The following is a 103,138-nucleotide window of genomic DNA, read 5'->3' as shown; positions in this document are numbered from 1 at the left end:
TCTCTCGTCGTGTTTGTGACAAGAAGTTAGGGCCTAAAAGCATGGATGAAGGATGCGCGTGAAAAACATTCGACGCTCTACAGGATGTGCAACTCCCTATACTAAAAAGTAGACAAGTCGATACTAGCGCCGCCTGGCTACCAGCGCTGGAAACCCTCGCGGGAAAAATAAAAAATACTGGACATAAGAAAAAAAAACCACTGTTTTGCTTCTAGCAGACGACGCTAAGGAAAAAATCGACGGTAGCGCGTGTTTTTTTCTCGTGTCCAGTATTTTTTATTTTTCCCACGAGAGTTTCCAGCGCTGATAGCCAGGCGGCGCTAGTATCGACTTGTCTACTTTTTAGTATAGGGAGTTGCACATCCTGTTGAGCGTCGAATGTTTTTCACGCGCATCCTTCATCCATGCTAAAAGTGTGAATTGTGCGCGATATCGAACAAAATGAAATTATCATGAAGAGATGAAGATGGATACCATTTTGGAGCATCTAAATCAATCTTAGTAAGTTTAAATTAGATTTAATATAAGGTTGGTTTATGGTGGGTTTGTATTTAGGTCCATTACCGTTGTTTTCATTATTAATTTATATTTTTATGTCAAACGGCATTTATATAATGTTAGTGTAAGAGTTAAAATCTTGCTTAAAGTTGCCTTTAGCCAAATGAATCAACATAATTCATAAGTAAACTCCTCCCCAATACATAAATGCTCGTCATACAGAAGGAAAAGAACATTTACAGGCGCAACTTAGACCATTTTTCAACAACGTCCGAATTTAATTATTTAATAATTAGTAAAATTGATAGGATTTTTAAATATTCATGGAAATGGTGCTTCTTTCTTAGGGACATAACATTCCATCCGGAGCTCTTTTTTGTTTTGTTTTAATTACCCCAGATATCAATCTCTTCGTTTTTGTTCAAGTGTGAAGAGACGTATTACAAATGACACTACATAACGCTCTGTAAACTTTTAGAAGTCGTACAAAATAATAATACACTTCCCTCCTTTATTTATCGCGTTGAGTATCGCGGATTGGAAATTTAGTCACACGTAACTCAAGCATGGAAAAGAAAACGACTCATTTTTTATTACAATAAGAAATAGATCTCGCTATTAAACTCTCATATTATGTCAACCCCCTCTGAAGGGAAAGTAAAACAATGAATTCTTCGATTTCAATTTAACCTAATTCGTGTAAAATAATCATAATTAGGCTTAGCACCGTATTAAAGTTAATTACTTAATACAATACAATCAAGTATATGGCTTCTCACAACGGCAAAGCTGCTATACATAGTTTACGCGCAAGTAGGATTCATACCATTTGCACAAGGAGACCACGCAACTTAGAGTGGAAAATAGCAGACGATTTTACGTTCTAAGTCGCTTGGTCTCCTTGTGTTAATGGTAGTAATCCTCCATTCCTGTAAACTATGTATAACAAGCTTGCAAGAGACCAAAAATTAAAGGTTTCTGTGTAAATTTGGTATTTTTCAAGTGTTTTAAGCTCATAGAGTTGCACAGTTAATGACATATGTCTCCAACCACCCCTAAAACTTGAAAGCTCGATGCAATTTACATTTTTGTATCTTCAAATGCTTCCAAGTCCCTGACAGACTGACTATGAAACTATCCCAGGGCAGCTAGGCTATCTAGAATTAGAAGAAAAAATATTTCCATGGGAATTTATGGACTTAAAACGCTGAAAGGCTTTAAATTAGCATTTTACTTTCCCTTGTAACCCATGAACTAATCTAAGAAAAAAATGAGTATATCTACTGTATCGGATGCTAGACAGGATGGGAACGTTTGTTGGGTTCAAAAGGTTTTCGACCCCCTTCGGAATGAAAACTTTTCCTTTCTTTAGTCGTAATTAATCCGGGTTGTGTGTTAGATTGTTTCTCAGTCCTTAGCGTAGAGAGCACCATAGATGGCGAGTAGATAACGAGCTATTAGAAAATAAGTATTCTCCCTTACAACAACTCTGGTCTTTGGAGTCTGGTCCTGCAGACTCTTCTCCTTTTCGTCACGGATGAAAGATTTCCCGGAGAAAACGAATTCGCCGGAACCGCAAATAGGTTTTCGATAAGGGGGCGTCCATAAATAAATAGGGTGTACTTCAATGGGTTGCTACCTAGAAAATATGGAATACCTGGTAAATTCAAGGCATTTTACATTGTTAGGCAAATTTTTCTCTAGTACTATAAGTATTTTAATTTTTATTAATGAAAGTGTATGGGAATATTGAGCTGGATTAACGTTAATTATTATTAATTAATATGGAATTTGCTTTAATTGCAGGTATTTATTTCACTGATGGTATTTCTTCGATGGACCACGTGTGGTCATTATTGAGATTATTGAGGAATCAAGGTCCAGGGCAGTATGCACTGTCTGCATGGATGACCTTTATACGTGCTTGGACGTCATTGGATAATTTAATGAAATGTCGTAAGTAATATTACTTGAAGTTTTTGGTCTTGTCACTCGCTTTGTTACGTCCCTGTGCTTTAAATGTTACGAATTAGTTTGGACTTTGGGACCTATTTTAAGTTTTCCCATCCCTAAATTAAAACGCCTGATAGTTTCACTAATTCAAATTTTTGCGCCAAATGGATAGGCAGGATAAAGACATACTTTAATACGTCAGAGTTCTGGTTTGGCTTCGAACATGTCATAGATAAAATAGTCATTGTCAAACGGGTACCAAACAAACAAATGCTCAATGGGTCTGAAAATCTATATTTACCCTATAAATTAGAATTTCTTGGCGCAGCAACCACCGTGAACGTGAATCAAGTTTTATAAGAAACGTATTTGTTTAGAGGTATAGACATAAGTTTTTTTAAAAAAAACTATAAAGAAACATTACTTATAAGCATTGAAAAAAGGAAGCCTATGTAAGGATGAATTGTATTGTATCAGGTTAATTTATTCACTGCAATCATAAACAAAAATACAGTTGCGCAGCAGTGAAAACAAAAACAAAACTGGCATCACACTATCCATATTTCAACCACAAAAAACCACAACAACAATAAATGATCCCTCTATCACTTATTCAATGTTCAAAAGATAAGAAACGGTTCTAGAAAGTGAAAAACCTGGATTACGGGAAAGTTCTATGAAGGGGAAACGGAGTAAGAATTAAGAAAGTGTCAGAAATAAATTCACGCGAAGTTTTTATTTATGCTTCTTCTAAATTCTGCCCAATTTTTAATAGATAGTTTTCACACATGTTGAATTCATACCATTTACACCAGGACGCCGGGCCAACCCGTTTGCTTTGGCCTTCCAGGTAGCCTGGCCTCCTGGTGTAAATGGTATGAATTCTCCGTGTGTGAAAACTATCTATTCGTAGTTGATTGAAACTGTGAGGGAAAATTTGTAAAGTTTCAAGATTTTTCGTTTAGTATACTTCTGTAAATACTGAAGAAAGAGAGAGGGAGTTAGGGAGGGGGTGTTAGCGGTATGGTGTGGCATCATTTCTGGTCTGCTACGCATGGAGTGAACCAGGTCGGCCACAACAAGTTTTCTCGCGCGGCGCTAGCTGCAATGCCTCCTCTGAGGTGCGGGTTAAGGGTCAGGAGATCGACCATATTAAAACTACAGTATCTAGGCCTAATCATCGCGCGCCGTTACGTTCGTCGGTGGTTCTATTCAAAAGAAAATGAAATAACGGGGGGGGGATTATATATATAAGAAAACACTTTCACTTTTCAATAGATTACGAAATAATTTTCTCTCCAAATGGAAATTTATTACCTTTTTTTATTATTTATTATTTCATTCTATTCACATTTTGTTGGCACTGTGCGGTGCACTTCGTGCATGTATTCTAGCTTTGATTGCGCTGTATGAGTTTTGAGAAGCCTACATTTTTTTTTCCTTTATGGGTCAGTGTGCTAAAATTTTTATTTATTTATCTTTCTACGGATTGGAAATGTAATACGCAATTCGGCGCTCTTTTTTGCCTAATTATTTAAATTTACTTTATCGCTGTAACTTGAAGTAATTAGTAACTAAGGTTTCAAGTTTGGGTTGGTATTTTTCAATTAAGCGTATCTTAGGAGACGTTTTACGAATGTAGGGGTTTGGTGTGTTGATAATTTAATGTATTGTAAAGCATTTCCGGTTATCTAAAATGTATTGAAAAGGCTTTGAAGCTGATTTCTATACCGTATCTGGACCATTTCATAAAATGGCTTGGTTTGAGTTAATGTGGTTGCCTTAAGTCAGGGACAACCTGGAATAGTCATGGAATTTTAAAAATGGACTAAAATGACCTGGAATTAAAGTCAAGAACTTAGATTTTGTTAGGGAAATGATGATTTAAAAAAAAAATAACATTTCGAGTTGATTTTGACAACTTTGGGGCTAAAAGGGTCACCTTAAAAATCACTGAAAATAGTCAGCTGGGAAAGTCAGAGAATTTAAACTGAAGCTCTGTTATAATTTCTTCAATCTCTCGTATTGTTAAATTTAATAGACATTAATCAAATGTGAAAGAAAATTTCTCCCTCGCGTAAGTTCCCGAAGGCTTGAACCATCGAAAAGTTAATCCCAAAACTCTGGCAAGCAATCAAGCAAAACCGCAGTTAAAAATCATCACCCAACTCATCCCAACACATCATCTGAACATAATCGTATTTTCTTCCCCATCGTATTGACCTCAATTCATGTGTATATAGTCTTTGGTTAATTCAGTATATAACTTGGCGAGTAAACGCAATGCATCCATTTTGTCCCACCATCCTTTCCGGCGCAAAATTTCGGACCAACCAAACTGTTGAAAGAGGAGGAAATAGGTGGGATTTAAAAGTTTTAAAGACCGCTTAACTCTTACGGAGAGAGAAAGAGAGATCGTCCCCTTAAACTCGCGCCACAAACTTCGGAAGAGCAACTTGGCGATTTTCTTTTTGGAATACACCCATAAAGGGGGAATTAACCAGAGATTTCTCTATTTTACAAGTTCCTACGAACGCATAGCCAGTAGCTCTCTCTCCGTATGTCGAGCCAAAGCCGGTGGTAGATATCTTCCCCTGTGTGTATGCTTTTTAAAAGACTCTAAGGAACAGAGAGAGAGAGACTTCTCACCTAACCTCGAATTTAGCGGGGCGCCTTCATTCGACTCCGAGACGCGGAGCTAGATAGATCCCTCTTACCAAACCTCTCTCTCTTACTCTATCTCTCTCTCTCACTCTTAGAGAAAACCTGTTGAGTCAGTATATGTATGCCTTGATCTTCCCCTTTGTCGTAACTTCGTAAGTGGTGCTGTATAACGGAATCTGCCTTAGACATCGCCGCATCTCTTTTGCTCATCCACGGATGGTGTTATTCCGTATATTTTACCGCTCTCTCCGTCGTAAGGGATTTTGCTCCTCGTGCTCTCTCGCGTCAGCATCGTCTTGCATGGAGAAGGAGATTTTGAAATTTAGTTATAATTGTTCACCTCGTGCGGTCGTTATCAGTGCGGTCGACGGTTGTGCTTAATTGGATATTGTTTTTTTTTTTAATTAATTTCAATCGACTTCCGTCGCTGCATGCTCCCTTTGGATATTTTGTTACCTGATTTATCTCTGAATGAAAGAACATACATCGGTGTTTTAAATTTTCAACGGACGTTTTCTTTGGATTGAATTTTGATTTTTTTTAAAACGTTTCGTCTCATCTCATCGCACGTGGTGGTTCTTACGAGTTGATTGAATTATTTTGGATTTCACCGGTCGAATTTTTAATTCGGTAGTTTTAAAATTTTTATTTTAAGCAATTCAGGCGCGTATACGTGTTCTGAACAATTAAGGCTGTTGAATGAATTGGGACGATACCAAAGTGAGTTTTGTATAAATTTATTTGCATTTATTTTTTAAGTTTTTCTTCAATTTTTTCGTAATTCATTTTTGGGTGAAAGGTTAATTGAAGTTTTAGCTTTGTCTGAGTTGTATTGTCTAGGATCAGATATTCTCGAAAAATAGCGTTACTTAAATAGGTTTCGTAGAAAAGCAGCGTTATGGGAGCGGAGTTTCAAATTCACGATTGACGATTCATCTGATATTGCATTGTTTTTAAGTGAATTATAGTAAATTGAACGCATTTAGTATTAGGTTAGGTTAGGTTTGCTTTGATTGCAGGTTCCGATAGGCTTGTCTACGTCCGGAGAGGTTTGCTTTTGATTAATATGGGGTCAGTTTGCGGTCATCATGCTATATTGGCCATCAATAATAGACCAAACCGCTGTTTGACACAGCTCCTGAAATTGAAGCTGACCATAACACGCCATTGTGTTAAAGTAATTGGATGGGGTGTGAAATTTGGAATTAAAATCGACCCCGGAGTCCCGGGACTCCCGCGTATAGCGATCGTAAAACATTACCTCATAGTTCAAACCTGAAAAGTGATCGGTTTTTATAATCAATCCATTTCGTAATATTTATACCGAATTTATTTCCTCTTTTGAAAATTAACCCCGATTCCTTCCGTTCTAGTTTCATCATTGATGTTTAATTTAATTTCAAAATGAATTATCCATTAAATTCTAAACGATTTATTTGCGCGGCGATATCACTTTTCAAAGGCGATGATATCATCGAATCATTTTCATCTTCATCCGAATCACATTAATAGATAATTAAAAAGAAAACTTAATTTTTATAAAATAAAGTAGCAAGTTCGAAACTAGGCTACTTGGCTACCGTAATGGATAACAATTTAATTTATAGTTGTTAGTTAAGTGAAACTCGGTATCGTACAACTTTTGTTCGATTGAAAAAGAGGAATACAGTAAAGGTTATATTTTTAATACACTTAAAAGCTTATCCCCCCACTCAAGCGTGTTAATTGAATATTCGCGAATAATATCATTATGCAAATTCGTAATGATCTTCGCAGCCATATACTTTCTATGAAGGCTTTAAAGAAAAAGTAAAGTAAACCATTTTCAATTTATATTCTTGATACATTGTATATTGATTTTCATATTAGACAACGTTTCTCTAATTATTTTAGTCGTGATTTTGGACTTAATTAATTTTTTTCTTTTGTTTTGACGTATGTCGGATTAAAATAACGGGTTTCGTTTTAAAGGGTGCTTTTGTAGAGCTAGCTAGCTTACAGTGAGAGAAGAATTATTTGTTTGAGAGATAATAGGTTTTATGTCTATTTTAGGCGGTGTTTGATTATTGTTATTATTTTGCGCGAGAAATTGTGGATTTAATTTTTGGTATTTTCTAAGGTTTAAGGGAGTGGGTTAAATTGGCTTGTTCAAGGTGCGGGAACCAATGAGAAAAGAGTATTTTATAAGCCACACCTACTAGGATTGGTGTAGAGTTAAAAGGGTACAAGCAATATATTTAATTATATATTAAAACTTGGGATTCAAAAATATCTATTTTTACTGCTCAGGAAAATTAGGGTTCAAACAATATATTTAATTATTTATTAATTACGAATTAAGATATCGCTTAAAAAATTGGGATTAAGAAATTTGTATAATTAATTAATTACTGGTCAAGCAAATTAAAATCTGATAAAAGTTTAGAAAAACATAAGAAATTTTTAACTAAGTCAGGAAATTTTGATTTACTGAGGAAAAATTCATGCTTTTTTTTTTTTTTTAGGAAAATTCAAATTTAATCTAAAGAGTTAATTTATTAAAAGTATTATTCTTGAAAATATACTGATAATATTGCCTATTTTTGGCCTAAAACTTCAATCATGGGAAATAAGCCGCGTTTACACGAGACACTTTGAAACCGTTTTAAACCGTTTTGGAATGTACAAAAAATAATATTAAGCTGATAAAACCAGAGATCTTTCACGAGAAAATGCAAATATTATTTTTTTAAAAGTGTTAGGCCTTTCCAAAACGGTTGAAAACGGTTCCAAAGTGTCTCGTGTAAACGCGGCTATAGTTGGGAAAAGTCTACCCTCTAATTTTAATCCTAAATATTTGAGATATTATTTTACAATTAGTTGCACGATTTACAACAATTTTGCTCTAAGATTAAGCTCTAAGGTGATCCGGCGGTCATCTGTATAGCAGCGCCACCGTAGAAACGGGTTAGCATTTAACTTTGTTCCGTTATTAAAACCTTTTATCATCAAAAAGAGAAAGAAAGAAGCCAAGCTTCTACGCTGCGATATAGGCATGTTCACGATGACACTGGTTTAGCCTGTTAGGCGGGAAATCTATATGGAAATTACTCTGTCATGTTACGGAATTAAATAGATATAGTCTTTATTCAAAAGCGAGTAAAAGAGATTTAGTTAAAATTTAAAGGATAACCAGATGAAATTAAAAAAATAAAAATGAAAAAAGGAAAATGTTCATTTTATTTTAAATAATCAGTAGTGGAATTGTTTCAGAGACTCGTTTAAAAGTTTTCTGCAGGAATATGTTTCACTTCGAGTTTTATTTGCGAAACTAGTTATGAGAGGTACACTTTAAGGTTCAAGGGAATCTTGATTTATTTTAAAAATTGATTTTGAATTATTTGAAGATTGTGTTTGTATATATATATATATAAATGTATTAGAATTTCGCTGTCACGTATAGTATATAGTGAAAGGACTTATACACAGGGTGTTTCTGATAAGTCTGCCATCCATAAATTAAGGGGGATGTTCTTTGCGTGATCTGATTTTGAGTCGAAAGTGTTCTATACTTCTATCTTCATTTTGTTTGCCTCAAGGGACACTGTTTTCGAGTTAAGATTGGATTAAGTATTTTACGGATGACCCCTAAAATTTTTAATTATGAAACCAGGGTTCGTACGGAACCTGGATAAGTCAGGGATTTAAAATGTTTTCCTAAAATGTCAGGGATATGTTAGGGATTTCGTTTGGTATATCAAAGCATGTTTCGAGTAATGGTAAATATGAGCTAGGTGTGATGAAGTGGGCTCTGGTAAACACCTTAAAATGGTCAGGGATACTGCCAAGATTTGGTCAGGGATAACCTGGAAAAGTCAGGGATTTTCAATGTAAAACTTTCGTACGAACCCTGACAACTGAACTAGACAATGATTTCTAATTTAATTAAGGGGTCATCCCTAAAACACCCATAAAATCATAACTCGAAAACAGTGGCCCGGACAACAAAATGTCATGGATAGAAGTTACATTTTCGACTCAAAATTGATTTCCCAAAGAACATCCCCACATAATTTATGGCAGACTTATGAGAAACACTCTGTAGTATACTTGAAGATGAGGTTGACTTTTCGCCAAATTTGATATGACCCTGGTTTTACTAGATCGTGACGAAGGAATTTTAATTTTTGTGGTATATACGATGGTGCTTCTTGAGGTTAGCCGTGTGGTTAACCTCTTTAAATTCAAACGATGATGATATACGTCGTTCGTCGACGTGTTTTGTGGTCCAATTACTTTATAAAGGAAACCAGAAAATATCTTGTTTTAGAAATTACGTATGTTATTATAACTTTAATCGATTTGATGTTTATTCGTGTTTAACCTAGTTAACCAAATTATCTTACCGAACATCCTTTCAAACATAATTTGATAACTTAATTGGTTAATTTATTAATGAATTGTCAGTCCCAATTTTCAAGAAAATTATATATACTTCAATGCAGTGAAGAAAATTTTGTTCAGTTGTTTTCGGGCAATTTCGTTTTTATAAATATAACCAATTGGTTAATGAAATACTGTACAGGGTATTTTTGCTAAGTCAAGCATAAATTAAGGGGATGTTCTTTGGGTGCACGATTTTGAGTTGAAAATATAACTTCTATCGCCATTTTGCCCTAAGGGACACTGATTTCGAGTTATAATTTCAGTGTTTTAGTGATCCTGTATTTTTAAGTAATTAGTAAATTTTAAACGTAACTTTTCTGACTTTAGATGGTCAGGGAAAAACTTGAAATTAAACATTAATTTGTGGCACCCCTTGACCCTAAACTTCACTAATTAATTATCGCGTCCCTTATTATTTGTAACACAGTTAAAAATCATTACCACCTTACAACAGTTAAACCCACCCATGCACCCAAGGTAACCCAGTTTTAATTTCACCTCTCTTTCTCTTTCTTTCTCTTTAACAACGTTAATAACTTTCACACGATCCAAAAAATTCCAATCCGAAACTGAACAGGTGCACAAAAATGTTACCCTTAGAAAAATAGAAACTGATAAAAAAAATTTTAAAAAAATAAATCTTTCATAATGGAACTCCACTTTAAGAGGGAGTGTGTATTGTTTAGAAGAAAAAAAAATCGAATTTACCCGAAGACCGTTATAAAATAGAGTACTTGTAAGTTAAGGCTTATACCTTTGGCTGGCTTTTAACAACGTTTTCGTTCTCTTCTTGTTCGAGTGACTTCAGTAGACTCTCTAAGCGTTGTTTCGTGGTCATCATACCGTGAAACACGGGATGACCGGCGCTTCCTTTCGCCGCTGATTCTAAATAAAAAAAAAATAAAAATCTTTCGTGACTCTCTCTCCCCCCCGCAATAAAAAGCGTTCATAACGGAATAGTAGGTTTCAGCTTTGGATGGAAAACTGCCGTGATTCTTTTAGAACTTAAAGGGAAGATGATTTGCTTTGTTTTATCAATATTTTTATTTATTTTTACTTTTTTTTATTTTTCGTTTCTAAAGTTAACATGATTTAAATAACTTTACACGAGTAAGCAGTGCTTAGCAGGGCTCCCCTACCAGGTCCTTAAAAGTCTCTAAGTCCCTATTTTCTTGCAAGGTCCTTAATCTACCCTAAAATCGGTATTTGATCCTTAAATTGCCCGATTTTTCCACAGTTTATAAACAAAAATATTTGTTAAACAAGTTCAAAATAACTCGATATTTTCTTGAAAAGCGGGTTAATATAATGATATAATGGTAATTAACTTCGATTAATACTTAAAATCGTATCAGTTTAAGACATTTTTATATATTGAAGATGTCATTTTGTTTTACTAATTACTACTTTCAAAATTTAGGTCCCTATTTCACCCTATTTTTTATCGTGAAAAGTCCTTAAAATTTAGGTCCCTATTTTTTATCGTGAAAAGCCCCTAAAATTTACGTCCCTATTTTTTATCGTGAAAAGTCCCTAAAATTTAGGTCCCTATTTTTTATCGTGAAAAGTCCCTAAAATTTAGGTCCCTATTTTTTATCGTGAAAAGTCCCTAAAATTTAGGTCCCTATTTTTTATCGTGAAAAGTCCCTAAAATTTAGGTCCCTATTTTTTATCGTGAAAAGTCCCTAAAATTTAGGTCCCTATTTTTTATCGTGAAAAGTCCCTTTGTACCCTATTTATTTTTGAGTTTTTTTTTCTTGGGAGCATAATTGTTTTAGTCTCCCTTTTCAAAATCGAAAAAAGGCGGGAGAATTTTTCTAACGGAGAGATTTCTCTCTCTCTCTCCATCGGCATCCGAGAGAGATTCGCTAGGCCGAGCAGGTGAAATGATTAACTTAGACTTTTTGATTGGTTTGATTTAGAATATGTATACGTCGTTCGGCTACGTCGCCGCCGCGAGGCAGCTGCCCGGTTTCTCCCCTTATACTTAAAAAGGCCTAAATATCGTGCTTGGAATTGCATTACGTAATCATCCACCTTCTTTTTTTTTATTATTATTCTATATCTGCTTATATTGGACCCGCTTTTTTTAATCACGTGGAGTCTCGGACTAAAGACTTCATTCATGAATTTATGTCAGTGTAACAAAATTGTGTGGGTTTGAATTTATATAAGGATTGGATAAAGTTTTCTGCGGAATTTTAATAAAAATGTGCTCCTAATTCAGGTTTACGATTGATAGGTGTAAAATTTAAATTTTATACTTTTGATAGAATTTTCTAATGACGTAATTACATTCCTTTTCATTTTTTGAAAAGATCTTTGAATTGCTAACGTGAAATTTGATAAAGAGTTTAAGATTGTGGGCTAGAATACTTCAACCAGACCTATAATTGACCCTAACCTAATTTAAACCCTACCTAACTCAACCTAACACAATTTAAACCCTACCTAACTCAACCTAACACAATTTAAACTGAACCTACTTCAACCTATAACCTAATTTAAACCATACCTAACCCAACCAAACCTAATTTAAAAACTATCTAACTCAACCTAACCCAATTTAAACTATACCTAACTCAACCTAACCTAATTTAAACTATACCTAACTCAACCTAACCTAATTTAAACTATACCTAACTCAACCTAACCTAATTTAAACTATACCTAACTCAACCTAACCTAATTTAAACTATACCTAACTCAACCTAACCTAATTTAAACTATACCTAACTCAACCTAACCTAATTTAAACTATACCTAACTCAACCTAACCTAATTTAAACTATACCTAACTCAACCTAACCTAATTTAAACTATACCTAACTCAACCTAACCTAATTTAAACTATACCTAACTCAACCTAACCTAATTTAAACTATACCTAACTCAACCTAACCTAATTTAAACCCTACCTAACTCAACCTAACCTAATTTAAACCCTACCTAACTCAACCTAACCTAATTTAAACCCTACCTAACTCAACCTAACCTAATTTAAACCCTACCTAACTCAACCTAACCCAATTTAAACTGTACCTAACTCAACCTAACCTAATTTAAACCCTACCTAACTCAACCTAACCTAATTTAAACCCTACCTAACTCAACCTAACCCAATTTAAACTGTACCTAACTCAACCTATAACCTATTTTAAACCCTACCTAACCCAATTCAAATCATACCTGGCTCAAACCAACCTAATTAAAACCCTACCTAACTCAGCCTAACCTAATTTAAACCTTACCTTACTCAACCTAACCCAATTGAAACACTACGTAACTCAACCTAACCTAATTTAAACCCTACCTAACTCAACCTAACCTAACTCAGTCTAACCTAATTTAAACCTTACCTTACTCAACCTAACCTAATTCAAACCCTACCTAACCTAATCTAAACCCTAATGTAACACCATGAATACTATGGGGATCATGCAGGTTACCGTCTTATCCCCAGACTATGTTCTCAAGTTTTTGTACCTTCCCACACAAGAACAAGCTCTCGTATTTCCCGCCAAAAACTACCGTTCGAACAAGATTAGGTTGATAGAAGAGATTGAGTGGGACACTTTCCTATATTACATACATTTAAAACTCAATCAAACATCGTTATAAAATTAACTTTGTCCAACCCCTCTTACTATATCGCGTGGACCAAAAACCGCGCGTTTTTTTCGCACCAGACACGCAGGTGTTTGAAGAGATATTTTGGCGGGAAAAAAATAAAATGTAAAATTTATCTGATTAGCCTGTCAAACTTGGCAATAAGATGACTTTTGGGGACCACGAAATTCAAATTAAGATTAAATATTGATAAAGAACGTGTATTTAAGATGCCATGCCAATTTTGTTTGGGGGTACGTGAAGGGGGATTTAGTCCTTATATAAAAGAGTTATTTAATTAAATAACTAATTTATTTATTTACAATTTTTTACGTATTCAAACGTACCGCCTTAACTGAAGCGTGAGGTTTTAAACGCTTAAATTAAAGTAAAAGTGAAATTTTAAATCAGAAATAAATTAACCCGAAGCTAGTATACTACCTTTACAATAGTTAAATTAATTTTTATTATTTCACAGTCCCATAATATAAAAATAATAAGGCAGAAAATGAAATTACGTAAGAGCTTTTAAGAGCAACCGAATAGACTTTCCGGTTTGATGAACAAAATTATATAAAATAAATAAGAAAAAACTAGAACCCACATGGTATTCATAGACGCCATGGTAGCGCGAGTTTAAAGTGTGCCATACCCTTTCCTCTGATATAAGAAGCACTGTTATTAAGGGAGAACACGCGCCTTCAGTTTTTTTTTCTTTGTCCACCTATATCCAGGTATCCGTTTCAATTCCACCCATAGATATCAGAAAATATCATAGGTTCAAGAAGTATTTCAGTTTCCATGAAAAGGTTTTTTGGTTGCCTGGTTGTTGGTACGTGAGTCAAGACTAGAGATTGCAGAGTGAAAGGGTAAAGCCTAGCAGTTCAGTTTCACTCAGTACTTAACCAAGAACTTCTGGCAGTTTAAAGGAAAAGTTGAAGTAACATAACATTATACCAAGAAGTGATATCTAGTTTATTAGGGAGAAGATATAAATTTGCCACATTTCTAGCTTTATCTCCAGTCCAAACGTAGGTCCGGAGTTAATCCCCGCCTCTAAATTACAACCAGCATCTCATTGGTTCTTGAAAACTCACGTCAGCGCGACGCGAATGACGAAAATTACGTATTTTCCGACTGAGGAGAGGTGAAATAGCCCGGCCTAATTTACGGCCCCCCTTGTATTTTGAAAGGGGGACTGGGACTATGGCGCGCGAATACTTAGGCATCTTATAACTTCTCCCTAATAAACAAGATATCACTTCTTGACTTAACCAACTGCCCTTAGCCCCTTTAGTGAAAAGTATGACCACTGTGGATAAAAATTGTTTGGCCTGTTCTCTAAGTTTACTCTGTTTGTTTGTATTTATATGTATATAATTCTGATATCTATGTCCGCCCCCGCGCTGTTTTAATTGAAGTGGTCTTTGACTGAATAAAATTGAATCTTTTAAACCCCTTTAAGGCGGGGTTTAACTTTCTTTTTTAAAGCTTTATAAATCTTAGTTGGTGACAAGACGGAATTTGGCAATGTCTTTCTTTCAGTATAACACCCCTGTTTTGTTTTATTTTATTTCGATCTAGGCCATGTCACGGGGTTCTTAACGTATTCTTACGTATAACTAAAAGATCACCAACCAAGGTGGGATGTCTTTTATTACGTCGGTTTTTAAAATTACTTAAAAAGACTCGAGGGAAATCGGTAAACACCCTTATAACTACCTACTTAATTGACAAGATATTTTAAAGCTATCCCCCTACAACGCCAAAACCCGCAAGGCTTCCATGCGTTACGGTTCAGACAATCGGTCGAATCGAAGGGGGTGGATTTGGTTTTAATTTAATTTTTATTTTTTAAGATTAGTATCTAAAGAAGTATATAATACTTCTCTTCGAGAGAAGTGTACAAAGCTCGAGGTAATTGTAACATGATTCTTCCCAACATCCCTTAACATTTGGAGTGCTCAAAGATACTAAACCGAATCACAAACGTACCGATAAATAGTTCCCTCATCATTACTCTATTAGCTCTTAACTTTTTGCCAAGGCGCATGCGCTTGTGCGTTTTTGTCCCACGTCAAGACAATCAAGGTTTGTGGGTTGATTGCTGAGGATTTAGTATCACCCCAGCACGGTGCGATTCCCATCTGAAGTTTGATGAGTAGGAAAACAAACCAAAAGGGTGAACCTGGGAAGAATCATGTTACATATCGAAAGTATTAAGAGGACACAGAGTGTCATCCTTCTTCTATTATCCCCTTCTGGTATGGAGTATTATTAAGGGTTAAGAGACTTGTTAGGAAGTTCAACTAATTTCAGTATCTTATACTAAATAGGTTAAGAAATTGCGTGGAATGATTTAAAACGCGCTTATTGCATGCATGTCTTGCCGTACACGTTCGCGTTTAAAACCAAACCATTTCTATTTACTCCAATTTGAACCAGGTGGGTGTATTTGGCTTGTCACCATCCTGGTTATACGCTAAAGAAACTGAATAAAAACACATTTTTTTCTTCTTTCTCGTATACGGGTGACCCATTTGGGACTATAGCATACCATGCCATAAACTACGCAACTGCCGTCAGAGACAAGGTGGTGCTGTCCTCCCCCTACCCTACCTTCCTCTAGCTTCCTTAGAGAAAGTATCTGTGCTCGCTGGAGCGTGGAATAAGTCTTTTAAATGTCTAAGAAAGTTGAAGCACCGGAGGGGGGAAGAAAAGTCAGTCACTGTGAAACAAAAGAGAAAGTGATGACTGATGAAGGAAGAGGGGGGGATGGTGAATACGACCTTGGCTTCCAAAAGGAAGGTACTTAAGTGGATAAGAATGTCACAAGATGGGGACGGAATTATGGGAGGGCGGATTTTTGCATCTTATATCACGTAAGGGGTGCTCTATTGTTATAGAACATTCTTTTGTGACGCAATCTGTTTTTCTATATATTTTATAAATTTGGGTTTTTGCCTTCTTTATTGGCACGTTTTTTCCCGGTTGCGACTAAGTTTTTACTGAGATAAATATATAGAGGTTGGTAATTTAAATCGACACATGTACAGATTACCTTTTACCGTAAGTGCGGTAATTTACAATTGAGAAGTTCCTATTACCCATTTTCTCGTAACTGCCTGAGTATTGAGTAAGGTTCTGCCTTCTTCGGGCAATTTAAATTTTAATTACATCTCATAGTTGTTGCAGGGATAGATTTAATTTTAGAAATAGGAATGGAGAACAGAGTAATCTGGGCGCGCGTCAAAGTCCCGGACCCCTTCCACTGGACGGAGGGGTATGAAAGAAGAGGCGGGTCATAGCGACAGAGGTAGAAAGAAATTACGTATTTTTCGCCCTCCCCGTCAGCAACGTCATCAAAACGTAGTTTAATTGAGCCAATAAGATAATTTAAACTTTTCGTTACGTGTTGGAGGGAGGGGCTCTATACTGGTCTATGAGTCGGACTGAAGTAAATACTAACCGTTCTCCATTCCTACTTCTAAAATTAATTCTATCCCTGGTTGTTGTTGTTGTCGTTGAGGCTTTGAGCGTAGAAACACACCTTTAGGGTTATAGAAATCTAATTAGAAAATTTACATTTGATTTTGAATTTTTCTAAGAGTATAGTCCGGGGTCAAGAAAAATACAGTACGCCAAATTGTCAATCACATTGAAATCGTAATGAGGCGAAAGATGCCCATCAAAACGTGTCTAATCTTAAAATAACCCCCCAGAACTTATATTTACTCGTCTGCAAAAATCAAACTTGTTCGCCCCGCGACTTGTGAGGCCTTTTATTTTAATCAATTGATAATAAGAAACCGCGTTAAAAATACCTACCAAACACGATGGAAGAAGTTCTATCAACACACACGAGATACAATATTAGTCTTGTATCTTTAACCTTCGCTTTAGCAAAAATGCAAAGGTAAAGATAATAAGTTTAAGTATTATAATATAAAAGGATAGGGCCTTGTTGAAACGTGTATGCGGTTCCAATATATATACCCGAAACTATACATCAAAGTCAACACGGTATGGTGATGATGGTAGTTTTTGTTTGACGTATAATTCCATTCTCATTAAGAAACCCTTCAATTTGACCCACCTCAACCTTTTATACTGTGGAGTTCTCGAAGCGTTTATTAATTTCTTTCATGAATAATATTGCTAATCAATTCTAGAAACAGACGTAAAGTAAAGATATGTCCCATAAGTATGACGACACTACCTATACTTCGTAATGCTAGAGACTTACAGCTCGAGCTAGTTCGAGAGAGAACGACAAGCGAGAATTGAAGTCCTACACTCGGTGGTTAATTTTGTAGAACTTCCATCTTTCAATTTTAGTCTGTACTAAGCCTTTGACAGCGCCCAGTCACCGGGCGTCGCTTTACCTCGAATCTATGACCTACGACAAGCTCCATTTTTTAACCAGGGAAAAACTTATGGATATGGTAATATTCATAAAATAATGAATTAAATTCATGCGTCGAACGTCTAGTCATTGCGAGCTAGGCCTAGGAGGATTTCGTAAATTTTTAAAAGAATAAGCGCATTTTTTTTTCATTTCGAACGAGGTATTAAAACTAGTTAGGTTAAAATATATAAATGATAATAGTAATAAAAAATAAAGGCTGCATTGACAAGTTTAACCCAAATTTGTTTCTACTCCCACCCCCCTGCACATGTTTTTATATTTCACCGTGAATCTAATTTGTAAAACAATCTGTAATGAAAGAAACGCCGTCCGTCCGTCTTTTACTGAGAAATGACTGGTCTCTTTTTGAGTACTGTTTAGTAAAATTGAATGACCTATCTCTTCAACCCTGTTCCATTTCGTATCTTGTCTCTCATCTCAAGAGCAATTTTTGTTAAAACTCGCATTTCATCATATAGTCGTATTTTAATTTGGCAACCCAAAAATAATCCTTATTTTTTTATTTTAAAGACCCCAAAATATAAAAATAAAAAAACCAGGTACTCATCTTGTCATCGTTAACAAAACTTTATGATTTATAGATATTCTTTGTTCATTTCATCAACTTAAGCCTAGTCTAGTTTATAATGGAACAAACCCAATCATTACACGCTCAACCCTTGCTGACCTTTGAACCATCTAACCTCGTGAGAAATAAAATGGAATGCAAAATACTTTAAAAGTAAACAACCCAAGTCCAAGACGAGTAGACGACGATTTAGTAAGATTTTCTTATAGAGGCGACCCCCTTTAAAATTATCCTTCCAATAATCCATCTACATAACCGTCTAGTTTGTTTGAATAATATTATTTATATTAAATGTTTTATTTCCTCCTTTGAAATGAGCCTGCTGGAATCTCCGAAAGAAAGAAATTTTAAAATAACATAAATAACGTATTATTATTATTTATTTCCTTTAATTCGATGCAGTTTACGATGTGGGTGGGAATTAACCCTTTTGACTTTGCGATCACAAAAGGTTTATTTAAACTCGTTTCAGCTTTTTTGCAAATTTTTATTATTATAAACAGAAGTGTGTAATACTTCTCTTCGAGAGAAGTGTACCAACCACAAAGCGGTGTAATTGTAACATGATTCTTCCCAACATCATTTTACATTTGGAGTGCTCATGGTTACTAAACCGAATCACATACACGATAAATAGTTCCCTCATCATTACTATTTGTCAAGGCGCATGCCCTTGTAGATTTTTGTCCCACGTCAAGACAATCAAGGTTTGTGGGTTAATTGCTGAGGACTTAGTAAATACCAAACAGTTATATAATTCACCCCAGCATGGTGCGATGCCCATTTGAATTTTGATGAGCGGGAGAGCAAACAAAAAGGGCTCCCTCGCCTGGGAAGAATCATGTTACATAACTGAAGATACAGAGTGTCATCCTTCTCATATTATCCCCTTCTGTTATAATTAACTTAACAATGGCAAAAATAGTTATATTGGTGTTGCGGATGGTTAATTTTAAAATTGCATTGTAAGACTTAATTTAACTAAAATCGTTATTGGGTTGATTTGAATAATTATTCGCTAAACACAAATGCTTACCATTTACGCAATTACCAAAGTAATGTTTTATCAGAACCAGTTTCTGTTGAGGAGTAGGTACCCCAAATTGCAAATATTACTCTTTTAAACACATGACTAAAACTATACTCGTAACAAATGGTCCCTTATGTCAGAAAAAAAATAAAACGTAATGCAATTTCGACATGAAAATTTCGTCCTTGCCAACCAGTACATTTTTTTAAAATTGATAGCTAATAAATTGCGATCAATTTACTCGTAGAATTACTTGTCGGTTTTTTTTCTCTCTCTCTCTCTCTCTCTCTCTCTCTCTCTCTCTCTCTCTCTCTCTCTCTCTCTCTCTCTCTCTCTCTCTCTCTCTCTCTCTCTCTCTCTCTCTCTCTCTCTCTCTCTCTCTCTCTCTCTCTCTCTCTTTTTTCAAGTCACCTTGTTAAAAGGAATAATTCTTTTTCTTTCTGGTGTTTTTAACTGGAACAATTTCAACTACGGTTAAAAGTAGTTTATATCTCAAGCTTGTTACTTGGCATGAGAGGCGTAGTGACATTTGGCATAATTGAAACCGATGCGGTGCATTTAAACAGGGGCCACGCAAAAGACGCCTAAGTAGAGTGGTGACACCCTATTGTATACTGTGTATTTCCGAAACTTTAATAATTTACACAGTATGGTTATACCCTACTTATAATACACCCCCCATCCCATGTTACCTAAGCTAGGGATTTGATGTTTTGGTGAAATATCCGTGTAAAGGTATTGTGAAGTTCTAGAGTCGGATTTTAAAATTCAGTTTCACCGTCTTAGATCTTGAATGTTTTATTAATGCATCATATCGCTTCCGGAACAAACATAATAATTTCCGGAATAAACATATTCATTTCCGTCACAAGTATATTCATTTCCGTCACAAGTATATTCATTTCCGTCACAAATATATTCATTTCCGTCACAAGTATATTCATTTCCGTCACAAGTATATTCATTTCCGTCACAAGTATATTCATTTCCGTCACAAGTATATTCATTTCCGTCACAAGTATATTCATTTCCGTCACAATTATATTCATTTCCGTCACAAACATAAGCACTTGTGGCACAAAAATGGCTGTTTACGCCACGACAATGTTCGTTTTAGGTTCATAAATGTTCAAATTATGTTAAAAGTTGTTTTCATCCCGCAATATTTGTTGCCGAAATGACAAGCGCTTTGCTTTTTATCCACAATTGTCTATTCGGAAGCTGGAACGTTTTTTCACAAAAATCTGAAATTTTGGAAGTGTTCATGTTGAAATATTTCAAGTGTGGTTTGATCGCTGGTTTGATCGTAAGATAATTTTAAGATATTTCACAGGTCCTTTGAAAACAAGACGTTACTAGGTATCGTAAATTGCAAAAAGAAAAGAAATATTATGTCATATTGTCAAGGGTTAATGGCTGAACGGGGTTTTCCCCCATCCATTTCTTCACCCACATATTCCATTTATCACCCCAGCAGTGAAATTTGGGAGTCAAGAATAAAGAAACAATATATTATTTTTATTGTTTTCCGTACAAATACATTTTTAGGACAGACGTCTGTCTCTGTCTGTCTGCTCAGGGTCTTTGTTTTTAAAGTAATCCCATCAATTCTTAAAAAAAAATATACTTTTTCGCGGTTCCACCTCCTGATCAATTGGGCTGGATCATTTCGCATCATTCCTGGTTAACGCCTCTCTACCTTATAACCAAAAGAACGTTCTGCTTCCGTATTAAACCCTAAATACTACTTTACTAAGTTACCATTGTCAAATTAATTCAAGCTGTATTTGTTAACAAATCTATTGACACTGCGCTAAAAAGGGTTGAATCGTAATTTAGGGTGTGGTGCAGATTTTAGGCTGAAAGTTACAAATGACAAATACACTATATACAGCTTTTGGTTACGAATTAGTATGGCATGACACCTTTTTAGTTTTTCTCATTTCTTAACATCACTGAAGGAAATAAAGACAATTTTCTCAGGTTTAACTTCAAGCCAAGTACTTTCTTTAACTATATCTTAACTACTAGCCTTTCCATCCGCAGCCTCTTGGGTCACCAAAAACTCACACCCATTTTGTGAAAACTGTGTTTAGTTATGCTTTCCGTAAAGAGATACAGTTGGAACGATTGAATATGTATGTTGAGAAGAACAGGTGCCTTTTTTGGGGTCTCCATTATATTTTTGTTTTTCAATCTCTGTATGTTAAGTTATAAGTTGGTCGGGGTGGTAGACTGGGTTCCGGCTGGCCACTTTCTTCGATTCGCATGGTTAATCCACTTCCCCCGTAAGCCGCTATATTGTAAATAGGACCGAAAATAAAAGAGGCTCCATCTTTAAAACCTCGTTTCCATACAAGGGATACAATGAGTAATGATTTTAATTTAAAATAAAAACCCGAATTGAAAACCCCAAAAACACCAAAGCAGACTTAAGTGTTTTTGTTTTTTCTTCAACTTGGCATAGGCTAATATCAAAATTTTAATTGTTTTTTTTTTGGTTTTTAATCTGATATTATGTGTCGAAAAAATATAGATTTATATCAACGCCGATTAAATTGTAACCTTGCTATAGATATAATTATAGTCTGGTTAAAAAAACTAGTTGAGACAATTTTTATACCACAACCCAAGTAATTAATTTTCAGTGGATTTACGTGACCCTACGTACTTTTGGGCTCAAGTCAAAATTGTATAATAATTTATTAACTTCCAATGACGTCTTTTGTACTGTAGTGCCACTATTGAAGACTCGGTGGTGTGTTTTTGTTTACGAAGACACTGGGACACACTGTCCAGGTCCTCAACCCTCAATGACGCACGCACGAGTTACCAGACTTGTATGTCAGTAGAGTGGCGCAATTTTAGACAACGTTCTTTCTTTCGTTAGGCCTAACACAGACAATCCGTCAGTGTCTTCAGCCCTATATCAGGATACAAACGAGAGGTTCGTCTCGGTTGAATCCATGAGAATGTCATGAGTGATTCGAAAGAGTGTTTTCTTTCTTCTTAGCCTAACGTAACCGAGGCTTAGGGATTTTTTTATTTTTTGGTCAATTTCCATTTCCTCCGACAATTTCACCCTCTGGCGTCGACTACTTTAACTTTTAGGCCTAACGTACCGCGGGAATAGAATAATCTTCATTCTTTTAACGTAACTAGACCTTGAAGTTAGCGGGCCACGATCCGCCCCGCTAACACGTAATAATGGCCCCTTATTTTTTAAGCGGAATAAGTCCCCCTCCCTTGAAATCTCACCAAATCTCTCTAATCTATCTCCCCGGTGAGGTGAGGTGAAGCTTGAGTTTCTCTTTCGGACGATGCGATAAGTGGTGAATCGCGACGAAGTGGTCCAATTTTAAACCATCGCTTCGTAAGGGCAAAAAGTGATATCTAGTTTATTAGGGAGAAGGTATAAATTGGCCACATTTCCAGCTTTATCTCCAGTCACTCCAAACGTATAGTAGGTCCGGAGTTAATCCCCGCCTCTAAATTACAACCAGCATCTCATTGGTTCTTGAAAACTCACGTCAGCGCGACGCGAATGAGGAAAATTAATTGTATTTTCCGACTGAGGAGAGGGAGACGAAATAGCCCGGCCTCCTTTTACACCCCCCCCTCCTTGTATTTTGAAAGGGGGACTGGGACTATGGCTCGCGAATACTTAGGCATCTTATACCTTCTCCCTAGTAAACTAGATATCGCTTCTTGGTAAGGGTATATCGTTACTTCTATATAATTAAGCATTAGCTCTAGTTCAACCGCGTTTACGCTCCAGTACTTCTTTCTAAGCCTTAAATCTATCTCTACCTTACTCCATCCACTCCGTAGGTGGATCCCCAAATTTTCCCCCAAAAATCTTCCAAATTATCTTTTGATTTATCCGTAACGCTAGCTTCCCAACCAATTGATTTTCAACCTTGTCCGTATTAAGTCTAAATCACTGGCGTTGTCAATCGTAGTTAAGATGGGGTTTGAACGAATTTAGTTTAGGGGGCAGGTGACTTAATTCCAAGGACATTTTCTATGCCAGATTTAAGATATTTTATTATTAGTTTTTTTATAATAGAAATGTTCCTTTTAAATGAGATAATTTCGAATCGGGTGTGTAATTAATCGTTTTCAATTATACCAATTTTAAATATGTCGTTTAAAACAAGTCCCTGTTGATTGGATTTGATTTGCATTTTTAAAGATTGGTTATACGTGACATTTAAAAATCATACGCACGTCAATATTTTAAGAATTTTAAATTTTTTTCTTTCCTTTTAAAAATCAAGTTATATTTGGTAAACACCTTCGTATGTATATAATTATTTATTTTATAACCTTAAATTATATAAAACAACATTAATTTAAATTTAAAATTTACTTAGCTACGTCAGACACATTCCGTTATGGAGTTCTTGGCTTAAATCTTTCAATACCTTTTATTAATATTAAATTTTAAACTAATTACGAGATATAAATAGCTATAGCTTCGTTTTTGGCTTCTATTATTTTAAAGGGGTAGTGAACAAACATAATTATCTGAAAAAAAAAATAAGAAATGAATGGAACCAAGAGTAGCGTACCATTTTGAATTAAATTACACCAGAAGTGAGATGAGACCAGAAGTACTGAGCTAACGAAATTCTTCACTCGGCGAAAGTGAATATTCTTGATAACACACCAACGGTTGGCCCTCTAGTAGCGGTTTCTGAATTTTCCCTCCAAAACGTGAGACGCTCGTGGCGGTAGACGGCTGAACTAGATTCCAGCACCCGCGTTCGTGTTCCGTGGCTTTAGGTTGAGGGGAAGGAGGTAGGAAATGTTTTTGGAACTCGAACAATTTTTTGCTCTCTAGTTTTAGCGCCTGGGAAGCGGCGTAAAATCCTCAAATTTGTTCACTAGTGCCAGGATCTACTAGCAATGCTAGAGCCCTTCACTTCTACTCTCATCTCACTTCTGATTACACTAACAAATAAGAAAGAATTAATTCAAAGTAACGTGAATTGAAAACGACTTCGAATTTCAGGAGTTGCATGATAAAGAAAATTAATTGACTTTTTCTCCCCATAAACTAATTAATTGAACCATGGATCAAAATTTTAATATTAATATTAATGATAATTATTTAATTACTTTAAAACACCAGATGAGAGTGGATAGAGGCCTAGTGCGATTAAAGATTAAGGGTATTTAGACCTACACTTTGAAATTTACTCGCGCTGTTTACAACATCACCTCATTTTCGTAAAAAAGGCACACTCTTCCACCACTTATCAACTCTCGGCACTTAGTTAAGGAAAAAACCTTGAGCTAACTCTCCCCAAATTTCTTACGACTTCGACTATAAACCAATTTGGTTTCGAAGTAGGTGTATTTAATTGTCTCAACCAAAAATCTATTGTTTTCTTCGCGGGGGTGGTAGAGAAAGAGAGATAAGACAAGGAGGAGGGGGGGGGGGTTTATAAGCACACCGCGTACCTATTAAATATAAAGACAGGATTTTAAGTTAGAAGAAAGAGCTACGTAATAATAATGCTTCAAGGGGAAACCCTCTTAAAGGCGCCTTTAGACTTACTTGTCCGAGATATTGCTTGTAATGACGTGAAAAGCGGGGAATAGGGGTAAGAGGGTGATTGCGGTTGTAACGTTCTGCGTTCTTTTTGCATTGCTTTCATTTGAATTAACACTTGTGTTAGAGGTAAAATGTCGTACGTGACATTTTTCTATATTTTCGTAGTTTGAGCTTAATTTTATTAAATATTTTGAGCGTTTTAAGCTCAAATCGTTGGTGTTTTACGCAGAATTCATTCGCATTACAATCAAATAACGTACGAACATAACATCCTCGAAATACTTTATAGCTAAAATTCGTCTGCTAATTTTAGTTGACACTGAAAATGTAAAGATCCCACTCACTCAATCTTGAAATTAAATACTTAATTTTCATTTGTGTGATTTATTAGTTTACAATAAATTGATCAAACTTTAATATAAAGAAAGTATAGGCGAGGATTTTTAGAATTCTAGACCCAAAACATTTGAGACCATTTCATACGCAATATGATATTACGTACTTACTTAATTTTAATTCTGAATATATGAGCAATTTCCATAAGAACATTAGAAGCAGTGAGAGTGGAGAGAGAAATGGGGGAGGGGGAGGAACAATTCCAATTTGGGATCACTGGGTCGTTACGGTCGCGCGATGATTACTTGCAAGCCCAAGATGAAAATAAAAGGAGAAACTTTTACTTTTCGTCGTCGATTATTATTATAAGCGTATTCCGTCCCCCCACCGCCTACTTATTATACCCCCTTTAGACTTATTCTTTACTTCAAGGTAGACCTACTAGCACCCTATTTCTCGCATCAACCGTAATCTTCAGGGCAGAACAATCTGATTCGGAAACCGCTCGACCCGTTTCGGGAAGTTTTTTCTATTCATTACACTATTATTCTATCTAATATTGAAGCTGTTTGGACGTGTACGCTTGTTTTGAGTTTTAAAAGAGTTAAGGCAATCTTTGTCGCGAGATATTTAACGTGTTCTAAGTTCGATACCATTGGATTAATGAATTTGGTGTGTTTTTGAACGTTAATATTTCAACGTAAATATGTTGAGTGTTGCTAATATGGATACCTTTATTTTGAATCAGGTATTTTTCAATTTTTCTTTCGGTGAATTTTATCATACTTTTATCAGGGATAACTTTTACCCGAGGCTGTAAAATATGTCAGGGATTTGGAACATTGGACAAAATGTCAGGGATAAGTCAGGGATTGAAAGGGTTATCCATAAATTTCAGGGATTTAAAGGGTTTTCCATAAATTTCAGAGATAAGTCAGGGATGTAAAGGGTTTTCCATAAATTTCAGAGATACGGCAGGGATGTTAAGGGTTGTCCATAAATTTCAGAGATACGGCAGGGATGTTAAGGGCTTTCCATAAATTTCAGAGATAAGTCAGGGATGTTAAGGGCTTTCCATAAATTTCAGAGATAAGTCAGGGATGTTAAGGGCTTTCCATAAATTTCAGAGATAAGTCAGGGATTTAAAGGGTTTTCCATAAATTTCAGAGATAAGTCAGGGATTTAAAGGGTTTTCCATAAATTTCAGAGATAAGTCAGGGATTTAAAGGGTTTTCCATAAATTTCAGAGATAAGTCAGGGATTTAAAGGGTTTTCCATAAATTTCAGAGATAAGTCAGGGATGTAAAGGGTTTTCCATAAATTTCAGAGATAAGTCAGGGATGTAAAGGGTTTTCCATAAATTTCAGGGATTGGTCAGGGATTTCGTTTGGTATAACAAAAAATGCTTCGAGCAATGCTTCGGTGTGATGAAGTGGGCTCCGGTAAACACCTTAAAATAGTCCCAGGGATAATGCCAAAATTTGATAAGGGATAAACTGGAAAAATCAATATAGAAATTTCGCTCGAACTCTGTTTATGGGTAGTTTATTTTTCGATAAAGAAACAAATAATTCCCTAGTGCCCTTTAGTATATAATTTCACCGGTGTTTAAACACTTTCTCCAATAAATAGCGCTGTAAATTACGTGTATTAAAACCCCGCAGAGTCCGTTAAATTTAAATATTAAATTCAACCTGACGTCCAAAACCGTAATTATTTATTTATATATTTATTTGTTTATTTAAAACTTTAAACTCAGAATCAATTTATTAGGTTACACAACATACGTCCGGAAATAAATTTCTCACCCAGCCCTTGATTAATTCTCATTTCCTTTTAATGGTAGCTAAACAGTCAAAACATTTTATAAAAATAACATCAAATATTAACCAACTTCCGAAGTGGTAATATTTATCGAACTCGCCAAATAAATTTTATAAATATTCATAAGAATAAATGAAATATATGAACTAGTTTTTAATTTTTTTCCTTACTAGGGAGAGTTCTTTGGGATTAAAAAAATTCCCGTGTTAATAAATTAAACATAACTCTACGTAATTAATATTTGCAATGAGGATGTTTAAAAAAACACCCAATATTATTTATTATAAATTAACTCGAGGATTAAAAATAACAAGTATTTAAATTCACTTTTTAAGCCCGGTCACGTTTTGACCATTTATATATACTCGCACTATAGCTTAGGCGTATATATTTTTTCTTTGTTTTTGTTTCATACTTGCTGAAGTGAAAAATCTCGGTTTTAATGAGTTTCACCTTGGAATATCGGCGTTATAGTGTTTTAACTAATTTTCCACCCTCTCTGATCAATAAAACAGACCAAGTTAGGCGCGGATAACCTCATTTTAAACTAGGTGATAGCAACCGGGATTTTTGTTGTCTAAAGGGCCGATGATTGGCTTGAATTCGTAAGGTTTTTAAATCTGATTAAGTTTAATTGGCTTCGTAAAAATCTAATACAGAAGCTTTAGTTTGTATAATTCCAGATAATTCCTACTATGAATGGGTGCAATTTGTATAATTTCTGCAAGATGGTTTCATTGGGTTGAATTTAGTTAAGAGGGTTTAATGTGACAGAATTCTGAACCAGGGATAGATTTAATTTTAGAAGTCGGAATGGTGAACAGTGTAATCTGGGCGCGCGTCAAAGTCCCGGACCCCCCTTCCACGGGACGGAGGGGTATGAGAGAAGAGGCGGGTCATAGCGACAGAGATAAAAAGGAATTACGTATTTTTCGCCGTCCCCGTCAGCGACGTCATCAAAACGTAGTTTAAGTGAGCCAATAAGATAATTTGAACTTTTCGTTACGTGTTGGAGGGAGGGGCTCTTTACTGGGCTATGAGTCGGACTCAACTAAATATTCACCGTTCTCCATTCCATTCCTACCTCTAAAATTAAATCTATCCCTGTCTGAACCAACACACAAACTGAAAATCCAATTTCATCATCCCTTTAAACTGTTGATTTAATTAACACAAAAAATTTGAAGATAAACAATAAAGAAAAAGACGTTCTTATTTATTATAGACGAATTTCCGAAACTATATACTAACACCAACTAAATGTACACAACTATAGCGATATAAATTATTACTTTTATTTTTTGTTCATTATGTTTTCCATCCCCTAAAACATGGCTTGTTAAAAATCGTGAAGAATTAATTTTAATTATGTTTTTTTCTTTTTTCTTTTATAGATGAACCAGCTATGTAAAGTATGTGGCGAGCCTGCAGCTGGGTACCATTTCGGGGCTTTTACTTGCGAAGGTTGCAAGGTAAATGATCATTTTATTTACTTGAATTATATACTTGTTTTCTTGTTTGTTTCTCAAACGAGGGAGGTTTACTCGCGAATCGATACTCACGGTTTTTGGTTTTCACGATCACTGCCTGCCACAGTTTTAAGCCAACTTCCTATTGTATATTGTTACAATAGCACCTATATCTATTATATTTGGCACCCTCTTGTAACTTTTATACAAGTTATAGGGTGTGGTGTATTTGTAATAATTATTTTGGTAAAACAAAGTTAAATTGCGGAAACAAATTGAGGAATTATAGTTTTTCAGATGCTTTGAATTATAGATAATTGCTCGTCATATTTAGTTGAACTTCTCTCGTATGTCTCTATTGTAGATAAGAAGTGATACCTAGTTTACTAGGGAGAAATTATAAGATGCCTAAGTATTGGTGCTCCATAGTCCCAGTCCCCTTTTCCAAAATACAAGGGGGGACGTAAAAGGAGGCCGAGCTATTTCGCCTCTCCTCAGTCGGAAAATACGTAATTTTCGTCATTCGCGTCGCGCTGACCTGAGTTTTCAAGAACCAATGAGATGCTGGTTGTAATTTAGAGGCGGGGATTAACTCCGGACCTACGTAACGTTTGGACTGGAGATAAAGCTTGAAATGTGGCGAATTTATACCTTCTCCCTAATAAACAAGATATAAATTCTTGGTGTAGATTAATATATAAACTTCTGTGAGATATCATACTTCTGAAAAATGTTTCTAACATCGATAAACCCCTCGGATAAACCACTACACCGTACGTTCAAATAAAACGGTATTCAACCTTACACTTAAATTCTTACAACATGAACTTTCGGCAATTCCTTATTAAAATAAACACAGTGATTTTCTACAATAATTCTATTATGTTCTAAAGGACATTGGGGATAATTACAAGTTCTTAACGAGCTCGACATTCGTGTTCGCCGTCGACGTATGTACGTGTATTGTTACAAGAAATCTTCAGCCAAATTACGTTATTATACCATATAGAGTAAGATAATCCCGGTTGTCGCGGCCACGTCGGTTCTCGCTAATTATAGGGCTACTGTACATAAGACGAAAATCGCCCCATCGCCCAGTACTAACTCATTACTGCGAGGCATACCCGCCCTACTCGCTGTTTTCACTACGAATTCGTACCAAAATCATAGGCAGGCTCTGAGTTATTTCGTTTTAATTCATTAAGCCTTAGGCTATGGTATAATTTAATCTATGGAAAATATATTATATACTTAAGTTCTACTTCGTAACCTCCCCTGTCGACCTCGAACCTCACGAATCCTCATTAGGCTTAGAGCTGCTCGTGCTTTTCAACAAAAGAAAACCCATAATCCACGAAATATACTCCAATTGTTTTTGGTGAATTTTTTTTAAAGAAAACAGCGGGATATCCTAGGGCGATTGCGGGTAAAGAATGAGAACTTAAATACTAACTTGGAATTTAAACAAATCGTCACGAAATTCCATTCTTTCCTATGATCTGTTTTAAATTCTCTAAACTAAAGCGGTTCGTGTCGTGATGCGCCCGCTGTACAGTGTTTTTTCCCAAAACATTTTCCAAGAAGGGATATCTAGTTTACTAGGGAGAAGTTATAAGATGCCTAAGTATTCGCGCGCCATGGTCCCAGTCCCCCTTTCAAAATACAAGGGGGACGTAAAAGGAGGCCGGGCTAATTCACCTCTCCTCAGACGGAAAATACGTAATTTTCGTCATTCGCGTCGCGCTAACGTGAGTTTTCAAGAACCAATGAGATGATGGTTGTAATTTGGAGGTGTGGATTAACTTCGGACCTTCGTTTGGACTGGAGATAAAGCTAGAAATGTGACGAATTTATACCTTCTCCCTAATAAACTAGATATCACTTCTTGATTTTTCTAAGTTTCTTTAACCGTTCGAAGCCACCCCCCCCCCCGCCCGTTTATTAAGTCGAAAATTACATAGATATATCCTTTTACTAAGTCCGCGGTGTAGAATTTACAGTCGGTAATCATGAAAAGAGGACCACATCGTGGACCTCAAAAACTACAGTATTATGCGATAAAGTTCCCTTAATTTTATTATAATTTCATCCTTATGTACAAGTTAAGTTAAAAATGAACCGCTTTTTCTTTTCTCCTTCTAATTAACGTAATACTTGACTTCACGATTCAAAGTTTAAATACCCTATCCTTTTAAAGAGTAAGGAAAACCAATTGCGTGCAGTCTACGCGTTCCAATGGGAAAATTGTAAAAATTGATATGTCAAAAGGTTGAAACCCAAAAAATTGGTTTTTGGTTCTTTTTATTTTGCTATACTTTACCGTGTCACGACTTTTAGACCAATAATCCAACAAACTGGATTGATAAGCAATATAAAATAAGATATGTTCCATAAGTTTGCCACTGGTTACTGAGAGATTGTTATGAAGTGACGTCGGTGAAGCGTCATAGATTCTCGTTAAACGACGCCTGGTGAGGGGCTGTCAAAGGATTAGTACAGACTAAATAGGAAGATGGACTGCAAAACCATTTGTAGTAAATTCTCGCTTGTCGTTCTCGAACTAGCTCGAGCTGTAAGTCTCTGATCAAACTTATGGAACATACATTATAATCTTAGGCTTTTAACATTATTGTTTCCTTAAAGTTAATTGGTCTAATTTCGAGTTATTTCTGGATGAAACCATTAATATTTATTTAATAATTTACTATTGTAAAATTAATCATTTCTACTTAAATTTACTCGATTTTGAACCCGTATTTAATTTTAGCATTTTTTTAACCGTGAGAAATTTTAAGTAGATTGCCTCTTTCTCAAATTCATTTATCTATTTAGTAATACCGTCTCGTAGTTTCTAATCTGGCCACGGTAATGGTACATACTTAGGTTTAAAATGGACACCACCCTGAAAATTGGATTGTATACTTTAATACCAAAACTCTTATAAATAAGAGTTTCCTAGCACGTAATCTCCAGTTGACCTTTTTGGTTCTTCCTTTTTTTCTTTTCTTTTTCAAATGTTTTCTTCCCATGCTGTCCCCGAACCTCTTGACCTTTTCATTCGAGTCGGGGTCAAAGTTGAGGACAGCAAAACCATAGATTCTCATTGCCCTATAAGGTTTACCGGGAAGGAGGGACGTTTATACTGATCTTTGTTGGATATAAATCCATTAATCGTGACGTATCCTCGCCCAGTTGTTGTCTCGTAGATTCATTCCTCAAGGCTTACCTTCCTTTCTACCTTATACTTTCCTCGTTTCAAAAACGATTTTGCAGGGTTATCTTCGAAGGAAGAATGAAATCATATTTGGGTGTTAATTTATAAGTGATTTTGGACAATTTTTTTTATGGTGGAACGCAACTTAGTGGTACTCCTTAACCAATCATAACCCCTTTTTTATGATTGTAAGGGGGTTGACACGGGTCAGGGAAAAACCTGGGAAATCAGGGAATTTCAAAATGGACGGGGAAAGTTAAGGAATTCAAAATAGGCCAAAAAGGTCAGGGCAAAGTTAGGGAATTGTAAAATGGGTCAAAAAAGGTTAGGAAAAAGTCAGGGGATTTAAAATTTGACCCAAAAATGTCAGGGAAAATAAGGGAATTGAAAAAAGGCCAAAAAGGTCAGGGAAAGTTAGGGAATTGAAAAATGGGCCAAAAGGTGTCAGGGAAAAATTTCAAAACAAACAGGGAATTGCAAAAAGGTGCAAAATGATAAGGAAAACGTTTGGGAATTTTAAAATTTTGTACAAAGTCAGGGAAAATCAGGGAATTACAAAATGGGCCAAAAAGGTCAGGGAAAACCCGGTAAATATCAGGGAATTTCAAATATCTTAATCGTTCCTTTAACCAATATGATTAAATTTTCCACGAACATCCTGAGACACCAGTTACTAAAATTTTAAATTTCATTTCATTGTACCTTTATGGGGGGAGGGCTTCTTTAAAGGGGAACCGAAGCTTATAGGAGAATCAGGATCGTAATTTGATGATACTGTTTTGACACGAAGCATCTGGCTAGTCGCTAAAGTTATCAGTTTTTCGAAAGCCAAAAACGTCTGGGGCTTTTTTTTTATAATTTTGTCGGCATGTTCTTCGACATTTCCCTTTAATTTATCTGTTTCACCATGGCGAGTTAGTTATTGGGGGCATACTAAATAACTTGATGTATTTTCACTCGTAACAAATGATTGCCTGGCTTTACTTACCTTTATTTTTTAGTGTCAGGTGAGGTTTGTTCAAAATATACGAATTGATGGGGAGCCGACCTTTCCTGTCTTGTTAAGATAATTGCGTGATAGGTAGCTTTTAAAACTGATTGGTTTCGATATTTTCGTGCCTCTTGGATAAGAAATAATTTTTGATTTCTCTCGATTAGTTTACGTCTATCATGGTTTTTAGATAATTTACTTTAATTAAATTGGATTTTCTTGAGATTTATCTATTAAATAGGTTTATTGGGGATCAGGATCAATGTCTCGTTTATTGAAACGGATGTCACTGGTTTTACGTTGTCAACTAAATTCAAATTTTTTTACGAACGTTTGGTTTTGATTTAATTAAAGTGATTGATTTTTCTGTGAATTTTGTCTATACGAAAATTGGGTATTTTTAGGATATAATAAAATTATTTTACTAATTATTATATTTATGCCTAATTGACTAATAATTAACACTTCGCTTTACTTGGAGGGATGAAATTTGGTAGGGACGTTAATCTTAAGTAGTTGGTTGCAACAAAGGATTTTTTCAAATCCGCCGCCATTTTGGAAAATGGCGGCATAAATAATAAAAATAAAAAATCTTCAATGTGAAATAACCTCCATAGATTTTTAATAAATATCACTATAATTTTTTAAATTAGTTTTTTTTGGGTTTAAAATGCCACCATCTTTTAAAATGGCGGAAATAAACTCTGATCTGACAGTGTACGTATGTACACTCAGCTCATGTTCCAACATTATTTCAACTTGTTTAAAAAAAATTATCATTGATAAAGATAAACCATAACTGCATTCCCATATCTAAATCGAAACAAAATCAAAATTTAAGCAGAATTCATAGAAAAATTATTTATCTTAAACGCAATCAAATTACATCTTGCCCGGTCTAACCACATAATCCATCTCACTTAATCTTGAAATAAAGCATTAAAATCAAAAAATCTATTTAATGATCTTTTAATAGCCCCTCCAAAAAATCCACAAACTAGGATATGTCTGCCTCAAAACAAACACAAAATTACTTAATAAATAAAAACAAAAACTGGTCGCGACTGTAAAGCTTTTCCAAAAGTCATTAAGAAAAGGAAATAAGCTTTAAAACTAATTGAGCAGGAATTGAAGGAAGAGAAAAAAAAGAAATTAAGAAAGAAACTTTAATTAATTAATCAACTATTTATATTCATATTTAATTAATTTAACATCATTTAAACGTCGTCGGAATTTTGGGGAGCCCCGGGAACCAGGACAAATATTAATATATAAAATAACAACCGGTATATATGTTTAATATAATATACAGGAGATTTATAGAAAAATTATAACGCACAAAAATTTAATTTGTACCGAAAATTATTTCTTAAAAATCGTGTATTCATTTTTCCATAATTTTATTTCATTATTTTATTTTTTTTCCTAATCCTCCGCTCAGCTTAAAAAGCGGAAAACATTAGTCAACCAGTTTTCTAGAAACTTAAAGGGGCAGTATCAGTGCCATTACTTCGTTACGGACGATATTGACGTGATATATTATGAGGTCTTTAGTTTCTTTACTACAACATTTTCTTGCGTGATACTATGTCTTAAAAAGTATGAAAATAAAGATTCTCGAAGAAGAACTAGGCGACCTAATAAAGGACCGCGTAAAAGACCAATTAAATTCTTCCCAACGAAAGCAAATTGCTCTCATTAAATTAATCACTCTCTCTCTCTTATATACCATCTTCCTCTTTTTATCAGAAATATTTCCTATTTCTTAATAGTTTTCTTTTCTATTCGACTATACAATTCGTCCGGGTTAGGTTAACTCTGAGGTGAAAGGTCATCGTGGCGCCATAACCACGATAGATAGAGTCGCGGCATCTTCGTTCCACTTTCACTCCTTTTTTATGTCGACTGCTAATTTATCCGGGAACGTGGATTGTAGTTGTACATCCTACTTTCCTTTCCTTTCCCGTGTTAATAGACTATTTCAATTGAAATATATAGAGAAAAAACGTCCCGCCTTTAACAAGCGTAATTTCTAAGCTTGTTTATAAGCGCACGTGAGGTTGAGTTGAAATACTTCATTCATTACGCGCGCTTTTATCAGATTGCGCGCGAATTTTATACTTTCCCACGTGAGACTGATATAAGATTTTTGGCGGGAATTGATATTGATCCCCTTCTCCCCCCTATAGCTAGTACTAATGGATTTGGAGCGATTATACCAAAAGATTAAGGGGTCCTATTGCTATTGATTTATGCTGATATTTTTTAAGGACACGAGGGTTGGAAGGAAGATACCTACAAAGAAATCATGTTCGGGGTTTTAATGGTTGTTTTTGGAACAAAAATTTGTGGATACAAGAAGTGATATCTAGTTTACTAGGGAGAAGGTTTAAGATGCCTAAGTATTCGCGCACCATAGGCCTAGTCCCCCTTTCAAAATACAAGGGGGGACTTAAAAGGAGGCCGGGCTATTTCGCCTCTCCTCAGTCCGAATATACGTAATTTTCGCCATTCGCGTCGCGCTGACGTGAGTTTTTAAGAACCAATGAGATGCTGGTTGTATTTAATTTAGAGGCGGGGATTAACTCCGGACCTACCATACGTTTGGACTGGAGATAAAGCTGGAAATGTGGCGAATTTATACCTTCTGCCTAATAAACTAGATATCACTTCTTGGTGGATATCAGATTTTTTTAGTTGAGATGTATTTGCTATTAAGGTTTGTTGAAGGAAATTATTCTTATATTCATATATATTGAATTAATTTAAGTTAAACAAGCCTTGGAAATAAATGTTTATGTAATAATTGTTTAAAATTATTTTTTATTCCAACTGATTTAAAAAAAAATATCAGGAAAATGTTTTATCACATTTCGTTAAAATCGAGGACTGTTGAACCCATAGCATTTTTTTTATTCCTATCATATCTCACCCTCATAAGTTTCACTTAACTAAATTTAAATTTAATGCAACCTAAATGGGCCATTAACTAAACCGCTCTTTTTTTCTTTCTTAAAAAAAAAAGAGAAAATTTATACGTTTTCTTGGTGCACTTTCTTCGATGGAAATCGAGCTTACACAACCTGATTTAGTTAAGGTAATAAAATTGTTGCATTAAAAAAGATATCGGATTCACCCAAAGTCAGCGTCGTGAAATAAAATCGAAAGTTTTTGGGAAATGTCAAAGGGAAAATGAAATATATATATAAATTATTTTAATTTAAATATATTTTTCATGTTCTTAATTTATGTTACGCGTTAGGCTTACAGGTTTGCTATAGTATACCTGGAAGTCAGGGATTTTTAAAATGGGTGTGAACCATCAGGGAATTTTAAAATGGTTATAAACTATCCGGGAATTTTAAAATTGGTATGAACTTTCAGGGAATTTTAAAATGGTTATGAACTTTCAGGGAATTTTAAAATGGGTATGAATTATCAGGGGATTTTAAAATGGGTATGAATTATCAGGGAATTTTAAAATGGGTATGAGCTATCAGGAAATTTTGAAATTGGTATGAACTTTCAGGGAATTTTAAAATGGGTTTGAACTATCAGGGAATTTTAAAATGGGTTTGAACTATCAGGGAATTTTAAAATTGCCATGAACTATCAGGGAATTTTAAAATGGGAATGAAAGTTAGGGAATTTCATATTGTTTCGATAATTAGTTTACTAGAGTACACATGATGAACCAATTTACTATAACTAGTAATTTTCAAACACAACATTCTAAATTTTAAATTTTATACAAATAAAAGAGAGGCAAAATTGGTTAGGCAAAATTACTTCAGACTGTTAGGAAAAAAAACTGGGAAATTTTGAAACCTTGGTTTAATAGCAACTTTAAATTTCATTATCCCTTTAAGTAAACCCTAAAAATTTTTAATCGTTTTGGCTTTTATTTCCAAAAAAAAAAAAATAAAAAAAAACTGAAATCAGATTTACAAACGTATTTATATATATATATTTCAAACGAAATAAAAAAGGAAAATTTATATAATGAAAAATCTCGTAGGAGAGAGAGGTCGAATTAAAGGTTAAGCTCACCTAACCTATATAAAAATCGCTCGAGATATTCCAGATATTTGATATCCCTTAATATATAGTACGGTTATATCAGTTTTTATATCATTCTGTCAAAAAATAAATAAGTGAATTTCGTTGGTTTGGTTTCGTAATGTTATATTACATACCAAAGTTGAATCTTCGCTCATTTACTGGAACTTTTACGAGGGCAAATGTTTTTTCTTTCTTTTTCTTTCTTCGTTCTGTATGGAATTTGTGTCTTTCCGTTTGGTTTGATCTAAATCTGTCTTTATAAAAAAAAAAAAAGTATACGCCCCTTCCTGCTCTTTGTGGTAAAGGTATTTATTTTTACAGACTTGAATTATCACTTAGGTGTCGTTAAAACTGTACCTTAGCAGCGTACGGAGATTCATTTTAAAGTTCTCCCAATATACCTTTTTTATGACGAATGATATTTAGGGTGTTTTCTTAAAAAAAAGAAAAAAAATTAATTGGATTTTTTTATATATAAATATTCTATTTTTTTTTCTGATGGTTTTTGAATCTAAAATGTAAAACTAGGAACCCAATTCGGATTTGAGAACATTCAAAGATAAAATACGGTTGTGAAAAAGTGTGAGATTATGGAACCCTACGTCCTCAGGTACAAAATGGTCGCGAGGCTAGATATTCAACCGACGACTTGCAAGAGAATCCGTATTCACATAAGTTCGTAAGATATGTTTCATAAGTTTGTCACTGGTTACAAACTGGAGCTTGTCATGAAGTGACGTAGGTCATAGATTCGAGGTAAAGCGACGCCTGGTGACACGCTATCAAAGGCTTAGTACAGACTAAATTGAAAAATGGAGTGCAAAACCGCTTGTAGTCAATCAATTCTCGCTTGTGGTTTTCGAACTAGCTCGAGCTGTAAGTCTCTTGCATTACGATTTATACAAAGTGTCGTCATACTTATGAAACATATCTTATAAACTTATGTTATTTGCTACGAGACGAGTGCCTCTATAGTAAGCGGCACTGCACCTAAATGTCAAATGTTACCTTACTTATCAATGGTTTATCATGCCCTTAAATTTAATTGAAATCTTTGTCCGTCCTCTAATGGCGCCTCTATGTCTATAAAGAACATGTTTAGATTTTAGTCAAGTGCCTCACTTAAACGTAGGGGACAGGCAATGAAATCAAATAAATCGTTAACGGAATGCGGGCCTTTTTTTTGGTTCCACCAGTTATTTTTTTATATAATACACCATCCATATCAGATCCAGTTCAGGTCAAATTTTGACCTTTTTGACCTTTACATTTAACTTGAGACAAATATACCTTTATCTTTTAGTGTATCTTCAATTAGCCTACATAAATGTATCGCGTTTATTCGTATAGTTTGAGGGATAAAGATGGTACACCCATCGGATGGATGAATGTTGCACGTTTTTTCTGTATCGAGAGGTTGGATACTTCCCTTTGAAATATTTTATTATATAATCAAAATATTTCGATGACTTAAAGTGTCCGAGACCTCGATGTCTTGATATGTAAGAATAAAACCCACATTTCTCAAATTTTTCCTCCCAGCAGACGCTCCTAAAGTCTAACGACAATTTCTTACAATCATCTTACGAATCATAATTTTTAGTTTTTTGGCAAAACGTGGGTTAGCCCAGTTGCTCTCTTAATAAGAGCGTGTATAAAAAATATAAAAAGATGCCCCCGGTGCTCTGGAAATGTTCGGCAGCCCTCGAATCACGCGTCTTCTACCCAAAAGATTACAGATAAGAAAATGCTTTCGCTAAGATCATGTTAAAACGATTTTTTTATGCTAGAGAAATGAGACTAAGCTTTTTATATTCCTTTCATAACGGGATTACCGTCTTAGTCAAGTAAAACCCTGAAAAAGTTTGACTTAATTATTAGGTAACTGTTACAGTAAAATTTAATCAAGAAGCAATATCTAGTTTATTAGGGCGAAGTTATAAGATGTCTAAGTATTCGCGCGCCATAGTCCCAGTCCCCCTTTCAAAATACAAGGGGGGACGTAAAAGGAGGCCGGGCCATTTCGCCTCTCCTCAGTCGGAAAATACGTAATTTTCGTCATTCGCGTCGCGCTGACGTGAGTTTTCAAGTACCAATGAGATGCTGGTTGTAATTTAGAGGCGGGGATTAACTTCGTACCTACTTTTGGACTTGAGATAAAGCTAGAAATGTGGCGAATTCATACCTTCTCCCTAATAAACTAGATATCACTTCTTTGGTTTAAATTTAATAGTTTTTATTTATTTATTATTTAATATTATTTGCCAATCCTGATTACATCTCAGTTTAAAATTTCTGACGTGTTCTAACTTATTCGACAATCACGTCACGTCTGAAACAAAATGTAATTATCGTCTAAAATTTCAGGAGAGGGTAAATAACGTTCGTCATCTTAAAAGAAACAACCCGAAATCTCAATTTTTCGTATTATTTCGCAATAGGGGCAAATGAGGAAAAAGTGAAAAACACATGGGAATTTCCACTTGAATTATATAATGCGTATAAATCTATACGCCCTTGGAAATATTCTTCAATCAAATCGAATGACACATTAATAAAAAACGTTAATTAATAATATTTATAAATATTTAAATATTAATACCATTAAGAGTGTCGCGAAAAAGGTATCGAACAGTATACATCAGTATATAAGTTCATCAGAAGAAACCCATTCTTAATAATCTAAAATAAACCTTTCTTTCCGCTGGGGGTCATTTGAAATACAGCATACAGACATTGAATAGACACTATTTTTGATTGAAGAAAGAAAAAGTTAAGAAAAGAAAAAAAAAACGCTCGAATTACGGTTATAGTATAAAATGTCCCCGGGCTGAACTGGTTTACCAAACCTATTCGCACTAATGAATCGCGACATGTAGCACTAACGGTTAGACTAAATTCTCATCATCATCGTTTTTCTGCAATGTGCCATTATATTTCGTTACGTTATGTATGCCCCCCTTCTACTTCGGATCGCTCAGTCATTAGTCTTGCTTCGAGCGGGTTGAAATGGGAAGCTTGATAAAGTCTATTCAATCTCACAGTTTTAATGGACTCTAAGGCTGAGGCAGGTGATTTCACTTTTACCATATGGTATCTATCGATACCGAACGAGAAAGTGATACTTTTGTAGGTGAACGAAGTAAAGCTGAAAGAGTTGTGTCGAAGAAATATGTGAAATTGTTATCTATGTCGGTTTTGCTAGATACAGATGGTGTGTAAGAAATTTGAAGATGTTTAAATTCATTGATATAGCTGGGGTATGTTCAGAGAAAACATTATCAGGCTGTAACGATAAACCAAAACGGTAAAAGATGTTTGTGTAATGAAGAGGCGCCACTCAACCACAGGTCAAAAATATTGCAAACTCAACCACAGGTCAAAAATATGGTACAAACTCAACCACAGGTCTCATGTATGGTACAAACTCAACCACAGGTCTCATGCATGGTACAAACTCAACCACAGGTCTCATGTATGGTACAAACTCAACCACAGGTCTCATGTATGGCACAAACTAAACCACAGGTCTCATGTATGGCACAAATTAAACCACAGGCCTCATGTATGGCACAAATTAAACCACAGGTCTCATGTATGGCACAAACTAAACCACAGGTCTCATATATGGTACAAACTCAACCACAGGTCTCATGTATGGCACAAACTAAACCACAGGTCTCATGAATGGCACAAACTAAACCACAGGTCTCATGAATGGCACAAACTAAACCACAGGTCTCATGAATGGCACAAACTCAACCACAGGTCTCATGTATGGTACAAACTCAACCACAGGTCTCATGTATGGTACAAACTCAACCACAGGTCTCATGTATGGTACAAACTCAACCACAGGTCTCATGTATGGTACAAACTCAACCACAGGTCTCATGTATGGTACAAACTCAACCACAGGTCTCATGTATGGACAAACTCAACCACAGGTCTCATGTATGGGACAAACTCAACCACAGGTCTCATGTATGGGACAAACTCAACCACAGGTCTCATGTATGGGACAAACTCAACCACAGGTCTCGTGTATGGGAAAAACTCAACCACAGGTCTTATGTATGGGACAAACTCAACCACAGGTCACAAATAAACTCTACCACATATATTAGGGAGTTAACTAAGAATGTCACGAATGTTAGAGATGGTAACGCTTGAGTCACCAAGAGATTCAACCACGTGCCTCGGTGGGTCACCATCAAAAATCACAGACGATTAAGACTGAAAGTGAGGCCCTTATATTTCCGTTCATAACCAGAGTGTTCTCGAACGGAGAAGCAGTTGGTAGGAACAGCTAGCATAGCGGTCGACCTTGTAGAGCTCTAGATATTCGGTTAGAGACAGTAGAACCACTTTTCCCAAACTCTAAAAGACATTTATGTAACGAAAAGAAATTTTAAGAATTAATGACTACGACGGAAAAAACGTTTGTTTCAGAGTTGAGTAACTGGATACGTTTTTACCCCCCATTTAGTATTTTAGCTTGAAGGAGACTTTTTTTGTTTCACATAAGGAGCTGGAATTTCAATGTCAAGTTTAAGTGGCAGTGTGGGAGAAAAAACGCGTCCTTCTTAAAGCGCGTTGCCTTATTTCGATGGTATTTTAAATACCCCTTAGGGTGGGGTTACCCGGGTACTCGTACCTTCTCTAAGTTAAGCCTAGTTTGGCTACAGCCAAGAAAATTGCGACATAATTAGACGTACGAGTGAAATTAAACATTACTGCAGGTGTGTTCGTCACGTGGGATTGAATGAGTGGAGATTCGATGATGAATTTCTGATTCAATTCCAAAATATTATTTCGTCCGTTTTTCTAAGAAACGGGATAGTGTTTTCGAGTAATAGTGAAAATATTTCAAATCTGAAATAACAAATCAAATTATACGTCTTTTCGATACAGTATGTTAATTATGTTTATATTAAAAGCCAGTGGTTGATTTGGGTATTTTTGGGTTTAAATTACAAAGTTTCCCCACTAATGACGATATTTAATAAAACATTTATAATTGATTACCCTTCATACGTCTAAGCACGTAATTATAAAAGGCGGGAACGTTTTCTGATTTTTTTTCTTTATTTCTTTTAATTTTTGTCTTTTTTAAAATATGTAGGCTGAAATAATTAGTTTATATTTCAAGTACGGGCCACTTTCTCCTCTCAAAAGTTCAAAAAAAAAAATCCTTTGCTTCTTAGTTCCTTCGGGCGCGGATTTAAGATTATTTTTCTTTTAATCTTGTCTCAATTTCTGGGCCAAACTACTACGATATTCATTTTCAAATTTTCTTTTTATTATTTTTAATTTTTACTCTGTTCGCCCGCTGGCTGGTTATGTTATACCTTCTACTGTAATCTCAATTTTCCCGCTTTAATGAAGTCAACCGCGTGTTTTCATGGCCACGGTCAAGGTAATATATGAAAGAAATACGGAATACTCGATGGTGCATGCGTAAACCAGATTTTTACAGACACACGGGTCCCTCCTTATTCTGGCATTTTGACAAAGATTCGTAACTACTACCCTATAGTCTATAGTATATACTATATAATTATGATTAGGCTTAACCGAAACAGTTGAAACTTAACCCTTTTCGTTCACCATTTTCATCTTTAGATCGTATAAAGTTTTGTTAATGGCTGGCGCAATCCGTTTTATGATACCAAAATTTTTGGTTCTGACGTGGGTAATGGTTATGAATTTTCAAGTTTAAATGATAATGATTTAGAAAGTTTCCTAAATGAGTCTAAGGTATCACGCCATGAATGTTCCGAGAATTGTTATGGTTACTGCGACTTAGACATATATTTTTGCTGGAACTCCAGGATTTTAAGTACTCTTTTTTTTCTTTAAGATTATGGTTTTATCAAGGTCGAGAAATGATTACAGAAATTTGGGGTTTTTTTATTGTTTAGAGTTGAGATTCATTCTTATGATTGATTGTATATAAAACGTAATATCTCGAGTAAAAATTGAAACGTTTAAGTGCGTCATATCCTCAAAACCATGCGACTCTCAGCGCTGAATTTTCCATATAAAACATATCTTTATTTAATTTTAAAAGGGGTATGGTCTTGGTTGATTTTTAGTCGAAAATGTTGTTTCTATGACATATTGCCGTCTGGGCCACTGTTTCCGAGGTATGATTTGAGTGCAACACAAAACTGACAAATTCAATTCTAAAATGTTTAGGCTAGATTTGAACCCACGCCATCGTAGAGAGTCCACCTAGCGCCACGTTCTTACCACCACCGGCATTATGTCGGTTACGATTTCGAAAAGAAAACATTAAAATACAATTAAAATTTGCTGTCTTCTTTTCCTATTGACGTATTGTACTCGCAATATGTAGGTTGCGTTTTCTAGTAACGCAATGTATATTTCACGTCCGTCGTCGTGTTATGGTTAATATATTGCGGTCAGCTTAAGGAATAATTAAAGTCAGGGACATCGATTGTCCATGAAAGAAAATCTTCCCGCCATTGTACGTAGTTTTGAATAAGAGATGTTGAGTCTAAATTCCTGTTACGCTATTTGTTAGACAATTTAAGCTTGAAACACTATACGCTTATCTGAAGTAGATGAATTCAATGTTCTCGCTTAGAAACGTCATGGACAAAGAGTCACCGTGAATCGTTAAATATTGATGAATAGTGAAATACATTTCGGACTTATCTACTTCTGTGGAAATTACTAATTCATTAAAGAGTTGCCTTTGCATACCAAGACAACTTTAGTTAGTGAAATTTGTTGTTTGTTTCCGTTCGCCGTATAATCGTGCGTGGTCAACATCGTGAAACATTCACTATTATGTTGTTCTACCCTATTATTATCTTGTTTTGGCGAAACTATTGGGCGTGGGCTCTTACTAAATAGTTTAAATTTGTAATTTCAATAATTAAGGTTACGTTAATGATGAAAGTTCAAAGGGATGACGAAACACTATACTTTAAAGCATAAGTTCATATGTTTGTAACTGGATGCTGAGAGCGTGTCATGAAGTGACGTAGGTCATAGATTCTCGTAAAACGACGCCTGGTCAAGGCGCTGTCAAAGGCTTAGTACAGACTAAATAGGAAGATGGTAGTCCTGCAAAACTAACCGAGTGTAGGACTTCAATTCTCGCTTGTCGTTCTCGAACTAGCTCGAGCTGTAAGTCTCTAGCATTACGAAGTATAGGTAGTGTCGTCATACTTATGGGACATATCTTTACTTTACGTCTGTTTCTAGAATTGATTAGCAATATTATTCATGAAAGTGTCGTTATACTTATCGAACAAATCCTATTAAAGTGACGTTGAGTTAAGAAAGACGCTATACTAGTGTCGTCTGTTTCAATCGTACCAAATAAACTAACGCCATAATTAAATGTACTTATTTCTCCTTCATCCTCTCTTTAAATTGTTTAATTTAATTTATATTTAATGACTTAAATATCGCCCACAAATGAATCTCGATTAATAATTACACTAATATTTAGTAATCAAAACACTAATAGCTATGATATAGAAACTTAATTCGCGTCATTCATTAAACTATAGCAAACCGTATCGTTAAGTTAATTTTCGTTCCCAAAATTTTCCAAAAAATTATTATAATTTTTATTTTTAAATGACGTTAAAATTACAAGACACGTACGACGTATAAATGCTTTATAAATGAATGATTAAGTTCCGTGTTTTTTATTTTTAAATTGACGAAACCGCACCGCGTGCTGGACACCCACGTTAGGAAAGAGTATTACTAAAAGGGGCCGGGATTTTTTGGAACAACTTTGAACAAGCCCGCGTCTTTGATATACATATCTGATGTCTTTTCGTAGAAAACTGGATTATTGTAGCCTCATCATATAAGACACGTTTCGTCTATACACTTTTTCTTCTTCTCTCTTTCTCTCCCATCCGGACCTAATGAATTGGAAAGTTTCCCATTCGCAAATTGTGATCTCACGATTTATACATTTTCTTTCATTTTCAAATTTAAAATCGTTTTTAAAAGGTTTATATATATATTTTTTTTTCATATAAGTATATAGAGAGGAATGAAGCAACAGAGACATACGTATTGTTCAAAATTTTACGAGTTTATATTTCTGCGAATTTAGGCCTAGTACATCAATAGATATGTTGTTCCAGAGAACCCGCTCATAACATAACAGCACATTTCCATGTTTAAATTTAGTTAAGATATTAAAGGTAAAATAAACGATTGAGTTCATAAGATATGGTTATACTTCGTAATGCTAGAGACTTACAGCTCGAGCTAGTTCGAGAACGACGGAACCGAGAATTGACTACACTCTGATTTCCTATTTAGTCTGTACTAAGCCTTTGACAGCGCCCAGTCACCAGGCGTCGCTTTACCTCGAATCTATGACCTACCTCACTCACTCCATGACAAGCTCCAGTTTGTAACCAGTGACAAACTTATATAACATATCTCTACAGGAGCCTGCGTGTTAGGCTTATCTGTGAAATTGTTCTGACGTAGTGCTGTGTGGGGACTGTGATTGGCTAGCACCCTAGACAGCCTAAAAGGTCATCCGCTTCACAAAGAGGATTAATAATAAGAAAGGTTTTGTGTATCTTGTTCAATTTTGTAGATGGATACATAGTTTCAATTTCATACATTCATTATTTCACAATGCATTTTGAGTAAAGAAATTTTTCCAACATGTATGTGCTGGTGGTGGTGGCCGGATTTTTCCACAATTATAAGTTTAACAAACAAATACTTGACACAAATGTTACGGAAAAACCGGGTCCTTGTTTTATTAAAAGTATCAAATTTAAACAATATATAAAGAAAGAACTTTTACAATCCAGCAGCTGGATTTTATATGAAAAACAAAGTTTTTTGGCAAAATTCCCACACTGACTGATTCGCAAAAAAGAAAAAAAAAACGCTAAGGCAAACTAGATCAAACAAAGATTAAAGAGATTATTTTATACATGAATCAAAAAAGTTACAAACAATTCCCCTTGAAAACAGAGATATCTCTTTCAAATACTATAATTATGACTTCAATTCAATTCAAATCTTTACGAAATAAAAAATCAAAAAAAATTAAAAAGAAATATAGGTACATTATATCCGGTCTTGGGGTTTTTTTTTTCTTATATCTCACCGTATCCGCAAAAGTACCGGTATAAAGATAAAAACCCCCAAGTGGAAAACTCTCAATTAGACCTAATATCCATGATAAAATAGCCCATTATTCTTTTACACAAACGAAAGAATTCTAGTTGAAGGAAAAACGTATGGGCGTATCACCTTAAGAATAAAAAATTTGGTTTAAAATTTAAATTTTATTCTAAATATTTTTTCTCTCATTGCTAGTCCGGTGAAAGTAAACTTTGTTCCGTTCTGCGATACTCGATTTATGCTTGAAAAACCGCGATACATTCTGATTGTTTTGAATTTAAATTTTATTTATTTCTTAAGCCTTGGTTAAGTTAGGCCTTGGACTAGGTATGTATGATGATGTAATGATACAGGAGGGTGTGCTTCCCTTCATAACCAGTGGAGCGCCACACACTTCCTGGTTATATACATTCTTATACCGCTTTTCTTAGTACAATATGAATCTAAAACCCTTTCTATTTTATATTCATCTCGTAACTACCAAATTCTAAAAACGACGTAAATATTTCCAAGAAACCCACTGAAAGGAAAATATTTTCAAGGCCGATTCCAATTTTATGATACGAATTTTTACGTCACAGTTACTGTGAAAACTTTTGCCAAAAAATAAAAAGAAACACTATTACGGTCGAAATAACTTTCACTATTTTCTCAGTTTTTTTTTTCTTAACCAACCATGAAATCTTGTTAAGTCTTAATTTTTCTAAAAGAGACGGTGAAATTGAGATATCAAAGGCGCAAAATTAAATACCTTTACTATTTAATTAAGAAACTGGAAGGCAATGATTTCTGAGTTAAATCAGGGATAGATTTAATTTTCGAAGTAGGAATGGAGAACGGTTAGTATTTACTTCAGTCCGACTCATAGCCCAGTATCGAACCCCTCCCTCCAACACGTAACGAAGGGTTTAAATTATCTTATTGGCTCACTTAAACTACGTTTTGATGACGTTGCTGACGGGTACGGCGAAAAGTACGTAATTCCTTTTTATCTCTGTCGCTATGACCCGCCTCTTCTTTCATACCCCTCCGTCCCGTGAAAGGGGTCCGGGACTTTAACGCGCGTCCAGATTACTCTGTTCTCCATTCCTACTTCTAAAATTAAATCTATCCCAGGTTAAATATAAGGGGTTATCCCTAAAACACCGAGTCAAATCATAACTCTAAAACAGTATCCCTTGTGGCAAAATGGCGATAGTAGCTACATCGTGCACCCAATGAACATCCCCCTTAATTTATTCCCCCAGACTTTTCAGTGACACCCTGTATAACACAATTCTTAACTTGATCATTCCTAGACCCCAAGTCACGTGTGGGTTTATCCTTACCGTGAACTAGTTAGTTAGGAAAAAGTGAAATAAAAAATCAGCATTCCATTTCAAAATGAAGGTATTTTGCGTCTAAGAAAATTGCGACATTTTGTAAATGATATCTAATCGGGTCGTTTAAAAACTGAAGAAGAAGACCGCATTGCTAAATAAACGGAAATGATATTTTCTTTTTTTCTGTTTTAACTTCCTTCGTTCGCACCGTTAAGTTTGAAATTAGCATAAGTTGCGCAGTTTATTGGTGTTACAGTGTTTTTAAGGACAACAGTCACAACACGTCTCACTCTATCTTACACGGAAATGTACAAGTACACTCATTAATATTGTCGTTACGATTCAATATGATCTGTTGACATTTTTGTTTTTGCAATAAAGAGTTTTTTTTATAGCTGTAGCTTTTCCTTAAACACCGGGAGCGTACAGGGAAAGAACGTGTAGTTAAAGTTTAATATTTAATAACCTAAATTAAATTTATTTATTTCAATTAATCAATAGATACTTTTTATTGGTAAATTACCCTTTTCGTGGTTGGTTTAGAAATAATTAAAATTAATTAAATGTGTTTCTATCAATATTGCAAGTTCATACTTCATAGAAATAAATTTGTGAAATATACTGACACATTTTAAGTTTACAAAAAATTACCCAGACGTGGATTATCTTTTATTATATTAAATCTAAAATATTTACTTTAATTTTAATAACAGATAAAACTAATTACCGGTCAAGTCATATATTTCTTAGAACTATAAGTACCTGTTTAAATTATATAATATAACAAATTTGAACTGTTTTTGCAGTCGGATATGCAACATTTTATCATTTCTTGGTAGGCTTAAATGTATCGTGAAAACGCTTACTGGGAATTACTTTTAATACCTATAGCAATTATTTTCCTAGTAATAGTTTTTTAAGGTGTGGTTGATACCTTTTAATAAACTCTATATAATATAGACTTCTTATTAGAATTCAAAAGAGGTTAACAGAATATTGGGATAGGCATTTAATTTAAAAAATTGATAATTTCCCGTGACGTCATGAAAAATCATCCATAATTCGTTATGACATATTTAACCAAGCACGATTTTAAAAACTATTTCTTTGAAAATTTTCTTTTTAGTTTTTAAAATATGAATTTTTTCCATTTAAGTAGGATTTTAAAAATTATCATTCTAGACCGAATAGTATAGTAGTCGGGACCAGTTTTCTTTTTTATTAAGTTTAAAGAAAAATTTCAAATATTCAATTCCTTAAATGATCAATCTTTTTTATTAATTTAAAAAAAAAAATAAAACATATTCAGATATTTAATTCCTTAAATTTTACCCCAAAAAATGTACAATACATTTGTAAGCTCACATTCAATCATAATCTTAAGTTTCGACGTTTAAAAATTCTTCTTTATATTATTGGTAAATGCCAAAATATTATTAATGTTTATACATCATAGACCATAGTCATGGGAAAAAATTGTTTTAAAAAAATTAAATAAAAGTTTCTTAAAATTGATTATTCTCAAAGAAATCAAATGAATAAAATATATGATCTCTTCGAAAGAGCCGCAAAAACGGACGATTCTGGGAACTTCACTCTCTTTGTATTTGACTAAAGAGCATTTAAAATGTACCTTATAATATAATCCTCAATCCATCATATTTATTTTTAAACTCGGCGATTTCAAAGAGTCTGACAAAAAAATATTCAAATTTCTTTTTTAATTTAGAAATTTTTGAATACGATTTGAATCGAATTAATTCCGTAAAATGGTATTGTTAAAAATAAAATCGTTGCTTTCCGTTATTAATAGGTATCCATACTCCAATTTCAATCCTTTTTTTAGCTTCTCCATCGAACACAGGCTAGGTTAGGTTTTGTAACATATTTAAAATTAATTATGCTCATCTTCCTTTTTACTCTGTATTTAGCCTTTGACTACGCCTCACCTGGTGACGCTTTACGAGAATCTATAACGTTTCACCTACGTCAATTGAATATATCTTATGAACTTAATGCGTTACTAATAGACAAACAGACAAAGCCCTTCCTAATAAATTTATACGTCACTTTCTCCATCTAGTGATTGACCTAGTAAAGGATTCGTTCATGCACGTTTGCTACCAATTTTCTCTAACTCTTCCTTACTAACTTTTTTTCTAAGCCTTGGTGCATGGTGAACTACCGGTTGTTGCAGGTTCATTTGAAATTGACATTCGATAATGGATAACAAATTAAATATTACGAAGCCTGGGTCAAACTTTAACCCTTCTTGGAAAATTGTTTGGTACAAAATTCTTCATCCACTTAATTACTGTTACGCGCATGGCCAATTTTCTACTTCAATCCAAAATAGTTAGAACGAGTTTTGCCCCTCGTGCAGCATTTCTTTAAATTATTTTTATTTTTTTATTTTAAATGAATATTTTTATTCATCTGACTTTTGCCGCTTTTTTCACCCCCGCTGATGTTTTCCGAGCGTAAATTTTACGAAAGATGCTAGCTAGAAATGAGGTCAACACTTTTTCTTTTTCCATATCATCTTATGCACCTCAAAAAGGCGCGATGCGATGGTGGATGATGGTGTTGAGACCAACGGATATGAATTTAAAGAATAAAACATTATGATCTTTAAGCTACTTTTCCTCACTTTTTTTCTTTCTTTATTTTTGAGGGTGTTAAATATCTCGCTCCAAAATTCTTTACTTTTTCTTAAGGAAATGAGACCTTATACACTATATCGTTTTTATTTACAATTTGCGTTGTTATTTCAAGACAGGTGAAAGTTTATTATAATAATACTTCTTCGGGGCAATTTTTTAACATAAATTTTAATACAAGAGGGTTTAAAGTAATTGCACCCTTATGTTGAAGGTATTTCTTAATCTTATACACATTCAATTTCCCCCTCAAAAACTATCATCCGTTTAAAAGTAGGTTGAATATAGAAGAAATCAACATCCCGTTATTTTTTTTTTCGCCTTGGGCTATAGCCTATAATTTTTGAGATTTGTGATTCGGTTGACCCCGATGACCTATGGCTTTGCCAAATTCGAGAAAGCGAGCGGGGGTCTTGTTTTTTAAAATTTCGTGGGTCGTCTCTGTCTCATCATCCCACTGTAGAATGAAGCTCTCTTCTGTCGAATCTCGCTTGTCTAAACTTTTAATCAACAAACAATGCCAAAATGGCACCCACAAACCATTTTTCATCGCTCCCAGCTGGTTATTCCAAAAGCTGTCATGATTGGCTTCCGGAAATCACTAAGATATGAGCTAAGACTTAAATCGGAAAGGATTGCCTCTTTCTTAATTGAAAAAAGAGTTGAATAAATAATGGATGGGTTTTTTGTTTTAATAAAATTCAATATATTAAAAGTAAGAATTGAATTTTAAAGAAATTACTATAACTGTTGAGGCAGAATTTAGTTTAAAGTTAAACTTAACTCGGTAACCAATTATCGTCTGCTATTACTTGTGGAAAAACTTTACTTTAGCTCGCGCATTTTAAATACAGTTTTTTCAACAAATATCATTTCTTGGAGGTTAATCATATGATAATTAAATACATTTGAGGTGCGGAAACTATATTAATCAATGTTTTCATGGCTTTCATCATCCATATCAACAGTTTATCGGAAGGATTTCTGTGTTAGTGTTAAGCGGATTATAAAGTTACCCAGCCATTTTAAAAAAAAAGTTATCGTTGGGTCTAATGATTTGGAAAAGGACCAATATTTTTTTATGGTAAAAAAGCATACAAAATTTAGTAATATTTTGGAAAAGGGGATATTTATGCAGTTGATAAGCCTTGACAATAACAAAAACACGAATGGCTAAAAGTGCGCCTCTTTTTATGGTAGAAAGAAACTAAAAATAATAATTTTTTGGAAGAGGTGGCAATAAACAAGCTAATTAGCCATAATTTGGAAAGGTAACAATAATTAGGGGTAAAAACATATTCTATTAAGTAAAATTTTGGAAAAGGGGAAATTTATTCAGTTGATAAAACTTGATAATAACAAAAACAGGCGCACATTTAGCCGCTCATGGATAAGGGAATAAGAGGGAATAAATTACAAAAAACATGGAAAATATTGATGTAAGTTAGTTTCCGCACCTTAAATTTAATTAATTATCATATAATTAACCTCCCAGAAAAGAAATTTATTGAAAAAACTGTATTTAAAATGCGCGAGCTAAAGTAAAGTTTAGCCTTACTTGTAAATGTTGATGAACATAGTGAAATTGCATAGAAAAGGGACCTAAGGTCAACCATTTTATCTTTAACGTTGATTCACAATAAATTGTTTGTTGACTTGATTATTTCAATTATTACATCCGCAATCTAGAAACCCTAGGGTTCACGTAATCATCACGCAGAAAATTCCAAATGCCAAAAGAAATACGCACATGAATGGCCCCTAATTTGACTCCACGTGTCTCTACCTTATGTACGAAACTATCAAATCTTTCAATAACCAAAAATTCCCAATCCGGAATCGAACTAAACACATCCGCAGATTCATCAAATTTAAATGACAAATCAACTGAGAAAACCATTGATCAAATTATACTCCTTAGAAAAACGTTTAACGTTTCAACTTTTTCACGCCTACTTATTCCCCCTAAAAAAACTAAACAGAGCCTGTCAAATAATCAAATTCCATTTCTACGAAAATCAAACTTGATCCAGGAAAGTTATAAAAAGACGAAATAAAAAGAAATTAAATATAACGAGCAAAATTATAGGATACAAGCAAATACACGAAAACCATCATAGGCACGCGCTATGAGTCTATGGTAGTAAATTCTTCTTATAGCGTTAGATTGACATCCTAAAGGTCAAATTAAGGTCAAATCTTCATAAGGATTTTCCCTTTTATTTTAAATACGTTTAAGGGCTACGATGCCTCGCTGACAGAAGGTACAGTAGGATATTCTCGGAAACCATAGGGTGCGTGCGTTTGTGATGTCCGCTTTTTAACTTTTTTGGTATGTTCTCTTGAGGGATGATTGTAATTCTGCAGAAGGAAAAGCCCTCTCTTTTAAATCTTTCCGACCGAGTTTGGTTAGTTTATAGGGCCACCCGTCCTTCTTCATACATCTAGTCATCATCCGCCCTCGCAATATTTTTACGAGCATGAAATAAAATTAGGGATAAAGAAAATGAAAAATAAAATAAAAACAATAATCCGGATGATGGCGGGTACCATCTTTCATGACTGTATTTATACATAAAGGGTTAGTTACACCAGAAGAAGGATGCCATGCACTCTATGTCCTCTTAATACTTTAGTTACGTTACATGATTCTTCCCAGGCGAGTGAGCCCTTTTTGTTTGCTGTTCTGCTCATCAAACTTCAGATGGGTGTCGCAGCGTGTAACTGTTTGGTACTAAATCCTCACAAACCTTGATTGTCTTGACGAGGGACAAAAATCCACAAGCACATGCGCTTTGGTAAATAGTTAAGGACTAATGGTGTGGAGGGAACTATTTATTGCGTATGTGATTCCGTTTAGTAACCTTGGGCATTCCAAATGTTAATATGATGTTGGGAAGAGTCATGTTATAATTACCCCGCTTTGTAGTAGGTACACTTCTCTCGAAGAAAACTTTCGTTTTTAGTTTAGCAACTATATCTTCTACTAGACTTACCCTTTAAGGATCTGTTATGACGTTAAAATTAAACGTTAGTTTTTCAAACAACTTAAAAGGTTCATCTAGAGCTTAAAACATTTTTTTGGCCTCGTAAAAATTTCACTTTGCTGGGCGGTATTCGTGTCACCTTTGCTATCTCGCCCCCTCTTCGCCCAAAAATTTCAACACGACTTGGCAAAGTTTACGCGGGACTTCGTGTATATAATTTAGGAAGCACCTGCCTGACCTTTGACCCTTGGATATATCTCCGGATGCTCTCTTTAAACGTGTAGATCACCCAAGTAATAATTATATATGTTCTCGTTTTCACGAAGGAATTCGGTTCCATAAAATTATACCTTTATGAATGAATTGTAGGAGTTTCTTAATTAATGCAATTTAAAATATAAAACTAAACAATATTCACTGGTCAGGTTTATAACTTGGTGTAGGTAACCTTCCCATGATTCTTTTTTTTTCTTTATCAAAATAATGGTAGCGCGACCGAGCGGCGACCAACCGAGCTATATCGCTAATTGATCACGATATTGTGTAAGCATTAAACTCGTTTCGGATATATCATCTCTTGGAAAGAATTTTTTTATAACCTAGATTTCGTTCCCCCTAAAAACCCCTAGATCTTGGTATCTTCTTGAATACCTATCGTTAACGAACGACAAAATTCTCCGTGAAGAGCACCCTGATCTCTAAGACCCTGGACATCAGATATTACAAAAAAAAAGATATAAATGAAAAAACCAGAATGTTTTCTTTTTAAAATGTCTTTAAAGGCAATTGGAGCGTGAATGTCACTTTCGCTTCGTCACGAATCAGTGACTTTTGCTTCAGAACATCCTCTTTTTTTATTTGAAAGAAGGTGAAGCCATGTTTCTTCTATAAAGGTGAAAGCTAGAAAAAGGTACCCACCAAGTGGGACACAACCTCAAAACAAATGAAAGTTGTTTTTGGTTCTCTTTTAACTTAGTGAATATTTATCCGATAGAGTAGATAAATTATAAAATATCTCTAAAAACTATAGTACTATACTGGGTGTGGAACCCACATTTTAATACTATTATACTAAGTGTGGGACCACATTTTTAGGTGTGGAACCAACATTTTTATACTACTATACTAAGTGTTGAAGACACATTTTAATTCTGCTATATTAGGTGTTGAAACCACATTTTAATTCTACTATATTAGGTGTTGAAACCACATTTTCATACTACTATATTAGGTGTTGAAACCACATTTTCATACTACTATATAAGGTGTTGAAGCCACATTTTTATACTACTATATTAGGTGTGGGACCCACATTTTCATACTATTATATTAGGTGTAGAACCCACATTTTCATACTACTATATTAGGTGTAGAACCCACATTTTCATACTACTATATTAGGTGTAGAACCCACATTTTCATACTACTATATTAGGTGCCGAACCCACATTTTCATACTACTACATTAGGTGCCGAACCCACATTTTCATACTACTATATTAGGTGCCGAACCCACATTTTCATACTACTATATTAGGTGCTGAACCCACATTTTCATACTACTATATTAGGTGCTGAAGCCACATTTTCATACTACTATACTAAGTGTTGAAGCCACATTTTCATACTACTATACTAAGTGTTGAAGCCACATTTTCATACTACTATACTAAGTGTTGAAGCCACATTTTCATACTACTATACTAAGTGTTGAAGCCACATTTTCATACTACTATACTAAGTGTTGAAGCCACATTTTCATACTACCATACTAGGCGCTGAAGCCACATTTTCATACTACTATACTAGGCGATGAAGCCACATTTTCATACTACTATAGGCGCTGAAGCCACATTTTCATACTACTATACTAGGTGTGGAACCCACATTTTCATACTACTAACATACTAACTGAATGTGTTAAAATAATGAAAAATATGTTTAAAAACAGACCCCCATTTGTCTTTGAACCTCTTACGGAATTTGAACGATTGTCGGAAACTGTAAATGGGGGCTTTTAAAAAAGAAGATGAAATTGAAAAGGAAAAGAGGTCAGAGTTCAACCGTATTTATCTCGATCACGTACTATTGGCTACGGTATTAAGCTATACGTGACTTTACCTAAAAAGAAATATTGTTTCGGGGTAAAATAAGAGAAATGTTTAGTTTTTGAATTGTAAATGGTATTTAACTTTTATGATTTACGAGTTTTTTGGGTGAAAATCTTTGGAAAACGAAACATTTTCACTCAATAACAATTAACGCCGCGTAATTTTCCATTTAACTTTTTTTCTTCTTTAAAAAATTGACAGTTGATAAATAAAGTGAATGTGAATGCTAAACGTTATATGTCAAACTCAGTTACAAAAAATCGTAAATTTGCAATTTTATTGCATTCTTAACAATCCCTTTAGAAAAACTAAATTTTTCAGGTTACGATTTTAAACTCGTTTCTTTTTCTATGGGTTCATTTGAAATATTTTACCCTAAGTTTTTTTTTCACGAATTATATCATTCAAATGTTAAATTAGTCTTAAAAATATATAGAACGGGTAATGTTTTGACCCTTTTATACTCTTACACTCTTATGGTTTCCTTTTTTTTAAGGATTTCCTAAGAAAAATTGCTTTTACACAAACGTTACAAATTGACAAATTGGTTTTCTATTGAAGATGAGTTCGCGGTGGTTTTTTTTGTTGAAAAATTATATTATTATTATTGATTGTATTTCTACCCGTTTGTTTTTTGCTTTGATTTCTTATTTTTTTTTCACGGTTTTTAAGGTATTTTCTAAGGATTACATATAGATGATTTTTTAAAGTTACATACAGACAGAGTAATTTTCGTAAATTTGTAAAGGAAATAGCGGTCCCGGGCGGTTAAAATCGTGAGACCCGAATTACCACTTCATACCTTTTTATATATACCACTACACTTGTTTTTTATATATAATCTATACATATATATAATTTTTTTTACTTACCTTGGTTAAATTTTTATAAACGTGAAAGTTTTATAGAGAGTTTTAAAAAATAATATTTGTTTATTTTATTACGTCTGGTTTTACTATAAAATAAACCTGGTTTTAAATCAAATTAAGTTCAAGTAAATAGATTAATATAAACATTACCACGAAGTAACCTTACAAAAGTGTAAATAATCTCTTATAGAAAACGTGCTTTTTTTTCTTCCTAAGATTGAATTGTTGTAATGTATATACATTCATCGAATAATACTCTTATTAGATTAAAAATTCTAAAAATAATAAGCTTATATATAAATATTTTTAAACGTATTTTGAAAATACGTATCTTCGGTATCCCGTTGAGATTTAATACTAAACCGATTGAATGAAGAATTCTTCCCAACTGTTTTGATCTGGTTTAAATGAACTGTCAAAGACCCTTATGTATTTAAGTTTTATCATAGCGCGTATAAGAATAAATATATATGATTTTTAATATATTTGACCTTATCGTATGACCTTTGGGAAGGCATTCTTCAACTCTGATAAGCCATATAGTCAGAAAAACGTTTTATTTCATATTCCATTTGCTTTTTCTCGCGTCATCTCTCTCTCTCTCTCTCGACAGGCGGTAATCCCGTTATCTAAAATCGAATTTTAAATTTCGATTTTATTTTATTCACTTATATACTTGCCAATTTAGGGATATTTTTATGTTCAAAGGAAAGGTGGAATAAGTCTATGCAGGTGTAACCAGAAGAGATACAGTTAGTTTGGACAATGCTAACATTACTACTTTGGCCTTAAGTAGATGCAAAATGGGGTTTCCAAAAATAATTGTAGAACCGAAGTATAGTTGGGAACTACTATGGGCTATTTTAATTGAAAACTTTGAATGACATTTTGCCCTAAGGGACAAGAGACAGTACGATTTGAGTGCTTTACGGGTGACCCTTTAATTAAATTAACTTTATCTTTCAATTTCTTGTTTAATTTTAAAGGGGTCACTCGTAAAGCATTTGTAAATGTTGGGGCCAAAAATGTCATAAAGCATATTCAACTCAAAATCGTAAATACGCTGTAAATGGAATCTGATGTGCATACACTTTTATAAATACATGTTTTTCAATGATTTCACTCTCCCTTTGAAAGAAGAATTTAAACATTAGGTGCTCCAACGGTTTTGATAAAAGACTTTCGATACTGGTTTAACATGTTACATATCCATTTTAGGTAGGAAATAACCACCAAGAAACTGTTTTTGGGAACCGAGAAATTTTTTTTTTATTTCATAAAATGGTTTTAAGCGGCGCACCTATTTAGTGACGGAGATGGGACCTCTTTTCAAATTTAAAAAAATATATGAAAAAAAAATATTTTTGCGAGATTTACCGTTATTCCGTTATAAAAATCATGACCTCTGAAGGTTGAAAACTTATTTTCTTTAAAATATGTTTTATCACTCGTGTTTTGCGCTCATTTTTACGATGTTAGTGTGGGATAAAATGAATTTGTGTCGTGTGAAGGATATGATTAATACATGGTTAACAAATGTATTTTATTTTTAAAGTTACAACTCCTTAATATTTTATGTACAGGGTGTTTCTGTTGAGTCTGCCATAAATTAAGGGGGATGTTCTTTGGGTGCACGATTTTGAGTCGAAAATCTAACTTCTATCTCCATTTTGCCCTAAGGGACACTGTTTTCGTGTTATTATTTGAGTATTTTAGGTATGACCAATTAATTAAATTAGAAATCATTGTCTTAATCAGTTTATTAATTAAATTTAACGGTGTCATCCGTAAAATACTAATCCAATCTTAACTTGAAAACAGTGACCCGGACGGCAAAATGGAGATAGAAGTTACATTTTCAACTCAAAATCGTGCACCCAAAGAACATCCCCCTTAATTTATGGCAGACTCATCTGAAACACCCTGTATAGGCGGATATACAATTAAATCAGAATTAATTTCGATGTCATAAAGGTTAATTTATTTCCAGTAAAAAACAAGTATATTTCATTATTTCGAAATACTAGTTCGCAATTAAGAGATGGATATTAACCAACCACGTTTAATATAAAAATCCTCTGAAAGTTCAAGTCAAATCCTTTATAACAGATTGGATCCTCATCCCCTAAATTTAACCCAAATGTTCCAATTATAAGTTTGATGAAAAATAATAAACTTAATGATTTAATATAATATTTTTGTTTCGTTATAGCGAAACTTAATAATTAAGAAAAGGGAAAGAAAAAAATGTAGTTTAATTTCTATGGCTGATTTTTTTAGATTGAAATTAATAGGTTTATAATTACAGAGCGTCAAACTTTGAAATGACAATTAAATTCTTTAATTACGATACTTTTGATGGATAGATAGATGTATAGATGAACGTCAATATATAATTGTTTTAGAGCCAGATTTCATAAAGCCTAAGGCATCTTTTTTTTTATTAATATATCTCACTAATAGAGGACTTGTTTTTTGGCTTCTGTATACCTCTAATCGTTTGAGATTAAAAATTAAATTCTATAAATAAATATCACCAGGGATAGATTTAATTTTAGAAGTAGGAATGGATTACGGTTAGTATTTACTTCAGTCCGACTCAGAGCCCAGTATCAAGCCCTTCCCTCCAACACGTAACGAAAAGTTTAAATGATCTTATTGGCTCAGTTAAAGTCCGTAATTCCTTTTTACCTCTGTCGCTATGACTCGCCTCTTCTTTCATACCCCTCCGTCCCGTGGAAGGGGGTCCGGGACTTTGACGCGCGCCCAGATTATTCTGTTCTCCGTTCCTACTTCTAGAATTAAATCTATCCCTGATATCACTATAGCATATTTTTAAAAAAAATTACGAGTCAAACTTTTGATAATTTCGGATTAAATTTACTTCTTAATGTATATATATAGAAATATAAATCTATTTTAAAATTATTTTTTTGTTCAATTTCTATAAATATCACTATATCTTATTTTTTTCTACACATTTGATAATTTCGGATTTAATTTACTTCTTGATATAAATCTATTTTAACTTATTTTTTCAACAACGGGTAACTTGTCATTTTAACGAAAAAATTTACGGTTTAATTATATCAACTCATTTCTTTTCGAGCATACGATTGTATATAAGAAAGATTAGTAGTGACTTAGGTCTAGGTTAGGCTTAACATTTTAGGGTTAGCGTGAAGAGGAAAAAAACTGTATGAATCTCGACCATACATATAAGAATTGCCGGCCGCGTATACCTTTATTTATCTTAGAAGTCTATGTGTCGTCGCATTCATAAATTTAGTCTCTTTTTCGAGTCTACGCCTTTTTATTGGTACACGTAACCTTTTCTCTGAGAATCCATAATTCTTCTTCAGTATACTACCAACCAGGTAAAACTAATCTTACGTCTATATTTACAAGAGTTTCAAAGTTAATTGGTCAGGAAAAGCGCGTGGCTTATTACGTACATGATATATATTTTTTTGAGGCCGACTTGCAAGGGTGTTGTTTTATTACTTTTTTAAAAGAAAAAAAAAAGAATTCCAACATGAACTTGTTCGCTTTAGGATATTTATGACCTGGTATATACTTATTTTATGACTGTGCCGTGTTAACGTTTAAGGGTTTGGCTCTAACTGGCTCATCGCCAGCCATTTTTATGACCCCTTAACGTTGTAAAAACAATTCCCCCCGTCCGTCCCCGGGGTCAGGTGGTAGGACTAGAAACCTGAATTTAAATGTATCTGCAATTTTTAATAACCATGCATTTCAGGAATATTGTGAATTTAAATTTTAAAAAATCTTAATTGGTAACTAACTGGTTCATTGTATCTTACCAAGAAGTGGTATCTAGTTTATTAGGGAGTAGGTATAAATTGGCCTGCAAATTTCCAGCTTTATCTCCAGTCCAAACGTATAGTAGGTCCGGAGTTAATCCCTGCCTCTAAATTACAAATAGCCTCTCATTGGCTCTTGAAAACTCACGTCAGCGCGACGCGAATGACGAAAATTACGTATGTTCCGACTGAGGAGAGGCGAAATAACCCGGCCTCCTTTTAAAAAGTCCCCCCTTGTATTTTGAAAGGTGGACTGGGACTATGGCGCGCGAATACTTAGGCAACTTATACCTTCTCCCTAGTAAACTAGATATCACTTCTTGATCTTACTCTAAGGCTTTTGGGTTGATATTAAGGTGTAGTTCTTTGAGTATTTTGAATCGAAAATTTTCTATGATATTTTGCCGTCCGGGTCACTGCTTTCAAGTTATAATTTACCTATAACCTATTAAATTTAATTAGCATTATCTTAATTTAATTAAGAGACACGCATAAAACACTCCAGTCATAACTTGAAAACAGTGGCCCGGACGGCAAGTTGTCACAAAATATTTTCCGTCAAAGACTTTGCAAAAACATCCTGTATAAATTAAGACATCGATATTAACGTAATACAAATAAATTCCACGTAACAATTTAAGCTTTATATCGAATATAACTCAATAGGTACATAAAAATGACGGCGTTGAAATTTATATATCCGAAATATTTCTTCTTATTCCAAACAACAAAACACGAATAAAGAAAATACATATAAGCACTCGGAAACTTTCCCGCGGAGACTGGATAACTGATGCTCAAAGTCAGAGAGTCTGCACTCGAAAAGAATAATAAGTAGAATAAAAAGCATTGTTCCTTCTTTTGGTAGAGCGATAAAACTACCTTTTATTTTCTCAAACAACAAAGCTTTTCTTAAAATCCTCCCGCTTTTTCGACGTCTGCACGTTGTATATAACGTATTAAATCGTAAGTTCGTAACTTATCCAGAAAGGCTACTATAACTTTGAGGATATAACAATCATACGGGGTGTCATAAGAAGTGCCAATACTACCGTGATGTCTTTATTCCGATCTCGCTAAAAACCTCTTCAGATTGCTCCATCTTCGGAGAAACGAGAATGGAATAGAGCAGCCATAAAAACGATAAAAAGATCCACGTTTTCAAGGGATGGTAAAAAGGCTTAGGTCTTTCATATTAGCATAGATTTTTTTCTTCATACGAGCAAGAGGAAGTAGAAGAGAGTGTACCTGCCTTCAGTTCAACCTGGGTTGAGGCACGTCATGTTTTTACCCCCTTCCTTAAACTTCAAGTAGCCAATCAGGAGGCTAGAGGCTAGATATTGAGTAGCGCTGCTCATGGGATCTCTATTTTCTATTTCTCTCTCTCCCTCTAAAAGCTGTGAGGAGTTTATCCTGGGAGGGGGGTCGCGACGCTTGAGGGGTAGAAATCTAACCCCTCAAATAAGGCGCATCACATGGATTCAGAAGTATTATGCTCTCTCCTATTTTCTCTTGATAAGAGTTATGTTGCTACCCAACAATAACGCCGAAATTTAGTTTCTTTCTACTGCTCCTTCTATAATTCTCTCTGTTTTATTCTACGTCATGGTTTCACCGCACCTTTACGCGAAAAAAGCCATTAGATTGGCCATGTTTAATAATTTATACATCTCAGGAAGAAACACCGTTCCACCATAGCAGTTCAGAAACCCAAACTTGACCAACAGAGGCGGCATTTGGTTTATAGGCGTCTATTGAATGGTTGATGTACGTTAGTATACCTTTCTAATAAAATGGCTAGCTACCGTTCCCGATAACAATACCTTTAAATTCCCGCTTGATGCCATAATATTCAACGAACCACCTTCCGTCGTAAATTCTAATGAAGGCTTTTTAGTAAGAGAGAAAAGAATGATTTCAATCGCGAGTGCCGTCCTGCGGCAATTCATTTGTTCGCGCCATTTAACACGCTTCTTTTTTCCTTAAAGTGGTTTTTCCTTTCAACCAGTAGCTATAAATTAAAATATGTATGCCTACCTGAATTTTAGCGGAACCCATTTATCCCGAATGTTTTATTAAATGCAACTGTGATCCAGTGAAAATGTTCAATTTACGTGATCCTGTATACCCGATTTCAGTAACAGTACATACACTTCACCAAAACGTAACATTACCAGATTAGTTTAGTACAGTTCAAGATTTAGTGCTATCTTTTGTGCGGTTCGAGGAGAGCCTGCGTTTATTCAATATTCAAACTTATTCTTCGTTACGCGGGTATAATACGCGTGGAATCTAGCGTGCTCCCGGTTTTTAGCTTCTTGGCTAAACTTCTTTGCAGGCGCTAAAAAGAATTATATAACTCCATCCTGGAGCAGTTCCTTTCAAACTTGACATCAAAAATAACGTAAAATGTAACGTCTCTAACTCTTTGAACACGTTGCAAAGTAACGCCGAATCCGAAGTGAAGAATAAGCATTCAAATTTGATCACGTGTTTAAATAACAGCGTTCCCCATAAATTCCTTGATTTATGATGATTCATGAAACATTCCGCTTTGATTAAATTACGTATTTTTCATACTCGGGTTAATGGAACTTTATATAACACGTGCTAAAGTAGATTAAAACTTGAAATTATCTGTTAATCTTAATACAAATACGCAACGAACGGAGTGGTTTTACTCTTCGTCAATGTTTGATAACATCCATTTTAATCTACGCTTATCTTATAAACTATATCAGATTATTGAACTTTTTCGATTTTCATTAACAGGATTTAATTTTTTTCTTTGCAGTCTTTCTTTGGCCGGACATACAATAATTTAACGGCATTAGGCGATTGCAAGAACAGTGGACAATGCGTCATCAATAAAAAGAATAGAACCTCTTGCAAAAGTTGCAGGCTTAAAAAATGCCTCATGGTTGGAATGTCCAAAAGCGGTGAGTTCAATTACCTTATGTACTAATTTACCATAAATCATAAGCGAAGGGTTGACGCTCTGGATCTCTGTGTACACCTGAGTTCAAAAGAGTTCAGCTTTGACAGTGCACTGAGTTCCAAGCCTTAGGAACTCACAGTTCAGCTTTGACAGAAGGCATATTGTACACCAGAGTTCTCAAGTGTCTACCCCCTCGATCTACCATCCATAAATCATAAGCCTATCATACTCAACATAAGTAAATGGGTCGAAAGGATATGTTAAGAATCTCGTGATGATGTCTTTCTCGTATAGAGGATTTCAAGTTTGATTTTATTTATATTATTAAACAAGTTTTTGCTTACATTTATGTTAAAAACACCCGCTATCGCAAAAATCAGGAGTTTTATATTTATCCGAAATACTAAACAGATAGGAAATTGAAGAAACATACAAATTTAATTAAAAATTACAACAAAATCCTCTTTTGTCTGGCGGAAAAAACATATCTTATCAGATTATAAAGAATCTCTCGCCTAGTGTTTTTACTTTCTTCTCGCGATTGCTTGTATGCTATTCAGCTTAAAAAAGCCTAAACAACAGCGAATAAAGAATGAATACCTTAAAGTCAGGTCAGATTTGAGAAGAACTCGAACTCTTTCATCATGGACAAAAACGAGCGCGTTCATCCCATTGTGAAAAATAGAAAAGGGATTGAAAAGCGTATCTCAGAGAAACGCGCTTCGATATAATGTAATTACAACTTTGGCGCCAATCAACACGTGACTTAAACCGAAATGGGGTCGTCAGTATCTATATACTAAACTTGATTTAATTATTACCAGCCAGTTGACGGCTTTAACAATAAAGGATTTACTCAAAAGGTTTGATTTAATTACGATTTGGCTGACCAAAAGCCGTAGACGTCCGAGTTTGTTAATAACGTAAAGATATACATATAGATGGGAGGTTTTTAACTTATCACTCATTCGGTTGGCTGTACGCGTTTTTTGGAGTATGTATGATTTTACCAAGAAGTGATATCTAGTTTATTAGGGAGATGGTATAAATTGGCCTGCACATTCCCAGCTTTATCTCCAGTCCAAACGTAGGTCCGGAGTTAATCCCCGCCTCGAAATTACAACCAGCATCTCATTGGTTCTTGAAAACTCACGTCAGCGCAACGACGCGAATGACGAAAATTACAGTCATATTTTCCGACTGAGGAGAGGCAGCGAAATAGCCCGGCCTCCTTTTACGTCCCCCCTTGTATTTTGACAGGGGGACTGGGACTATGGCGCGCGAATACTTAGGGTTAGGCATCTTATACCTGCTCCCTAATAAACTAGATATCACTTCTTGATGATTTTACTAAAAGGGATTAAAGAAGATGCTTTTCAAAGGGAAATGATTTTATAGGCGTCGGCTCTTTAAAAACGCTTGACTCAATTAACCTCAAAGTTGACCCTAAGCACGCCTTGAAATGCTCCGTGACTAACGAGGACTATTCGCCGATTTTAGTATCGAGCTATCCCCGAGCATTTCGCCCTTATATTCAGCAGTCAGGATAACCCTAGACTAAATACAATTTTTAATCCCTTTAGTTTAGTAATATCTTTTAATTCAAGTAGAATTCACTTCGCTATAAATTTACCTTGATATGCTTTCACGAGTTTAACTCGACCATACACGATGTAGCTTGAAGGCAGAAAAAGTTTTCAACACACGCGTCTTTTGAATTAGCTTTTTTGGCGATAATAATATCAGTTGAATCATTAATTAAGGGTTTTACTACAGACAAAATTGGGACTTCAAATAGAGCGACGTACTCGCGCACATACACTTCCTATAAAAAAGTAAAACCGTGTACCGCATCTTTATTGAATCTTATATATCAATTGAGATGTTTCAGAGCTAGCCCGGTTGCTTGGTTTAATCCTGATTAATTTCTTCCATATGTGTGTATGTGTGTGCTGGGATTCAATGTATCGGATGTGAATAACGCTGGAGAATTCACCTTAAAAGAACGGCTATGATTGGTTGGCTACTTCTGCTCCAGTACTGTTTTCTCCATTTTAATTTCATATTATAAATCTACCCACATTCTTATGGTTTAAGTTAAAATAATTATAATTTTACAAAATACGTAGGTTTTTTTATTTTTTACTTTTTTTTAATATATAAGATATGGATAATTTTATATAAAGGTCAATATGAGAATGACCTTAGGCTTTCCCCTGCCCCATATATAGTTATAAAGGGATTATGTAGGCGAATATATACACCCATATCTATTAATAAACTTTTTAAATTCCCATGTTTTTTGGTTAAAGAATTTTACCGCGTGAAATTCGCCAAAGATCATTTGTTTTAAATTCAACTTTGTTGATTCATCGAACCAGTGAACCGATACAACTAGAACCAAAATTCCGCCCACATTTCCTAAGTATAAATCACGAGCTAGTTGTCAAAGTTCAAAAAACACAACAAGGAAAATAACCCCAATGTGTTATATAAAGTTCTCGGAAAGAATCCCATATATTTATCGAAGGTGCGAAATAAGTTTATTAGATTATACAAACTCTACTGCATGCGCGTGAAGAAATAAAAAAAAAATAATGTTTTAACACACGAAATTGACCCGAAAGGATCAAGAAACGAGTTCAAAGTTCAGAAGTTTTTATAGTATTTCGCGCCTAAACGCCAAAGGTGGTGCATGGTGTACTGGTGTTATACTATAGTTTAGCGCATACCGAAGTTTTTAAAGTTTGTAAATGAAATAAAAGAAGGCTATTAACCCATTTACACTTTGCTTCTAAGATTAAGTTAAAGAAACTAAAATTTATTTCGAATTGTATAACTTGCAAGGCATTTTTTAGTCATAGGCTCTGATAATTCAGTGGGCTATGGTGCAGATTCAAATATTGGGATATTTCAACAGAAGGGTTCGTACAAACCTGGAAAACTCAGGGAAGTAAAGAGTTGACATAAAAGTCAGGGAATACTCAGGAAAATTTCGAATTTTTAGTAAAATTCAGGAAAATCAGTGAAATTTGTGAGGTTTTTGTTAGTTTGTTTTGAAGGGGTTGCTTCAGCTACATAAAAACCACTCCCGTTGTTATTACTCCATATATGAGAAAAACCTGGGAAACTCCGGGAAATATATGAAAAAAACCTTTTAAACTCAGAGAAATACATGGAAAAAACCTGGAAAACTCAGGAAAGTCCGGTTCCCAAAAGTTTTGTGAACCCCGAGTTGGTACACTTATCTGAAAATTTGTCTGTATCGTATAGCCTCACGAAATTCACAGAACTCGCAGAAATTTTTGCGTCCTTGCACGATATCGTTCTATTTCTCTTAATTTCGCTCCTCTCTGAATTATTATTATTTCTTTTCTTTTTGATTAAAATGAATTTGAAGATCTCGAGGTGAAAGAAAGAAACGCCACGGTTTAGTGTATCGAGCCCCCACAGTGACCTTTATTGTATTCCATATTTTCTGTATTTATAAGTTTATAATATACCGGTAATGTTTCTATCATGGTTATACCGGTAGAAAGCGAAGAAATATAATGTACCGCTTTATAATGAAAGGGTACCTTGGCGTTAAAGGCGCGATTTAATGATATATTTGGGACCCTCCCACTTTCTACATTTTTTTTTATTTCATTTTTAATTACGGCGAATTTTTACCACCTCTTTGCGGTTGTAATTAGGGGAAAAGAAAATGAGTGAAATTAGACCACTAATTTTAGAGAGAGAGAGAGAGAGAGAGAGAGAGAGAGAGAGAGAGAGAGAGAGAGAGAGAGAGAGAGAGAGAGAGAGAGAGAGAGAGAGAGAGAAGATACTTGCCTTCTTTTAAACAAAACCACCACACCGCCGTCGTCGCGAGGTACTGAATAAAATTAACATATATTTTCGGTTAACCGTACGCTATAAAGACATATGCGAATTCATTAGGGACAAATTTCTCATATAACAATAGGTTGTTTTATTTTATTTTGTCGCGTCGCCGTCTTAAATCTTAATTAAATAAGAATTTACCTCCCCTGCGACGGGCTAATTAAAATTTATAATAGTATTAATTAGATTAAAGAAAATAATCCCGTTTTTCCGCCAGACTTTTGAGGGATTTTTCGGTTAATACTTGTACCGTTATTGACCAAGGATAGGGTTAATATGGAATACCAGAAGTAAATAAAGATAAATAAGAAAGTACTTATTTTTAAATCAATTTTGTATTTTTTTTCTTACTGGACAGGTTCTCGTTACGGCCGCCGTTCAAATTGGTTCAAAATTCACTGCCTCATCCAAGACCAAGCCGAAATGACCAACAAGCTCGGTGAACATAACCCCAGTGCGGGTTTACTTTCGGGTCTTCGTGGAAACCTTAATGGTTCATCGCGTCATCTCGAGGACAGTAAACGGCATTACTACGACGGCGGTAAAGATAGCAGCAGTAGCGCGGCCTCGCCAACCGGAAGCGCGTCATCCCCCAGTGATATAGGGGCACCCACCCTAGTTGGACCTACCGGTAAACCCTATAGCCTATTTGACGTTCCGTCCAAGTTAAGCGGGCACCACCATCACCGTAATGGCGGTAGCGGTTCGCCTTACGAGTCTTCCGCGAGTCCACCGTACGACCGTAAAGACACGATCGTGTTCCATCCCTTACCCCTCTCCCCAGTGTCCCCGTTACACCACCACAATAAGTTCTTTTTCCACCATCATTCGCCGACAAACGGCGCTTCCAAGAGTCTCAACGGCGTATCGAAACTCTTACAAAGTCACGCCTTCCACCCCTTAACGACCAACGGCACCGGCGCCAGCCTCCCGATTCACCACGAATTCAACCATCACCACCATCCATACAGCCACCACTTATCTCAGGCCTATTCGGCCAGGTACTTGTCCGTGGTTAGTCCTCTGATGAAGGCCGCGCCCGAAGTTGTCCCCGCTCCAGTCGGTTTGACGAGTATCGATACGCGTTTTCCTAAACCTCCGGAACAAGAAAGCCCCATGGACTTGACTGTCGGGAAGAAAAGCGATTCCCCGTCATCGAGGGGAAATCATAGTGACGCGGATAGTGACGTAGATGATGACGAATATTACATTCGTAATGGTAAACGCGGAGGCGTGGGAGGACTCGATGGTGACGACGGAGACGACGAAGATGACGACTCCGAGGGACCAATGGAAGGCGAAACACCGGTGGACACGCCACTAGATTTAACGAGCCTTAAGGCCACCACGAGGGACTAAACCTTTAAAATCCATCCACTAAGTCTCTCTGTGAAAATATATATATTTTTCTCTATACATTATTACAAAACGGGCATTCCATTTTTTGTTACTTGCGGTAAATATCTACAACCCTGTCTCATCGGTATTACCAGTTCGAACGTTTTAACATTGTTAAAGTCATTAGTTAAAATTATTATTAACTATAAATTAATAACGATGTTAAAATGAATCAAAACGATACCTGTGATACAGCAACGAAAGTACTTTGAAATTTATACGCATCAAAAACAGACAGACAAAAGACAATGTTATCATTAATTAATCAACGCGAGTTGTGATTGTTATTGTTGATAAAGGCGTTTATAACGTTCCTATAGACGTTAGACGAGAATCGGTATGAAATACAAATGTTACATTCCAGATTTAAAAAGATTTTTTAAAAACCCTTTTAAAACATATATATTTTTTGATATAAAAACACTATATACTCGCGCTTTTATACGGTTAAGCGCGAAACAACATTGTTTTATTTTTTTTTAATAAACAATAAACATACAAGAAAATAAGTGCCACTTAACGTGCGGAATAAATACTTAATTTATCTTTAAAAAGTGTTTTAATTCCAATTATGCTTAAACCCACCTAATAATAACTAATGAGGAGTTGATCGAATTTACACGCCCTTTGCCTGTGGTGCCTTACTTAAATTGTTAATTAACCCACACTTATTAACTTTTCGCTGTGATGGCAAACCCAGAACGTTTGGTAATCTTGTTTAACTACCTTCAAATTTACGGCCAGTCTTACTAAACGATACTAAATTACATTCCACGTAAACAACATTAATTATCTCGTGTTTAAAAATCGGTCGCGACGTACAAACTATTATTTTTTTTGTTTTATATTAACTCTATATTTAACTAACGATAACGCTCTCATAACCTACAGCAATAATATTTTCGATGATTTTTACACACAAAAAATTTAAAAAATTAAATATACATATCGTATTTTTTAATATAACTAATTTACTCTATAACAGCTAGCATAAGTTCATAAGATATGTTCACCATAAGTTTGTCACTTGTTACAAACTGGAGCTTGTCATGAAGTGATTGAAGTAGGTCGTAGATTCGAGGTAAAGCAACGCCTTGTGAGGCGCTGTCAAAGGCTTAGTAAGTTCAGACTAAACAGGAAGATGGAAGTAATGAAAAATTAACCGAGTGTAGTCTTCAATTCTCGCTTGTCGTTCTCGAACTAGCTCGAGCTGTAATTCTCTAGCATTACGAACGAAGTGTTGGAAGTGTCATGCTTATGAATCGCATCTTATAAACTTATGCAGCTAATGAATGTTGTTCTAATTTTTCAATACAAAACATCTTCCTACGTTACAATATAGAGTTTAACTTGTTTGTTGAAAAAGAAACGTAACCAACATTTTGCTCAAATTTTCCAGAAATCTCAAAGAAAAAACATACATCCCCACTTTTAGAACCTTTTGTTTTTCTCTCAAAACTTTATTTGTTTTTTTTTTTGAGTATCATGATATGAAACTTTTCCCGAATTTAAGTTGTTAAAATATCAATTTTCTTTTCGTACAGTACCTGCTGTTAAAATACCGTCCATTTTTTATACGTCTTATGACGTCAGTTAATCTCAATTAAAGTTAAAATTGTTAGTTACAGAGGGCCATGTCCTAATTGTTTCTGATTTTCAATTGAAAATCAAAAATTTGATATCGTAGCTTGTGTCACGGGTAAAAACACACAAAAATCTCTTTAATTATTTCGGATTCTTTTTCATATTTTTCCATTGGAATCTCTTTTTGAATTTGTAGTTTTATTGGGATTACAAGGGCATTATTATTTTTATTTTTATCATTATTTTAATTAGTTTATTACCTTTATTCGCGCGCGTGGAAAAACTAGCTTTAGCACGTGATTGGATTCTGTGCAAACAAACACCTTTTTTGCAAAAGAAATTAAAAAGCATTTTTTGCAAGTTTTATTTAATCGGTTTAGGTGGTTTAGTCTGAAGCTATAAAATATTTTTGTACAAAAATAAATAGCCACTCTTAAACTTAATCTCGTTAATATATTTAGGTCAAAATATTTAATAGAATTAAAAAATTTTATTTCAAACTATCGCTTTTTTTTGATAAAAGAATCTCTCGTATAACATTATTTTATAATTTATATAATATCTATACTTTTTTTCGTTGTTGCGTTTGTCTATTTTCACCTATTTTTCTTTACCCGCGTTCAGTTCAGTTCAGTGCAACTAAACTGGTAAACTATTCTTAATCTGAACGTAATTATAATTCGGTATGATATTTTTTCCGTGTACTATACAACAAAAATGACTTGTATCTTTGAATTAAAAGGTACTTCATTTTTAGCGGATAAAAAAATCGTCGCTTTATAGGCCTACCATTAATAATAACAATAATAAGAAAGTGCACAGACTAGTCTTTTAAATGTAAAAATGTTTTGACGCTTCGTAATTAGTTTTTTTTGTTAATTAAATCGCATTCAAAATAATAATTAATATCTTCCATTTATTATAAATACCGGTAACGGAAGAAACGTGTTTGTTCAATAAGTAATTGGACAGAAAAATCGGTATAGTCAAAAATCACTGGATGAACTTGTGAGGGAATAGTTCGTATTGAAGGGATAGTAGCTAGCGTTTAATTAAGATTAAATTAACTTAATTAAGGTTTTGGTAGTTGTAATAAACCCAATAAGTTGCCTTTATTATTAGAAATTTTAATATTATCATTTGAAATAAAATTTAAAAGAAAATAGACAATTTTATTGGGTGACCACGTTAGACCATTGAACGATATGCTAGCGTTTAATTAAGATTAAATTAATCTTATTAAGGTTTCGGTAGTTGTAATAAACCCAATAAGTTGCCTTTATTATTAGAAATTTGAATATTATAATTTGAAAAAAAAAATTAAAAGAAAACAAAACAATTTGATTGGGTGACCACGTTTCGTTTGACCATTGAACGATATGAATTTACGTGTTACTATCCCTTTAAACGAATTGAAGATTTTAAGGATGATTGTTTGCATATCAATTGAGAAAATTTTGGGTTCCCTGGATCACCTTGACTTTAATTTTCACCCCCCAAAAAAATTATTCAAACTTAACTCCCAGCAGCGGTTTGTATATTCTTTTGTGTAATTGGTTGAGAAGTTAAATCTTTTGTGTATTTGATTAAAAGAAAAGGGCTCGCGCATCTTCGCCCCTTTTTCTATATTAAAAGATATGACAAAATAGCCTTAACTGCCATTGGAGTTAATTTGTGGGTCAAGGGATATGTCTAAACCGATGACAGGATGTTAAATGCTCGGACTTTGCGGGAGTTTAATTTTAAAAACCCTATAATTATTTGAAATTTTATTATTTAGAAAATATAAAATACAAATACAAACCATCCAGGAGTGCCATGGAAATGTTTATTAAGTAATTTAATAACTCCCTTAAAATTTTTTAAAGTGACCCCAATCTGGGGGGTAACCACGTGTTTAGGAGTTTTTAAATTAAATTTAAAAAAATAGTAATAAGAAATTAAAAACTATTTTGAATCGTAACCGTACCGGTGATTTTTATTAAAAAAACAATTTTTTTTATTACAAAAATTTACAATAAGGGAATGCTTATTTGAAAGAGGTCAATTGATATATATGTCTTTATTTAAATAATTAATTAAATAAAGCATTTTGTATTAATTGAATTTAATTGTACAAGTGTGTGTAGTACAATATATAATTTAAGAAGAAAAAATGTACTTGAATATGAACTTGAAATAAGTTCCATCCCCTCCCCATTTATTTGTTGTTATTATTTGTATGTACCATTTTGTATCATATTACACCCAACATTCCAAGAACGCGATACCCCATTTGACCCCTTAATATGATGAAACTATCCCTTTTTTCTTCCAATGTACATTTGTTTTTGTGATTTAATTTTATTTTGTGTGTTCACAGGAAAAAAGCATTTGAAATGAGAAACAATAAAAAATATTTTAGTATTTGTTGAAATAAATGTTAATTCTTTTACAATTTTTTTATGTGTAAATTTTCTTTGCTCCTAGATGTCGATGAAGTTTTTGAAAAATGCAAGAAGGTTAATTATTTTTGAACTACGAAAGGATGAAGATAACGTAATCAGGTGGGTTTTTGGTTTTTACCTCTCCGAGTGACGTATGTCACGGAGAGGTTCTAATTTCGACGTGTCTGTCTGTCTGTCTGTCTGTCTGTGTGTCTGTGTGTGTGTCAGTCTGTTGTTATTGACTTAAACCCCAGGGGACCGCGTTCGCAGTTTTCAAATCGGAGCAAACGTTTTCCCAAATTCCGGACCGCATTTACAGTTCCCGGAAATTTGGAAAATTGTATTCCACTTACAATGGCTATTATCCATTGCCTGTCTAACACCACTATCCTCAGGCCATTTGTCCATCTTACTAACTTCTATAATCCACCTTCATCTGCTCTTTGTCGATCCCACAAGGACACCAGTCTCTACACACTGGCTTCTATTCACCACCATCTTCTGGTATTTGTCCATTCCACATGGACACCAGTCTGTACACCTGGCTTCTAACACCACCATCCTCTGGTCTTTGTTTTTGTCCATCCCACATTGACACCAGTCTGTACACCTGGCTTCTAACACCACCATCCTCTGGTCTTTGTTTTTGTCCATCCCACATGGACACCAGTCTGTAGACCTGGCTTCTACTCCATCATCATTGTTAAGGTTAAGACATACGCGGCGATCGGCCAGGGTTACGAGAAACGTCTGGCCTTCCAATGGCGGGGCTTCCACCAAAGGTTCACGCAATTGCGCTGTTCTTATCCATAGCTGCGATTCGACACCCTTATATACTACCTATTTGAGTAAGGCGACGCAACCGGCGTATGCTTCATTTCAAACGCCAATATTAGTCAAGTCTCTCAAGAATGTTTAATTATTCTTTTTCAAAACGATGTAACGCTCAATAAGGCGAACAACTATCGAAGAAAATATTTAATATTAATTATATTTATTTTAATATTTAAGATAATCATGTCTCTAAACTCAAAATGAATACGGAAAGGGTAAAACAGCAGTCTATGTGTTTGTCTATATGTGTCCGTCCGTTGTTACACTAGTGCGCTGCGTTAGAAGTTCGTTTTTGTTTTGATGTGTTAAGAAATCCTTCAGAACCTTAATATTCCCGTTTTCCATAATATAAAATGAATATGTGGAAATATTTTTCGTAATTATGATGCATTTAGTACTTTTGTAGCTTTAAAGCTCTATTTCATTTTGATATTCCAAAGATTTGTTTTAATATTATTATTTAAAATGGATGTTTATATATTACTTAAGGTATACTACATCTGTTTATAGCATAATCCTTCCTAAAGTGAATACAAGCGCAACGTTACAATGTTGGTCAAATGAACTGATACTTGTCAATAGGCCTAGTGAACCAAAAAGTAAACGCTTGGGTTAGGTTTTCGTTTCTGTAATGCAGAGACATTAACGGTTCAGAGTGAGCCGAAAGTTAAATACACTTTTAAATAATTAGGCTTAGATTTTAAAATCATGGTGGAAATCTGGACCGCGTTCAGCAGAGCCCAGCGCTGCCAGCAGTGTCCTACATAACGGGATTTTGTTTTTAAATTTTGACGTCACGGTGCTTAGCGCTGAGCTAGCGCCGTCTTCAAAGAAAATAGGCGGCTTTTAGGATAACGTGACGTAAAAGGCGTAGCTTGGCGGAAAAACCATGGAGGAATTAATACAAATAGCTCTATGGGACTATAGCTATTTAATTGGCGTGAAACCAGTTGATCACGCGAGAATTTTAAGAGATATGTTAGTTTCTAATTTTAATTATAAAAGTTGTTATCTATCTCTATAAATATGTTATCATACAATTTTTGTTAAGCCTTGGTACCTTGCACGCTTTATTGCGCTAGCGTCATTTATAAAACGCCCATGACCTGAGAAACGCTATGACCACAGACCTCACCGGTAAACATTTCCAAAATCCGCTGTTTTTTTTGGTGAGCTCTGCTGAACGCAGCCCAGACCAGTGAAAGGTCTGATCGTAATCGGATAATAGCTTCGTGTTTTCATGCTTTTTATGGTACGCATTTACTTTCAGTGTGTGTAGCCACAAATAAGCTTTGGTGTTATGTAACGTTAACAGTCATGTTGACAAACTAAGAAAATAGTTGAGATGAAACGAGAGGATAGTGTTTACATGGCAACCCTGTTGTGAATATGGCTTTGAACATAGAGGGCATACAGTTTAGGAGTAGAAAATTGGGTCTTTACAAACACGTAAAGGCAATATCTCTCCAAAGTTTTATCTCTTCATTTCCCGTTTTTCCCCCATCGGATGATTTTAATGTCTACAAGTATATCATTATTGGATGTAAAATGTCGTCTGATTTACAGTATATTTGCTATGCTTTGTATACTGCTTTAATATTTCATAAATTTTAACTTAAGAAACATTTCCATATCTGGGTAAATAAGTTTGTAAGTAGTCGTCTTGACTCGGAGAGGTAATATTTTGGTTTCCCAACTTGTTTTCTTCTTAAATTACCGCAAATATAAAACCGATTAAATTGGCATTCAAAATTACACTAAATGTTTAATTTCAATTTAATATTTTTAATTAACGTGTTTAGTATATAGATAATAAGTCAATTTATTCATAACATAAAATCGTGGTCGTGCCTGCCTGGTTTTCTGATTGAAAATGTAAAATTAATTAGCTACAAAAATATTTTAGTATTTTTTTTATTATTATTATTAATTTGAATATTACTATAGACTTTTCGGTCTTCCGTGTCAACTGCCATTTTGCGGGTCTTTTGAAAACTAGTCCCCTTTGACGTAAACGGTAAACGGAGCTTTCATCCCCATCGTTACAATTATTTTAAGAAAAGTCTAACCTACTAACGCAAATACAATTCGGGTTTGGTGGTTTTTTTTTCATATATATATATATATTTGATGCAATGCGGTATCAATTTGGAAACCTTTCACATTACGTTCGCTACAGAAAACATTCTGGTACGTAACAAGAAAGGGTTCAAAGTTCAGACAGGTCTCCGAGAAAATAAAAACGCGGAACATCGCCACGTGAAGAAGAAGTTTCAAGAAGAAAATTTCACAAATCATAAACGGTTTGAACTCATTTTTTTTTACTTTGCCGCGCCGAAGCCTTTCATTCATTGATTCTACTTGGAATAATTGCGTTGTTAAGAAAATTGAGCGACAGCGGGCGGGAAGACCCAAGTTCTTGTTCAAATTTTAAACATTTTGAACTTTACTTTGACCCCTAAGCTCAAAAGGTGGCCCCTGGCTCTAAAATTTCTATTGAGCGACGTTACGCTAAATCTTATTTCGGAACATCTGACGTTATCGTTAGCAAAGTCCGTCAGTATTTAACTTTCAAGAATTAAATGAATTTCTTAAAGACGGAAGTAAAATACGACAGATTGAAATGATTCAATTTCCACTTTGTTCTGGATTTTTTCCCACAGTACGTTCACTATAACCGGAAGTATATAATACTTCTCTTCGAGAGAAGTGAACATACCACAAAGCGCACGGGGTAATTGTAACATGATTCTTCCCAACATCGTTTTACATTTTGAGTTCTCAAGGTTACTAAACCGAATCACATACGCGATAAATAGTTCCCTAATCATTACTCTATTAGCAATGCTTAACTATTTGCCAAGGCGCATGCATGCGCCTGTGCGTTTTTGTCCCACGTCAAGACAATCAAGGTTTGTTGGTTAATTGATTGCTGAGGATTTAGTAAATACCAAACTGTTATAGAATTCACCCCAGCACGGTGCGATGCCCATCTGAATTCAGTTTGATGAGTAGGAGAGCAAATAAAAAGGTGCATGAGCCTGGGAAGAATCATGTTACATTACTAAAGTATTAAGAGGACATAGAGGGCCATCCTTTTCTATTATCCCCTTCTGCTATAACTAAGAATCCAAATCGACCCATAATTAGTAAAAATATTAGATAATTAATTCTAGAAACCCTTTTATGGGAGAAATAAACGCAAGTACGTAAATTTTAAATATAACTTTTCAAATATTACTTAAGGTAACTACTTGTTGATGTCAGAACGTCAAGGGGTCAAACTCTGAGGCCACGCTGAGAAAAATTTAAACAAAAACTTTATCCCCTCCTTCTCCCTAAATGTAAAAGCAGAATCCTTCACTCAAAATATAATTTTTCCTTTGGGTCAGAATAGCACAAAAAAAGAAGAATCCAATCTTGGGTTGCAAAAAAAAAAAAAAAAAGAAAAAAAAATTAAAAACTAGTCTCTGTTGTTTGCCAAAAAAGGTTAAAGGCAATTTCAATCTAAAATTATAATCGTTAGCTTTATTTTTTATTATTTATTTTATTTTTTTTTACTTAACAAAATGAAAATTGGTTTAATTCGATGTTAAATTGTATGTTTAAACATAGATTAGTTGTATTTGTTCGTATTGCTTTTCTATTATTAAGTATATAGTTTTTTATATAATTTTTCTATTTCATACTATATTTGTGTATACCTTTAAAAACGGTCAATTAATCATAAGTTTTAAAAGGTAATATTTTATAAGTGGAAAGATTTCTCTATCTTAGAATCGATTTATTAAAAATAAAGATTCCCTAAACCATCGTCATTAATCAAGGATCAAACTAGGTTTTATCAGATTTTATTTTAACCCAATTCCCATATTGAAAAATAAAATACTTTTAAGAAAATTTAATATAGGTGTTAGGTCCCGGGTATGCAATATTTAAAATAAATCCAGTGTTATTTAAATTATTATTACAGTTTAAATGGATTTTTTTTCACCCGAAAGTTTTGTTAAAGGCCCCTACGCATTAGGCTTCTGATGACGTAATGTTGTGTGAAGACTGTGATTGGTCACCCTAGACCCTGCTTCACAAAGACGCCAAGCGAGTAGAAAAAGCAATTTCTCGATTTGAAATATTGTTTATTTTATATAGGCCTACTTTTTCTTATAAAAATGAAAAACTCTAACCCGATCCTTATCTTTAAATGTTTATACTGGTGAATCCTGTACGACTAAATTTAAAATATTTAAATCTTATTCAAATCGTAATTAAGTTCCGTGTAATCACTGAACAATACGGAATAAGTAATATTAATGATAACAAACAAGCTTCTTTGACAATTCCGGTTTTCTGTTCTCGCAAATGAGCGCCTTAGACACCGACAAATCCTTGACAAATTACTCCTTTGTATACTTTTTAAAATCATACCATCTATAATCCGAACTCGACCTGTAACAACCGAGATCATGGCCCTAACAATCCGTATAAAAGAGATGAGGGCGAAACCGTAAGCGAAATAAGACTTATTTAGTTATTTATAAAGACAAAAAAAAAACAAAGTCGAAATACTAACCAGAAACAGGTCGGATCACTATTTTCCATTCCGAGATTGTTTAAGTACTTCGCTAGAATGCTGTAGCTAGTGTCAACACGTAATAAGCTAACTATACAGTTTAAATCTGAAATCGCATTATGATTATTGGTGTAAAATAGATCAAAATTATACCTGACCAATTTAGTATCTATTTAGTTGAATAGACCATTTCGATGTAACTAAAAGGCAAAGACACGGTGGTACAATGCTGCCTTCCATCTCGCTTTTTGGCGTCTGCGCTGTAGTCATTTTGTATCATCAGAGTGCATGACTGAGGGTTGCCTACTCCCTTTGTTACGTCGAAATGGTCCATTGTCTGAAAGCCAATACAAACAACATTAACAGTTCGTGCGCAAATACATAGATAGACCCAGGGGTAAATAACGAAAGGAGTTAGAGACGCTAGCTTCCGTAGTGTAGAATACAGTGGGACTTTCAAACGTAGACACAGAAAAGAGAAAACGCCTCGGTCGCGCCGCCTATAATTCAAAATAAGTATGATATTTTCCAACCAATAGCGTGGCAGTAAAGATTCGAAAGGCATGCTGGGATATCGATTTTCTAATGTCTGCTAGTATTCGTCTGCTTACGACTGAGTGACAATTAGGCTTAGAGTAAAGTTTATTCATTAAGGTGCACTTGAATTAGAAACATGCAACTTTAAAGTTGGTAAATTCCTTATTCGATAATGAAATGGAATTAAATGTCGTTTTTGCATCCTTCAATACAGTTTTAGTTGTTTTAATTTCTTTAGTCACAGATACAGTCGATGATCCTGATCCCACAGTTCCCACTAAGCCTTGGCTCACTGGGCCGACTCTGTCTGTAACCGCGCACTTACGGCAAAACAAGTTTGATCACATTTTGAGGATTTCCCCGGCTTCAAATTGCAAATTGTTGACTTATCTTTCTTCTTTAAATCGCTATTTACTCGCGATTGAATATAATAATTATATTGGGTTGATTTATGAGACGACTTCACAACATCGACACCCGCCATTTTACTTTACCCAGAATACCTTGCGGAGCGAGATTTTAAGGCAAAACTTTTAAGGTTCTGGTCTTATTTACAATACAGTTCCAAAGATGGCACTACGTTAGTTACAAATTCTATGACGTTTCAAGGTCCCACTGTATTCTACACTACGGAAGCTAGCGTCTCTAACTCCTTTCGTTATTTACCCCTGATAGACCCAAAGGAATTGTTTTACTAAAGCGGTAAATACGAGTTAAACAAAGTTGACTCGAATTTCTTATTAGCTTTCAATTTCCCCATGAAAAATCAAAGGCGGTTATACAAACTCTTTTGTTCGAATTGCACCAGCCAAAGTTTGTGTTTGCGTAAGGTTTTCTTATGGTTCCCGCGGGGTTTTGATTCCACAAAGTGCATGCACTGAGGTGTTGGTGTATTGCTTGTTCAATTACAATGTTCAAAGCGGCGGCGGCTTACTCGGTCTAACACTGGCACTTACGCAATATCTTTAATACGGTTTGATTTGATCAAGAAGGCCCGGCATGCATATCACGTTTTTATTACCTTGTGGGTAAATATTACCTAGGTTTGCCTTCGACTTAAGTGAATTGTAAAGTCTTACTTTCAAAGTTTAGGCCTAAGTTCATGTTTTTTTATATATATACATTTTATACAGGAAAAATGGGCCTCTCAAGATATAGCGAAGAAATTTGAAAACCCGTATAAATGATATCAGTCACGTGGCACGTTACATGATGGCGTAGACATGTCCCAACAACCAATCTGAAATTTGAAAGTTACGGAAGAATTGATGTACATATCAACCAATTGGGAAAATTTGCAACATAACTCAGTAGTAGAATTGCACTCAAAGCAAAGGCTTACCGAATTTTAACTAAACTAAACCAAGTGACTATCAACTTCACTTGAGCTGTGAATTTCACGTGACATGTACCAACTACTTTCTTCAATTGGAAAAAGGAAACAGGTGTAACCTTCCGTAGTCGTTAAGGGACCTCCCGAGTTTCTACTCCAGGGGTGTAAGATTAAATAGAGGATTAACACCCTGTGTTACCTTTGACCTTTCCCTAACTACAGAAGGGTCGACTGCTAGTATTAATCAGTCAGTCATTTCATTATCCACTACTAAGATGTTCGCTCGAGCGTAGGGCTTTGACCCTGATATTGGACTTCATCTTCAATAATTTGTACTAAATGCAAGTCGGTATTTAGTTTATTATTTGATTTAATTATTATTTAATTAGTTTAATAAAAGTATGAATGAACCTAAGGAACCGGAGTAGTTTATTCGTAGTATTAGCCAAGGCTTTTATGGCCACGTGGGGCGAGTTTAGAAATCTCGAAAGCGTGGTTACACAGGTTTAAACGATATATTTTGCAATTTGAAACATTATCATCAACCATGCATCATATCGGGGAAATTTGCAACATTACTCGGAAATAGAAATTCACTCGAAGCAAAGGCTTACCGAACTTTAGCTAACTAAACCACGTGGCTATCAACGTCGCGTGAACTACGAATTACACGTGACGTACCAACTATTGGAAAAAGAAAACGAGTTTAAACGATATATTTTGCAATTTCAAACATTATCTATCGAACTAACTGTGTCCTCCGTTAATGAAAATCAAATTAACTTCGAATTTTCTGGGTAAGTAATTTCCAATTTATCTTTTCAACCTTGTCCGATTTACCAAAACAACGTACACCATCCATAATCATAACCGAATTAGTGTTAAATCTTTTACATTATTCACGCATCTCATTGTACTTGCCCCATTTCCCAAAACAAAACATTCGTACCCTTCCGATTCTTAAATTTCAAGGTAATATATAACAAGATGATTTACATTTAACTATGGGAAAATTTGCATGGTTCCAATTCGGAATAACATTCCTTCGCAAGTTTACTGTAGGAGGTCGGGGGACAACAAAGCCGTTCTGAGAGTAAGAGAGGTTTAGCAAACGGGTCAAACTGGAGAAATTTAATGACCGCGCCAGAACTTGAACGTAGAAAAAAAGTGGATCGCGCATACTTGTACAAAGAATTCATCCACATTACTAAGAATATAGGGATGCTGTTTTAGCATGCTATGATACAATTGTAGAGAGTGGCATTTTCCAAGTTTTGTCGTACGACGTTGCGCAATACGGGCATTATATTTGTGGAAATAATTTATCCCTAATGAACTTTAACTTTTAATTATCGTCAACAATGACCTTCTCGAACGAGGATATACAAGGTGTTTCTGAAAAGTCTGAAATAAATGAAAAGAGATGTTCTTTTATGCGATGTATCTTCTGACTTCATTTTTGCCGTCCGGGACAATGTTTTCGAGTTAAGATTGTCCATAGTATTTCACGGATGGCCCCTTAAAATTAATTAAGAAACTGATTAAGACTATGATTTCTAATTTAATTTATGGGTCATCCATAAAACACTCAAATCATAACTCGAAAAAATGGAGATAGAAGTTACATTTTTGACTGAAAATCGTGCACCCAAAGAACGTCCCCCTAAATTGATGCCAGACCTATCAGAAACACTTGGACCTGGTCTTTCCATATTCTTAGTAACCACAATGAATTCTTAGTTATGGTTCTTGCCTACGTAGGTTTGTTTTGAATCGTATATTGCCAGCGAATTATATTAACGTTAGAAGGCGATGAACAAATAAGAATATTTGTCATAAAAAAGGCCAGAATTTGAGGTTTCCATCAGCGACCCTCTTTGAATTTAATACTACAGTGTGACAAATTAAAGCTCATTCAATTTTTGTGCAGAAATATATATTACGGACAGGGAAATTATTACGAATCATATTTAAAAAATATTACCTAGTTCGTAACGAAACAGAAAACCCAAGACACATTTTTTTTTAAAAACGAGATTACATTTCGAGCATCTACATAACAGACTTTGAGAGGGATTCCGTTGTCAGTCCAAGGGGTTTGTGGGGGAAAAAGGTCATCAACTATATGTTTTCTTCTCCTTTTCATAGACGTAATTGTCTTCTCTATAAGACATCTTCCAGAAACTAGTGTTGAATGCTTTAATCTTAGTGTATTTTATTTATATTTTTTTTCTTTTACAACTTCCCTCATTTTAATTTAGTATTCAAGAAGGAAAGATAAAAAATATTGTACTACGTGTGTGTACAGTGTAAATAGGCTACATGATGGGTTTTTTCAACTCTTAAGGCCACACAAACAACCGCAGCTTGGAGGAATGTCATACCAATAAATTATAAAATATCTATTTCAATTTGTTAAAGTCGCTGTTGGAGTCTTCGAGGAATTTTTAAAGATAACAATATACGCAAATAATGATATCATTATAGTTTTACCTTAATTAAACGTTTATAAATGCTTTTATACATATTAATACGAAGATATCAAAAATATCCTAAAGTGGAATATTATCTCAATGCGAAACGCAAATAAAAATGTTTTAATTTGGTCCTAGACATAGTTTTCAGATGAGGAGGATTGGTATCATTTACACCATGAAGGGGGGGGGGATACTTGGTACTGGACTTTGTCAGTCAAATAACCTTGCCTCCTGATGTAAATGGTATCAATCCTCCTTATCTGAAAACTTTGCGGTGTATGTAAAAATGATCTTCAAGACGAGACAAAATGTAAGCCAAATATTGATTCTGTTATCCTTTCACTACGCATGTCTCTTGGCTCAGTAATGGTCTGGTAACACTGCAATGGGAGAACGACAAAATCTCTCCCCCCTTTTACTGACAACTATATATTTAGGGATTCAATGAGAAAGGCTTCAATACAGGTAATCGATTACTCATGGTGCCAAGAACCCATATAAGAAATGAGAAAATTGAAAGATAGAATTGGGATGTATATTTTACATCGTGATATCAGGTTTTTTTCTCGCCACACTTGGGAGAGAATATAACAACCCAGTGCAAAGGTATCAGTTCAGGGAAACCTAGCTAAATACGTTCTAAGTTCTAATATGTGTTCCTGACTGCACCGATAGTTCAGGGAAACAGGGTCGTATCGAAAAGTACTTAAATTTACCAAGTTCATTTAATGGGCCATTATTCATAATTTTTTCTCACTTTTCAAGGGAATAACTAAGGGACCCCTCTGTGACAAATTGAACGGGAAGTTTGCTAGCTAGCTAGCTGCCATCTTAAATTATTTATTTTTTCTTTTCAAAGGACCAAAGGCGTGGCCCTTTCTATTACTAAGGGGAGATGTTATAAAATTCTTACATCAAAGTTATAGATTGCGAAGCTATAAGTAAGCCGAAATTAGAATGGTTCGTCTTCCCAGCTAGAGTTAAATTCCCTTTTCCAGGTATGGGCCTACATCTTCTATTTAATTTACTTTTGGGGTTATAGATAGAAAGATATAGGGTTTGATTGACGCCTAGATTGAAACATTTCAATCGATTTTGATTGCTTCTTTGCAGAGTGATTCTTTTGACTGTTTTCCAGAGAGGTTTTATGTTTTAGATTAACTCCTATTTTACCCACTCGCGATTCGAACAAAGTTGAACGTTTCTCTGAAATAGATTTATGAACGTTTTGTCAAGAGTTACGAGTTGAAACGGAAGTCATTTTTAAAGCCCTTCTTTTGGGGGTGAAAACTCGTTACGTATAAAGCCAGGCAAGCCCGGTCGATCGCAACTCGCTCGGCCCAGGGAGAACCAGCGGCCCCATTAACTTTTCTAACGCAAAAAAATTGTTATTTTTTAACTTCTCCAAATATTATAGATTCCAAAGGTATTAGTTTGAATTGGTGGCAGGTACGTAAAGGACTTTTTGCAAACACTTCGTCATGCAACCTTATGGCTACCTTAATTCAACTTAGGTTTGAAAGGAGGGGTTAGAACAAGGGTTGAAAATATGTAAACAACTACGGAGGCATGCAGGGGGTAGAACTAAGTTCAAATTGCCAAGTCCCTGTAGTAAAATATTGATATTTTACAAACGGAATTGTCCATATGACATCAGCCATAGAGACATGGGTCACTGACAAGGGTGGGCATCTCTATTAAGATATCTCATATTTCATTGAAAATAATGTCTTTATTATTTAACTCATTTTTACCAAGAATTGATATCTAGTTTATTAGGGAGAAGGTATGAATTCGCCACATTTCCAGCTTTATCCCCAGTCCAAACGTAGGTCCGGAGTTAATCCCCGCCTTTAAATTACAACCAGTATCTCATTGGTTATTGAAAACTCACGTCAGCGCGTCGCGAATGACGAAAATTACTTGTATTTTCCGACTAAAGAGAGGCAAAATAGCCCTGCCTCCTTTTACGTCCCCCCTTGTATTTTGAAAGGGGGACTAGGACTAAAGCGTGCGATAACTTAGGCATCTTATACCTTCTCCCTAATAAACTAGATATCACTTCTTGTTATTGCCAAATAATTCGCGATGGATTATAAAGGGCTTGCCTCCCTTGTTTGGCTTCAAACTCCCATTTACGGTGATTATTTATAGATATTGGGCGAGTACGCCTTATTTTGAAGCATTCTTCGTGTTGCTCTTTTTACCTTTCTTTAAAATTGCAATGTTTAGCCGTTATTCATCTCTCTCTACAGTCGAGAGTAATAAGACATACTTATAACCCCCTTGAAATATACGCCAAACGTCTAGCTTAGCCCAAATTGAAATAGCAGAAATCAATTTTTTGCGAATACACCAAATTGACACCACGTTGTTCTTACAATACGTAATCAATTGTATATTATGACAGTATATCTTCATTGAAGTCAGTCAGACATGTTGAGTTTTGACAGCAAGTTCTTAACATAGTTAATTTAAATATTCTAAGAAGTAAAACATAACATAGATAGATGGTATACGCTAGATGGTTTCTGATAGTGTTCTATGCGGCTAATAACATATTTAAACTTATTGAAGATCGTATGTGCCAGATTTAAGATATTCAGCTATCAAAGATAAGTTGAACAATGTAATAATTTAAATCATTTTCGTGATGTTTCCCAGGTTTCCTTTCATTTATGACTAATTTAAAAGTACGTTCCCGGTATACGCTAGATGGTTTCTGATAGTGTTCTATACGGCTAATAACACATTTAAACTAAATGAAGATCGTATGTGCCAGATTTAAGATATTAAACTTTCAAGGCTAAGTTGAACAATGTAATAATTTAAATCATTTTCGAGATGTTTCTCAGGTTTCGTTAACATAAGTGGAGTATCCGTCCACTAAAATAAACATTCCTTGTGTCGCTCTTACCCTTCTACTACAATATGAAGATATCAATGAGATACAAAATGATATCATACTGAAAACCAAGTAAAAATATTAAAAAAAAAGAAACTGTGAATATTTATGCTTGACCCCCTGTAAAACACAATATAATATGTGTATATATATTTATTCATTCTTGAACTGTATGCAACACGTTTAAATTCTCGATGAATATTCTCGTAACATGTTACGCGTGACGTTTGAAGAGCGAATCGAATTCCTATCGAATATTTAACCGAAAAAGCGAGAGATCTGACGTGTTTTTTATATACATATAAAAACTTTATTCACACCTTAGACCATGTATAGCTAGCGCACCCTTCACCCTAACTGGTCGTGGTGGCTTACCTTTTACCTTTATCCGGAGTTCAAAAGTTACCTTATAAAGTACTCTACGGTATCAGAAGGGGATAATAAGAAGAAGAAGGATGACACTCTGTATCCTCTTAATACTTTAGTTATGTAACATGATTCTTCCCAGGCTCATGCACTCTTTTATTTGCTTTCCTGCTCATCAAACTTTAGATGGGCATCGCACCGTGCTACGGTGAATACTATAACTGTTTGGTACTAAATCCCCATCATCAATCAACCCACAAACCTTGATTGTCTTGACGTGGGACAAAAATCCACAAGCGCATGCGCCTTGGCAAATATTTAAGCAGCGCTAATAGAGTAATGATGAGGGAATTATTTATCGCGTATGTGATTCGGATTAGTAACCTTGAGAACTCCAAATGTAAAATGATGTTGGGAAGAATCATGTTACAATTACCCGGCTTTTTGGTACACTTCTCTCGAAGAGAAGTATTAAAAAACTTCTGATTGTATGCACCTTTCATCTTCTTACAAACATACCCGACTTTTTCAACATCCTTTCAGCTAGGCTTCAAAAGTAAACAAACTCGAAGAATTGTTTAATTTTTAAAAAATATTTCTTACCATTTTCAACAAAGATTCTGGCGTTTTAAGAGTAGCAGTTGGAACATATTTTCTTTACTTTATACTAAAATTTAGATTAAATACTTTTATCTAAAGATTATTAATTAAGTTGTCTAGGGTAAATAATATATTAATTGGTAAAGTTAGTATGTTCGCATTGTGCTTAAAAAGCTATTGATTAAATTGAAATTAAAAACTAATGAGACCAGGTTCGACCCTTGTTAATAGATAAATTAGTGTTGTTTATTTAAAATGGATTTTAGAGAGATGAGTTTAAAATAATAATAACATAATAGTTTCTGGCTGGTTAACCCTTATAAAAATTTAACTTTGTGACTCACGGTTTACGCGACACGCGTGCTAGCATTGTTCTTTGAAGATTATAAGGTTGATCGTCTTGAAGATGTTTAGATTGATTGTATTGGAAGATGTAGTCCTCAATTCCGTTGGTTACGTGGAGACTTATTTTCATGTCGCACATTTTAAATTATTTATCGACGCGAAGAAGTATATCCGCCCGCACATTTATAATTTAGTTTTACGCGGGGTGGGTCAGTCCTTGACCACCTTCTCCTTCAGTTCCAGATCCAACTCTGTCCTCTACTCTCTTCAAAATTATTCTCTCTTCTCGACATATGTTGAGCTTCTCATCCTTTGGGGTCACGTGTGCCCCAAAGGGCCACTCAACGAGTTCATCCTTGGGTTTTTTAACTATCTTGCTCGGGCGCGAGGGTTTCAACCAGCCAGGTAGATATTTACAAATAGGGGGGGAAGTGGGGGAAAACCAGCCATAGGGATATTTCGGTGTAAAAGTAGGCTTATACTAAATTTTGCTCGTTACACTCCTCCCGACTTAAGTTTGAGCGTCCCCGCTCAACAACACTATTAGTAAACAACATGTGAGTGAAACTTAAAACAATTAACAACACTTTGAAAAAAAACTGATACAAAAAAAAGAAATGGAAAGTGATAGGATTTCATATCGACATTCGAACTAAGGTAACAATTGGTATACAATGAAACACTAAGGGTAGCTAGGCCTCTGGCTCATTGGAAAACACGTTATAACTAAGTCAAATCAGAACAAATAACAAATAAAAAATATAATCATTACGTTAAGGGGATTATAAGGTAAGATACATAATGACCACAAATAGAGACAATTACGTTTGTGGTTAAAAATAAACAAACAAAAAAAAATTGAATTATACGAGATCACCATGAAAAAAAATTACTTTAGTGGTGAATCGTAATGAAAAGTGTTAAAACAATAATTCTAGGCTAACACTAAAACTAAGCATGCAAGAGCAATTAAATTTAACTAACAATTACAACAAAAAAAAACACTAGTGATTTAAGAAAATTTTAAAATTAACACATATTTACAAAAACTAGTGGTTTAAGAAAATTTAATCCTAACATATATTTACATTGCGCAATTAAAGTATCATGACTCGATGGTCAGATATCGACCACTAAAGGTCCGTGAGAGACCCTCTCCCAGAGAAAGATATTCTTTCAAAACAAAATTTTAAATTTTTTTACATTTAACCCTACCGGTAATCGGGTCACGTGGCCGAAGGCAACGTACATTAGGGGGCAATTGTTCATTGTGGTTAATATCACTAATCTGATTGCTCCTCATTACTAACTACGCTAACGCACTATCGGGTTTGAAGTCGGCATCACGCACGACAGGGGTTGGTGATATCACCTCACCTATTACATTAGTCTCGGAATAACTCTCGACAGACTGTGGTACCTGAATCTTATCGGCATCTCGCTCTGAGTAAGATTTTAAATTACGGAAAAAATTAAATTTTAATGAAGTAAATTTTGTTAGATTGCTCCCTGGTCGGCGTTAAAAAGATAGTTACTGCGGATACAGTAGACGTTAATCGAGCCTTAATGGCCAATTTAATCCCCAGGCGATGACGTTCTCAAGTGTTTGAAACTTACATTTAAGTCGAAAACTATCATAACAGAAGAGCCTGGGTCAACTAAAGCGTCACATACTCTATCCCCGAAACAAAGAGCAATCCAAGCTAATTGGGGAAGATCAAAGTCTTCTCCCAATACGTAGTTAACTACGGGACCTATTGGTTGTGTCCGGTAGGGGCGCCCGTGTTTCGCCCTCCCGGTTGTACGTTTCCGTGCTCCCTGTTTTTCTTCCATTCAGGGCATTTTGGTTTAACGTGCCCCTCTTTACCACACTTATAACAGGTAGGAACAAAGGGGGCTGCTTCTGCATTAAGGGTAGAAGCTGGTTGGTTCTGTGAGGGAACCGTACTTTGAACTGGGACTTTACAATGAAACTGGTAATGTCCAGTTTGACCACAGTTCATGCAAATTATGTCAGCCCTCTTTGAACTTGCGGAATTTTTAACTTGTTGGAAATCTTTAACACCTAACCCTGTAGTAGACCCTGAAAAATTTGGTAACTGAACTGCGGGAACCCAAGAATTTGGAAGCCCCGTTTGATTATGTGATTGGGTTGTACTACCCAATGAAGGAATCGGTGGTATTAAATGGGCTGCACTAACCATGGAGCCAGGGGGAGTTGGGTTTAAATTCAGTTGCGGATTAAAACCGAAATTTTGATTTCCCGCCAAAACACTACTTGCACCACTTGGTAACAAAGGAATAAGTGGATTTGCAACATTAGGACTAATTGGATTAACATTAGCCGAGGGAGCTGTACTAATTGTAGAGACTACGGGAGTTGCTATTCCTTGAGTGGGCGGTAAGATAGCGCTTGAAGGTGTACTTGAGACAGGTGGGTTTGAGGTCATAACAGGTGGTGTGGGCAAATTATTTTGAGCTTGTAATATTAACTGATTAGACTGATGCACCGCAACCACTTGATTAGTTAAAAATGCTACATGTTGCATTAAAGCTTGCATTTGGGCTTGAATTGCTAGCATTGGGTCATTAACCGAAGTTGTGTTAGAGGAATTCGCCATGGGTGGCGTGACCTGATTACTGGACAAGGGGTTATTGACCAAAGATACCATAGTAGTGGGAGCGGTTAAGGTCGCACTCGTATTTATCAAACTACTTTGGCTTGAACTAAAGGGCAAGCTACTAGTATTCAGCATTGTCGATATGGGCAAAGGGGTGTTTACTCCCAAATGTAACAAAGAGGTACTGCATGCAGTACCACCTGAAGTGGGGGGAGTTAGCGAACCTGCTTGAAGGCTAGAACTGGTAGAGCTAGGTAAGACAGGGTTAGCTTGGGATAAGGGGTTGATAACACTATTCGAAGGGGTTAAATTATTTGACGCCATTGTAAGGCGTGAAGTTTTGGGGATTTTAGATTTCAGCTTAAAGCTTCTCTTAACAACAGGGACAAGATAATTTTTCCCGTGACGACGCTTTACTCTTTCTTCCCTCTCAAAATTTTTCCACGATCTATAGCACGTGCTACAACTCGTTTCCCTACTATACTGGGGTTGGCAAATATCGTGTTCTGGGTGAAAAGGCATAGGCCTTACAAAGGGGATTAAAAATAAAATTCGCAGAATGGAATTTCCCTCAAAAATAAAATTTGTCACGCAAATAAAAGATTTTTAAAGAAAGGAAAAAAACTTTTTACGTGAAAAATAAGTGACAAACAAAAAGCTAAACTTTGACCCTCAAAATTTATACTCTTGAAACCAGGACCTCTGGGCATGAAAAACAAAAGAACTCATCGATTAAGCTAGAAAAATCACCGCCGTACCCTTACCCAAAGGAAATACGTAACCACATAAATTCAAGGTGTTACAGTAGCTAATCGAGAGAGAAATTTAAATTTCTAACTTAAACTAATTTCATATTAAAATTTTGGTTACAATGGTAACCTTGAGATTTCAGTTTCATGGAAATTTTCCACAATGAACAATAAAAATTTTAACCGATCATAGTTGATCAAAAATGGGCCATAATTAAAATTAACACTAATTTTATCTCTGGGAGAGTCTTTTTTGTGATCCCGGACGGACCCCCAAAATGGAACATATTTTCTTTACTTTATACTAAAATTTAGATTAAATACTTTTATCTAAAGATTATTAATTAAGTTGTCTAGGGTAAATAATATATTAATTGGTAAAGTTAGTATGTTCGCATTGTGCTTAAAAAGCTATTGATTAAATTGAAATTAAAAACTAATGAGACCAGGTTCGACCCTTGTTAATAGATAAATTAGTGTTGTTTATTTAAAATGGATTTTAGAGAGATGAGTTTAAAATAATAATAACATAATAGTTTCTGGCTGGTTAACCCTTATAAAAATTTAACTTTGTGACTCACGGTTTACGCGACACGCGTGCTAGCATTGTTCTTTGAAGATTATAAGGTTGATCGTCTTGAAGATGTTTAGATTGATTGTATTGGAAGATGTAGTCCTCAATTCCGTTGGTTACGTGGAGACTTATTTTCATGTCGCACATTTTAAATTATTTATCGACGCGAAGAAGTATATCCGCCCGCACATTTATAATTTAGTTTTACGCGGGGTGGGTCAGTCCTTGACCACCTTCTCCTTCAGTTCCAGATCCAACTCTGTCCTCTACTCTCTTCAAAATTATTCTCTCTTCTCGACATATGTTGAGCTTCTCATCCTTTGGGGTCACGTGTGCCCCAAAGGGCCACTCAACGAGTTCATCCTTGGGTTTTTTAACTATCTTGCTCGGGCGCGAGGGTTTCAACCAGCCAGGTAGATATTTACAAATAGGGGGGGAAGTGGGGGAAAACCAGCCATAGGGATATTTCGGTGTAAAAGTAGGCTTATACTAAATTTTGCTCGTTACACAGTGTACGCTTTTGATAACATTGACATGTACACTTAATTTACTTCTATTTTAGTCGAAAGAGGACCATGTACTTTATTAAAAATACATCTCGGACGTTTCCTGTATGAGCTATCCACCCCATTATTCCAAAAAAAAGGTTATTTTTAAGAGTGAACTTTATTTTTTTCATGCCTTGAAAAGCCTTGATTGATGACAAATAAGAAATTTTGTATTTTTAGTGTCTGAGATATTTTGTTGAGTAATTACGACTCGCGTGTAATTTGCCGGCTATAGTTAGAGGGGCCGGACACTTACTTCTAAATTTCCCATACAAATAACACTATCAAAATAACTAAAATAGCTTAGCGTCCGACTTCTTAATCATCGTGCTGAGAATCCTAGCTTTACAAGCAGCCGACATCGAGGAAGAAAAATATGCTAGGCCTATATCTTTTCAACAAGTTGCGGTGCGGTTCGAGCAAATTTGGGTTTTAGTAAAGATAAATTAATTCGGGCTATTTTCCCTCATATTTTATTGAATTTCTTTACGAGGCTAAAGGATGAAACACCGATAAATTCCTCAAGAAGTGATATCTAGTTTATTAGGGAGAAGGTATAAATTCGCCAAATTTCCAGCTTTATCTCCAGTCCAAACGTAGGTCCGGAGTTAATCCCCGCCTCTAAATTACAACCAGCATCTCATTGGTTCTTGAAAACTTACGTCAGCGCGATGCGAATGAGGAAAATTACGTATTTTCCGACTGAGGAGAGGCGAAATAGCTCGGCCTCCTTTTACGACCCCCGTTGTATTTTGAAAGGGGGACTGGGACTATGTATGGCGCGCGAATACTTAGGCATCTTATACCTTCTCCCTAATAAACTAGATATCACTTCTTGTGTACATATTGTGGGATTAACACTGGATTACTTCCTCCATGTTGTGGACTGGATGAAAAATTAATATACAGTGTGTTTTTCTGATAAGTCTGCCATAAATTAAGGGGGATGTTCTTTGGGTGCACGATTTTGAGTCGAAAATGTAACTTCTTTCTCCATTTTGATTGCCCTAAGGGACACTGTTTTCGAGTTATGATTTGATGGAGTGTTTTAGGGATGACCCCTTAATTAAATTAGAAATCATCGTCTAAATCAGTTTCTTAATTAATTTTAAGGGGTCAGCTGTAAAATACTCTGGCCAATCTTAACTCGAAAACAGTGGCCCCTTGTGGCAAAAAAGAGATAGAAGCTACTAAAATTTTCGACTCAAAATCGAACAAAGAACATCCCATTTAATTTATGGCATACTTATCAGAAACACTGATAAGTATATTTTCGGCGAATTATTTGAACGAGAAATGAGTTTATTTACACCAAAATAATTTGTCAGTTCACGGTGATAATAGAGATGGAATGAGATGTACTGTATATTTAATGACGTCATAATAAGGTCCAATTGGATTCATTAAATAGCTATAATTGACCGCAGTTTTGAAAATTTAAATTCTATTTGACGCCCTAAGACTATTTAAGAAAACGTATTTTTCCGTTAAAAAGTCGAACGGCAAAAGAAAAACAAAACGTTTTTGGTCAAAACGTGACCTTTCTCCTCATATTTACACCCTCTTGTTTGGCGCTATAAAAGAAAAAGCCAAAGAAAACCCGCCAAAAAATATAATAATAAAAGATGAAATAAAATGGCGCGGTAAAAATACCCTTTAGTTAAATGCAAGATCGACCAAAGAAGAACAACTGAGCGCGGGTATTTTACGCGGGAAAGCACGTGTTTATAATTGGCGCTCTAGATTTGACCTTTGTTCCTTATCACGCCTATGAACGTGATTAGCCAGTCATGATGGCGATATTTCATTCCTTGCACAAATAACCCCACGATATTTTTATTTTTTAATCCATTTCGACCAGAAGTTGAGTTCGTCTTTAAAATGGCTAATAGCACCTTCTGTTATCAAAGGTTGTTGATTTATTACATCGTGTTAATTCATTCCTGATTCTGAAACTCCCGCGCATTAAGGATTAAAATTTATTTCTTTGGATTCGCGTTATGAATGTATAATATCGAATTGGAGGTGGTTTTTTATTTTTTTAATATTCTTTGAGGTAAAGCGGACAGTGAAATATTTTTTATCGAAAAATACACGGCAAAAAAAAAAATGGGAAAATTATCAAACAATGAAAGGTTTTGTGGGTAAAAAGGTGAGAAAATGAACGATTCTTTCTTTATTGAGAACAATTGAAAAAATATTCCAATTTATATGAAGAAATTTTATGGTATTACCAAGTATCTGGTACGTTAAACCATGGATATAACGCGTTATGGATTCCCATCTCTTACCTTCATCACGACACCTTGCTAGTTTCTACTCAATTTAGAGCCACCTCACATCCGAGAGTGTATCGTGTATTTGGTGGCCAAGAAGCGATATCTAGTTTTACTAGGGAGAAGGTATAAATTCGCCACATTTCTAGCTTTATCTCCAGTCCAAACGTAGGTCCGGAGTTAATCCCCGCCTCTAAATTACAACCAGCATCTCATTAGTTCTTGAAAACTCACGTCAGCGCGACGCGAATGACGAAAATTACTTATATTTTCCGACTGAGGAGAGGCGAAATAGTCCGGTCTCCTTTTACGTCCCCCCTTGTATATTGAAAGGGGGACTGGGACTATGGCGCACGAATACTTAGGCATCTTATACCTTTTCCCTAGTAAACTAGATATCGCTTCATGGTGGCTAGCTTTTTGGCTTAGTTGGGACTCCGCAATGCTTAGTGTTTACACATACATATCCATGGTGAAATTCTGCACCTTAAAATCTCTGATCCGCTCTAGAACCAAGGAATTCATTTAAGATAGAACACTTGGCGATACTAAGTTTAATTAAACCAAACCACGATATAATTTGTTTCTTAACACAATATAATAAACTTAAAATTCGTGAAATACTCCCCGTTAAAATATAACAAAGTTTCATTTAAGTACATTAGCGAGAGAGAAATCGCATCCTTTTTTAATGGAACACAAAAGCTTTAGACTTTTATTATAAAGATAAGATAGAGGGTTTTGAAAAAAAAAATGAAAAAAATTAGGACAAGATTACTCGGCGAAACTAGATTTAATTCAGGGTTCGCGTTTTGCAAAAGAGAGTCATTATGAAAAATACTGGAATTTATTTTTTTATTTATTATAAAATCAAGATTAGGTGCACGTTCAATTAACACCTTCACGATTGTTGCGCAAACATTAAATTTAAAACGAGCGTTTAGATAGAAGTCTATTATCAGGCAGTTATCAATAAGATTAGGATTTCAGGTGGCACAGTATAAAGGTAGCACAAGGAATGCTTATTTTACTGCCTTGATGTTAGAATCTTATTTATTTCTTGACGTCAATATGGTTCAAGTTATTAAGGGTTCCATCCTAAAATATCGGAATAGAGGTGATATACATTCCTTATGTCACCTCTATAATATGTGGTTATTATAATTAATAACCAGACAGAATGTCAGATCTCACTATAGGTATTGTGGAACGGATAAAAAAATAATTTAATTAGTGACACCGTTTGTTTTATAAGTTTACCTTTGAACCTGAGAATTTGTGCAAAAGGATAGAAAATATGTTGATAGGTTTGAATTGATTTACTTCTGGATTACCTTTTCCCGAACCACAAAAGAATATTTCGTATAGGCCTATAATATTAAAACCTCCCCCACAAATAACCACGAGATTGAAATCTCATAAAATAGCTCGTACTCTTTTAATAGTGATGTCTTGCAAAGGGAATATATAAGCTCGCGTAATGTAATACAATCATTTCAATATTGAAATAATAATTATTAAGCGCTATGTAGAGTAATGATGAGGGAACTATTTATCGCGTATGTGACTCGGTTTAATAACCTTGACCGAAAGTAAAATGATGTTCACCTTGCAATTACCCGCTTTGTGGTACACTTCTCTCGAAGAGAAGTATTATATACTTCTGGTTTTACGTTTACGTTTCACCTTCTCTTGAAAGAAATCGAGTTTATACAAAACTCCAAAAAAAAAAAAACATCGAAAACGAAGAGGATGTGGTGTTAGTTAACAATTTAATTCGATCACGTATTCGAACTTGGGACTACCTCTCTGACATTGCAATTTTCATTCTACAATTTACTTGCAAACATCATCAATTGACTCGAGTGAAAAAGAAATATTTCCATTTTCGAAATATTTTGGTAAATAACTGTTTTTAAGGAGTTGTTCTCACTCCAGATGAACAACTATATATTTTTGATATAAAAATCGTGAAAAATATTCCATTTACAAGTGCATGGAGATGTTACGATACAAGGCGATCATTAAGTCAGTGCTATATAAAATATTGAATCGTGACTTAATCGAGTATATATTATCGATGGGTCAGGTTTAGCTCAAGTAGATAAACCTTGCCTTCATTCAGTTCGAATTTGGCGGTTTTTGAGAGTGGAACAATAGAGTTATTGACATACTAACGACCTTCTTCTAAAAACTATGAAGAAAAATCTATTTAGGACTATATTTCAAAGACATTCTTGGGGCTCCAAATAGTAAAATAGTTCAGATAATTTTTGGAGTGCAGGTTACTAAACCGAATCACATACGCGATAAATAGTTCCCTCATCATTACTCTATTAGCGCTTAACTACTTGCCAAGGAGCATGCGCTTGTGGATTTTTGTTCCAAGTCAAGACAATCATGTTTGTGGGTTGATTGCTGGGGATTTAGTACCAAACAGTTGTAGAATTCACCCCAGCACGGTGCGATGCCCAACTGAAGTTTGATGAGCAAACAAAAAGGTGCATGAGCCTGGGAAGAATCACGTTACATAACTAAATGTTTAAGAGGATACAGAGTGTCATCCTTCTTCCATTATCCCCTTCTGATATTAGGCGAAAGATTTCACAATAGTCTGTAAACTATACATTGCCATAAGTCAGAAGCGCCACCTTTCATTGGGCAATGCTGTACACTTTCGAATATCAGCTCTTTTGAATTCGAAATTGAGTTTTAATTTTTTAGTAAATAAAGTTTTCTCATACCTTCTTACAATAAACATCAATTTAAAAGAGTGATATCACCTAATAGTTATCTTAGCTAATTCTTAGAAAACGATTAAACTAGTTAAACAGCTCTTACACGTTCGGTTAAAGAAATTCGCCATGCAGTTAATGAGGACAGAAAAACCCATCTTTAGAAATTCTGTAAGACTGTAATATGAGTGATTTGACTCGGTCATGCCCTTTACTCGCGTCTTTAAAGGGCCCCACGTTGCGTGGACTTTGTAGAATAGTTCTTTTTTTTAACTTACAATACAAGTCCACGTAGTAATTAATTTAATTGAGCAAGTACGAAAAAGCTCGGTGCGAAAAAAAATTTTGCTAACTTTAAAAACTACCTCCAGATATAAAAATTTTATAAATATTTTGTGTAAAAATATCTCACACGCTGAAACGAAATTACAAAATATATTATTACGAAGTTATTGGACGGGTTATAAGATGTTTCTCGCCGTTTTATGAGACCGTTTGCTTTTGATTAATACACTTCTGTTAAGGGGTAAAAGGGGTCGAAGAATTATAGGCTTAATTTTTGTGAAATACCGCTATGAAACATCGTGTTTTAAAGTAATCCGTTTTATCCAACGAAATTATTTTCTCGGTGGGTTTATTTTACCTTATAATCAAGCTAGTTGTAAACCGTGTATTTAAAATTAAGCTGTCTCGCGTTAAAAAACGTAAGAAATTAAAAGAATCAATCATAGTACGACCTCCGGGTATAAGGGTTACCACTTGTTGCCCTCACTTGCAGGCCACGAGCGTGGTTCCGGCATGCTTAAGCTTTTTAATTCAATTTGCTGCTCTCCTGGTTTATTTTGGTATTATGACGCTCCCTTATCCTTGTGCTGTTGTAATTATTCAGTTTTTAGGGGATTTTAAACGACTCTTTATCTGTGTTTCAAAACGTTTTTAGCGCGGTCATAGATGATGGAGTGAGTTTTAGACATAGTTTGAAGTCCAATTATTGAGAATACATTCTGAGAATTTCGCAGTTGGCATATGTAGTTCCTATCAACAAATATAATGAATCTGGCTTTTAAACATACTAAATATCATATTAACATCAGTTTCGCATGATTCCCATGTCAGTTAGTAGAGTTATGTCACTCCGAAGCTGGTTAAAGCCAGTTTTCTTAGCCTCTCTGTGAAATTATCAAACATATTTATCGTTCAGAGTTACCACAAAACAAATTCCCTATTTCCTGTGATTTTATTTTACCTTTTAGGTCAAATTAAGACCATTAAAGGTCTTAGGGTCAATCATCGTCACCGTTCCCTCTACAGGCTGTATGATTTTAGACATGGGATATAAATAATAGCAGACGAATCTTCTCAACCAAGTAGTAAATAAGAATAAGAATATCTTTTAAACTAATCCTTAAGGCCAGTGACCCCTATCTGGTGTCCAAAATCATAAATTGGTCCTTGGACTGACTTGTCCCCCTTTAGTTTTAATATAGATTTGCAATTAATAAACTGGTCCCAAGGACCAGTATCCAAACTTCTTGAATTTAAAAATAGTCCATCCAATTAATAAACTGGTTTTGGACCAGAGGAAGGTTGCTATATCCCAGACTAGTACAGTTGTACCAGAGGCTAAGCTTAAATCCCTTCTTGAAATTACTTTATGGTTGGTCCCCTTTCGTAACGTCAGTCTGTGGACCTGACAACCGGAAACGAAGTATTGAAATCGACCCTGACTTCTCGTTCCTTATATCCCAAACGTAAGAGAACATCATCGGCTTTTAAAAACTTATTTTTTTGATGGGATATGATTTTCACGTACCTTAAAAAATAGACCACGGACTAAGTCGGCCGTAGAAAGTTAACACGAGCATAAATGTGACCCCCGATTTTCCTTTAATCGTAACTCCACGCTCGTTTCCCGTGATCCCTTCCTGACAGGTTAGGCTTAGCGAGTTTCCATATTGCTCCGTTGAAGGCGATCCCCACCCCTTTTGCTGGCCTGTCACTCGTTGATATCAACTTCAAAGATGTTAGAAGAGAGACCGACGCGTATTTTCCCGCGTCAAACCGCATTGTACTTCAAAGTTTGATGACGGAATGTAGATCACGGAGACTGATTTTTAGCGTAGAACGTTCTGAATATCAAAATAATGACTGAACTAGTAAGTGAATAGACCATTTCGGAAATTACATACGGAGAAATCAACAAGCAGGGGCCAGGCCGCCATTGGGGTCTTCTCCCTCATTGCTAAGAAGTACCGCAAGAGGCAGTTAGAGTTGGCTAGACTCCCGCCTGTAGTGAACTCTGGCACCGTCTAGCGTTGACCCTTGGTGCAAGGGAGAATACCCCAATGGCGGCCTCGCCCCTGTGTATTGGTTTCTCTGTATGTGTTATCGATTGAAGAATTTGAACAGTTACATAAATGGGCGTATAAGACTTATCTAACAAGAGCGACATTTTTTTAGGGGCGTAAACCCTAAAATAACTTCATTACATATAGATAAATCATTAATTCCTAGAAAAGTCATTTACTAATATTGATTTGCGTTCCGTTTACAAAGTTACCTAAACTAAGTTATTCAAATTCAACGGAATTTCCGTTTAAGTACATTTTCACGTGCTTTTTTGTCGTTCCTTAAAAACTTCGCTCGTGAAATCCTGTTTTCGTTTAAATAGAAACTCGGCAAAAGCTTCTTTCTTTAGACAAATATTTGATAGACGAAACGATGAAACGTCTTTTGATCCTGGTTACACCCTTACCGGGTCACCCTTGTCAAATGTCAAAATTCTTCCAATGCATTATAAGCCCTTTTAGGAATGACGAGGGTGAAAATTCAACAAGGGGATACCTGCAATTCATACCCCAAAGAAGTTAAAGGAACAGGTAAGGTAACATAACAAGGCCGTTCTTTTAAGGTATAATAAAGAAGCGATATCTAGTTTATTAGGGAGAAGGTATAAATTCGCCACACTTCTAGCTTTAATTCCCGCCTCTAAATTACAACAAGCTTCTCATTGGTTCTTGAAAACTCACGTCAGCGCGACGCGAATGACGAAAATTCCGCATTTTCCGACTGAGGAGAGGCGAAATAGCCCGGCCTCCTTTTACATCCCCCCTTGTATTTTGAAAGGGGGACTGAGACTATGGCGCGCGAACACTTAGGTATCATATTGTAACCACGCTTGCGAGATTCGTAAACTTGCCCCACGTGGCCATAAAAGCCTTGGCTAATACTAAGAATAACTACACTGGTTCCTTAGGTTAACTCATACTTTTATTAATCTAAATTATAACTAAATTATAATTAAATGCCGACTTGCATTATACAATTAAAGAACTTAAACATAATTACTATTAACGGATGAAGTCCAATAATAGGGCAAAGCCCTTCGCTCGAGCGAACTACTACATCTTAGTAGTGAAGAAAAGACTGACTTAATAATGTTAAGCAGTCGACGCTTATATACTAAGGGAAAGGTCAGAGGTAACACTGGGTGTTAATCCTCTATGTAACCTTACACCCCTGGAGTAAAACTCAGGAGGTCCCTTAATTACTACGGAAGGTTACAATATACCTTCTCCCTAGTAAAATAGATATCGCTTCTTGGTATAATATTATGTTATCTCAACTTTTCCTTTAAAATCCTGGGTCAAAATGATTGGTTAAAATTATGGAGTTCAGCCTTTCATACAGACTCAAGTCAATAACCTTCTGAAACTATGAATTTCTGGCGGGTACAAAATCATCCATAATTTGATTCCACCTTAACGTTTACACAATGTCCCGAGTTGAGTGACGATATCGTCTCAATGGGAGCCATTTTAGCTCCCTATTATACCTGTAAAGTATATACGGAAAGACCTAGGAGTCCCAAGCGATGACGCGACCTCGTCAATTTCAAAAGTTGTCGACTTTTAGGAACATTTTTTGTTGGTAAAAAAACCAGATCAATGAATATGAATGGAAAGAAAGAATAACAAGGAAAGGTTGCGCTAGTTTTTAATCCCTTCAAAGTAAAAATACACGCTATACCCTTAGCTCTAATGATTTTGATTTGAGGCACCGGCGATTGCAACAGTTACCTGTAGGTCTAGCTTGTTGAAAAGTTATTCTTTTGTTAGTGCGCTGTCAAGAGCCCGCAAAATCTAGTTTTTTTCTTTCCTTTACACATATTTTTAGGATTCATGGTAAGGAATAGCGTGAAGTTTTCTTCGTTTATCGAATATCTTGCGTAATAATTTCCCAGACAGGCTTATTTAAAGTAGTACACTTAGGGTTAAATGTTATGTTCCAAACCCCAAAATAGACCCTCAACTTCTAAGCCTAATCTTAAGTATAACGTAATTTATTTTGACATCATGGGTAGGCCTAATTTGAGAAATATTCAGATTTGTGCGTATTATAGTTAGATTATAATTATTTTATTTATATTTATTGTACTTTACATTTATACGAGTTATTTTACAATTTTTTTTTTAATTCCGATAAACGGCTCCTCTAACGGGAAAAAGTGGCGATTTAAAATGACAGTTTTTAGAACTGAAAAAAAATACCGTGCACCGGCCTTGATGGTTAAAAGAGGCAGTTGTTTATGAAATAATTTGCATCGTACTGCGCCTGTGTGAAAGTGGCAATTAGTCGTCTTGTCTCGTTAAACCAAAATGTCGCGTCACGTTAACAAGTTGCCGGTTTTGAACTTTAAAATGTGTTTAGAGTATATTGTTGACGCGTGAACTCTTTAAAAAAAATGTAGAAACGTGTTCGTGAACATTGGGGCATCATTTCTGTGGTACCTTCCATACTTGGAACATAAAAAATTAGTAAGTTCTAATGACATTTCTAAATTCAGATTAGGCTGATTAGTTAAGCCTTGGTCAAATATTATAATTGTTTTAAAACCACGCAATCTTGTTATAAGTGATACTTGAGAGGAAATGGGTATATGAAACAACAATTGAGCCGTGTTTATCATATTGTACTCGTATCAGGAAGCAAAATAGCTTAGAGACAAAGAAAAAATAAGATTTTTTGTTAACTTTATCAAGTATAATCTCGAGAAATCATATTTAACCAAGGATGGCGCCTTCCGACGTTCATAATAGCCACCTAAAATTCCCGAATTTAATCAAGGGAGTGAATATTAATAGCGGAAAAAACCCCTGAATATAACGATGGTCTCATATTTAAATGGGAATCGTGGCTTATGCAAATTCGGCGGATTTGTACTCAAAATTTTAGATATTTTTCCCTCCCACCCTCTCTCGTCTAAAAACGAAACGAAACGTAAGAGTGATGAGATAGTCGAGTGTTTTTGAAAGAACCTTGAGCCAAATGCGTGGAGAAGTAAGAGTGATGTGCCTTACCTTCTGCACTTAACATTGTGAGGTGAGATGGTTAAGAAGTTAAAAACCACGTCATGCAATTATATTAATTATACCAAGAAGTGAAATCTAGTTTATTAGGGAGAAGGTATAAATTCGCCACATTTCCAGCTTTATCCACAGTCCAAACGTAGGTCCGGAGTTAATCCCCGCCTCTAAAGTGCAACCAGCATCCCATTGGCTCTTGAAAACTCACGTGAGCGCGACGCGAATGACGAAAATTACGTATTTTCTGACTGAGGAGAGGCGAAATAGCCCGCCCTCCTTTTACGTCCCCCTTGTATTTTGAAAGGGGGGCTTGGACTATGGCGCGCGAATATTTAGGCATCTTATATCTTCTCCCTAATAAACTAGGTGTCACTTCTTGGTGTTATACCTAAAAGAAAAGTATTTTTCTAAATATAAAATTAAAAATTAAAAAAAAAACACATGATCTCTTTTTACAAAATAATTAGAATTTAATTAGTCTTAAAAACGAGATCTACTGTGCCATCCGCCATTTCTTACGAGGCGTCTGCTAGCCAGTACCCCTTACGGGATTGGTTGAATTCTCTCAGACTGAGAGAGGTAAGGTCCTAAACCACCTCATTTCAGTCCACGTTGTGTCGGTCTTAATTTGAAAATCGCTTCTTAGGCCCAAAATTTTTAATGTGTTTTCCCTAATAAATTAATCCCGGTGCCGTTTTTACTAACTTTAAACGGAAGAGAGGGTTTTTCTTTATCAGTGGTCAATCTATTCTGTTAGTGGGAAAATGGATGCATATGGGTAGTCATAGCCTTTGTTAGTAGTCTCAAGTAATATTGACTTTTAGATTTATAAACAGTGTATGTTTTGGGGTAAAAGAAGCCAACAGAACTCCCACGCTTTGGCGTGATTTCGTGACGGCCGTGCGCCATCATATTGCGGGAATGGCGCACGCGTCTGTGATGAAACTACCCTAAGTTACCAACTCACTAGTGACTCGAACCGTGGCTGGCGTTGATATGCTTTGAACAAAAGATTTAATTTTATTTATTTATTTTTTTCAACCCTTTACTTTTAAAAAAGATCTGTAGTTGTAGATTATGCAAATTTCCGTGAGATTTCTTTTTAAGTTAGTTCGTTCCAAAGCAGTTGTAAATTTGGTTTGTTTCGTGAACCACTCTGACATTATCTTGGGCTTTGTAAGCAACGTGTATTGAACGGTTACGGTGGTTCGTTGAATTTGTACTAAAATTTATCAACGATTTCACACAGTGCGAACGCAACCTCGCATCTGAAAAATCCTTTCGAATTACCTCGATTTCATAATAACGAATTTCGACTTTGAAATTAAACCATAATTTCCAGCTGCGGTTCACGCGTACAAATGTATCTTTTGGCCCCTATATTTTCACGTGTATTTTCTTTTTATATTAAAAGAGGTTTAAAGAAAAAGGTTTCGTACTGCAGATCGTGCGTTATTCGGATTTTAGATTTTAATTGTTACGCGCCGGAGAAAAAAAGGCGCGCGATATTACAGGTGTAGGTGGGGTTAAGGGAGGTCAATAGGTCAAGGGGCATGTGAAAATCACTTTTTCCCGCGTTGAGGTCGAACTCAAAGTTGACCCTCTAAGGAAAAGTTACGTTACTTTCTAGCGAGACCGATTTTCATGATTGCCTATTAAAAGGGCCGGGTTAGATCGCGATCACGTTCTATATTATTTATAAAGAAAAAATCCTCGTAGCCGACCACTTGCTCGTGGATAATAAAACATAATACATAGGCAATGCACGATTTTCCGCTTATAGGAAGCGACCCCTGTTGGAAGGTGTATAATTCGCAATCAAGGCTGTATTTACTCGTATAGTTAACTTTATGTGTTCTGGCATGTGAATTTCAAGATTGTTTAAAGTACATAATCTTCAATGTGAAAAATTCTTATCAATGCGTAGCAAATTGACAAAATTCGAGATAATACTGGGGCTTTCTTTTTGTGCATAAGCTGTTGTATTAGGCTTAGGTCTAATAATAAGGCGATCTGGAGGAGTTAGAATGTTTAAAGTTATCACAGATTTTGTAGTACAAACCTGGTTTCTATTTTATAATAACGTCAGATTATAAGTTACAGTGTATTTTTTTATTATTTTTTGATAACTTGACTGATATTAGATAGACAAGGATGAATATTAACTTTAAAAATTTTGACAACATTTGGTATAGTTGGTTGGGTTATAGATGAAAGGAATTTTATGAGGGATCTATATGGTTTTTTGATGTTTAATATTAAACCCGTTTTTTTATAACGTATATCAAATTTTTGTTACGAAGGGTATTGAAATATTCAAGACTTTCACTTTCTTTGTATTTTGTAATATATTTCAAAATGTTAATGTTCAAGATGATAAATTCAAATTATTACCTATTATAAAATATTCCTAATTTACCACGTCATGTGACGGATCTTTGTTGTATTGTGAACTTGCTAAGCTACTTGCCTTAATTTCTCAATGGTTTTTAAACAACTGGATTCAGTTTCAA

General features: G+C 35.0%; 1 protein-coding gene and 1 long non-coding RNA gene across 3 annotated transcripts; one reads left to right on the top strand and one right to left on the bottom strand.

The window, feature by feature from the left end:
• Positions 1–2,317: 2,317 nt before the first annotated feature.
• Positions 2,318–68,690, top strand: LOC149602673 (uncharacterized). 2 transcript variants are annotated; one of them, XM_089860858.1, is made up of 4 exons: positions 2,318–2,454; positions 28,294–28,371; positions 62,356–62,500; positions 66,740–68,690. In XM_089860858.1, exons 2-4 carry the CDS (start codon positions 28,294–28,296, stop codon positions 67,738–67,740), a joined length of 1,224 nt encoding a protein of 407 aa, XP_089716984.1. In that variant the 5' UTR covers positions 2,318–2,454; the 3' UTR covers positions 67,741–68,690. The 2 variants fall into 2 exon arrangements, with proteins under 2 accessions (XP_089716984.1, XP_089716983.1); XM_089860857.1 differs by lacking the exon at positions 2,318–2,454 and adding an exon at positions 5,036–5,835.
• Positions 68,691–76,279: 7,589 nt separating this feature from the next.
• LOC149602672 (uncharacterized) lies at positions 76,280–78,798 on the bottom strand. The gene is made up of 3 exons (XR_016377798.1): positions 78,517–78,798; positions 77,194–77,299; positions 76,280–77,092 (listed from the first exon to the last, which is right to left on the bottom strand). It is a non-coding gene; the product is annotated as an uncharacterized LOC149602672 (long non-coding RNA).
• Between the last annotated feature and the right edge of the window lie 24,340 nt (positions 78,799–103,138).

Source organism: Phalangium opilio, unplaced genomic scaffold (assembly GCF_054372755.1).
Source record: "Phalangium opilio isolate 3A_F unplaced genomic scaffold, DU_Popi_V2 ptg000354l_1, whole genome shotgun sequence".
NCBI lineage: Eukaryota > Metazoa > Arthropoda > Arachnida > Opiliones > Phalangiidae > Phalangium > Phalangium opilio.
Note: the sequence above shows the minus strand (reverse complement) of the source record. Positions and strands in the feature narration are given on the sequence as shown.

Coding starts and splice junctions, on each gene's coding strand:
- LOC149602673 (XM_089860857.1), top strand. CDS start 5,815: ATGAATTGGGACGATACCAAA. Junction 5,836..28,293: donor TGAATTGGGACGATACCAAA/GTGAGTTTTGTA, acceptor TTTCTTTTATAG/ATGAACCAGCTATGTAAAGT. Junction 28,372..62,355: donor TTACTTGCGAAGGTTGCAAG/GTAAATGATCAT, acceptor TTTTCTTTGCAG/TCTTTCTTTGGCCGGACATA.